Source organism: Pollicipes pollicipes, unplaced genomic scaffold, assembly GCF_011947565.3.
Source record: "Pollicipes pollicipes isolate AB1234 unplaced genomic scaffold, Ppol_2.1 Scaffold_3447;HRSCAF=4054_pilon_pilon_pilon, whole genome shotgun sequence".
NCBI classification, from domain to species: domain Eukaryota; kingdom Metazoa; phylum Arthropoda; class Thecostraca; order Pollicipedomorpha; family Pollicipedidae; genus Pollicipes; species Pollicipes pollicipes.
This window is the reverse complement of record NW_023596297.1, coordinates 21,633,931-21,756,655: the sequence shown is the minus strand read 5'-3', so window position 1 is coordinate 21,756,655 and position 122,725 is coordinate 21,633,931. Positions and strand designations below refer to the sequence as shown.

The 122,725-nt window shown below is 59.2% G+C and overlaps 6 protein-coding genes across 8 annotated transcripts in view; 3 read left to right on the top strand and 3 right to left on the bottom strand.

The window, feature by feature from the left end:
* The window catches only part of LOC119092285 (proteoglycan 4), a gene marked incomplete in the record, with an annotated part of 37,414 nt that extends 34,578 nt beyond the window's left edge, over positions 1-2,836 (top strand). Inside the window, 1 exon segment of the mRNA XM_037215256.1 lies at positions 2,810-2,836. Within this exon segment, the coding sequence (XP_037071151.1) occupies positions 2,810-2,836 (27 nt within the window).
* Positions 2,837-9,246: 6,410 nt separating this feature from the next.
* On the bottom strand, positions 9,247-16,599 carry LOC119092689 (NEDD8-conjugating enzyme UBE2F). Of its 2 annotated transcripts, none has more exons than XR_005093525.1 (2): positions 16,315-16,599; positions 9,247-9,387 (listed from the first exon to the last, which is right to left on the bottom strand). XR_005093525.1 is itself a non-coding variant. In XM_037215657.1 (2 exons), the coding sequence occupies exon 2, from the start codon at positions 12,406-12,408 to the stop codon at positions 11,845-11,847; it is 564 nt and encodes a 187-aa protein (XP_037071552.1). In that variant the 5' UTR covers positions 12,409-12,432; positions 16,315-16,599; the 3' UTR covers positions 11,431-11,844. The 2 variants fall into 2 exon arrangements, 1 of the variants encoding a protein (XP_037071552.1); XM_037215657.1 differs by lacking the exon at positions 9,247-9,387 and adding an exon at positions 11,431-12,432.
* Positions 16,600-18,673: 2,074 nt separating this feature from the next.
* Positions 18,674-31,139, top strand: LOC119092074 (serine palmitoyltransferase 1). Its single transcript, XM_037215039.1, has 11 exons — positions 18,674-18,839; positions 19,690-19,797; positions 22,307-22,402; positions 23,125-23,287; positions 24,114-24,246; positions 24,563-24,692; positions 25,154-25,351; positions 26,443-26,554; positions 27,452-27,596; positions 28,076-28,184; positions 29,787-31,139. Exons 1-11 carry the CDS (start codon positions 18,795-18,797, stop codon positions 29,955-29,957), a joined length of 1,410 nt encoding a protein of 469 aa, XP_037070934.1. The 5' UTR covers positions 18,674-18,794; the 3' UTR covers positions 29,958-31,139.
* A 6,020-nt stretch (positions 31,140-37,159) lies between these two features.
* LOC119091881 (uncharacterized) lies at positions 37,160-56,640 on the top strand. 2 transcript variants are annotated; one of them, XM_037214790.1, is made up of 6 exons: positions 37,160-37,369; positions 48,487-48,601; positions 49,643-49,878; positions 53,330-53,443; positions 54,178-54,486; positions 54,896-56,640. In XM_037214790.1, the coding sequence occupies exons 3-6, from the start codon at positions 49,779-49,781 to the stop codon at positions 55,192-55,194; spliced, it is 822 nt and encodes a 273-aa protein (XP_037070685.1). In that variant the 5' UTR covers positions 37,160-37,369; positions 48,487-48,601; positions 49,643-49,778; the 3' UTR covers positions 55,195-56,640. The 2 variants fall into 2 exon arrangements, with proteins under 2 accessions (XP_037070685.1, XP_037070686.1); XM_037214791.1 differs by lacking the exon at positions 37,160-37,369 and adding an exon at positions 41,576-41,733.
* Positions 56,633-58,165, bottom strand: LOC119092284 (decreased expression in renal and prostate cancer protein). Its single transcript, XM_037215255.1, has 3 exons — positions 58,154-58,165; positions 57,750-57,882; positions 56,633-57,480 (listed from the first exon to the last, which is right to left on the bottom strand). Exons 1-3 carry the CDS (start codon positions 58,163-58,165, stop codon positions 56,672-56,674), a joined length of 954 nt encoding a protein of 317 aa, XP_037071150.1. The 3' UTR covers positions 56,633-56,671.
* Positions 58,166-58,728: 563 nt separating this feature from the next.
* GlcT (ceramide glucosyltransferase) lies at positions 58,729-105,410 on the bottom strand. Its single transcript, XM_037214789.1, has 9 exons — positions 105,284-105,410; positions 84,560-84,764; positions 69,686-69,827; positions 65,273-65,375; positions 63,161-63,262; positions 62,575-62,687; positions 62,072-62,337; positions 60,386-60,575; positions 58,729-59,087 (listed from the first exon to the last, which is right to left on the bottom strand). Exons 2-9 carry the CDS (start codon positions 84,679-84,681, stop codon positions 58,881-58,883), a joined length of 1,245 nt encoding a protein of 414 aa, XP_037070684.1. The 5' UTR covers positions 84,682-84,764; positions 105,284-105,410; the 3' UTR covers positions 58,729-58,880.
* Positions 105,411-122,725: the final 17,315 nt, after the last annotated feature.

Here is a 122,725-nt window from a genome sequence, read left to right as displayed (position 1 = left end):
GTTCTTCGGAGATACGACGTTAGATGAGGAAAAAGTTAAGGCGGGATAATCTTCATCAATTTCATTTATCGAGAAATGTACAGCGTCGAGTCACCGCGGCGGACTTGGCCAAGTGTCGAAATGAAATAAAGTTATCTGAAATAACTTGTTGGCTTTGGTCAGGTCACTTAAATTGAGAAGAGAATGAGACCGACCGCGCAAAAGGCACATAGCTGCAAAGATCGGCCACGTACAAATGCTACCAGTCGAAGAGGAGTACGGAAATGAGGAGGAAAAGACAGCAATCGTGCACAGTTATCACTTCGGCGCACAGCCCTAATGAAACGCCAAGAACGTTGAGGGGATCCCCTGGTCGTAACCCCAGTATGACTGGACGCCGGGATTGAGACATGTGTCGTGTTCGGTTCATGGGTCCTAAGCATTGTCCAGACACTTGGAATGCGTTTGCCTAACAATGACTACCGCCGCGGCATCGCGGTAGGAAGCGAACGCGTTCAGCACGCTGTCGAGCCATATTACATCGCGAACCCATTCGTTTGAACTTCATTTTCCAACCGCATGTGCAACACTCATGATCGTCAACGTGGAGAGGGTATCCTCGCCCATGGCCCGGATCCAAACCGGCTCACACGCGCCATATGCATGGCAAGTCGCTTCTACGCTGCCATTCAAACGGACCCCATGCCTACCAATGAGACAAACCGCCATTTCAACTGGAAAAACCAGCCTTGACGAGCCGAGAACACACTCAGACGACGTGCCTCGGCCCATCTCAAGACCGGTGCAGCTCCCAGCAGGACAGCGTTTGTTCTCCGCTGTCAGCGCGGAGAGGTGCCCCCGTCGGCGTAAGGAGACTCAGCCTCACGCAGCGCGAGGAGGTGACAGACTCAAGCAGCGTAGGGAAGTGACTCAGTCTCATGCAGCGTGAGGAGGTGACAGCTTCACGCAGCGTAAGAAAGTGACAGTCTCATGTAGCGTGAGGAGGTGACAGCTTCGCGCAGCGTAAGGAAGTGGCTCAGTCCCACGCAGCGTAACGTGACTGTCTCACGCAGCAAAAGGTGACTCAGCCTCACGCAGCGTAAGGAGGTGACAGCTTCACGCAGCGTAACGCAGTAACGCAGCTTCGCGCAGCGTGAGGAGGTGGTCACTCTCAACGGGCGAAAAAATCGAATGGAACTATTTGAGACGCGTTTTCTTGACAGCATTGCCGAACATGACCATATTAGTTAATAGCTGTCAGGTTTGTTTGCATGAGCCTAAAAACAATATCCACTTAGCCTGCCCGATTATGCCAACGGAGGGGCACATCAGTTTTCCCAGAAAACACTTTGCAGCCTTAATCATTCCTGGGCGGCCATAACACTGCCAGTTCTGTGCATCGTCTTCCGTCGACGCTCTGGAAGCTTTTGTACATTTTGGCACGTTGATACCACAATGAACCCATAGCGTACGGAGGACGTCCGACGCAAAATAAAAATAGACGCCCGTGAACTGTACGCCGCAACCTCCAACATATTTCACTCCAAAAGGTATTCGATGGGACCAACCAAATTCCTGTGCCAAAAAACATATTAATCATACGTGTGTAGCTCTGTTCGTACCGAATGTTATGCAGATGACTGGCAGGGTCATTCGACAGCAGTTTGCTGAGACGCTATTCACCTGTAGTCGCGGCAAGATTCTCAGTGCCCCGCGCCTTGATCTCAGTCAAATCGCCTCGCGTAGCCACGTGTCTGAGGTCGAAAACACCATTGTCTCCTTCCAGGATTGCCGGCAGCGCCAGACCAATTCCATTTCCTTAATAGGCTTCCTATCTGATCAATTTTTAACGCTCGGTTGAAGAGTTCCCCTCCCGGCGAAACGCAAGGAGCCAGCTCAAGGAAATTACAGGGAAAGATTATCACAAAGAAACGACGGAGGGGAACGCGCGCGAACGCAACGAGCGAAGGGCGCGCCCTCCTTACCCAGCCAAATGCAACGAGAAACGCACAGACTGTTGCGCAAGCTGGCGGGCGTTTAGATGTGCAGTTCATCCTGTGCCCATCTAACAGCGGGACGCTGCAGACGCTAAACTTCGCTTCAAACGCTCCATCGCCGATCCCTGTCACACAAGTGTTGTTTGGGTCCTGGCCCCCAACCCCATAGCGTTCTTTGGCATTTTGGTCACTAGGTACGGCGGGATGGTGATCCTGATAGCTGGGACGGTGTCCTCACACACTACCAAGGCGCATGAGCTCGTCGGCATACCAAAATCAAGTCAAGGCTCTGCATGAACCACACGGACAGGGGACCGGAGCTGGCCTCGGTCACCTAGCTCAGTCCCGTGATATGGAGTCAACAAGGGTCAACAGCAGCCTGCTTACGGTGTTTAGACCAAGAGGTGGAAAGCCATGAGGCGTTCACTCATGTCGGTGCGTGATCCCTCTCCGACAACCGTGTCACAAACACCCAAAACCCGCCGGGAATCCGGTGCTCTCCTTCCGCTCCTTCTCTTCGCGCGGGACCCGAACACAACTGAACGACAACGGCTCACATACCGCTTCTATTGCGTAAGACCACACACACACAGCACCTCCCGGCCGGTCCCAACACTGCAGGGCGGGGGGTGCCCGCCGGCTCTGGCCGCAGCTGGGGGGCGGCCCACTGCCTCCGGCCGTAGCTGAGGGTGGCCCGCCGCCTCTGGCCGCAGCTGAGGGCGGCCCACTGCCTCCGGCCGTAGATGAGGGTGGCCCGCCGCCTCTGGCCGCAGCTGAGGGCGGCCCGCTGCCTCCGGCCGTAGCTGAGGGCGGCCCGCCGCCTCTGGCCGCAGCTGGGGGCGCCCACTGCCTCCCCGTAGCTGAAGGTGGCCCGCCGCCTCTGTCCGCAGCTGAGGGCGGCCCGCCGCCTCCGGCCGCAGCTGCGGGCGGCCCGCCACCCCTGACCGCAGCTGAGGGCGGCCCGCTGCCTCCGGCCGTAGCTGAGGGCGGCCCGCCGCCTCTGGCCGCAGCTGGGGGCGGCCTACTGCCTCCGGCCGCAGCTGAGGGTAGCCCGCCGCCTCTGGCCGCAGCTGAGGGCGGCCCGCCGCCTCTGGCCGCAGCTGAGGGCGGCCCGCCACCCCTGACTGCAGCTGAGGGCGGCCCGCTGCCTCCGGCCGATACTGAGGGCGGCCCGCAGCGCGGCGGCACTAAACGGTACGCTTCTCATCCAAGCTGAACGGCTTGATCCAGCGCAGTCGCAGACGCTCCCGCACCGTGGCCGGCGCCAGCTTCAGCCGGTCGTACTCGGTGACGACCGGCGTCACGCGCATGGCGGCGTTCCGCACCACCCGGCCGTCCTGCAAGAGCACACGGCGACCTGAGGCCCTGCGTCTAGCATCCGAACGGGCACCGTCTTCACGTCTTGCGCTCAACACCACGCCTCAAAACACGTACAGTTCACAGATAGCGCCAGCTTCACGCAGACATGTAGGCAACCCACGAGCAAAACCGGCCATCTAGACTCTGTGATATATGACTCAGATTCCACACACATCAGTCGGAAAGGTCGGCCCCAATACGCCATGATGATTCGGAGCCCCCTATGCCTATCCTTCGTGAGAATATCTGTTGATGATCTAGGTAATATATATATATATATATATATATATTATATATAATATATATACTAACTATATGTATAATATATGTAAATTAATAACATCAATATATATATATATAATATATACATAAATAATAGCAAGTGCCCCCCCACACACACAAACAAGACACATCAAGCGGGGCAATGCACCTTAATACGTGCTTGGGTAATCGGTTGAAAAAGACGCGCTCGAGTGGGTTGGGGCGAGTGCAACTTGGAATCCCTGAGATATCCAAATCTTAGAAAGCTGAATGCACCACATGCACAACGCAGAAAGTCAGAGGCAATAAGGTCGAACAGTTTCAAACTCGAGATTGTTGTCCGAAGTGCCCCTCCTTCCCCCCTAACCACGGCAAACAACCAAATCGAACCTAGATAATTGTTCTAATCGAGAGGCCAATCAGGGTCATGTCAATTCAGTGTTCTTATCTTGCCTTGAGAAGGTCAAACAAACAGAAACGTCCCAATTATTTTGATATTCGAATTTTTGTAATGAATTAATTCAAAATGAGTATCAAAGACTGGCTCCTGAAGAAAGTTTTTCAAAATAAAAACTTTGATCTGACCTTGGTTTGACATGAATACCTGACCCAATTTCAAAGAAATTAGTTGACCTCCGAGTTAAAATCGTCCATTTGCTTCGGAAGCCATCGCAAATTTGTGTGATGTCTAACGCTCCGCTGCCATATCAGCTGGAAGTATTTCTAAGAAGTGTCCTTACTGGCAACTATGACCTGTTTTCGACCCGCTACAGGTCAGCTACCTTAAGAGGCATAACCAACAGTTGATACCAAATGGCTCGTTATGCAGTTGTCTACAGCTGTACGCATATTGGCGTCGCTAAAGTCGTACGAATTCGGAGTTGTTTTTTTAATTCGTTTTAAATTCTTGAAAAAGCCTTAAAGAGGAGAGGGAGGGGGTCAAAATCGGCCTGTCACCCGGAGCGGGTGTTTCAAGTTTGAAATGAGTTGGGGCTTTCGGAAGCTGTTGTTATTCCGCGCTTTGTATACAACAGTGTCCTGGTTACTTACGTTAATATGCCAACGTAAGCTGGGGACAATCGCGACGAAGAACTTAACCCTGCCATGCCGCAAAACATTCCGACGGTTATCTTTCCAATTGTCTGATCTCAGCACCACCTCAGACGTACGACAAGCTCTGGATGTGGCTCCCCAAAAGTACAGAACAGTAGCGATGTACACAGCGCGCGTATAACCCTGAACCTCCATCTAAATACAGGCAGGACGCCGTCCCATTCCCTGACTGGCACCAGCTTATCCGAGTGACTTGGGTCGGGTAGACCAGGACGGGTCTAGTACAGCACGCCGGTCGGTTCAGAGCCGGGCCGGCGCCGCTTGGCAGGGGTAGCCCCACCAGCGGGGTGGCGCCTCGCGCCGCCCGCGCGCCCGCAGCGCCGGGCGTGGGCGCCGTCCTCCGGGGCTCCTCGCCGCCGCTCTGTCGCGGCCGGGCCGGCGCGCGTAATCTCTCGCCCCGGCCGGGAGCGCCGCCGCCGTAATCTCGCCGCCCCTCTGACAATGGACTCGTCTGTGCCCAGATTGCGGGTGGCTGCGAGAGCTAACTCGGGGGGCCGGCCCGCCGGAGGAATCAATCGGCGGCGCACGGGGTAGGCGGGGGCGCCGGCGGACGGCGCGGCTGGCGGACGGCGCGGCGGGGCGGCCCGCCGCTGCTCGTCCGCAGTCTGCAGCCCGGCGGGTCCGCCCTCGAGGCCGTCAGGCTGTCGGGCCGCGTTTAGTACGGGCTTGACATCGAACGGATATTCACAGAATGAGGTGCACGAGAGCTGTGCACTGGAAACGAGGCCTGGCCCGCCCACCGTTCATCAGATGCACGAGGGTCGCGTAATATGTTTCAGAGTGCCTCCAAAAGGAGCATTCCAGCGTGGGATATGTCTTATGACGACCTTCCTAACCTTACCAACGATTACGCCATCTCGCTACTGTCCGGGCTCCACAAGCTACTTGGTGCAAGAGTGACGCACTTGAGCCCCGCGGTTTTCACACCCACGGTAAACACAGGATCCCGCTTCTCCATACACCCGCTGGGCTAACCGCCCTTTCTCTGGAGGAAAAACTTGCCTCTAGCCTCACCAGGGCACAATAACGAGGGCGCTCATAGACAGAATGTCGCGACGCGTGGTGGGTGTGAGTTAAATCGACCCTTAATTTGGGCAGCGCCTGGCATCACACTGGCAGTAACCTGAAACAACCAGCATTCACCACCATTAGCGATAGTCCAACAATTCATGGAGTAACACACGAGCAATCAAAAACACCCACAGACGAAGCTCGGCCTGCCGAAGACGACTAGCGCATCAGACGTCTCGCTACCACCCCGATGCTAATTTGAAAATGTTCAACAACCTTGTTCCGGTAATGGTTACACAGACGCTTCAACGGATGGAGACCCCTCCGGCTGTCGACTGTCGCTGACCTCGTCATGTCCCGCCGTCTGCCAGCTCCCCTGACCGAGGGTACGTCTCACGAAGCGCCGCAGTCTGCCGCGAGTGAGGCCCCGGCCGGCGGCGAGGCCCCGCACCTGCGCCGTCTCTCCGCAGTCTAAATCAAATGGAGCTGCCATCAATTAAAGCAGACCGCCGCTCCCGTCGTTAATCATTGCGCGGGGCGGCGGCTGCAGCCATTACCTTCAGCGGCTGCCAGTCCTCATCTGTAGCAGCAGCTGGCCTTCGCCGCCCGCGGTATCGGTCCTCACCTCCCGCAGCTTGCCGATTCCTACCTCTGGAAGCTGTCCGTCCTCGCTTCCAACAGTTGCCAGTCCCCGTTTCCAGCACCCGCCGATCCCTACCTCTAGAAAGCTGTCCATCCTCGCTTCAACAGTTGCCAGTCCCCATTTCCAGCAGCTGCCGACCCTCAAATCCAACAGGCACCAGCAGTCATCATCAACGTCAGTAGCTGCCGGCTCCATGGCCAACATCTGTCAGCCCTCACCTCCAGCAGCTGCCAGCCGTCCAGGTCGTCGTTCGCCGGCTGGCAGTCCGGGAAGGTGATTGGGTCCACGCGGATCACGTGCTTCACGGTGTAAAGCATGGCGTTCACCTCCGGGATGTTCTTGACGACGTTGACGGCGCCGACGGTGCGCGTTGAACGCTGGCGGGCGGCCGTCACACGCAGTCAGTGTGCGTGACAACAGCGCAGCTGAGTGTTCAGGGTTGGCGCATCCGGCAACAACCCCGGACGGAGTGTCTGGCGTTGGATGCCCCCCCCCCCCCCCCATTCATTCATCAGCAATAGTGGACCCAAAATTCGTCATCGAGTCTGTCCTGACGCCTCCTGCGTCACTGGCGCACTGTCCCCGCGTGGCCAGACGTGTGCCAGACCGTGTGTATCGCGGGCACCGGAAACACTGTCCGTGTGTCGAGGCGTCCTCGGCTAGACCAGCCACACGAGCACGTGGCCAGGTGAACACGGGACCGGCCAGCGTCCCGCGCGGGCGGCGGCACATGCCGGCGATCCCAGCTGCCGGCAGCTTCCGCCGGCCGCGAAATGTGCCTCAATTCGGACGACCAGATCCCATTTCCGACAGAGCTCGGAGAGAAATGAATGCAGATTTTATCGCAGAATTGGCCCAACTTCCGAAACGATTCTAAGAACAAAGTTCTCTGAATGTTCTCGGTGATTGAATGGGAACTAGGCTCATTAAAAAGACTTAACAACGTGGATCAGTTCATGCTAGACGACTGCCACGATGGAAAAGAAAGATTAATGGTCCACCAAAAGTTCTTTACAAAATGCATTCATCTAGTTTCAACGGCTGCATCACGGGCCTGAGCGAAGGCAGTGCAGATTTATGCAGCATCTAAAGTACAATCGAAAACCGTTTGCGATAAAAATACGTCCCATTTCATATTACTTTAAGGGAGGCAGGTAAAATGCGGCATCAAAATTTTGCGTAACAAAGTACGTAATTCACGTGAAATCTACCTTGATCCCATAAGCTGGAAGAATGTTTATCACATTTCTGGAAATCCGGCATACGATATGAAGTCCTGGGAACAGCCAAGTACCTACGTAGCCACAAGCCATACACCATGGCCGATCAAATCTGCTGGCGGGGTCCAATCAGCACCACTGCTCAGCCGCCAGCACCGGGCTCTCACCCCCTCGTGGCACCGCCCTCAGCCGCCAGCACCGGGCCCTTAACCCCTCGTGACACCGCTCCTCAGCCATCAGCACCGAGCTCTCACCGCCTCGTGGCACCACCCTCAGCCATCAGCAACCCGAGCTCTCACCCCCTCGTGGCGCCGCTCCTCAGCCGCCAGCACCGAGCTCTCACCCCCTCGTTGCAGGCCGAGTTGGCGGCAGGTGTCCTTGATCAGTAGGGCTGCCCTGGAGCGGAGCTATCAAGCTGGATCCGATGCAGCTTGGCTGGCGTCACCGGCGGGTCGGGGCCGGTCCGGAAAACCTGGCGATGGCCGGGCCCGCCATCAGAGCCGGGTCAGCACCGAGGGCAGCCGCGATCAACGCTGAGCCCGGGACACGACGGCCGGGGCGGGGCGATGCTGGCCGGCTCGTGATAGCCGGCGTTCTCCGTGCGGGACTCGAGCAGTTGCAAACCGCCAGTGAGTGTGGTTCAAGCTTTCCACGCTTCTCAAGCGCGACCCACCCACCCACTCAATTATAGTTGTTACGCAGGACACACAGGATTCTGAAAGGCTAAACGTTTCCAGGAAGCTTCACCACTTTCTTCTCTTTTTCCTTGTGTTTTACGAAATGTCCGCTTCGTGCACCGGGTCTTTACGTCTGCTGGCACCGGCAGCAGATCGGACGGGCAGTCCGTCTGTCCGGTCAGAGTGCAGCGCACAGAGCTGGCCGGCCCACGTGGGAACGGGAGGCTCCACTCGACTCCGGCACACGCCCGCTCCAGCCATCGGTCCGCTATGAGGCACTGGCGCCGCGGGCCCACGTGGCGACGAGACGCTCCATTCGTCTCCGGCACAAGCCCGCTCCAGCCATCGGTCCGCTATGAGGCAATGGCGCCGGATTGAAGTGTCGTATTGGAGGGGGTGCCAGCCTTTCCCCTAACACTTCACTTTGCCGCCGTCGGTCCCTTTCCGGTCCCCCTCCCCCCCCCCCCCCCTCCACACCTTAAAATCGAAGTGGGCGAAATCCGTGGAGTCATTGGATTTGATGTAACATTGGGACAGTTCTAATAATTTATATCAGCATGAACCAATCCTCTTCCGAGTTTGAAAAAAACGTCGTTACACTTGGCAGAACGATGGCAGGCGCGCGTCAGCTGTCCCATCCCCCCCCCCCCCCTCCCGCCTTATCCAACCGGCCAGGGTGACACCCGGCGCGTTCAACCACCACAGGTGACTGGTTCACAACGCTGAGACGCAGGGTGCATCGGCTCCACAGTCTGCCGAGCGTCAGCGGCAAGGGCAGGCGGTATGATGGGAGGGGCGGGTGCACCATCGAGTCGGCAGGAACCCGCCGGGTCGCGCTGCCACTGACCGCGGGTAGTAAATGAAGCCGTGGTACTGGATGCCGCCGTCGGGCCGCGGCACGCCGCGTGAGCTGTCCGGCTTGTCTGTGACGGCCACCGCCATGCGCTCGGAGCGCGGCAACAGATCCCTGTTCGGCGGCAGCTTGGCGCGTGGGAAGCGGGCGCTGCAGCGGCGCGCTTGTTGATACCAACCGCCGCGTGATGGCAGCACAGCCACCCCGCCAGAGAGCGCCAGCGAAGACGATCGAGCCGGACGGGGAAGTCATTGTACTGGGAACTCACAGACACCTGGAAATAACGATGTAGCTTAGGAAACGACGCTTGCGGAATGACCAGGCCAGCTGAAAGTATCATGTTTTCACAAACAGCCGAATGGTGCCACAAATTTCCTGAAGGGGCTGTTGGAAAGGACATCCTAACCTTCTGTCAACGTATAGCTTCTGCACCTCCTTCGTTCCAATAAATCGCTTGCTCCTGTTACGGGTCGTGACCTAACCCTGATACTTCTGTGTGACCCTGATACCTGATCTGAGCCCGGTGCTAAACACACGAGAAAATTGTTCCGTTTTAAATTATGCTCTCGAATCAAAGCTTTTCAAGTAGATGTTATCATTTCTGAACGCGAATCTTAGCAAAGTCTATCTATCTATCTATCCAAAGCTCCCAAAAGTGGAGCTTCGTTCGACAACACTTTGATCTTTGGCACCGGGATCGAAAAACGAAGCAAACGATGGCCGAAGCGCGCAGTGGCTCTATTTCAGGTATTTCAGGTAATTGGATACGGGAGCTCGGTTTAAAAACTTAGTTTTAGAAACCATGATTTACTGCTCGTTCTATGAAAAATACAAGATTTCTTTGGTACGCCGTATCCCTAAAGGATAACATGGCGCCACCGCTTCCGCTGAATCAGCAAGGTGCTACACAAACAGCAGCTTGAGGTTTCAACATGCTACTACATAATTTGTTCAGTGTTTTATGCTGCTAGTAACCGATTATCAACATAATAGAAGGTACTGCTTCGGTGACGTTATCGGGCAGAACATCGGTTTATTGTCGAAACCCCACGTTCCAAGCTGTGCTGACTGTCGTGAGTGGTGACGAGTGACTCGTGACCTTAAGAACAGTCTGAAGCGTGAAGTTGTCAGCATCAGTCTGAACTCTTAATGCCGAAAAAAGAAGAGCCGAAAACACTTATTTCTTGTTTCGCAGATTTAGTCTAGCCTACAGGGAAAGTGAGGGCTAGTCTATCATGTTCAGCTTGATAATCAAGCAAATATGTTATTACAAGAAGAAAACCATAAACTACCGGCGTAAGAAGCAGATCCGCGAAAGCGTCTTACTCAACCGATCCAAGAGGTATTACCGATGGTTCGATGATTCAGGCCAATTCATAAATGACAAAGTGAAATTATTGTCATGCTCCACCAGTAGGCAGCTGGGGCGGTCAATTTCGCGAGTGACTTCAACTCATGACTAATTAAGGTTCCAAACTATAAACGTCCCTTTTGTGCTTACTATTTGGCTTATTAACTTGCAATACAATTTGGTGGCTCTCGGAATCTGGGAACGCTTCCCAATTCATACAGAATTAGGCAGTCTGAAAACATCTGCCTGCCTGCCTTCCGACGAAATTTCAATTTAACACGCATCAGTTAATGCCACTACATATATAAACTTAAATGAACTAAATAAAGATTCCAAGCAAACAAAATAAAGGCCAGGCTGCATCAGCGGCACGGGACTCTAATTTAGTCCAGCACGTGCCCGTGCGATGGCACAAAAACGCCCTCCACACAGGGGTTTACAATGCAATGCTTATATTAGTTGTCAGCACATCAAATCAGATGACCGGAGAGCGACTAGGACAGGCATGCCTCGGTTAACACGGCGGCGATTAGTTACCAAACGGCACGGGGCAGCCGCAGTCAGCCGCCGCACATGGAAGGCAATCAGAGCAAACGCGAAGGAAACACAGGATCAGCGCATGGCTGGAGCGCCGCATCGCGCCGCTCTGGGGCGGTGCGCGGCGCCGCTCTGGACGGGCGACGCGAGACACACATCTGAGAACACCCCGAATATCATGCTATCGTGTCGCCCTCAGCCGGCCGGCACCTCGCCGTTACCGTGCTGGAGGTCAGGTCACTCATCCGCATGCGATCATCGTTCGAAGCCTGCTCAAACGTCCCGTCAATCATCCTCGGCGAGTCATTATATGACGTCACCCACATCCACTGACGCATAGCCTCTCACCCACGGATGGAGACGTCAATGACCTGCCGGCATCATCCACCGACCCCTAGCTATTTCTCCTCTCAGAGTGAAGCATCAGCACAACATACCTCCGACGTTCCCTAGTCAGCTATCCCCGGACGGTCACGCTCATTAAAACGCTCCTCCACCAGCGCCTATCGTCGCAGAGCCCACCGCGGCATCGCCCCGCCGCTCCTTCACCGGTCCAGTTATTGCAAAAGCGCCCTCGTGACTCATCTCTCGTCCTCTGAGAGCCGCGCAATATCATCCTCGGCAGGTCACATAAGCACTGTGCCAGACGCCACCAGTCTCCGGAGCATCATGCCATCACCCCCGCTGGATCTTCACCGCCATCTCGTTACTCCTCGCGGGGTCACGCCGGCGGGGGGTGGCGTGACCCCGCGGCACCGCCGGCGCCTGGTCACCGGTCCGGGGGCGTCCGCCGCCCGGCAGGGACGTGCGGTCCGGTCCGACACAGCGCCGCCCGCTCGCCCCTCACCGCGCCGCGTACAGGCGCACGTACTCGGACACCTTGCGCTCGAAGCCGTCGCGGTCGAGCGCGTAGTGTTCGGCAGCCTCCGTGTTAAGCGGATCGTCGAAGTTGAGCAGGTCGGTGAACAGGGAGTTGAGGCCCCACACCACGTCTTTGAGGCGGCGCGTCGGTGCCCAGCCCATGCCGTCGTAAGAGTTCTGGCGCAGCAGGCTCAGGCAGACGGCGCCGTCCTCGGCGATGTTCGGGTGCCAGAGCCGCGTGTGGCAGCGCACCTCCGGCGGCGACATGTTGTACTCCTCGCCCACGCTGATGCCGAACGAGAAGGCGCCGCGGCGCCAATAGCCCTCGTCGGGCCGCACGGTCAGCACGAACTCGTGCAGCGCGTCGGGCCGCGGGAACTCGACGCTGCATGTGGCCGGCAGGTTCTCGTGCAGCTCCTGCACCTCCTTGGTGAGCAGGCGGTCCCGCATAGCGGTGCGGCGGCGCGGCTCGGCGCCGGCGGCCACCGGACCGCCGGCGGCCGTCTCGCCGCGCTTCTGCAGCAGCTTCTTGCTGAGCGTGATCATGCCGGCCGGCCGGCTGGCTGCAGTCTGCGGGCAGAGGCGCGCGGGCTCGGTCAGACGCGCCGCCGCTCACGCGCCGCCCGGCAGCCGGCCGGCATCATGCTCTTCGGAGCATGCCCGCTCGATGGCGCCGGCTGGCTGGGAAGCGGTACGCGTGTCCGTGTGTCAACTGCTATCGATGGCGAGAAGATGCTCGGGACGGTTTTCGGGCGTTGAAGTGTTGGTCATCTTCAGCATCACAGTTTACTTGAAAACTAGTTATGCGTCTGGTATTGCTTCCCTTTACCTCAGATCTCACACGTCGGCAGGCAGTTCAGTGCCTCTTACTCCTACCTCACTTTCTGTATTGAAGTACGTTCACATCCTTATTTCAGAATACGACCCAGGTTGAAAAAAGGCTCGCCTCTTGCTTGCAAAACATCAATTATTCGTCATACCATGATACATATAGTTTCAATGACTAGATAACCCGCTTCGTTGCACTTTTACAGAACGCTTGAGGATCGCCATGCTTACTTGATGGACCAGCAAGAGCAGAAACAATTCTTGGAACCAAAGACACACAACGAGCACGCGGTTATCAACAGGTAAGTGTCCCAAGTGTACCACCCATGCACTGAGTTCCAGTGCGAGGCCGTCGCTGATTGGATGCCAAGCCGGGGCTTGAGCCCGATTCACACACAAAACGCAGCCTCAGCCCCACCCACAAAACGCTCATCGCCCGCACCCGAACACTAGCCTGGTCGGACTCCGAGCTCACATACCACTGCCATGTTCGGCAAAAAGGTACACCACGGTGAATAGCCCGACCAGGACGGCCCAACACCTCAGAAGTCGCTGTCACTTCAATGTGTGTAGCCAGCCAGCCAGTGTGTAGCATGCCAGGCTTATGAGTGGCAAAGAAGTTATACTTACTAAAGCTGGGGATATTATTGTCTGCTAAATTTTGCTGACTGCAGCTTACTTACCAGTTGTGCTGCAAACATAATATGTCCTCTTTTTTAAGGTGCAGAGTGACACTTGGTTACTTCCACACAAAAATAGCATAATGTGTTTGCTGGTAATATCAGGTGCCCAAAACACACCAATGGAAACAGGGAGCAATGTATCTGGCATTTGCAAAAGAACTGGTGAAAACCTGGAACCCAGGTCCAGTGTCTACAAGAAGACTGATGGGTTCCATGAGCCACGAGCTCTTGCCATGAAAGAACCAGCAGGAGCCAGGATCCAAGGTCTTGCCTCCACGAATGGGCGAGTGGAGCCAGGAGCCAACAAGAGCCAACAGTGGGAACTGTGCACATGCAAGTACCAGGAACACATTGAGTTTGAGGTACAGCAGTCATCCTTACCCATTGTAAACACATGCAGCAATAAACTAAAAGAGTGCAACCAGAAGTTGCATGTACTCCAACTCTGGGACATACTGAGCATCTGACACCAGTTTCTGCAGGGGTGGGTGGGAGGTTTTCAGTTTCTTCAGCCATCCTTGTGTCACGAGGCTGTATGCATAGGACAACTTCCACAAAGCCAGAGAATTGCACTGCCTTACCTGTGATACACAACATCCACAATCTCCAAATGCAGGTTGCTATAAGTGGTACAAGTCAACAACCTGTGAGAGGTGAAATACATCACAAAGGCAGTTGTGTAATAAAACTAATTATATAATGACCTTTAGAGAAACATTGGACAATAATTCTGCTTTGAAGTGTTTTATTCCATTACATCAGTATTATTCATTGCCCACAGAGTGGTCAATGACGATCTTGGGAGGACCGTGCATGCCTGCCTGTCTTCAAAAAAAAAACTATTAATACAAGCCATCATGTTTGGAGTGACAACATGAACAGCAACCAAAAGGTAAGATTGCATCATCTCCAATTCAAAATGCAATAGTTTCAAGTTCAAAAAAGTTGATGGCATTTGTACCCTGATGGGGGCTCACTGACATGACAACACTTGCACTTCAATGCCTGACCATGGTGAAAAATGACCTTGGTTGTGAACTGGTCATTTAAAAGGAAGAGTAATGTGTTTAATATTGTAATGAAATATGATGTAAAAATATGAGTGAAACATAGATCCTTCAAACTGCCTACACATTTAGGTTGTGCACCTTAACAAAGGTTGAATGTAATCCCAATCCACAGGTACTGTGATGTCTAGGGAGCCACCATTGCATTGAATTCCCAAGAAACCAACACCACCTAATCTCAAGACACAGATCAGGCATGGGGACCAAGCCAGCTTCCACTTTGCTTTTGCCTCAGTTTTCCTTCAATGGTTTTGGTTCCAGCTTTAGCTTTGTGAAATTTGTCATGGCATGCTTCTTGTATTGCTTCTGTTATTTTAAATGGTTGGCTTTGACTCTGCCTTTAGCTTGGCATAAGTTCTGTCAGCTGGCTAAGGCTTCAAACAATTTGAATTACAGCTAGGCACTTCATGTCTTTGTTTTGTGCAATCTTCAAGCATTGACCTCAACTTTGTCTGATGTTTTCACTACAGTTGTGACTTAACTTAAAAAAAACATCCTGCCCATCCTGTCATGCTGTGGCTCCAATACACCACAAAGCAGTTGGAAGCTGCACTGCACATGACAGAAAGTCAATAAACAGCCTGCTATTTTCAGGACCAATTATCGGAGGCCACAGCTAGAGGACAATAGCCCAAATACAACTTGCATCTCTAATGCTAACATTTCATCTGGCCCACTAAAAGAGCATGGCATCTTGTGACTCCATACACTTCTAATAGATAAGGAAGTGGTTTTGGTTTCACAAAACAACATTTCCCACTGTTGACTAGGTTTACCTTTGGCTTTGGTGTGGTAAATTTGAACTGATAGATTCCATTTGGTTTCATGTTTACCTGGTTAAAAGACAATGATTCTGTGTTTGTGTTTTTATGTTCAAAATTCAAAGCCACTGGCCTGACTATACTTCACATTTAAAAAACACAAAGCCACCTGCTTTGGTTTTGATATCACAAGTTTGAGCTGTAAGGCTACAGGCTTCAGCAATGACTACAGCTAAATGTTGTTGTCTTGTCCTTTGATTAAGTTTTGAAGCCACGAACCTGGCTTTGCCCCCATGCTTGATATGGGTGCTGTGGAGCTGGTTGACAGAGCCTTCATTATATTTAATTCCAAAGACAATGAACACCACTTAGGTTAAGCCAGCCCTATTAGCTTACCTGACACTTCTATATAGCACTCAATTTCTTTCTGGCAGAGCCAGACATGCTTTGGCCAAGGCTAAATTGGGTAATAGGTTGGCTTGATAAAATGAAGTGGTCTGAAATTATGATGAAGTTGTAGGAGCTGAATCTGTGGTGTGGATGGCATTTGAGCCAGGTTCTTTGGTGACCAACATTAACATACTTTGAGGGACTTCATTTCATTTCCTGATCATAATCATGCAACAATGACATAATCAGTTACTTTTCACAGGTAAGAAATAAGAAGTGAAACTTCACTTTACAGGTAAGAAATTTGAAGAAAACCCAACCATAAAAGAAAGCACAACCATCTCCTTTTATTGCAGTCTGCATGCATGGTGGGGTGAAAGCAGAAGAATGAATCCAGGAATGGGGTGGGGTTCAGGGCACATCAACTGCTGTAGGTCATGTGGCTGAGTCAAGGAAGAAAGGATAATCATTGCCTTTTACTGCAATCTGCATGCCTGGTGGGCTGAAAGTTACATCAAAAGACAATGGTTGGACTGCTATTCAGGACTAAAATTAACTCTTAGCATAATGCCGAGCTTAAAATTAACCAGCTTTAATTGGACAATCCTTCCAATGAATGGAACGACGTCACATCCCGCCACTTGACATGTAAAAGAGCCTGTCAATGAGGATATCATAGCCAAGAATGTGGGACGGCAAAGACACTACTGATACTTAACTTACCTTTCGATGCTGTCAACTGCTGCAGGCTTACACTGACCCAAGCATATCTTCAACGGGGCCTCCGAAAAAAAACACCAAGAAAACGCAGGAATGTTATCAAGAAGCGCTAACACCACACCAGCCGCTCGTTATAATGAAATGAACCCGTAACAGCTCAAAGCCTTGTCACCTGTCAGCAACCTCACACGCTGAATGCAAACAACCAGCGTTGCTATCTGCAGAATGAGAAATTCGTAATAATAAAATAATCGGCACCAAAGGTGGCGAGGGGCGATTACCGCGACGCCAACGCTACGAATGCAACGCACCATGCCGCACTGCACCATAACACAAGGCACCTAAATCATGCCTTACCTTACCTTACCTTATGGTGATCCGGAATTGTAAAAGGCCACTAGGCCTGTACGTCCCGGTCTCGTCAGGCTCCCGGTCCGCTAACCAAACAGTCTCGAATTATGGGAAGATTCAATGTGGGACGTCGTACATGATGTCAGCCTAGTGCGTATCAAGCCTAGACTTGAACTGTTCAACTGAGGTCGACGCACAACCGGATGTGGAAGAGCGTTCCAGTCGTTGACAACCTGCGTGCTGAATGAGTTACGACGGACGAGAGTCCTAGCTCGAGGTTTTCTGAGCTTCCATTGGTGTCCTCTCGTCACCTCCGAGTTGTGTCTTGTCAGGAAGTCCTCTCCTGATAGCGACATACCTCCGTGAAACAGCTGGTACACTGTTACCATGTCTCCCCTACGACGACGATAGTACAGCGAGGGCAACTGAAGGAGTCTGAGCCTAATAGGGTATGGCTGGCGCCTCACTGTACAGGCAAGCCGGGTAGCTCGTCCCTGAACCCGTTCCAGCCCTTTCTGGTCCAGTTTGCCGAACGGGCCCCAGATAATGTTGTCATACTCTAAGTATGGACGTACTAAGATCTTAAAGAGCAATGGCAACGTGCGAGCACTGATATTGGCAAAAGACCGCCTCACGACCGCCAGCATCTGGTCGGCCTTGGAGATCGCTTCCGCCGTCTGCACGTGGAACTGGAGGCGGTAATCCACGAAGATCCCGAGGTCCTCGGTGGACTCGACCGCGATTTCTGCGCCGTCCAAGAAGTACGTCTGCCTCGGGTTGCAGTTCCCGATGTGCATTATTTTGCACTTTGCTGCACTCAAGGGGAGCAGCCACTCCTTTGACCACTTGGCCAGGGCGTCGAGGTCAGCCTGTAGAGGTGAGCTAGTCGGGGGCCTCGGGACACGACAGTAGACCTTGGTGTCATCCGCAAACATCTTGACCACGCTTCGCACTTGTTTTGGTAGATCGTCCACGAAAATTATGAACAGCGTTGGTCCAGGTATTGACCCTTACAGGATGCCGCTGACGACGTCGGTCCAGTCCGGCTTTGAGCCCTGGACCCGCACTCTCTGCATCCGGTGAGTAAGAAAAGCCCTGATCCAGGGTAGCAAATTACCTCTCACACCGTAAGCATGAAGCTTGAAGAGCAGACGGTTATGGGGAACAGAATCAAAGGTTTTGCTGAAGTCTGGATACGCCACGTCCACCAGCTTTCCATCCTCTACCGCGGCGCTCCAATCCTCCATGACCTCCAACAGCTGGGTGGTACAGGACCGCTTAGGGAGAAACCCATGCTGGGCTGCATGAAGAAGTCCAGACTCCGAGAAGTGATTAAGCACGGCATCACGGACTGAAAATCATAAAATTCCATCCAGAATATCATAAAATTAAAAACATCCTGAGGATAGCCCATTTAAGTGAAAGCGGTGGAGTAATGTGGAACTGTAATATTTCTAAGCAAAATATGAATTTGGAATCCATTTATTCGCCAATAAAAGAATGCCAGAAAATGGTTCCCGACTTGACTTTAAAGGTATGGCGTCAAAAAACTACAGCGTAAGACAGCCTATCACATGCCTATTCTGATTATTCTGATAGTACAAACTTACTCCGCAAATATGAAACAGATAAACAAAAACCTGCAAGGTTCACCTGAGAACAATATTGCGGCTCTGATGGCTTTAAATCCACCTGAGCGGTTTGTTATTGTAAAAGGCAGCATTTGCTAGCAGGATCGTGAACGTGTCAGAAACAATGCTGCCGGAATAATGGCCTAACTCACTACGACAGGAGCTATTGATTGTGTGCGTCTGTAGTTATAATTTTGTATCGGTAACTGCTATTAATGCGTTTCATAATGTCCATCTTTCCGAAACATGCCTGCTAATCGTACACTCGCCCGCTCGCTGTTGAAAAGCTTTGATGCAGTACTTTTGGGGACAATATTTACGACGGAAACGGCGCGGTTAGACAAAGTATGAAGCGATCTTATCTAGTCGAGTATCTGGCTAGTACGAGGTTATCGCTTGGGGCCCGCGTGGCAGTTTCTGCTCGTTTTAGCGGCATATTGATATAAATATCCGTTCCTTTGAATAAGTTTTGTTTAATTTTGAGCTGCAAGTGATCGAGATATGCTCACCATGGAAATATATGAACTTGTCAGGCTGTTTTTTGAGGTAAGTACAGCTTTGAGGGAAATCGATGGTTATTCTCCGGATCTTTTTCGGAAGCGGTCAGATGCTGAATAGGTATATGAGGTTTTCCATGCCGTGTTAGACTCATGCAACATTTGCATGTGTCATGTGGTTTTAACAGAATGTTGTACTAAAGCATTTTACATCTATAGCATTTTCTTTTCATCGTGAACATTGGTTTGATAATCGTTTAGCGCTTTAAACCTGGATGTAACATCCTTGTCAATATCTACGCAATGAATGGAATTTGGATTTCTTTTTCGAAAGCCCACCACTCCTTGTTTTATGGAACTTGCTTTAGAAAACCTAAGTGTTCTTTGAAAACCTACATTGCCAGAATGCCAGACAGCAAAAAGTACACCAAACATGTCTAGTGTAGTAGTGACATTGTTGCAACAATTTCAGGACATGTGCACAGCAAGTCACATGCCAGGATTTGGATTCATTGTTGCTGCCAATCAGTGCATAGGGGGTCAATGTCCCAGGACTATGCTATCAGAACAGTAATGCATAGAGGGTCAATGTCCCAGGACTATGCTATTAGAACAGTAATGTAATGCAAACCTTGTACATTTTTTCACTCAAAGATACATTGAAAATTGAACATAGTTTCCCATGGCCTGAGTTTAGTGGAGCACAAAGTTTAGAGCACTAAAGGCATACAGTGGCATAGGTGTCCAGCATAGTGGATAGGTCTTTTGCAGACTGGCCTGAATATACTTGGAACATGAGCCCAAAAAAGCAAGCAAAACTAGAAATATTAGGTGTGAATGATGTCAGCTCCTAGGCTGCTTGTATTGAAAATAATAGCAGTGTTTGTCTGCTCTTTCAGGTTCCAACCTACCATCTGGTCCTGGAGGCAGTCCTCATCATTTGGGTACTAAGCCTCATTCTGAAGAAGAAAAGCCATAACCCAGCAAAGTCTTCACTGTCAGAAAAGGCAAGAGTTGTATCAAATATCATTATCCTGCCTCTTTTACTTGCACATGTGTCTACCTGACTTTGCGCTTTTCCTGTTAGACGATAACCTTACTACAACCAATTTGGACATTCTTTGTGTTTGGATTCATAGGAAAGCAGGTAACTTTGTTCTTGGCTTGACTTATCCATCATTCAAGCAATGCTGAAGACAAATTCTGTCAAGGGCAGCATAACTGGCCAGTTGAAATGAAATAGAGACCTCTGACAGTCCTGGGCATCAGACATCTGATGGTCCAGATATCTAACAGTCTGACAGTCCTATGCATTATAAAAATGATGATGAATATGGTGAAGTGTTTGTGATAATCATTGCAAATGCATCATGATAACCTCTGACCATTTGCAAACCTGAAGTGAGTATGTGATAGCCACCATTCACCATACCATTCACCATTTGTAGCCATGCCTATGTGCTATTGACTTGTTTGCATCTCACATCTGTCAGTGTGCACCATATAGCTAGGAGTCATATTCTTGCAGATGATTGGTTGGAGGGCATGTTTATATTGGCAGGATATCTGGAATGTCTTAGAATATCTGCAGTCAAATACCAACATTGTCAAAACAAAATACCCTGGAAGGAGGCACTTGCATCAGAAAGAAGTTCACATGAGGCAATGAGCCAATGAACTTATTACTAGCAAATGCTTGTAGAAAGCCTGCAGCTCCAACCTGTGATCGGCAACTGCAGGAACTGCATGCCGAGCTTAGCTCGCCCAGTGCACTAACAGCTGTCTCGCTGTCCAGGGCAGCCACCTGTGGAATAAGCTCTCGGGGCATGTGAGTCACACCAGCCACGACCTCCCAGTCGTGACACGTCTGTCCATCTGCCACCCGTCGGCTGGTCCGACCCACCGCTCTGTGCAGGCGTCTGTCCCGTCGGCTCCGTGTTGTCAGCCGGTCGATGTCACCCGACTTGCCAGTCTGTCTGTCCGTGGGCCTGCACGTTCGCCACAACATGCATGAGTGCCGCGCTGAATGTCGCACTTCGGTCAAGGCCGCGGCGGAGCAATGGCGGCATGCGCACGCACTCGCGAGGTGAAGTGGGAAACTCAACTGCCCAGAGTTCCACATGTCGCGCTGGAAATCCCCTCTCTATACTGTAGGTGAAGAGGCCAGAAATGGTGCACGAAAAAAACTGTTGAGGGAGGCTAAAAGAGCGGGATGTTGGAACACTCAAACTGTTACGAACATCAGAAAAAACTATCGTGGGGTTTGTGAGGTCGATCCTGTTTAATGTTACATACTGGTGGTCATATTTCAGGTATGTTTAGATTACTGAGCACGTGACTGCTGACAACTGTCGACAACTGTGGACGTGACAGCTCAATGGTGATTGTAAAGGAGCTCCTCTGCTCTGTTTTTTTCTTTCATAGCAACTGGCTTCTAAGTCAAAATAGTCAAGACTCAAAGATGAGGTGGGGACATAATGACATTCTTGATGGGTTTCACCAGCACAATGCTTCATGAGACATAGTTAAGCATCAGGAGCAGGGCCGTCACCAGAAATTGACGCCTGATGAATGGGGGATCGGGTGAGGACTAAGAGAAGGGAGCTGGTGGTCTGGGATGTACTTTGAAAAAGCGGGGTGTCTGCTGAAGTTTGAAGCAAGTTGTTTGATCTGTTGTGTCAGTTATCTACAACCGTAAGTTTACTTTACTAAATTTAATTAAATCTGCTTAAACCTATCACGTATATTTACTTAATTTACTCACGGTCAATTTACTCACAAATTTAACAATGAATGTAATCGGCAAATTGACATGGTCAATTTACTCACGTAAATTGACCGTGAGAAACAATCTGCAGCCTCATGTCGTTATATTTGGCGCTTTATAACAAACAAAAGAGCACAGCTGTTTTCAGCGCCCCTTGTTTAGTCGTAGTAGTAGTTCCATTGGTGCGCACCCGCTCAGAAGAAACATTCGCTTCAAGATTCAACCCATGGGCTAGGCTCCAGTCTGTTGCGCTAGTCGTTATTAGTGTACATATCTTTGCCGACCATATGCACCTCAGATCCACCTGGCTTCGTGTTGCCGACCACTTGGATTTGGTTCCATCCGAGCATATGCACCGCTTGGGTGTTCAGTGGCGCCGAAGTTTGTTGTTGTCGCTCGCGTGTTACCGTGCCTCTCGTTTCGAGTCCGGACGGGGTCGCCTCCTCGCTTGGTCGTCCAAGCCGGCCACGTGGGGTCGGAAAGGGCGTACGGCGTCCGTCTGTAACCAGCCGCAGCGAAATCTCACGCGGAATGCCCCGGCACCGTCGACTGTCTGCCTCACCTGTGGCTAACTGTTTGTGAGGCTTTTTGTGCGTGCCCTTCGTTGTCGTTCGTCCCGTGCGTGCCGCAAGGGTCGTGACACCGGTGCTGCGCCGGCGGTTATGGCCCTGTAATGTTTCTGCCGCTTCACACGCCCCAGTGAGCTCAGGACCGTCACCACCCTGCTCACGCGCCCCGTCTGTGTGCAGGAGAGGGAGGAGTTGATTCAGGAGTGGACTCCTGAGCCGCTGGTGCCTGACGATGCCGATCAGGAGCCCATCAAGTACGACGTGATCCAGGGAAAGGTACTGGCTTCTCCAGCGCGACGGGCGCTGGCGAGGGGCGATCGAGGAATCGAGGCGGCCCACCCTGTTCAAACGTCCGCTGGTGTGTGGGCCCTATGTGGGCTCTCGGCTCTCATGTATAGGATCTCCTGCAGACGGCTGGTCATGTTCCCAGCGTGACTGGCGTGCTGTGTTCACCATCCACATTGATCTTGAACACGAGAGCACTGCGAATTCCGTGTCGTACCGTCTTGACACAAAATGTTGTGCATCGTGCTGGATATGGATGTGTTTGATGCCTGGGGAATGTAAACATATGGCGATGGTTGAGCTTATTTCAGATGTACTTGCGTCGTTTATATGTCATGCGCCTGAATCGTTTGTACTTCAGATGCATTTGTGTTGGTTTATTATCCTGGCGTACCTGATGTACCAGATGTTTGAGATGCTTGGTTTGTTTTTAATGTGTACTTGTGGCGTTTGTATTTCAGATGGCTTCGTTTGTATCATATGTTGTGTAGAATAAGCATCACGAGCATCTGTATTCACATTGATTTGTATCGTATTCGAAACAAGCATTTGACAACCGTACGCCGGTTGAATTATCGTGGTCAAGCTGGCGGGCTCTGCTGTGATCTCCAACAGTATTGCGCCACTACGGGCAGGAGCTAGTGTGTTGCGTCGCCCGTAACGGTGACCAGTGACCCGGTGCGCCATGGTGACCCTCCGCCCGGCGGCCGCAGGTGGGCAAGTACGTGACGATCGGCGGCCGCCAGTACCTGAACGCGGCCACGCACAACTTCCTGGGCATGGTGGGTGACGAGCGGGTGGAGGAGGCGGCCGTCACCTGCCTGCGCAAGTACGGCGTCGGCTCGTGCGGCCCGCGCGCCTTCTTCGGCACCATAGGTGAGCGGCGCTGCCGGGCTCGGGGCGGGCGGGGCCGCGCCGTCTGTGGGCTGTGGGACCACGGACGCGTCTGGGCCGCTGTCCGAGCCGCTGCGCTCGGGTGAGTGCAGCGGCCCGATCCTCACCACACTGTGGCGCCGTGAGCACCGCAGCCAGTTTGTGACGCCGCTGGTTGAACACTGAGCCGGTACTGGCGGACGCGGGCGGGGCAGACGGCTGTGTTGAGAGCTCGGTGGTCTGTACTGCTATTGCGTTTCGGGATATGTTCTCGCCGGTCGGTGACAATCGCGTCAGTTATTCCCTTTGTGAGCTGTGCGCCCATATCCTCCAGTATCCCCTGTCGTAGGCGGCTGGTGCGTGCTTTGTGCACTATAAGGAGAGGGGCAATATATTGTGAAACCTGCTGCCGGCTCGGGCACCGGTTGCTGGGTACCGGTGCAGACGCCCGATCACTGGTGACCATCAGCAGTGTTTGGGTGTAACCGTCGACCGAGACTCGCGCGCCCGCTGTATTTATCTCAGATTTGAGCCCTCGCATGGGATTGGCCAGATCCCGACATGGTCGGACCAGGCCTCGCTCGCACACCGGCATGGGATCGGCCAGGCCCCGGCATGGTCGGACCAGGCCTCGCTCGCACACCGGCATGGGATCGGCCAGGTCCCGGCATGGTCAGACCAGGCTCCGCTCCCACGCCGGCTGAGCTGCTGCCCAACACCAAACAGCAGTATCTCTGGCCGCGGTGTGTCCCCGTCTGGTGGCTGCGTGCCCGGCCCGTGACCTCGGTGTCGGCTGACCTGCCTAAGCTCCGCCCGGGCCGCTCTCCAGACGTGCACCTGGACCTGGAGAAGCGCATCTCGGAGTTCATGGGCACCGAGGAGTCTGTGCTGTACTCGCTGGGCTTTTCCACCGTGGCCAGTGCCATCCCCGCGTACGCCAAGCGGGCCGACATCATCTTCGCGTAAGTCGTGCGGCCGGCATACCGGCAGCCGCTCATAAGGGTCGTGCCGGCCGCACACGAGCGTCATCAGCACAGACAGCACAGGTGTTTTTGACACTTTGTTGGATGTCCTTTTATTACTTATGTAGCTTATATAATTTAGATTTGACAGTTTTGACATGGACATCAGTATCATCACAAGTTGCTCAATCTGAGGGTTTAGCGAGTTACCATGCGTGTCAGAGGTCAGAGGTTCGCCGTGACAGCGTTGCGACGTGTGACGGGTGACGTCATGGTACACCGGCCGGTGCTGACGGCGTACGGCCGGTGTGTGCAGGGACGAGGCTGTCTGCTTCGCCATCCAGAAGGGCCTGCAGGCGTCTCGCAGCGACGTGCGGTACTTTCGACACAACGACATGGAGCACCTGGAGGAGCTGCTGCAGCGGCAGGCCCAGGCCGACTGGCTGGTGAGGGGCCCCGGCCGCCAGCACCAGCCGTCACAGTCACGGATGAGCGACGCTGGTGACTCCCATCAGAAATGTGTTATGTCATGCGAACGATAGTAATATGCGGATAATGGATTAAATGGACAAATCTAATGACTTAGTAACGTACGCAAAATGGAATAAGTGAACAAATTCAATTGCTGTTTTCACCCTCTTCCACTGACCCTCCATCACTGGCTCTTTACTACAGACCATCCACCACCGACCCCCCATCACTGACCCTCCACCACTGACCCTCTACCACTGGCGCTCCATCACTGACCCTCCACCACTGACCATCAGCTAGTCATCCTACACCACTGACCTTCCACCACTGATATTCCACCGCTGACCCTCCACCACTGTCCCTTCACCATTGAACCCCCACCACTGACCCTCCACCGCTGACGCTCCACTCAGACCCTGTGTCGTTGCACCGACAGGAGCCGAAGGCGGCGGCCGAGGTGCGCAAGTTCCTGGTGGTGGAGGGCGTGTACGCCAACACGGGCGCCGTGTGTCGTCTGCCGGAGCTGCTGCGGCTCAAGGCCGAGCACAAGCTGCGTCTGTTCATCGACGAGTCGCTTTCACTCGGTGTGCTGGGCGGCACGGGCCGCGGCGTCACCGAACACTTCGGGGTCACGGTCAGTGAGGCGGCGGCGCCGAGACGGCAGCTGGAGGGGCCTGTGTCCTATAGTTCCTTGTTTGGCTGGCACATCTGGCCCCGGGCCGAGACGGCAGCTGGAGTAGCATATGTCCTATATCTGGTCCCGAGCCGAGACGGCAGCTGGGGTGGTTGTGTCCTATTGTTCTCTGTTCGGCCGGCACGTCCGGCCCCGAACCGAGATGGCAGCTGGAGTGGCCTCTGGCGTAAAGTCCTCTGTTTGCCGGCGCTGCTCTCCAATAAACCTTTGGAGTGGCGAATCCATGTCCGCCATTGGTTGGTTGGCCCTACCTTTGATCTGTGATCCCCTGTTTGGTTTGCTGCTTGGGACGCTGATTGACAGCTTGTGCCACTGCCCCCCACCCTGTGTGAATGATTAGCTATCGATACGAAAATGAAGTACCCGAAATATCGTAGGAAATGCCCATATCCCCGATTAAATGTCTCAATGACTCTTACACTGGAGTCGACGTGCCGTGCGCGCCTCTGATCTACCCTTTACATTCAGTATTATCTGTGGTGTCGTCAAGCCTGATATATCACGAGGTGGTTTCATTCCATGCCTTTTCCGTCACTCCTGAGATGCTCATACGCCGTTCCCCTCCCCCCACCCTCCCCCTGGCGCGCCCGTGGTCTGGTCGGTGTACGTGAGGGAGGGGAGATGCATGTTTGTCGGACTTTGTGGGATATGTGTTTATCTGTGGCCCGTGCAGTGTGTGGCCTGCCTGTCGTCTGTCAGTACGGTGTTCATGACCGGCGCTGGACCAGCCTGCCACCGGCCGTCGGGCTCTGTCGGGCGTGCGTGCCTCCTGTGAGTGTGACCTGTATCGCTGTCAAACCCGCGCAGGCACAGTATGTGACACGCCCTCACCATGCTCCCTCGACCCATGCTCGACCTGTGCTCGACCCGTGTAACATCTGCTTGGCCCGTGATTGACCTGTGCGTGACCGATCCGATCCATGCGTGACGCTATGTGACCCGAGTGTGACCGGGTGTGACTCGTAGATGACCCGAGTGTGACCGTGCGTGACCGTGCGTGACCCAAGTGCGCGTGTGTGTGCTGTCTGCAGGCGCGGGAAGCGGACCTGATCATGGTCAGCATGGAAGCGGCGCTCGGCTCTGTGGGCGGCTTCACCACCGGCTCGTTCTACGTGGCCGACCACCAGCGCCTCAGCGGACAGGGTCAGTCGACACGCGCTGCACAGCGGCGATCGGCACACGCTCGCCGTGAGCGGTCCGTGGCCGCCTAGTTGACAGGGTCGGTGACGACGCAACGATAGCTAGGCGACGGTGACGACGCGACGGTGACTACACGACGATGGGTAGGCGACGGTGACTATGCAACGGTGACTACGCGACGGAGAGTAGGCGACGGTGATGGCGCGACGGTGGGTAGGCGACGGTGACTTCACGACGATGGGTAGGCGACGGTGACTATGCGACGGTGACTACGCGAGGGAGAGTAGGCGACGGTGACGACGCGGCGGTGGGAGGGCGACGGTGACGACGCGACTGTGTGTAGGCGACGGCCAGCATCAGCGTTCACACGGTGGCCAGATGGCGCGCAGGGGCATGGTTAGCAGAGTGAGCAGACGCAGACTGCTCAGGGTCGTTGGACTGGTCTGGGCTGGACTTGTTAGTGGACGCTTGGTGGGCAGGCGGCCGGGGCGGACCGGATGCGGTCAGCGGCGGCACGTGGGACTGGATCTGAGGACTGGCGCTTCACAATGCCCGTGGACAGAGTCGGTAGCGGTGACATGCGGAGCCGCCCCAGCCGCGCTGCCCTGCGCTGCGTACTGGCCGCCGAGCTGACCTGACCCGGCGCACTGCCGCGGGGATGTGTTCTCGGCGGCGCTGGCGCCACTCTGCACCCGTCTCCCCGCCCCCTCCACTGACCTGACCCGGCGCACTGCCGCGGGGTATGTGTTCTCGGCGGCGCTGGCGCCACTCTGCACCCGTTTCCCCGCCCCCTCCACTGACCTGACCCGGCGCACTGCCGCGAGGTATGTGTTCTCGGTGGCGCTGGCGCCACTCCTCCCCCGCCCCCCTCCACTGACCTGACCCGGCGCGCCGCCGCAGGGTACGTGTTTTCGGCGGCGCTGGCGCCACTCTGCGCCGCCGCCGCCATGTGCGTCATCGACCTGCTGGACGCCGAGCCAGAGATGACTGATCAGCTGCGCGACGTCTGCCGGGCCATGCATAAGGCGCTGGCCGGCATAGACGGGTACGTCTCCCCTCCCCATCCCCTCCCCTCCTTCATCCTCTCCGCCCGCGTCGTTATCACTCACGTCGCTGGCATTGCGTGCGCGATGTCCATCTGGTGCGGATGAGCGGAGCGTGCCTGCTCGGAGATGGGCTTTGTTGCCGCGCTTGTCCTCCAGTGGTGCAGGTTTGGTCAAGATAGCACAAGTTGGCCAAGGGTTTGCGTGCATAGTTACACAGGCTGTGTCATTCTGGTGGTAAGCACTTTCCTAGCTTTACGTAAAATGTATTGAATACTTGGGCAGGACGACAGCGGCAATTTTGAATTGCCATTGTGATGATGGTGGGTGAGATGGTGCTGAGCAATTAGGGCATTTTGATATACAAGTTCCGGTCGATGTCGCCTGTCAGCGGCATTCCAGTGCTTCCTAATGATGCCCCCCCCCCTCGCCCCGCACCGTCGGCCCGTCTGACTTGCGTGTGTGTGCGTGCGCCCGGCAGGCTCCATCTGGTGGGTGACGAGCTGTCGCCGGTTAAGTTCCTGCAGCTGCCCGGCTCGGACTTAGACAGGCGCGATAGCGAGAGGACCCTGCAGTGCATTGTGGATCAGGTACGGGGCTGCGGCCTGGTCAGTAGTGGATCAGGTACGGGACTGTGGCCCGGTCAGTAGTGGACCAGGTACGGAGCTGCGGCCCGGTCAGTAGTGGATCAGGTACGGGGCTGCGGCCCGGTCAGTAGTGGATCAGGTACGGGGCTGCGGCCCGGTCAGTAGTGGACCAGGTACGGGGCTGCGGCCCGGTCAGTAGTGGATTAGGCACGGGGCTGCGGCCCGGTCAGTAGTGGACCAGGTACGGGGCTGCGGCCCGGTCAGCAGTGGATCAGGTACGGCGCTGCGGCCCGGTCAGTAGTGGACCAGGTACGGGGCTGCGGCCCGGTCAGTAGTGGATCAGGTACGGGGCTGCGGCCCGGTCATTAGTGGACCAGGTACGGAGCTGCGGCCCGGTCAGTAGAGGATCGTGTACGGAGCTGCGGCCCGGTCAGTAGTGGATCAGGTACGGGGATGCGGCCCGGTCAGTAGTGGATCAGGTACGGAGCTGCGGCCCGGTCAGTAGTGGATCAGGTACGGGGTCGCGGCCCGGTCAGTATCAGACCAGGTACGGGGCTGCGGCCTGATCAGAAGTGGATCGGGTACGGAGCTGCGGCCCGGTCAGTAGTGGATCAGGTACGGGGCTGCGGCTCGGTCAGTGGTGGGCCAGGGCTGTGGTCCTGATGTGTGGTTCCGTGCAGCGGACCGCTGTCCCTTAGCTCGCCGCCAGCGGGCTCCCCGTTGGGCGCACCCTCTGTAGGTGGTCTGTAATCGCAGCTGTTATTTCACGTGAGATCCTGGAGAAGCTTTTTCGACGTAAATCTGGCTTTTCTCACACGCGAGTTTGTGATGCAGATGTGGCGTTTGGTTGTCGCAGGGAGTGTTCGACTTTGTTCGCTGTCCTTCGGTGTCGTGAGAGCAGGATTACAAACGGCACGTGTTTCAGTGTCAGGGGAGTGAGATAGTCGCTCGCCGGATTGTCCGCGGCGTGCCCAGCGGTGTGTTTGGCCTTCACTGTACCTTGTACGCGCTTTGTATCGGCGTGTTGGGTAGGTGTGCCCGACGCCGCACCACCAGTACGTCTCCTTTGTTGGTGCCCTGTCATCGGAGCCGTACATGCCAGCCTTTCTTGGCGTGTGCCGTCTTTTTGGTGTTTTGTCTGTTTCCAACAACAGTCCAGACAGGCTAAAGTTAAGTGTACCTTCTCGTGCGCGTTCGCACCCATGTGCAGTTTCCCCTTCTGCTTCATTTTTGTTTCTCTCTGCATATGAGCGCTTGTGTGACGCGTTCCAACCTGTGCCCGCCACCGTTCCGGTGTCATGGCTAGGACCCGGCAGCACGGTGAAGCCATGGCGGCAGCTCCCATCCCTATCCGTTTTTGTGTCGTGAGCTGTACTGTGTCGAAATCCCCAGAGCCAAAGATGCTGTGAAGACCCAGCTGTCTTCACACAAAGCTCCCAAGGACATCGAAATTAAGAAGAAATTCAGTCGATTCTTGTGAGAAATTAACGCCATGAAAAAGCTATAAAATTGAGAACCCAAGGTTGTCTGTTAAAAGTGACATTTCCCGTTCAAAGCCTTGCGTTTTGACACCCTGGTGAGCAGACGTGTGTGGCCGCGTTGCAGTGCCGGGAGCAAGGCGTGGCGCTGACGCTGGCCCGCTACCTGGAGCAGGAGGAGTACCGGCTGCCGGTGCCGGCCATCCGGCTGACCTGCACCCGGCTCATGGGGCCACAGGAGGTGCGCCAAGTGGGCGACGCGCTGGCCACCGGCGCGCGCTACTTCAGCCCGTGCTAGTGCCGCCGCCGCCGCCGCCGGGGTGCCCGCTATCTCGTCGGGGAGGCCCTCCTTCATGGAGGTCGCTCTCCCGCCGGGGAGGCCGCTTTCCCGCCAGGCAGGCCAGGCCGCTCCCTCGCCGGGGAGGCCGCTCTCACCGGGGAGGCTGCTCTCCCGCCGGGGAAGCCGCTCTCCCGTCGGGGAGGCCGCTCTCACCGGGGAGGCCGCTCTCACCGGGGAGGCGCTCTCCTGCCGGGGAGGCCGCTCTCCTGCCGGGGAGGCCGCTCTCCCGCCGGGGAGGCCGCTCTCCCTCCAGCTGCGACAGACAGAGCCGGCTGGTGACGGTGCTGCGTCGGACGGGAACAGGCCGGCAGGTCTGCTGCTGCGTCTCACCGATAGCGGCCAGCCGCGCCATGGGGTGAGGGCGCACCTCTGCGCTGGGAACGCCTGCGGGCATGCTGGGAGGGTGGTATGTGTGTATTCGTCCACTATTCCACGTACCTCTGTGTCATATTCGCTGTGTGGTGCGCCGGGGCGGCGGCCCCAGCCTCGCGCCTATGAGGACCCGACGCTGCGTGCCTTTGCTTGTGCGCTGGCTGATGTGTGCCTTATCGGGATGCGGCGTGGCATGATCTCTGTTCGGCACTGAGACACGTACTCCCGCTGTTTTAGCGGAGTCGGCGTTTTTGCTGTGCACTGCCTTGATATCGAGATTGTAAAGAAACGGGGGGTTTTAGACTTGCCTATGTGAATATTATACTTACTTATGCCATATTTGTACTTAACATATATTTGTACTCATACCAAGCCATGTTTTTGGTTTGTTCTTATGTCAGGCCTGGTCGGTCTTTTGCGCAACCAGATAGACAAAGCTGAGTGTCTTTTCGTCCCGTCACGACCATTTTCTCTCCAATGTTATGCGCTAGGGCATTTATAATGCGTTATGCGGTTCCATGTCCGCGCAAAAGTAGCTTCGTCCGTGGACCGCTGTGTCGCACTGCGCCCATCTCATGCCCCTGCTCCGTGGCTCGGACAAATGCGCCTGGCCCTTGAGTATCGATGCTGAATATTTCTGTACACCATGACATCGATGTCATGTTGAACTGTCATGGATGGCGGAAGTCCTAATTTACGGATGCCACATTTGTCTCTGCAGTATGTTAATGTGCTGTGTAATTTGTCAAATACAGTGTTTCCATGTAAGGTGGCTTATCTGCTTGTGCGTGCCCCTGGGTGTGTGACGATCAGCTAGATTGCCCAGGTGAACAGAAATCACCCAATGAAGGTTGCGAGTTTGGAGGCCGGAGGTAAGTACTTATTCGAATTTCTCCAGAAGTATAGCAAATCTCTCCACATCTCCAGACTTGCTGGTGGAAGAAAATCCTCTAGAAAAACACGCCGTAAGACAATCACACGCTCTTGAAAGTTCGATCGAAGAAGGCGCGCAACAGACGTTTGCACGTTTGCTTCGCTGCACTAAATGTAAGAAAACATACTGAGCTTAGCCATGTTTTCTAGGTGGATTCACGTCTCTAGCTGCCCTGGTTGCCGAGATGTGGCGAAAATGTGAAAAACGGCCGGTAGCAGCCAAATCCATCTGATGGGCTCGTGCACGCATGGTTCGCAGCACGTGCGTGATGACAATTCATGCAACGTCATTGTTCGATTCCCTATCAACGCTTGCGACTCCCCAGCGGCTTCGCGTCCTGCGTACTGCGATTTGTCACAAAACTTTCATCCTGTCAAAAATGCGAAATTCAGTCTGCTGCGTGTGAGTGTGATACGTAACCCGCGCGTACGCACACGGAACACCACTGGCCGTTTAATGCATTATCGCGGTATGCGAGTCAAGTGTGGCTGTATGTTCTGAATGAGGAAATGTGGCGAAAAACGTAAAAACCGACGACATCAGCAAAATGGATCTTCGCAGCTAGTGTGCACGTGGATTGTGACATGTGCGACTAGGGGCGAATCCAGAGTAGGGACGGCGTTACGGTCCCCGTGAGTCCCGCAGGGGCCCCTTAGGCTCCGAGCGGCTCATAGCCGGCCGAGCAGATGCATTTTTTTACACAAGGCAACAATATTGGACGTCTTTGGGCCTCCAGGCGATCAATGACAGTCGCAAGCGAAAGTGAAGAGCCCGTGAGTAGACAAAAATTATGATTTACTTATTGAGAAGATGATGACAGAGGTCTCCAGACTGCTTACGCTATCCAGAGGCCCTACGTTGTTCCCGGGGCCCTGTATGCCAACTTGCGTGGTCAGCTTGATCGTTAAGGAGTCTTCCACGTTGCCCTCGATTTCTTTGCATTTGCTCGGAGTGGCCTGCGCTGTTGCTGGTGCCATTCTTGCTAACGTGCCGAGGCACTCTTTATCAATCAGGGACCCTGCATGGATTCTTTCCATTCGCTCGAAACGCTCTATACGCCAGAGCCGGGGCCTCATGTGTTGACATGCCGGGGTATTCTCGTTTGCTCAGGGGCCCTTCACGTTGGTCACGATTAACCCACCGGCACACGATATGCTCATGGGTCCTCTTAATTGGTCTAGAGTCCTTTCAATTCTCTCTCGCTTGGGCCCAACGCTCTTTTCTGGCGACCATCTGTTAAGCTAATCGGGCTCACTCAGTCTTTTTTCTCTCAGTCACTCAGTCAGTCAACTTCAGCTTATTTTGCCAAGTGTTTTCCGAAAAACTTAGCCTTAAAATGATAGCATTTACCATGGTCTGGAGAAAATGAATAAGCTCCATGCGTGTGCATACGAAGCACGGCTAGTTTTCTGGGGATGTGCAAGGTCAGATAGATTTCCGTATAAAAAACGTTCTAAGAATCTTAATTTCGGTGGCCAAACATCGATATTTGGGTTATATATATATATATATATATATATATATATATATATATATATATATATATATGTATATATATATATATATATATATGTTGGTCACGTGTTGGTCATATATGCGGTCACCATACACGTTGCGTGCTCAGGCCGGCCAACGTTGCACACGTTGGTCATATATGCGGTCACCCATATATATATATATATATATATATATATATATATATATATATATATATATATATATATATATATGTGTGTGTGTGTGTGTGTGTGTGTGTGTGTGTGTGTGTGTGTGTGTTAGCGTATATGTATATATATATATATATATATATATATATTACTACGGAAGACCCTACAGTATTGTCTGCTTCCCCCTTGACGAGATCCTGGATCTGCCCCTGTATACATCACATTTTGCACCACGTGATTGCCCGTTACGTTGCCTATCGAAGTATGACACTCTCGGGTCGCTTGGAGCCGCGGGAGCCGCGATATCGCAAAAGCGTGTAAACTCGTCGAAGATAGCCAAATTCATATTTCAACACGTGGGCGTGTGACTAATCGTCATCATTTTGCCCGCTCCACCCACCATCGAAGCGTGCCACTCCCAAGTGTGTCCGTGTCCTGAGTTCTGCGATGAGACACAAACCGTGTGAACCCGTAACGGGTCAGGTTAAGGGTCTATTCGGACTAGTGCAACGTTTTCGTGCTCAGGGCCGACAACGCGTGATAATATTGTGTTTTTCACGATGACACAATGGGTGTCCAGCTGCTCTGTATCAGGATTGACGATGGATTTTCGAAGGAGTTTTTGTATATGGAAAGTCATGATTATCGCAATGATTCGCAACTGTAGCGGGCAATTTTAAAGCAGGGTCCGAGTCTCGGTCGAGCAATAATCGTTATGGGTAGGTTAATTGAGTTGCAGAGCCTTAGCCTGACTTGCCTCGCTCCTGTTCCAGACCAAGATCTCGCGTTCGCGGCCGCAATCCAACCGGCGGCACTAATGAATTCCAACCGGCGGCACTTGAGCCAATTGTGGTGATCAAGGATTTGGGCGGCGCTGCAGGTTTCGTGCGTGACGGGCGTGGTCAGATGGTCGGTGTTGATGACGGCGGCCGGCCCCTGACTACTTCTTATACTGGAATTGTTCAACCTTTAGTCAGAAAGCAATAAATGATAATAATCATATCACGTAGTTTTGAACATGTGCGCTCGCGAAAGTCGATCGATGCTATCGACGTCACTCATGACGTCATATCTCACAGATTCTACGCCCTTTTTTGGTCGCAGCGACCCGGACGGCAAAGATTATACGTGACCTCACGTAGAATCTTTGCCGCACACGCAGAATCCTTTTCCGCAATTTCATCAAAGTGAGACAGAGATCGCGCAACAGATTCAATTGCAGAGAAGTCGATTTGCGTGCTCAGGCCGACAACTCGTGATAAAAAGGCGTTTTACACGTTACAGACTACACAATTTGCCGCTTTCATCATTTGGGGCATACGTGGCACTTCCAAACGAGAATCCTATTGTCTCTGCCCGTGCATATTTTCGTGACAGTTACGAAAATGTAAGCAGAAAACGAGTTGCGCTGCGAACACGTCCTGGTAAAGGCTCCACGTAACGCCACTTAGACCAGAACATTCTTGGTGTGTTGCGAATACACCCCCGGGCGTATTTTACCCAAAATGATAAAGGTCCATGTACAATGCAGTCTCATCTTTAAACGGTACGAACTGAGTTTGAAAGACTTTCGGAAGCACTGTTTCACGACGGTCGTTCTCGCGCGCCCAGTGTTCGCCGCCTGATGCTATCTGCAGTGGCCAACGCCGTTCGGTTTTACGGGAACTGTAACCGCAGCCATCGCTGTTCTTGCTGATGAGACGGCTAGCGCGCAGGCTCAAAACTCTCACAGAATTGTGTTCACAAGTCGATTCTGCAAAAGGACAGATGCTGTCAGGCAAACGTGGTTGGCCTTTTCGATCCACTCTATCTAGGCACGACTGACATGATTGGTGGCAGTGTCCATGAAGATTTGCCATTACAATGCGTGTTATACCTCTGCGGAAGAGTAATGAACAGCTCAACATTTACGCAAAAAATGTGTAGTTAACTGACTTAAGTCACAATCATTGCCGTATTGTTCATTGACAGATTTCACTGACGAGGAAATCTATCCTACACTGACTTTCTTCACGTTCATTGTGACATTGTGCAAGCAAACGCAGAAGAAACGAATTTATCTTACATGAATAACACTGTCGATGATTGTAGTGTTGCTCTACATAAAGCGGTGCTGCTCCGCCGCCGTGCAAACATAAGCTTTACTGCTGGTTTGTAAGTTTGCTTATCAATGCTGACCGAACGACTTAACGACCCAAAAGCATTTTGCGAGCAGGCTGCAATACATATCGTGATTCAGGCAGTCAAGCATGCAAGGATTTATTGTCATGAGCCAATGTGCCACACCGCGACCTTCCCCACTCGAGCACCGCCGACTCTGCTGGCAGATAAAAATGGCCCGGGTGTCGCGAGTCGCGACGCCCGGGCCATTTAAGGATCGCGACTCGCGACCCTCCGCTGGCGACAGAAGACGGACCGGTACCCTGCCCACTCCTTCCCTTCCGTTACCGCAGTCAAACCTGTCAGTCCGCTGCCCCACGAATAGGTGGATTAGTTCAGAGCAAGACCAGGGCAGGTAGAAGGTAGGTACAGGTACAGTAATTGTGCGAATGGGCACAAGTGTCCCATGCCTGCAACTGCCTCTGTACAGTCGCGTGAGAGAGAGAGGGAGAGAGAGAGAGAGAGAGAGAGAGAGAGAGAGAGAGAGAGAGAGAGAGAGAGAGAGAGAGAGAGAGAGGCCTGGACCCCAGCCATGCACCTCTGCCTGGGACCTCTGGGCCCTAAACAGTTAACATTAATGAGAACCCTTACCTGTTTTCGGTCAAAGGGCCCCGTGGGTATAACACTTGGTGGCAGATTGTCGTTCCCGGCCAAGAGCTGAAGGGCCTCTCCGTCCCACCGCGAGGCCTACCGGCTGCCATTCGGCTGCCATTCTGGCGATACGGGACGGAGTCCTCTGATCGATCCTGAGGTCCTTAGAGGGATGCGTCATACATTGGTCCCCTTGCAGGCGCGGGAGGCTCTGTGGCCTGGGCAGTTGGCAACAGATCGAGATAAAGGAGTCCTCAGTCCTTATAGATGGAGGACTCCTCATTGACGCAACAAGATCTCTTAGCCCCGCAGGTGGTCCAAGAATTGGCACAGGAACTTCAGTTCGAGTTCACGGGCCCTTAAATGAAATGGGCTGGGCCGTTCCCCTCCCCTTCCGTGCTGGAGGCTCCTACTGACGAAAGGCCCTTCCACTATCTCACTGTGAATTTCATCACGAGTTCTCATGTGTACTTTCATTGTCAGGGGGCAACGACCAATGCAAGAGACCCTTCCGCATTCGGGGTCATGTCCCCGTTCCTATTCAGCAAATGCTCCCCCCCCCCCCGCCCTCCCGCCGACTCCGGACCCCTTGCTGATGCAGAAACCTTTGTTAGGCACTGTGGGCTCTTGACTGAAACAGGCCCTAATCGCTGCAGCGGCTGGGCCGATGCAAATTGTCAGTTCCAGTCTCACCCCGGCTCACGAAATGGGCCCTTAGGGCACAGGCCGACACTGAGCCTACTATTCAGTGTTAATGGTCCCTGACCGAAATAGGCCTTCATTGTCCACGGGGGATCTCCTGTCGGTGTAAGAGACCATCTGGCAGGCATTGAGCTCACGGCTCTACAAGTGGGAATCCTTAATGTGACCCACAGCCAGCCCTTCGGCCTCCTCAGCCTTAAAAGCAGGCCTGTGACCTTTTGTCCTGAGGGACCCTTCGGGCCCCACTTTGGGACGTCCTTCGGACCACCTCGAACACGGCCCCCGGCGGACTCAGGGTCACTTACCGACACAGGGCCCCCTGTTGGCTTCTGTGGGCCCCTGACCGAAAAGTGTTCCCCATCATTTCAGCGGCCTCGATCACTGCAAATCGCCGGCCCCGGCCTTTCTCCTGTTCGGCAAATGGGCTCCCGGGGCTCAGATGAGCACGGGGCGAATTGGTCGATGTTGGTCGCCTGGCCTAAAAAGAGACCCAAATTGTTTCGGGGGCTCTCTGGCGACAGAAGACGGACTTGCTAAAGAATGTCTTGCTTGGATGTGCGGTGTACGCATGGAGCGATGCGCGCACTGTCCACCCAATTCTAATCTGACGACTTTCTGATCCAACGAAAAACTGCGACTTCAACGGCATAAGGTAAAGAGTTCTAAATAGATATATGGCAGCTCTGCTGCAATATGTGATTGTGACGCAAGCGATTTCTGGGCAGTGTGTGGCGTTCGCGAGGAGCGTGTCACGCTGGTCGTGTGTAGTGACCGAGGGGGTCGTGGGTGAAGCAACGGGGCAGCTTGCAAATACGACAGAAGCGTTGCGTTTGGCCATTGCTCATAGCTAATTTGCTCATACATTGTCTCATCTTATACTGCAGACGATCAAGATGGAGGTAGACAACGTACTACAACCCCAAGACAGGAATGTCGCACTCACGGTAAGGAACTGGGTGCCTGTGTTGCCTCTCGAATAACGAATTCCGTGATGTTATATGACGGATTATATTGGAATCATACAAGCTGGTCTTCAGACCCCCTGTGTGTATGTCATCCAATTGTAGTGTACACAACGTGCATTACAGACAGTCATCACCTGTGGTCTTGATGTGATCTTGCCAAGAATAATTCCAATAATTATTTCATTGGTTATCTCCTGACTCAAACCATCTGTACACATGAGATGATGGTGAGATTTAAGAGAGAAATGCCCATGTCACAGCCAAAAATCTAATGAGGCTAGCATACATTAGCTTTGGCCCTAACTTGTTGCTGTTCTCAAGTTCTCAGGTGCCTGGTTGCCTGTGAGTTCTGTTGTTGCAGTGAATCATTTGAACTGAAAGCAAGGCCATGTAAAACAATGTTTGCAATGCTGCTTGCAATGTAAAATTGATGCTTGAGGCCAATCCAGCCTAGACACACTATTCTCAACTACTCTTAAAAGGCTACTACACTGGATAACATGCTATCACAGACCTTCTATAATACATGCCGTGAACTCCATATTGCATTAGTCTGAGTAGGGATGTAGTACCCTGAGCTGGCAAGTAAGATGTGTTAGAGCCCTTTTGCCCAGTTTGGGTTTTTAATGTAGTGAATGAGAACAAAATGTTGAAATGCCAGTGTAAGGTATGAAAAGCTTTCACATCACCTTAGTTGTGTTGAAATAAATTCATTGATACCTGTGCAGCAATCAATATTAACATGAGCCACAGCATTGTGCTCATCCATCATCTGCTCAAGCTGTTCATTGGTGCAGCAAATTTAGAGCCAAATCCTTGTTTCTTTCCACTGGATGCTTGTACAGGTGAAAGTATTTGTAGGCCATAATCAACAGGAAAGGCTCATATTTCAGGCATTGGTAAAGGTAAGGTCATGTTTCATATGGCTCAAAGGCAAATCATGTGCACTCATCTTGGTCAGGCTGCATACTATAACTTTTTTTACTGCTGTGACAGCTTTTCACTCACAAAATTTCCCATGAATCTGTTTGCTGGAATCTGGCTGGTGTGGCCAAATCCCAACTCTCATTACATTTTGCACTTGTCACATCCATTCTGTTTCCTATACAGGCTTCCCATTTGTGTCATCTGTTCTTGTATCATTTGTGGTAAATAGGGTACAGTTATTATGCCCTGACTTCATCATGCAAGATACCACCCATTACCCAAGGCTGCATCCATTTTTACTTCCACCCATGACCAGGAGATACCGACCAATGAAAATATTACTGCTCGGGCATTGTTTTCTATATTAAGATATTACCAATGAAAATATTACCACTAGGGCAATTTGTTCAGCTCAAGGTCAGTGGCTGCATGATCCTCTGCAGTCAGTGCGCTCTAAAACACTGCTCAAGGCCAGTTGCAGCTAGCTGGGTTGTAGGCTCCATCATGATAAAGTAACAATGAAATTTCATGGGATGATTTTGAGAATTTGTGATGTGTGTTATGTGACATGTGCAGCATCACCCATACAATCTTCATCCGTGGCTATAACACTGAGCACCTGCTTTCTTCCCAAAAGGTCAGGGCTGACAGTGTCCTGGGTATAAGATTTTTGCAGACACAATTTTATGAACTTTTTGTAGTGTGAGGTTTGAGTAACTGGCAAAAAAGGAAGATGTCACTAAATTATCCCAACTGCACATTTTGTTGATAGCAAAGGTGTGCTTGGTGTAAGCAAGAGAGGTCTTAAGCTCCTGTTTTTTCTGCATTATGAGTTCAGAGTTCTTATGCTGAGAAATCAGCTTTCAATGTATTAGAAGGTACTTATAAATTTCAGGCAAACATTGGTTATTTTGGATGCCACTCATTACTGAGTACTGTTTGATTGTATTGTTTAGACTGCACCTTAAGCTGGTCTTATTCACAGCACTCGGTACGGTATACTGACGATATGATCAATGGTTGCTCTATGTCGCTTAAGCAGTTCACCATAGACAGGTCAGGCAAAGTTTGATAGGAAGGAAAGTCGCATTGCCACGACAAAGCCGAGGCCAGCAGTTCAAGATCGCATAAAGCCGAAGCTCAAGCCATAATTAAACAAACCGTTAGGAGCCGAAGCCAGGCTTGAAAGAATGACGCAAAGCCAAAGCTGAGACCAAATTCAACGGCTTAAATTTGCACGAAGCGGAATCCAGTCCTGGAAAATGTCCCGAAGCTGAAGCCGAACTTGAAGCCATTGCAGAAAATCTGCGGCTTCGCGAAGCCGAAGCTGCCTCTGTCCTCATGCCTGGCCCGCACAGTTCCGAATTGTACAGCAGCTACAATGGGATGTAGCTCATGGGGTTTTCGCAGTAATGGACGGAAATGGGAAGACTAAAAATGCTTTTCAGAGTGATCGTGAACTTCGTTCTTTTGTGTGTGTTTTCCGGAACGGTGATGCGCCGCGGTAATCGGTGGCGGTTGGCTGCTGCGGGGTCCGGATGGACTGGAGCGCCACCGCTTATGTATTGCGTTAAGCACACCGTTAGCTCCCGCGTCCCTGGCTGGCCCTCGTGAAACGGAGGCAGTGTTTATGTCTCCGGAATCTGATGGCCGTGAGGATCATAACACGTCACGTGGTTCGTCGCTCATTTGGGCCAGGTCTGTGCGCTGTCGTTACGGCTCTGGCGATGGCATTGCAGTTCATGACCGTTCGGGTTGAGCTCAGCCTCTGCAGGTCCGATCTTTTCAATGTTCCAGTTATTACCATTGGCCAGCAGGCTCTTGTGAGGGAAGCGCGTCATGATGTGACAACTTGCGGACCCATCGACGCTCGTTTTAAGCATGCTTCCTTAATACGTCTGTCGAGATATTATTCTCCCGTAGTCAAGGTTATGTTCGAGTTGAGCTCAGCGTGTGCAAGGATGTAGGAGATCCACGCGGACGACTTGCCATGTTGCACGCAATCGCGGAACGTGTGCTAAAAACTAGTAAAAAGGCCCGATCATCATACGGTCCGCAGATGCGCTTTCACATCTGTAATGGGCGACTGGTCTCCTGACGTTCAGCGATCGGTGAGGGCTGGCGGCCAGCGGTGCTGGGGGTGTGAGGCACGGGTCTGCGGGCGGACCTCCGGCGGCTATCGTTCGCCGGCACTGGCTGCCGTCGGCCGGCCTGGCGACTCGGGCCTACGCGCCGGCCGGTCCGGTCCTGCGCGGCCGCCATCTCGCCGGGGCGGTGCGCCGCCGGCCGTGGCGCGCTGGGGCTGAGGCTGGGCGCCGCCCGGACAAGGTCAGCCGGAGAGAGCGGCGGCGAGAGGTGGAGAGGGAGCGGCGCCCGCTAGCCGGGCCGAGCTCTGTTTACCGCCGGCCTGGCCGCGATGTCGCGCCTGCCCGCCCGCCGAGCGGCCGGCTGACCGGCGGTGCGGCCAGCAGAGGCCGGCCGCCAAGCGAGCCGACCTCCGTCCGCCGCAGGGTCATTTCCGGGTGGTGTCCGGGGCCCAGGGCCGCGGTGACGGTGGGTTTCGCACGGTCCAGGCTCGGTCGTGGTCGCCGCATGACACGTTATCTGCTCTGGGCCGGGCCGATGATAGGGGCGATCGCTCCAGCTGCCGTCCTCCCACCCCCCGCTGACCGGCGGCGGCGGCGGCGGCGGCGGCTGCAGCGGAGTCGGTCCAGACTGCCGCCGACAGTGCCGCCGGTGAGTGCGGGCGCCGTCGCTGCTGACGAACTCAGGCGCGCCCGATCTGGTTCAAGGGCGCTAATTTGGTGGCCAAGCGAGACGCGGCGCGCGGCCGTGTTGGGTACGCCGCGTAAGCATCGCATTCAGCGGCTCCCTTGCGACATATTGGTTTGATCTTGCTTGTGTCTCTTTCTCGGCCGGTTATCAGTGTGGCCATGGGTTACAAATGCGTCGAGATTTTTGGCCCGGAGACATCGCAGACCTGGGCGGGCGAAGGGGCGTTTCTGACACGACTGCTCTCTCCTCCCATCCCCCCCTGCTGTGTGGCTGCCGGCCGGTGTGCCGGGCCGGCGCCACACGCCGCCTCCGGCCGGTGCCGTCTGGCGTGATGTATCCGCCCGGCGTCCGCCCCGCCTCCTCGCGCTCGGCCCGCCGCCGGCTGGAATGCCCGCCGCTCGCCGGGCCGCCGCTCCGCGTGACGTCACGCGCTGGGGACCCGGCCGCCGGCCGGGATGTCTTCTCTTTGTGCGCCGGCCGCCAGCGCGTAATCCCGGAGGGTGCGTGAGTGCGTGCGCCCGGCGCGGCTGGCTGCTCTGCGGCTGGCTGCTGGCGCGCCCGTGAATGGTGGCTGCGAAAGGTCCAGCCGGATTGCCGTGGCTTTGTGTTCTCTAGAAACAAGCGGACGCTCCTCCCGACAGGTAAATTAGCATGCAGGTCGCGCGCGTTCGGTGGTTCGGCGCGTACGTACTCGCGAGATCGTGCTTTGTATTTTATCTTGAGTCGTACTCGTCTTCACGCGCGGTGGATGCGACTTCCTCGTGGTCTCTGGATGGGACGGGTGACTGTCGGGCGCGTGGCTGCTGCGGGCCGTCAGGTCGCCATTAACCCAGTTCTCCGGCATCGCGTGCACCGCCGCCCGCCGTCGCCGCCGCCACCGCTCTCCCCAGCATCGCGCCAGCACTCGACCACGTGTCCAGCTGGCAGCAGGCTGTCTGCTCGCCGCGCTGACTGGCGCCGGGTCAGCAAGTTCGCGCGGTGGCACTATCGGGTCACGTCGCGTGACCCCGCTCAAAGGCGGCGCTTTTTACCGGGCTGGCGGCCGCGGGCGGCCACGGCGAGCACGCGGTAATTGGATAATGGCGGCACTCGGTCGCCGGAATCGTACGCTGCAGACCGGCGGCCCGCGCCGGTCGCCTCTCCCTCCGCCCGAGGGCGGCGGGAGATGACGCAATCCCTGGCGCGGCCGGCGCGTGCTCCCGCGCTGTTGTGGCGGGGAACGAGGGGAGAGGGTGCCCGCCGCGGTCCGTCGTTCCTGGCCTGCCGGCGGCGCAGGGAGGGGAAGACCGCCAGCACAGCGTTCTGATGCTGGTACTCTGGGCTTGCTATCATTATTCGCCTAGCCATTTGTCGACGTATGTAATGTCATAGAATGTGTCAAAGGCATAAATGGGGTCGTCACACTTTGTGTGGAAACCGGGGAGGAGGGAGGGTGGTGAAAGTGTTCATTAAACCCGGCTCAGACCGGCATCAGCGCGATTTGCCGTCACGCCGAGCAGCTGACGCGATTAGGAAGAACTGCCACCTGCAGCCAGCCACCATGTCAATGCTATCTCAGTATCGCAGGTAATCTAGCATTGAGCAGGCTGGGTTTCCTCGCGTCAGATCCGAGATGGCCGGCTGGCCGGTCGGGCTGGCCTGTTGCGTCATGTTCGCGGACGGGGCCGGGGGCGGCGTCACCACCAGTCCCGGAACGCGGCGGTGCTGCCGTGCCGTGGCGGCCGCCGCTCCGGGGCGTGTCACGCTGACAGGACGGACGCTGGCGTCACGCCAGGACTGTCAGCCGACGCCGCCGAGCTGGTCAGGCTCCGCGCCGCCGCACGCCGCCAGCCGCGCTCCCGTCCTGCGTCCAACGTCCGGGCCCATGGCATCAGCCTCCAGATTAACAGATATGCATTTCCGTGTGACGATATGCATGTTTGTAGTCATGCCCTTATCACATCAGGAGGCAATCGGAAAAGGAGGGACTGGGGGAAAACGGTGCTCGGTAAATGCTTTCCCCTTGAAGAGGCTCAAATAGATTTCAGTTTGGCATGCAATGGTATTACTTGAAAGCAGGCAACAAACAGCACGTGCAAAAGCCGCTGATCTTTACGGCGTGCGATGCACGTGACAAGGCCAGCCAATACAGCACATCAGCGGTCATGCCGGAGGAACATCTGACGACCGTCGCAATACTAACTTGCCGAGGTATTGCTGATATCATTGCTAGTTTGACGGCGACGAAAGCCCCAGCGATTTTACTGGCGCTGCGTGGAAACAAACGTTGAGCGTACGCACATGATCGGACCCCAATATCCGGCAATGGTCGGCAGCAGCGAGCTACCAAGCTGAAACATCTGTCGTGAGAAAATCACGTGATCCATCGATGCCTCCGCCCCCCCCCCCTCCCCCTCCGTCTGATCATAGCTGGATCCGCACGTACTCTTCACGCGTTGGTAATCGGGAGCGTCGCTTATTGAGACTGATCGCGAACCATGACTTAACCAGTGTGGGATGGACCGGCCTCAGTCCATGAGTTCATTGTGATCAGCGAGTGGGTGGTCTCCGAATCGATGCACTGAGGCGCACCGGGTATCGGGACTGAAGCATGACTCGTTCGACACGTGCAGAGCAGCTGCAGCCGGCCCGTGCAGCGCAGCAGACGCCACGGCAGTCGGCGGTCGGATAAGATACTGAGAAGCGTCACGTTGGAGGTGACATGACTGGCTGCTTCCGATCGGAACCAGTATGTATGTGTGTATGCGTAGTGATGTGTAGATTGACCTCCACAAAGACGCTGTTGTGACCAGCGCGGCGCCGGCTCAGAGACAGCGACGGCGCGGACGACTCTGCCTGACCGTGGGCGCTGCCGTCGCCGGTCACGACTCCCTGCGGGGGGGGGGGGGGGCAGCGGCGCGGGCGTCGCATCGGCGGCTGGCGCCGTGTGGGCAGCGGCCGGCGCTGACCGCGCTTCTGAGAACGGGCGCGGTGGTGACGGAGGCCAGGCCGGCCGGTCGGCCGTAAACAGGACACAGCATGGGCCGTGTTGACGCATGCATCGGTGCAGCTGAGCTCCACTGCGCCGGCCCCGAGGCTGCGGCGGGCGCCGTGCCGGTCAGGACAGCGGCGGGTGCCGTCCGGGTCAGGACAGGCGGCGGACGCTGTACCGGTCAGGCCAGCGGCGGGCGCCGTCTCGGTCAGGACAGCGGCGGGCGTCGTGCCGACCTGCCCCAGACCGGCGTCAGGGGGCCGTCTCTGGTGCGGGGCTCCCCTGGTCAGGCCGGTCCGGGTCTGCTACCGATGTCGGCTGGCCGCGGGAACTCCGCGCCTGTGACGCGCTCTCCCTGGAGCGGGGCGCTTCGAGGGAGTGCAGCCAGTGTCACCCGAGGATGGCCTCTGCTGACGTGGCGGGGCTCACAGGGCGGGCGGAATGCGGCGGAAATCACCGGGCTCTCGGGCCTCGCCCAGCGGCAGGCTCCGAGTTCGCTCACCGCTGGGGTTGATACCCATGTCGACCACTGACATCCTGGTGGAGTGGGTAACGGGCTGGACTGGGTACAGATCTGGGATGAATTACGGGTACGGGCGAGACGTTCCCACCATGTCGGATAAACATATCCAGAAATAGTCCACTACGTTGCTGTTTGCACTTGTTTTAGTCATGGTCAGGCCTTCTTCGCTTCTTGTGCTTCGTGTTTCTTTTTTGCTTCTTTTTCAGCTCCTTGCAATGTTGTCTTGCGATTACTGTTGTACAAGAGTTAGTTTGTGAGCCTTCCTGCACGCTGTCATAAGTTAAAACTAACATGCTGAAATGATACAGTTGGTTGGGTAGCGGCAGGGTGCAGCTGTTCATGACTATGCAACGGTTCGTATGGAGGCCTCTAAAACAACCGCTCCCACCTGGGGAGGGATTTTCGCCACCCATTTCTATGCGATGAGCTTGCCCTCAGACGCCGTTGTTGTTCCTGACCCTGAATGCAGTGACGGTTGCACCGCTTCTTCCCGTGACATGCGATATTCCAGCAGGCTATTTCTCGCGTAGGGTTTCCCCCGCAGCTTGTGCTGTGGTGACGGCTTTCCTCGTCTGCATATGACTAGCTGAAGGGTTTCCCCTCTGTGGTTGGCTGCCAACCTCCCCCTCCCCCTCGCCCTCCCCCCTCCCCCTCCTCGTCTTGCCTTATTACCTCCGCGTCCCTGGACTGAGAGCCGGAAGAGCCCGCCCACCGAGAATGGAACCCGCGACCTTCGGGAGGAGGGGTGCTGCGTGAGCGGGCGCGGACAGCCTCCGCCCCCCAGTCCGCCGCGGCTCCGCCTCGAAACGGCCACTTGAGCTCTGAGCGCGAGCGACGTGAGGATTAGCACGGCTCGGCGCTGCCGTATTGGCCTGCTGCCGGGGCTCCTGTAACAATGCGCTGCGATTAACGCCGCGCCTTTACACCCCGTGCGTGGCTCATCATAATGCGATTTCTTTCCGTGCATATGGGCAATGCAGTCGGATTACACACTTTCAGGCGTTGGAGCAGCTCACGTCAGATTCGGAGCAGCTCAGATTGATGTTTTTTTCAGCAGCTTGCGTAATTGGATGGTAGTTTGTAGCTGTAATTTTCGGCATGGTGTGTTCGAGACACGCTTCCACGAAACCAATTTGCTTCTCGTCGTCAAACTGGCTATTAATAGCGCGACAAAAGGCGTTATCAGCACCGTTCGGACCATTGTCTTCGGAATGCGTAGGCTAGGTCGTTTGCCCACACGGGCTATTGTTTGTGTACCACTTAAGGAGCGAACGCGTTAGCTGTAATTAGTACTGCTTCTGATTCAGTCTGCCCGAAATGCCACCACGTCTGCCGCGCGAGCGGAACCGGACCAGAGTGCGGGTTAGTGCGGCACGTAGTGCTGTCGGGCCGGCCGCCGCCGGCCGCCGCCGTGCCGCACAGGGCGGCGGCGGCGGCCGCTGCGCTATGGCAGGGCGGCCGCTGCGGCCGCTGCGCTGTGGCAGGACGGCGAAAGCTGGCGGCAGAGCGGGTGGCGAGCCGCCGCCGTCCGGACAGAGCCGCTTTGTGACGTCACGGCGGGGTGGAGCCGCGCACCGGGAACCGGCTCCGGCCCGCCGCCAGCGCCGCCCAGCGACGGCGGCGCGAAACAGGCGGCGGCCATCCACCTCCGTCCACGTACCTGTCTGCGGTGGCGCGCGTGCCCCGGTGAACTCCGTGCGACGAGGCTGCCGCTGCTGGCTCCGTGCCAGTAAAAAATATGTATCCGTTGCCGACCCACCGCCAGCAGCGGATGTGCGGCTACTGCCGGAAGTTGCTGCGGGATTTTAAATAGCTACCGATAAATAGCCGTCTAATACCCGTCCATTTAACCGACGGCCGAAGAGGACCGCCAGCTGCTGGTCTAGGCATGCCCCATACAGCTATCCCCGCCCGCATTCCAGGCCCGATGCCCGTTATCTGCGTGGGATGCGCCACCGCGATTACGTGTGCGCGCGTGCATAACTCAGAGGCAACAGCCGCGTCAGCCCTGACAGCCGCGTCAGGGCAGCGCGGAAGCCCATTACTGGCGTGCTGTGCGGTGTACGACGTACGCTGTCCAGTCGGCAGCCCGGGACTTGGACCAGGTTGCCAGGTGGCGGCTCTGGGGCGGCCTTAGGAACGAGTGGCGTTGTCGTGCGACGTTGTTGGTGGCCTTCGGCACGGCTCCGCGAAAAGCAATGGTGATACTCGTTACCTGTACCTTGCGATCAGGAGCACGACGTTGACAGACCATGATATCGCACGTGACATTGTCGAAGCGAGTCTGCAACACTTGAGATGAGGGTAGGGTACACTCCCACACCTCCGTCCACGCTCGTTCTGTTCGACTGTCGCATCCCGTGCTGCGGCGCGTCTCAAAGACGTCCGCCGGCGGCCGTGTCGTTGGCGGCCCTCCCCGCCCGCCTGGCTCGGCTGGCGGTCGGCCTGTCCCCGTGCGCCGGTTAGAGGGTGACTTTTTGTCGGCTGCCTCGCCTCGACCGGCGCCGCCGCCCGGACGCGGACCGGTGCCGTTCTTCTGACGGCTGCTGACGGTGCTGGCCTTTGTGTAGCGCTGTACACAGCGGCGAGTCACTCGGCCAAGAGAGGGCGGGGTGGGATGGGGGGAGAGGGAGTGGGCGAGGGGCACCTTGAGACGTGCGTCGCACTGGACGCGATGCACAGAATAATGGCCGGCGCCGCCGTGAGCTGTCGCGCCTTAATGGAGGCTGGAAATGCGCTCTGCAGCGGCTGTCGTTTGTCGCGTTCATTGGTGACACATGCGCTGGCTGTTGGAGGCTGGTTTTGGTTGGCGATGTTATTATGCTCGAGTCCAAGCTGGCTGCGGCTGACAAGGTGTCGACGAACCTTATGCTGGTGTTGCGGGGCTGGAGTATGGGTGAACGGTCTGAGATGCACGCAAAATTGAATCTTGCATTCTATTTTTGCCACACACTGGTGCCCGACCGAGGGCTGATGTCTTACTGGTGACGTCTGGTGCCAGACTCGGTTTCCAGATTCGCCGTCAGTTTACACCAACAAACGTGATCAGCTGTCACTCCGAGCTAATCGGTACGCCAGGTCTTAGGAAATCTACCAGCCGGTTTGCTGACTTGCTAAACGTGCTGTAGGACTCACAGCACGCGAACACAACTCAGCGTGTCCTATCCGATGGGCTAGACTGGTCCGATCCGTGATAGATATGGCTTGTGTGGCGTGGTCGTGTCAATGTCGTCACTGTAGTAAAGTTGCCCGATGTGTTCGGGTGACGTGGCAGCCGTCGAATGGCTTTCCCATGCCATATGGCGTGTATATATTCCACCTGCACTCTCCTCCTTCCATAATTTTCGCATCTGTTTATCACTTCGTAGCTAGCTGACCCGTGCTGGGCCATCAAACCCCTCATCGTCCTCCTGCACGTCTACGCTCTCGGCCTGGTGCCGCGTAGCTCCCTGTGCCGCCCTGTGCGGCGCGCGGCTGTCAGCCCGGCGGCCGTCACCCGCCCCGGTCGGCTCCTAAGCGGTGGGCCGCTCGGACCGGTCCCCTGCTTATTTGGAGCTGCAGTGTCGCCTCTCAGCATCAGCTGCCACGCTGCCCAGCCGTTGTTTTCTTTGTTAACCCAGGTTTCGCGCGGCGTAAGCACCCGAATGGATGGCCGGATTACCGTAGGCCTGTTGTGCTTACTCCCGTGTGTCAGCATGTTGGTTTCAATCATGATGTGCTCGCGTCGGCTTAGCGTGCTTCTGATGTCAGGCCCAGATTGTCCACCTCATGCACGGGTCCGCAGCGGGACGGTGGCGGGGCCTCGTCCCATACCTTCTTCAGCCGGTCCAGGCTGCCCCTGACTCGTAAGTGGCCGCCGCCTCCGGACTGTGCCTGACCGGGCGCGGCGTTCTGTTGCAGAGGGCCATCGGAACGGTGACGCGCGCCACGGAGCAGGACCTCGAGGGCATGTACGAAGACGCCGTGACTCTGTACGACTCTGCGCTGCGTGACTTCGACGCTGTCGTCGGCCAAGGTGGGTCCGGCGCCGCCGCGCCCCGCGCCCGCTGTTGACCAAGCTCCGGCGCGGCAGGCGGCGAAGGGTCACCTCTGCGACATCGCGCTGCCGCCGCCTCACTCCATCCCGCTGCGTGGCTCGCTCACTGTTTGCCTGCTATTGCGTGGCCTGACGAAGCCATCTGTCGGCGTCGCTCAGGCGGCGGCGGTGATCAGTCATGCTGGCGGCAGCAGCTGCGGCAGAGGTTGCACCCGGAGCTGACATAACCACTGGGCGAGATGGAGCGCGGGACCGGCGCCGGCGCGCGCGCGCGCGCACGCTCGTGACCGGAATGTGTGGGGCCGGCCGGCGTCGCAGCTCAGCCGTGGGTGGCGGCCGTCTGATACGGGCCGGCCGTCAGCCCTGCTGACAGATGGAGGGCGCCGTTCGCAGCGCGCCGCGTGGGGCCGTTGTGTGGCTGCGACGGGCCGCCTCCACCGCAAGTGGGGTGCCGAGTTCAAAGATCGCTATATCTACGAAAAATGTAAATGTATCCCAGTGAAATAGACGTCGTTAGGCTCGCCAGAGGCAAGGTCCTATCTGCATAGATTGCACTCCGGTGGTTGGGATCGTTCAGCAACTGCGACGTGCTCTTAAGAAGTTCTGATTTCGATGAGAAGCGACAAGCTTGGAACGAAGATGGCCTGTGCCCCACCCGTCAAAAGCATTATTAGGCGTTCACAATTCGCGCCCACAATCTTACGAAAGTACCCCAACGAGTCCACAATTTGTATCGTCGCCATCACGTCCGTTTGTATTGTGCTATTATGAACCAATTTCGGCGTTGTGAACGAGGTTCTTCCAGCCGACATTGACAGTGTTTGTTTTTGATTCCTCCATTGTTTAGACCGGTGGCAACACATCAGTGCTCCACGTTTCCGCCGGCGGCTCGTTTAAGCTCTGTTGTTAAACGTGTTGGGCTGTGTGCCACGTGCCTGGTGGAAGCATGTTACGCCCGTGTCCGTGACCACGTGCGGCGTATGGGACTAAGCGCTGACGTCATCCCCGTCCGCCCCGCAGAGAAGAGTCAGGTGGTGCGGGACTGCATGCTGGCCAAGATGGACGCCTACGCGTCCCGCTCCAGCACGCTGAAGAAGTTCCTGTCGCGCAGCCGGTCGCCCAGCTCGGACGGCGGCGGCAGTCCTGGGCGCCACGGATGGTGACGCCACCGAGACGTCAGGCCTCCTCCGACAGCGGCGTCGAGACCGGCTACGACCTGATCAACAGCCACAACCTGTCCACCGACTCGGCGCCAGGTGAGGGTCCGCTGCTGGCCCGGCGGGGGCTCCCAGTCCGTGGCCACCTGTCGCCGGTCAGCACCTGTCCGCGGGCGCGCCGAAGCGGGGCAGTCGGCTGTCACGACCTGTCGGCCGGCTCGACGCCGGGCTGGCGGCGCCGCGCTCGGGCCGCGCCACGGCACGATCGGCCGCAAACCGCCACGGCTCGGCGCCGCCGCCGATGGGGAGATAGTGGCCGGCCCGGTGCACGGAGCGCCGGTGTCCGCGGTGTGAACCGGACCGCCACCGGGCCGGACCGGCCCAGCGCGCCCCACTGCGGCCGCTGTCAGCAGCGCCGCGCTGGCGCGGCGAAGCGCGAGTCTCGCGCGCCTGCTCACGACCGCTCCCGGCTGGGCTTCACACCGGGGCAACGTGCATTCCTGGGCGGCTTTTTGGGGATCGCATTTGACGGTGGGTGCACCGACGCGGTGTAAGTCAACGCGGAGAGCTGAACAAATGCGTCATGGAGCGCTGCTGCGCAGAGGCTGTCCGCAGCAGCCTTGGTGGCCCGGTGGCTGGGACGTGGCGGCGCCGGAGCCGTGTGGTCCTCGCGGCCCGGCCGCAGCGGCTCGCGTGATGTGTGATCAGGAGCGGTGACGGCCGGCCGGCGGCGGCCGGGGACGACCGACCGAGGCCCCCTCCACCTGCGGAGGGAGGGGGGGGGGGGGCTGGCGCGACCGAGGACTGAGATGGACTTATGGCCCTTCTGCGCCGGTGGCCTTCCGTCGGACGCCGCCCGACCCTTTGAACCGTCCGCGACGTCACGACCCGGCCGGCCCTGATACCGTTGTCTCGATTACCGGCGGCCGGCTGGTGATTTATGGCGACCGCTCGGCTCCTCAGTCTTCATCAGGCGCCTGCAAACGGCCCAAGGGCATCTCATCTCTCGCTGCGACAGTGTTATTGTGGCTGGCTGATAGTGGAGCCGGCCGCCTGTAGGGTCCGCGCGGACCCCCGGACGGTCCGCGCGGACCCGGCCGGCACCCCCACTGCGACAGGGACAGGCCGACCGCTGGCCTGGGGCTTCGCGACATCGATTCGGAGGCTGGGTGCTCAGTTGCAAATTGGTTGTGACACGTAATATGAGACGAATGCCAGGAAAATCAATATCATGATCATGTACAATATCAACTAGTTTGATGCATGGCGTATGCTGAATTCATGAACCATTTATGGATAAGTAGAGTACGTTGCCCGAACAAGCGTTTGCACGCCCGTTTGCGCGCTTTACATATAACATGTACCCCAACAAGCGTTTGCACACTTGTTGGGGTACATATTTCATACGAAGCGCACGCTATCCTAAGTGGATTTAATCTAGTCCCGGGTGCAGTTGCCAGCACGGGCCGGCGGCCGCTCGGTGCGACCGGGTCCAGGTGGGGCCATCGACACGTGGTGGACCGTTCGCGCCTGACGACAGGGTTAGAGTGCCGCTATCGCCTGGGCTCACGCCTAACGACAGCCGGCGATGGCGGCGCGCGATAGCGGAACAGAGGCGGGAAGTGCGGCTATCGGCGACCTCTGCCATGCCGGCTGACGTCGGAGGCTGGGCGGGGAGCATCGCACGCTGCGTCAGCCTCCGGGGAGCATCGCACGCTGCGTCAGCGGGGAGCCTCCGGGGAGCAGCACGCTGCGTCTGCGTCAACCTCCGGGGAGCATCGCACGCTGCGTCAGCCTCCGGGGAGCATCGCACGCTGTCTGGTCAACCTCCGGGGAGCATCGCACGCTGCGTCAGCCTCCGGGGAGCATCGCACGCTGCGTCAGCGGGGAGCCTCCGGGGAGCATCGCACGCTGCGTTAGCGGGGAGCCTCCGGGGAGCATCGCACGCTGCGTTAGCGGGGAGCCTCCGGGGAGCATCGCACGCTGCGTCAGCGGGGAGCCTCCGGGGAGCGTCGCACGCTGCGTCAGCCGCCGGCGGACCGCACGCGACGTCGCCGGGGCGTCCCGCGTCACGGGGATGTGATAGCCCCGTGACGTGCTGTGGCGTGACGCGTGGCGGGTGCCGGTAGGGTAGTGGGTAACGCCCCTGCGTTAACCACTGCGCTTGTGGGAAACCAGAGGAACGGGATTCAATTGCCGCGGTGCCCGTCCTTCCTGCCAGGGTGAGAGGCAGGCGACGCCATATAGTCTCAGCAGCTGAGTGTGTCGTAAAACCCCAATGACACACGCACGCGTGGCGGCTATAATAAGCCGGCGATGCGTCCCGGGGGTGCCGCCTTTCCTTCCGCCCCTGCCGGTACAGGCCACTATCTGCCCGCAGCTTCCGTGCGCCGACCGCAGGGGGCCGACCCGCGACCGTCTCCAGGCCTGGGGCGGCCGGGCGTCACGCCGACTCGGTGCTGACAGCGGCCACGCCCGAGCCGGCTCTGGCGCGTGCTGTGCTGCCCCCTCGGCAGGGAGCTCAGCGGCCGGCCCGGGTCGTGACACAGCTCTGCTGACGCGGTCGGGCCAGTCGCCCCGCTGCGGTGGCGTTCCCCAGTAGGTTAGAGAACAGCCGGGACGAGTGCGGTCGTCGGTCCGTGAGCAGGTGACAGGAACAGGGGACAGCTTTGGAACGATGGTTTTCGGTCCGTCTCTCACGAACCTGCAGACTTCGCTCAACCTGGCGGGGACCCCCTCTACTTTCGCTGGCAGTCGTCCATGCCCGATCCGTTAAGCGGCGGCGCCGATCCGCTGCGCGGCCCGCCGGCCAGGCGGCCGGCCGGCACGTGCACGCTGTTAACGGTCGGCCGGCGCCTCGCCCGGCTCGTTCTGCGCCTGTTGTCAGCAGGGATTCAGCCTTGGAGGCGCGTTTGTAGCGCGATTGAGACGCATGTCCGGTAACGCGGCCGGCCGCCGAGGGTCACCCACGCTGCAGAGGGCCCGACCAACCGGCCGGCGGCGGCGCGGCGCGGCCACTGTGCGGCCCGGCCCAGTGTCGGCCGGTGACGTCGCGGCGGGGCTCGCCTGGCCCGGCCGCCTCCTGTGTGGTCCCGACCCGCCGACATGTGGGCCGGCGCGCGCTCTTAATCGCGCGCGCGGTGTTTGTGCGCCGTGTTTGCCGTAGCGTGCCTGCCCGTGGCGTTTGCTCGTGCTGCGTGTGTGCTTTGGTTATCGGCTCAATCGTCAGCGATCTACGTGTTTCAGGTGAAGTGCGTCGAATGCGAGAGCAATGGCCCCGTAACGCATGCGCCCTGTTGTAGCTTTGAGAGATGTAACTTGCCCCGTAATAGATGTCTGCCGCCATAAGGACGTGTCCCAGATGCTGGTTGTCGCGCTCGGCGCTGACCGTAAACATCGATCATCATCGGGCTGCCGGCGGTACGGTTCTTATGGGCGGGCTGTTTGTGCGCGGCTCCAGCTGTGATGTGTGGGCTGCGCCGCTGCTGATGGCGACCGTGCTGACGGACGCTGGCCGCCGCGCCACCCTGACGCCGCCCGCCGTCCGCAGACGAGTCCCAGTACGCCACCATCTACGAGCCGCGCAAACACCAGCAGCAGTCGCGCCGCCAGTTCCTGGACGCCTGCGCGGAGCAGGTGGAGCAGCTGCTGCAGATCATCCGCGGTGGGTGTCGTATCGCCGGCCGGGCACATCTCGCCGCCCGGCTGAGTGCAGGCATCCGATCGTTACAGACCCGCAGCTCTCTCTCTCTCTCTGTCGGGCGGACAAACTCTCAGAATGGTGCGGGAGTTGTGCGGACCGTCCGGTGGTCTCAGTTGCGTGTCCCGGGGCGGGATACCGGCGGGCGGCGGCGCCTCGCCTGACTGATAGTGGGCGTTGGCTGTACACGGGCGTGCGGTCCGGAGGCACGCGCCGCCGCCGTGACCGGAGCGAGCCGGGCGGCGGCCGCGCCGTATCGGGCCGGACTGCGCGGCTCGACTCACTTCGGCTGACAACACGGACAGGCGCCCGGCGGCCGGCTGTGCTGTGCTCAGGGCCCAGGTCACGTGACGGGATATTTCGTCGCCTGTTCTCCTGGGCTTTAGGTGGTGTTAAGCCTATTGGTGTGTCTGTTTTGCATCATTTAACGATAGTTTTGTGCCGATGTTACTGTTATAAGAATGTTACCAGGAACAGGTTTAAGAAGGTGATAGCTTGAAATGTTGCCAGTAAATGTCTCAGGAGGCATAGTTGCTAGGGTGTGATAATAAAAAATGTTCGAATATACGCGACTGCGTTCAGTGCCCTGTACGAGCCACCTTGTCCACCATTCGCTGGTGCGACTAGTCCCCTGGCCCGACCCCAGCACGGCTGGTGAGGCCGACGAGAACCCCTGCTGACCTGATCTGACCCGACAGACGAGAGCGAGCCGGAGGAGATCCGTTGGCGCGCCCGCAAGCGCTGTGAGCAGATCCTGGACTTCGCCGAGTCGTACCGGCGCGACTTCCTGCCGGAGGTGGCGCCGCCGGCCGCGGCGCGCACCGTCAGCGTGGCTTCGAGCGTGGCGCCGGCCGACCCGCTGCGTACCCACCAGCTGGTGCACGCCGAGGTGCTGCTCTCGGCCGACGGCGAGCCGGCCGACGCCGACTGCCCGGAGCCGCCCGGCGACGGCGACGATGAGTTCCAGCCGCTCTGCTGCAGCATCGACAGCCTCCGCTTCGCCGACGGTGGGTGGCAGCTTAGACGGGAGCTCGGGGGGCGGGGGGGGGGGGGGGGGGAGGACGGGGTCTTGGCGGCGGAGCGGGGCACCGTTAGGCTGGCCGTGAACCGGGTCGCTGCATGAGAACATTGGCTGACTCGTTGCAGCTGCTTCAGACCGGTGAGGAATGATTTTAGCGCGTTCCGATCCGAATGTTGGCGACATTTCACTGGCGCATACCACTAAGCCTTTACCTCGCATTGTTCCCGGGGCACTTCGACGTTCCGAGGGTGGCCTGTGGAGTGACGTTTGTGCGGCTGCCGATAGTGTTGCCCTGCTGCTCCGTGTTTCTGACGGCCGCGCGTGCGGTGGTGTCGCGGCCGGCCCGCCCCGGACCTCCCCGGCCCGGCGAGCGCTGACCCCGCCGCCCGTTGCAGCCGAGTCGTCGGGCCGCTCGGACTCGCCCGACTACGCCACCGTGCGCCGCGCCACGCCCTCGCCGCGCAAGCAGCTGAGCCAGTCGTCCCTCAACCGGATCGAGTGCGAGGCGGAGCCGTTGCTGACGGCGCCCGAGCGCGCCGGCTCGGCCGTGCTGCCGGCCAGCGCCCAGCCGCGCCGCGCGCGCTGGTGGCGCCGCCGCCGCCACGACGAGGACGACGACGAGCCGGAGCCGCTGGAGCGCAGTCTGGCCGAGCCAGGCCTGTTCTGGGTGCTGCTCGGCAGCATCTGCGGCTAGGCGGCCGGCTTCTGACGGGGCTGGCGGCGCGGCCGCGGTCCCGGACGGCAGCAGGCGCGGCAGACCTATTTTGTGCGCACCGGGGACGGGCGGCGCCGGAGCGACCGGCGTGCGCCGCCCGGGATCGGGACCAAGGGAGCCTCGGAGCGGTGCAGGACCGGGAGCGGGCGCCTGCTTTGCGCGGTGCTGAGTCTGAGGCAGCATGCCGGGGTGCGCTAGCGGTGCTTAGCTGCGTGCGTAGTGTAGACTTTTTTAAAAGGTGGATGCGTGCGTGCTGACTTTGAGGTATGCTTGAATTGGCGTACGTCATTACCCAGGCGTTGTATTCCACCGGTGCTTAGACCATCGTACACTTGTTTTCCATCGGGGTCTTGACCCTGCGCATAATTGACGGCAATCGCGGACATGAACTGACGCGTGTGTAGCGTGCGGGACATAATTTGCCTTTTCCTGGATTGCAATCGTGTCTGGTGATTCGTGCCTTCGCACGGCGCGCCCCTGTTTAAATGGGTCTGATCGTGTAAGTTCTGTGGAGTGTCCGCGGCGCTCGCTCGTCGATGCCGGTGTTCGGATGTTTCCGTCACGGAGGTGCTGTATCCACCAACGTAGTCATTAGGTCGCGTCCCGGGTATGCTGCCTTCGCGCCGCGCTGTGCCGGTGCGCCGCGTGTGGACTCCGAGGGTCGTGGCGCGCGCCCCGCCCGAGCAGGTCGGGGCGCGGGCGCGCGGCCCGTGCTGGGCCAGTGCTGTCCGAACGGCGCCGCTCTGCAGCTGCGCGTGCGTCGCGAGCGCCACCAGTGGTGCCGGCCGCACAGGCCGCCGCCGAACCAGCGAGATTACGGCAATGGAAGCAATAAGCCAGCAGCAGTCGTCCCGGGCCCCGAGCGGCCCGGGGCCACCGAGCCCGGCAGCTGGCAGCCGGCTGTGGATCACCTGTACAAAGCCAGAGCCGGCCGCCGCCACGTGCGCTGCTTTATTTTATACCCGGTTTTTCAGGCGGTGACGGCAGTCGCCGGGCCCAGCCGCAGTCTGCGCATGAGCTTCTGGAACTTGGGTTGCGGTACGCTCAGACGGCGGCAGTTTTGCCGCATTCTCCACGTAGATATTATACGACTAACCGCATAGATCGTGCATTCCGCGCCGTCGCACACCGGCCGACCCATGGATTCCACACTTGCTATCGTGTTGCGCTCCGCGAGTGTCATGTGGCATGTCTGCTGTCGACCTCGCGGTCCGTACTTTTTCTGGAGTGGTACCTCCGCTGGAGCTGAGGTCCCTTGGAGTGTACTGGATCCGCAGCGCCTGTATTTTGTAGTGTGGCCGGTGGTGTGTGTGGCGAGACGAGGTTGTCGTGGCCAGCGGATAGCGCATCAACCACCCGCCCGCTGTTTCCGCCTGTTCCGTGCCTTTCGGACTTTCCGCCTCAAATAAACGCCGGCCTTTCCAATACACGTGTATTACGTTGTAACAAAACATGGTCACGCGCGCCTGGTGGTCGGCGCGCACGCCCCCGACAGCCGTGCTGCCCGCTGTGTCCGGGAGCTCGGGGAGCCGAGTCCCCGCTTGTAGAGGGCCCGGGGAAACGGCCGAGGCTGGGGGCCCAGTGGCCCCGCCAGCAGAGGATCCGGGGAAACAGCAAAGGTCGGGAGCCTGGTGGCCCCGCCAGTAGAGGGCCCGGGGAGATGGCAGAGACCGGGAGCCCGGTAGCCCCCAGCAGAGGGCCCGGGGAGCTGGCGGGGGCCGGGAGCCCGGTGCCCCTCCCCCCCCCCCCCCAGCAGAGGGCCCGAGGAGATGGCAGAGGCCGGGAGCCCGGTGGCCCCGCCTGTAGACGGCCCGGGGAGACGGCTGACGCCGGGAGCCCGGTGGCCCCGCCTGTAGACGGCCCGGGGAGACGGCTGACGCCGGGAGCCCGGTGGCCCCGCCTGTAGACGGCCCGGGGAGACGGCTGACGCCGGGAGCCCGGTGGCCCCGCCTGTAGACGGCCCGGGGAGGTGGCAGAGACCGGGAGCCCGGTGGCCCCCCAGCAGAGGGCCCGGGAGATGGCAGAGGCCGGGAGCCCGGTGGCCCCGCCTGCAGAGGGCCCGGGGAGACGGCTGACGCCGGGAGCCCGGTGGCCCCGCCTGTAGACGGCCCAGGGAGACGACTGAGGCTGGAGCCCCGCCTGCAGAGGGCCCCGGGGAGACGACTGAGGCTGGAGCCTCGCCTGTAGAGGGCCCCGGGGAGACGACTGAGGCTGGAGCCCCGCCTGTAGAGGGCCCCGGGGAGACGACTGAGGCTGGAGCCTCGCCTGTAGAGGGCCCCGTCGCCTGTAATGGGCCCCGGGGAGACGACTGAGGCTGGAGCCTCGCCTGTAGAGGGCCCCGGGGAGACGACTGAGGCTGGAGCCTCGCCTGTAGAGGGCCCCGGGGAGACGACTGAGGCTGGAGCCCCGCTGTAGAGGGCCCGGGGAGACGACTGAGGCTGGAGCCTCGCCTGTAGAGGGCCCCGGGGAGACGACTGAGGCTGGAGCCTCGCCTGTAGAGGGCCCCGGGGAGACGACTGAGGCTGGAGCCTCGCCTGTAGAGGGGCCCGGGGAGACGACTGAGGCTGGAGCCCTCGCCTGTAGAGGGGCCCGCGGAGACGACTGAGCGGACACGATGCGGAATGCGGGCGGCCAGCGCCGGAGCCGACCGGCGGCGAGCAGGCGACGCTACCGAAGGGGCAGGGTCGGTCGGGAAGGAGGCTGGGACGCAGGGCACCGTCGTCCCGCCAGTCGTGACGGGCGACGGGCGGCCCGGACCGGCGCGGAGTGCTCGCGAGGCCAGACGGGACCAGCGCGCGGCCTCGCGGCGGATTGTCACAAACGTCAAGCGGCGCGCGGGATAGCCGCGGCCTGTCATTCGTTGAAACAATCGGACTCCCACACACGAGAACGGCCACGTTTGAAGCCGGCAGAATGCCATCTTACCAATTGCCATTACCATCAATGCCATTTTCGCCGAAGAAGACACGCACTGTTCACGGAGTGCACCGCAGCCCGCACTGGGGACAGACGCGTAAGAACTGAAGTGTTATGCACAGAAGCCCGCTCGGACCGCGACCTGCTGCCTTGTTGCCACAATTGTTGCCAACGCGCAACAATGCCCGAAGGCGCGAAGCAAATCAAAACGCCGCACGCCAATTAAATGTTTAGAGCCACACGATCACAGATTCACGCCAAGGCATCACGGAAAGCATCGACTCGGTTTGTGCAAACGACCCCGGCCTGGCGCCGTACCCACAACCCGGAGCTAATACTGATGGCAGCGTGGAGCGGTCGGGCCGGCGAAGACCGCGCGGGGCGCCCCTTCAACGGCCGGGGCGCCGGCCCCACACTGCACCCGACACCACACGACACGACAGGGCGCGCACACGGCGGAGCCGGCGCGGCCGGCTGGCCGTCGCCGCCGCGGCGCCGGCGGGCCGCGCCGTCGCCACCGCAGACGCGGGCGTCGGCCGAGCACGAGTCCTAGAACGCACTCGGCCGGGGCGGCGGGCGCTCGACGGCGGGCGGCGGGCGGCAGCGGCGGGCCGGCGCGCCGGTAGCAGCGGAGCTCGCATGCGTCTCTCGACCACCCTCCGTGGGCTGACTAGACACGTCCGTATCACGGGGCGCTGCAGCGCCAACAGCTGAGTATACGCAGGACCGGCGTCACCGCCCGTCCGGGGTTATAACTTCACTTTGACCGTCTCGTCGGCAGGTGGCACTGGCGGCGATATTTCTTCCACCACGCCACCCCATCGGAGTTTGAATACGCCGTAACGCCACTGAATTACTGGGTCCCAGAGCGCACGCAGAAACAGGATGGGCGCGTACGTCTCTCGTAGCAACCAAGCCACCACAAACTCAAACTTGTTGAACGACAACGACCCATTCTGAAACAGGCAGGGATGCAGCATTAGACACTTCGCCCCAACAAAAAAAAAACTCGTCAGCGCCCGGCAATTCCATCCAGCTAATAGCAGACGGCTAAAAACAGATGGGCGAGGTTCGCATGACTCCGACTTCCCTTCCCCCGAGGGCAGCGGTGTAGACCGTCCCCTCCCTGAAGACAGCGGTGTCATGCAGTCTCATGCGTCATGTATCGTGTCCTCTACCCCTGAGGGCAGCGGTGTCGACCGTTCCCTCCCTCTGAAGACGTCAGAGCCGATTGTTCGTTCCCTCTGAGGCCAGCGGTTTCGACTGTCCCCCTCCCTCTGAAGGCAGCGGTGTTGACCGTTTCCTCCCCCTCTGAAGACAGCGATGCTGACTGTTTCCTCCTTCTAAGGGCAGCGATTTCGACTCCCCTCGCTCTGAAGGCAGCGGTGTTAACCGTTCCCTCCCTCTAAGGGCTGCAGTTTCGACCGTTCCCTCCCTCTAGGGGCAGCAGTGTTGATCGTTCCTTCCCTCTGAAGGCAGCGGTGTTGACCGTTCCCTCCCTCTGAGGGCAGCAGTTTCGACCGTTCCCTCCCTCTAAGGGCAGCAGTTTCGATCGTCGCTCCCTCTAAAGGCAGCGGTGTTGACCGTTCCCTCCCTCTGAGGGCAGCAGTTTCGACCGTCCCTCCCTCTGAAGGCAGCGGTGTTGACCGCTCCCTCCCTCTGAAGGCGGCCGTTTTGACCGTCCACTCCCTCTAAGGGCAGCAGTATTGACAGTTCCCTCCCTCTGAAGGCAGCGGTTTTGACCGTTCCCTCCCTCTGAGGGCAGCAATTTCGACCGTCCCCTCCCTCTAAGGGCAGCAGTGTTGACAGTTCCCTCGCTCTGAAGGCAGTGGTGCTGACCGTTCCCTCGCTCTAAGGGCAGCAGTTTCGACCGCCCCTCCCTCTAAGGGCAGCAGTTTCGACCGTCCCCTCCATCCCATCCGTCCCATCTGCTCTGCAATCCACACAGTGACGCGTCGTCGGAACAAACTCACGGGGCCCTCAAACTTCCTGGAAGTCAGCTGACAGCGAAAGTACCCGCCTCGGCGGCAGCCAGGCTCTGTACCGGGCCCCGCTGCGGCCCGGTACGCTCTGGTCTCGTCTGATCTGGTGCGGTGCGGTGCGGTGCGGTGCGGTGCGGTGCGGTACGGTTTGGCCCGATCTCTAACCCGATCTGCCGTGATCCGGTGTGAGCCCACCCAACACAGGTCCTGGGGTCCGGTCCAGGGGTCACCGGTCTGTCCTGGTCCGCCGCTGGTCTTCAGCAGCAGCTCACCTGCACAATGCTGAGCATCAGCCAGTCCAGAAGGAACCAGAAGAGGATGTGCAGCAGGTAGAAGACGATGATATCCACCTGCAGGAGACAGCGGGCGGCCAGCGCACCCAGAGCGCCCAGCAGCAGGCACTCCGTCACCGGCTCCATCACGCTCGTTAACGGCACCATAGCGATGCGCAGTTTCGCCCATCTGCGGAAGCGGGGAGGGGGCGTCACCACGCGAGAGCCTGGCGGCGACGGCCGCGTCTCTGGCCGTCGGGCACCTGCGAGAGCGCGAGGCACAGAGGCGGTGATGACGACTGGGGTGAGGGCCTCAGAGGCTCCAGGAGACGTGCTGGGGGGTGAGAATGTCACCAGCGCGACAAACGATAGGCTGGGTTCCGGTCGGGTCGGAGCGACCTGCAGCCACACGTGGTCCGATGCCCTCGGGTCGGAGCGACCTGCAGCCACACGTGGCTCCGATGCCCTCGGGTCGGAGCGACATACAGCCACACGTGGCCCGATGCCCTCGAGTCGGAGCGACCTACAGCCACACATGGTCCGATGCCCTCGGGTCGGAGCGACCTACAGCCACACGTGGTCCGATGCCCTCGGGTCGGAGCGACCTACAGCCACACGTGGTCCGATGCCCTCGGACGGAGCAACATGCAGCCACACGTGGCCCGATGCCCTCGAGTCGGAGCGACCTACAGCCACACATGGTCCGATGCCCGCACTAAGAAACATAAGAAAAGGCGTGTGACACGTGTGTCAGAGACGGAAACTCTGACCCGGTCACTCACCTCACCATAAACAAACTGTCCATAGCGGCGTCTGCCGGCCGCTTCACCAGACCCACGCACAGCACCAGACTGGTGACCCAGGTCAGACACGGCCTCCGCCGCGCACAGCGCCCGCCGGAGCGTCCCCTCCCCTCCCTCTCCACTGACGCGGCCGCCCCGCCCATACGAGGCTGGGCTGGCTGCTGGTAGGTCCGCCTCAATCGACAGTGTCTGGCGGCCCGCCACCACCGCCGTCGCCGCCGCCGGTGGCCGGCAGGGCGTTTAATTCTGTCTCGGCCGCCCCACGGGCCGGGCGCAGACAGTAAACACCGAGCGGCAGCCCGTGCGCGGCTGGCCCTCTCGGAGTCCTGCCAGCACAGCTCGGCTGGCAGCGGCCGCACTACCGGTGAAGCGGCGCGTCCGCGGCGCAAACCCAGCAACGCCAGCAAGCTTGAACGGCTGGCAAAACAAACAGGCGGCTCGCCGCTGCCTTGCAGCACTTGCAGCCTTTGATCAAGTCAGATATATGCACCCCAGTCAGGAGTTGACATAGGCTAAGCCAGGGATCTGTGTCCACAGCGCGGAATGCGGAAGCGTTGCATTTGATTTTCGACGATGCGAGGACATACTCTGATGGAATTTACGCCACGTCGTTTGCTGATGTTCACTTGCTTGCAATAAAATTCACAATATGCCAGAGCGTGGTGGGCCAAAAACGTCTGTGCAGACCGCCATCTGCAGTGGTCTGCTTCTGCCGCCTCTACTCTGTCCGAGCCCGCCACATCAGGTAAGGCCCTCTCCCCCTCTGTCGTGTCCGGCGACACCTCTGCACCGGGCGCCACCGCGCAGCGCGTGCCGTGAATCAGGCAGCGCCATCTGCCGCGATCGGGAGCGGCCGCCCCCCCCCCCCCCCCAGCCCCCGTACCTGGTGAGGCGCCTTTGGAAGCCGGCGATCTCGCGCGTGTCGGCGCTCTGGCAGGCCGGCGACGAGGCGATCGCCAGCCGGTAGCCACGCTGCTGGAACGTCTGCGCGAAGAAGAAGTCTTCGGCCAGGTAGCAGCCGAAGGCGCGCAGGCCGCCCGCCTCGTCCAGCGGGCCCTTCCGCATCAGCGCCGACATGCCCGTGGCGCAGTTGATGCCCAGAAAGCCGGCGGACATGTAGATGCGCGCGTGGCACGTGCCGAAGTACACCTGGCGACGGCAGCGTGTCAGAGGCGGCTGGACGCGACCGGCGGCTCCCCGACGATGCCACCGGCTTCTGTCACGGATTACGCACCGTGCTCGTCACGCATCAGGCGTCACTGTCGAGAGCGCAAACACTTCTCGCATAACCCCACATGACTAGTCGCCACCAGAGCGCCGGTGCAGCGCAGAACCCCTCGGCGAAGGTGACGTCACAACGGAGGCGAGTCGGACGAGCCTGCGCACCTTCTCCAGGACCGACACGAAGCCGGTGCGGTCGCAGGTGAACGGCATCTGATGCACCAGGCCCACACGCGCCGTCATGTTGTGCACCATGTCCATGAGCGTGTCCTCCTTCACTGTGGGCGGCGGGCGGCGGCAAGGTCAGCGGTGCGCGCCGCCGTCGACGCATAGCCTCCCCTCCCTCTCCCACTCCCCAGCGACGGCGGCGTCCTGGCGGCCCATGATTTCCCCAACCACCCATGACGCTGCGGCGCCAACGAACTGTCGCAAATGCATCAAGGCTAGCTGACGGCTGACGGAGATTGGCCAACTTGCGAGCAGAACAAATCAAGCCCTTCTGACGGCTTCTCGAAACATGAGTTAAATATTCAAGACACATGACATTCGTGCCCAGGAAGCATGCGAGTAACCGAGGTTAGTGCGCCACAAGTTAAGGCCACGCAGCGCGGCAGACGTCTCAAGTATTCCGGGGAAGGGCGGCGACGGCGACGGCGACGGCGACGGCGACGGCGATGGCGGCGGCGGCGGCGGCTCGTCCGGTCCGTCCCACCTCACCGCCTGGCCGCGGCCGCCACGGGCCCACACTCACTGCGGATACAGCTGTCGGACACCACGATGAGATCGTACTGGGCCGCCTCGTAACCCGGCTGCAGGTTATTGATTTTCGGGTTGGTGCCCACCTTCTTGCCTCCTGTAACAGGGGGGCGGGGCTCAGTGAGCACGCTGCTGTCAAGCTCCGCCGGCACGGGTGCCATGACCTCCGGTCGTGTTTGCCCGGTCACCAGGCGCGGCGTGGTCACAACACAAGCCAGTCGGACCCCGACGGCCGCTATGAATAGCAGCTGATGACGCCGTCGGCGACCGTCCGTCTGCTAATTACACAGCGCATGAGCGGGCCGGGAATACACGGCAGCCGGCGGCAGCCACCCCGCGGATGGACGTCCGATGCGAGCGCTTGGTTAGCGTCGCACGGCACGGCATATTTGGTTGCTAGCCCGGCTGACACACACGCCACGCCGTCCACACAAAACCAGTCCGCCGGCGGGGGACAGCGGAGTCCGGCGGCGGGGCCCGCGGACAGTCTGGCGGCGTGGTCGGCGGACAGTCTGGCGGCGGAGCCAGCGGACAGTCTGGCAGCGGGGGCCAGCGGACAGTCTGGCGGCGGGGGCCAGCCGACAGTCTGGGGGCGAGGTCCGCGGACAGTCTGGCGGCGGGGCAGGCGGGGGCCGAGCGCGAGCCGGCCGGACCAGAGCGGCGCCGCCGTCGCCGATCAATGCTCGGCCGCGGCCGCCGCCGGCAGACGTGACGGACGAGCGACGCTTCCGGCGCGTCTGTCTCAGCCGCCGCCGGCCGGCCACGACGGTCGGACCGGCGCCGGCCGCCAGGTCTCTCTCGGACTCCTGCCTGCTCAGCCGCAGAGGTCGGCGCCTCGCCGTAGACGCGCGCCAGCCGGCTCCGCACCCCTCCCCCGGCTTCGCCAGCTGGATGGGGGTAGGGTGGGGGGCCTCCGTCGAGAAGCACACCTGACACACCTTGACAGAGCACACTTCACCCACCGACAGCAGACGTTCAAACGCGCGCGTGTCGTTGGGACAGACTGACAGCACGCCCCCCTCCCCCGCCCTGGAGCGTTGCCGGGTCGGCTAGCCGAGCGCCGGCAGCGCTGCCGACCGACCCCGCTCGCGTGCGCGGCGGCCCGCCCCGTCGGTGCGCCCCGGGCGCCGGCGGCCCAGCCACGCCACGCCCATTACTACATTGGCTGGGAGGGGAGAGGGAGGGGCTCTGCCTGACCCGCCGTCAGCGGCGACAAGCGGCGGCCGTCGGTCGCTGCGCTCTCCGCCCCAGCCCAGACGCACGGCGTTCAGCGGCGCTGCCAGGCGGCCCGGTGACGGAAGACATCGGAGTGCTAACCCGGCAGACGGCCGCAGCCCGCCACACCCCGGGTCCGGTGCACGCTTCCCGGTTGGCATGGGACAACCACGGGGCGGTAAACGGGAAAATCTGTGGTGAGATGAGTGCTGGATGCGTCGTATAATACTCAGCGACTGTGAGCAACGCACATCGATTGGAGACGAGAGCTCTGCCGGCCAACGACGCGCGGAGTACATGGGGAGACGTGCGCCGCTCGCCGGCAGAGAGACCTGCTCCAGCCCCGGCCGTCTCCTCCGGCCGGGCCCGACGCCGCGGCACGCCGGCCCCAGCAGGACCCAGACGCGGCAGGACCCGCCCGCTCGACCCGCCCCGCGCCGTTCGTCGTCCGGTCCGACGGCCGCGGGGCCAATCGCCCGCGGGGAGAGAGAGTCCGATTGGAGCCGCCTCCCGCCAGGGTCGCCCCGCTGGCAGCGCGCCAGCCGCCGCCGGCGCCGGCGCGGGGAGACATGGGCACGACGACGACGAAGACGGCGGCGGCGGCGGCGGCGGCGGCCAGCGCCGCGCATCGACCCTGGCGCCGCCGGAGCGGTCGGCACCTGCCCGACCCCGTCCGACGGCGGCCGTGCCTCCGGCCGACGCTGGTGCCCCCGCCGCCGCCTAATGACGGCTCCACCCATCAGCGAAATGCAATGACCCGGCCGCGGCCGCACCCCGGCGATACTGCCCTGCGGTGGGGCGCTTCGCGCTCGGCTTCAGCTGGAAGTCTGGTCGGATCACGTGATACAACAGCGGCAGGCCGTGCAATGCCCGGAACATCCCGTCCACTCACCTATAAACACTTTGGTTTCTATGTTGGGATATTTGGCGACTAACTCGTTGACTAGTGGTATGACAGGATCGTTGACATTTTGTATGCAGAACATTATCTCATACTGAAACAGAGAAAGACATAGTGAATATCAGTGCGCTAGTACATGGCCTGAGACACGTTTAACATAGGGACATGTAATCCGACAAAAACTGGTCGCTTCACATAGTACGCAATTTCACCAGAATTGATTGGCATGTCCCCACCATCCATGATGCCAGGTAATGCTGGAGGCAAAGTGAATGCACCCGCGCGCAAAATGAGTGTCATCCAAGCCTTGCTGACCGGGTGGTGTCTGCGCACTGCGTCGCCGCAGACAGCGCAGGGTACGGCGTCAGGCGCCCCCGACGCGGCGACAGGCACCCCCACGTTAGCCGTCCGGCAGCCACCAGCCGTCAGACGGGACCGGTCCTCAGTCCAGCAGTCAGACGGGACCGGTCCACAGTACAGCCGTCAGATGGGACCGGTCCACAGTCCAACCGTCAGACGGGACCGATCCACAGCACAGCCGTCAGACGGGATCGGTCCACAGTACAGCCGTCAGACGGGACCGGTCCACAATCCAGCCGTCAGACGGGACCGGTCCACAGTACAGCCGCCAGATGGGACTGTCCACAGTCCAGCCGTCAGACAGGATCGGTCCACAGTCCACCTGTCAGATGGGACCGGGCCGGACCAGTCCACAATCCAGCTGTCAGACGGGACCGGTCCACAGTCCAGCAGTCAGACGGGGCCGGTCCACAGTTCAGCCGTCAGACGGGACCGGTCCACAGTCCAGCAGTCAGACAGGGCCGGTCCACAGTCCAGCCGTCAGACGAGACCGGCTCGGACCGGTCCACAGTCCCGCCGTCAGCACACCAGCTCAGCGCACGCCGCGGCGCTCCAGCTCTGGTGGACGCACACCCGTCCACCAGGACTGGGCTGGCGCCGGCCGTTCGCTGTCTTTGACCGCGCCGCAGCTGGTGCGCGGGCCCACCGGGGTGCCGCGGCCACCAATAGCGGCCGCCGAGCCAGGCGACGACAATAACAGCGGCGTCAACGGACAAACCAAACACGCAGCGCAAACAGCAGTCCTGCCGCATAGCCCAGATACGGAACCATTACGGCGCCGGGACCGGGCTAGCCACAGACCGACCGCGACGAGTCATACGGCAACGACATGACTCCGTGTACCGAACGAGTCATACGACGAGTCATACGGCAACGACATGACTCCGTGTACCGAACGAGTCATACGACGAGTCATACGGCAACGACATGACTCCGTGTACCGAACCCACTGCACGACGTTTAACAGATAACCTTCCGAATTTCGTTCGCCTTCATTAAGTCCAGTTCATCCCAAGATATCGCGGATAAATACGTACTTCCCGCGCACCAGGCATCTTCTTTTCTACGTGACGCCAGGTGCAATCTGTGTCATCCAGGTCGCAACGAACATCAAAAGGCGCAGGCGCAGATTCCACGGGTGCCCTTACATTAACAGGAGCAAATATTTGTACCAGAGGTAAACATAACGCAGCAGAAAGGCTCATTTAGTGGGAATGCTCAAAACTGCTCTAGAATACCAATCAGCCTGGTTTCAGGAGCAGCTTCTGCCTGATTCCGACCCGCTTCAATTTTCTCACACCAGCATCGGTGAACGCCCGGCTTCAGAACCCGCCTCCGCTCCGCCCTGTTCCTGAACACGTCTGCGCCTCGCCCCTGGAATCGTCTCTGACCCACTGCTGGACCCGTCTCGGCCACCTTGTCTCGGCCCCGCTTTTGACCTTGCCTGCCTCGCTCCTGGAATCGTCTCCGCCCCACTGCTGGACCCGTCTCGGCCACCTTGTCTCGGCCCCGCTCTTGACCTTGTCTGCTTCGCTCCTGAAATCGTTTCTGTCCCACTGCTGGGCCCGTCTCAGCCCCGCCCCGCACGGGCTTCAGCGGTGCCGCCGGCCGCCAAACGCCGTCCGTCAGCCGTGTTTACCCGGGCCATCGCTTCACCGCCGGCGGTCACGGTGTATTTACAGCGTCGACGCGCTACCGGAGCCGCCTCTCAATGCTGCCGGCGCCGGCTCTCGATCGCCGCTCGGTGGCCCCGGTGGGCACGCCCCGCGCGGATTCACGACCAGCCAGAGCCCGAGGCGGCTTCTGCAGCGGTCGCCCCCAATGTCACCCGCGTGGGATGTTCTACTGGATGGCGACCCGCAGAGCGGTGTCCAGAGCTGAGCTACAGCAGCGGGAATGCGAGACACGTTCCCGCTCGTTCCCGACCGTCCACTGTCATATGACCGCAATTCAAACTGAGCGAACAGTGACATTATATGTAGCTTGCAGACATTTACGAATAACAAAACTTATGTTCGAAAACGCTTCACATCTACTGAAAAATTGGCTCCACTCATGGGTGTGACCACGCTTTCAAAGATCACGGGGAGAAATCGAAATCTGGTGACGGCAGTTTGACCTGAAATTGACTAGGTCCTTCAAATTTTCCAACAGAATGTGTATTTTTCATGTTGTTCCAGCCCAGACAGGAAACGTGAAAAACGCGCATTCTGTTGGAAACTTCGGAAGGACCAAATCCTCACGTAGCGAAAATTGACGAGGCATATTCGCCGCCTCACCTCCCCCACCCAGTGGTTACACCTATGTCTCCAATGATGGCATTTATTCAGCGCCGACTGGCGGGCTCCTGTGCGGACGTGCCCTCCAGCAGCGCCGCCCGGCAGGCCGCCGGAGAGCGAGGCCGACTCGTCATCGGTCGGATCGAGCGCCGGGGGGCCGTCTGCGTCTCCGATCGGCCGAACAGGCGCGGCGTCAGGCCATCTGTCGCCGACGTGCCGTCAAATGTCAGGGGGTCTTCGGTGCGGCGACGCTCGCTGCCGACCTTTGCAAAGCTGAAAGTCACGCCGCACCCCGCCGGGCAGCGCGCTCGGCAGCGTTGATCTGCAACGGGTGGGCGCCCCGAACCGCGGGGCTTGCGTCGCAGAGTGGACAGGTACGACAGCGGAGAGGCTGGGAAAAGAAGGCAGTGTCCCGCAAACCACCCACCCCGCTTCGAGAGAGAGAGAGAGAGAGAAGAGAGCTGAGAAGAGAGGGCTCTCTACTTCTTCCGGCTCCTCTCTCTCTCTCTCTCTCTCGAGCATCTTCTCTTCTCTCTACGATTCGCGTCTCCTCTATCTTCTCTTCTCTCCTCTCTCTCTCTTCTCTTCTCTCTCTCTCTCTCTCTTCTCTCTCTCTCTCTCTCTCTCTTCTCGCTCGCTCTCTCTCTCTTCTCTCTCTCTCTCTCTCTTCTCTTTCTCTCTCTCTATCGCTCTCTCTATCTCTCCTCTCTCTCCTCTCTCTTCTCTTCTCTCTCTCTCTCTCTCTCTCTCTCTCTCCTCTCTCTCTCTCTCTCTCTTCTCTCTCCTCTCTTCTCTCTTCTCTCTCTCTCTCTCTCTTCTCTCTCTCTCTATCTCTCTCTCTTCTCTCCGCGTCGGACCAGTCCAACCACGGAATCGGACCAAATCCCGCCGGATCATGTGGGAGCCGCTTCTTGCATCAGGCTTTGCAAAGGAGATTCCTGAGGTAGATCTCGGAATCCAAATGATCCCATGATCCTATCGCTATTGCAAATGGCGAGGTTTAATCTCACAGAAGTCAGCAGGGGTTTAGCTCTTTACCTGCGCATTGTTTGATCAAGAGATGGTACCTAGTTGATGTCAGGTCTGATAAATCTACTCAGCAAAATGCTTCTGAACCTAGACTGAAGGACGGTGCAAGACGCGAAACATTGTACCCATGCTCATACTTCTTTATGTCTGAAGGCTTCTGACTGGCAGCAGCCGTATGAAACCGGATCCACGACCTTAGTAATACAAATATTTTCACTTCAGTATAGCTCCCATCCATAAAAATAAAATTATCCGTCATACATATATATATATATATATATATATATATATATATATATATATATATATACATTTTACAAACGACAGCAAATATTGCTTCACTTGGTGTCGCATTTCGCACAGCACACGTTAGCGGCAAAATCAAAACAGCACACAGCACGCTTCCATACACGGGGCGCGACACGGGGCACGGCGGGGCGCGAATTGAGCGCCAGAAACGGGTTATTTCGTACCCCAGAGCTGATCAGGCTAGACAGCGCTGCCACTGGAAGGATGAAGCCCACCCAGAGGAAGATCGGCAAAGTCTACAGATCCGACAGCCGATCAAAAGGGGCAAGGTCGGAGGTCAGCGACCCCGGTTCGGCTGTCCGCATCATATGGAACTCCGGCCCAGGCACACTCCTCGCGCGTGGGCCGGTCTTCTTGACAGGCCTACGTACGGGGAGCGTGCGAACGCAGGGCGAGGCACTGCGGGCCGCCAGCCGTGAGCCCTCACCGTCGGGTAGTTCATGGTGAAGAAAGACTCGAGGTTGGAAGCTAGGTGCGAGTCGAGTCCGATCAGCGGCTTCAGGATGGTCACCCCCGGCCACGGCTCCTCGCGTGGGGCCAGGTGGTCCTTCCGATGAAACTTGTACCGTCTGCAACAGAGCGCACAGAGTCAGCGACGGCCAGCAGCGCTCGCCGGTGCTGCTGCCTCGCAGCGCCTGTCTTCAACACTGACACTGCTGGGTCTGATGGGTCATACAAGGCTCGTTGAGACCACTTTGCGCGGCCCATTGTCGATCCAGTCATCCTGCGATTCTGTGGTTGTGCTTGACCTAGTGGCATGCTCGTGTCACTTTCCGGCTCACAGGCCCGCCGTTTGTTAGCCTGCGGCCGGTTTGCGCTGCACACATGGGGCGGGGGCGGGGCGGGCGGGGCGGGGAGGGGCGTCGCTCGGCGGCGGGCTAGTGACGCGCTCGCGCCTCGCCGCGGCCAAACACTCCGTCTCATGTCACCGAACAGCGACGGCCCGCCCTGCGCCCGTCAATACCGAATGGAGGCGGCCGAGGCGCCGTGGCCGTGCTCCGATCGATACCGCGCCGCCAGCTCTGCGGCGGCTCAGCGGCGCCGCCGTGACCAGCCGTACTCAGCGCCTGCTCGGACGGTGCCGTCAACGGGCGCCGTCGTCGGCCGAGAGGAGGCGCCGGGGACTCCTCACCGCGGTCCAGCACCGAGCCCGCGGCACGGTCCGGTCCGGCCGCCGCCGGAGGGACCGGGTCGCGGACGAGCGGCATGTGCTGCCCGCCCGTCACCAGCTGACGCGATGTCCGCGGCATGCCGCCCGCTGACGGAGCGTCCCCGTGCAGCCGGCGTCCCATCAGCCGGCGACCGGTGCGCGGGGCTTAGCAGCGCGGCGGAGATCGAATGTGTGGGTGGCGGGTGCCGGGTGAGGTCGGCTCTGTCGACGACGGGGGGGGGGGGGGCAGACGAGCGCCGCCGCCGTCCGAACGGTCGGCTGGAGCAGTGGGGGAGGTCATGCTTACAGCAGCGGAGGAGGTCACGCTCCAGTCCGGGACCGCCGCGTAAGCCCGTCTCTCGGACCCCGTCCGGGCCCAGACCAGAAGGGTGACTGACGTGGCGTCGCCCCAGTGGCTACCGGATGGTCAGAGCCGCCTCCGGGCGGGCCGAGTCCCCTCCGGCAGCCTGCTCGGACGGGACCACGCACGCCGTGGACCTCCGCCCCGGCTCACTGGGCAAACCCCGCCGGTGAGCACGGCTCACAGTTCCAGCGCACTGCCTGCCGTTGTCCGCGCCCAGTCGTGCTCGCAGCCACGTCGGCTCCTCTCGCACGCGACTGGCCCGCCCACATCGCAGCCCCCAGACTCTGGCGTCCCCGACCAATACGGGCGGGCCGTGGCTGACCAGAGTCGCGGCCGCCTGAGATGGGCCGGCGCCGGATATCCAACGGCGTGTGGTGACACTCATATAGTTACCTTAGCGGTCGCACGCCTCGACAAATATGTCAACGTGCACCAGCACTCTTGTCATTTTAGTTGCGTTTGAATTTGCAGCGGCTGGATGTTCCAGGCACTTACATCACGTCATTATGGGCAAGCGACCTCCGACCGTACACACCGCAGAGTGCCTCCTTCACCGCCTGCTGCTTTCCCAGCTCAAGCTCGGCTCGGCTCGGCTCGGCTCGGCTCGGCTCGGCTCAGCTCAGCTCAGCTCAGCTCAGCTCAGCTCAGCTCAGCTCAGCTCAGCTCAGCTCAGCTCAGCTCCGCTCAGCTCAGCTCAGTGCGGGCTGGAGCAGGCCGTCACTGGCGGCGTGACAGCCGGTCGTCAGGGCGGCAGACTCCCGCGGACGTCGATGGCGGCCGGCCCGCCGGCCCGGCACGGCCAGCGGGGAGCCGCACTGCACCGCCGCCCCCTCCCCTCCCCCTCTCGCCAGCAGACAGCCCCGCAGCACCTCCATCAGCGCACCGCGGCAGGCGTGTTGTCGATACCGGCGGCGACGATACCGCCCTCCTTCAAATAGGTCACGGCACGACGCGGCGGGTGCTCTGGGCTCACTCCCGCGGCCACGTATTGGAGCCACCCGTCGCGCGAACCGGCCGACGGTCCAGCGCCGGCCGCTGGCTCCGCCGGAGCTGCGACCTGCGCCACACCGCGGGCAGCCCCTCCCCCCCTCCCCTCTCGCCAGCAGACAGCCGCCGTCCTGCGACGCACAGAGCGTTGCCCGCCGTACGGTCACTGAACCGAGCCGACGACGAGCAAGAACTAGGGAAGCCGGCACAACGCGCAGCCGTGCTTTGACGACGAACACACTTGGTATTGACACGCCAGCATTACAGCTGAGGCACGGACGCAGCTGGCTCTGCCCCAGCCGTGGCGTGACGGCCACCGTCGGCGTTGGCGCGCACCACCTGACAGGGACAACCAAACGGCGGCGACACTGACGGCCACCACCTCCCTTCGTCTGGCCGCTGTCACCGGTCATTCAAAGCCCACCATTCAACCGGCGGCCGGCGGGCGGCGCGTGCCCGGCCCGTCCGGCGGCGCCCGGCGCGGGGCGCGTGCAAGGACGGCGGGCGGCCAAGCAACGCACCGGCGCGACGACGGCGCTGCACGCTGGTGACGTCACAGCCAGCGGGTGCCGCCATTGGCCGCGCGTCGGCTCAGGATATCGCCGCGAGGACCGGCAGCGGCATGGCTTCTCGCCCGCAAATGGTCCCCCCCCCCCCCCCCACCCCTTCCCACCTCCACGATGTGAGGCTGATGGTTCTCAGAAGCTCACTTCAACACCACAAACAGCAGGAACCACGCGTAGTTTCCTCGGAACAGTTTTCTTGTCCCTCTAGACCTAAGCGCATGAAGTCGCGTTCGCGACGACTGTGAATGGCAGCAATGTGCTCCGTGGAGCCGGCTTTCACTTCGACAGCCCAACACCGGCCCGCGCTCGCAGCACCGTCAGACGTCGGCTCCGACGGACCGACAGAGCCAGCGGCAGTGCCGGCGCTGGAGCCGCGGCCCTGCCCGTGCCGCCGGCCTGTCACGAGCGGCGGCGAGACAGCGCCACACGCGGCCTGGGGCGGCGCGGCAGGCCGCCGGCCGGCTGGTGACCGCGCCCGCGCCCGCTGGCTGCCGAGTGAGCCGCCGGAGTGCCCCGAGCTGCGACGGTCGGCCCCGGCCGGGGCACGTCGGCGCCACCGAGGCGGCCGCCATCCCGCGCCGGCCGTCACCAGGCGGCTCGGCCTTCCCCGGAGCGGCGCGTATAGACGTCCTTCGTCCCCGCAGTCGGAACCTGCACACCCACGCCCGTGGATGCCTTGGAAGAGGAGAGCGCGCGACGCGGCCACGCCACTCCGTCAGCGGTGCGCCCGGAGCGCTGGTGGCGCCCGTTCCGGCGCGGCCGGCCCGCCCGGTGGCCGTGACTCAGGCGCGTGCACACCTGTGTCGCCGCCCAGACACTGCAGGTGGCTGCTGCCCGCCCAGCTGAACCCAGCTGCACCAGGCGCCGCGCCGGCCGGCCAGCAGCAGCGCGCGCACACGCGTACTGGGACACGGAGGCCGGCGACGACGCCCCGCCGGCTTGGCGAAGAGACGAGACGAGGCTTGATTGCAGGCCTGCCTGAGGTGTCCCCTCTTTCTCTCCCTCTCTCCACCGCTCACAAAGAGCAAATGCAAATGGTTACGTTGAGTCTTCATGAATTGATTGTTGTTTATTGGTGTTTTTGGGCGCACCGACTGCAGTGGTCATTTGGCACCCATTCTCCTACATAGAAAGGGCGCGTCTGCCAGCCCTGTCGGCCCTGACCCTCGCGCTCCTCCACCATCCCCGGCGTCGGGCGGGCGTCTGTCAATCCTGCCACACCCACCTTCGGGCACCACGCCGCTGAGACCGCGTCACCGGTATTTCGGTGGCAAGGGAGGCATTACAAACACCTTCAGAATGTGCAGCAATGTGTGTGTGTGTGCCACAGTGGAAATTTACAGCTAGGAAGGACAATAAGCGTCATTAAAAGATTCCACTCATTAGGCAAAAATGTCGCATTCGCGCCCACATACCGCAAATGTCGAGCCACCACCCAGGTTCCCTCGACACGCCCTACGGTTATCAAATCGCCAGCTAACAGTACTCTACCAGGGGCGTACGGAAAATAGCTGGGCATTTCCGACCGTAATTATACAGGTCCAACTCCCGCAGCCCTTACTACAACCGAAACGGGCCTGTGGACCTCCGCAAATGATCAAAACAGGTCGGACGTTCAGCGCCGATGAATCGATAGTGGGGCGGCCGGCCGGCGCGGTCCGCTGACCACACACCGGCTAACCGGCGGGCCGGACACCGTCTATCTGGGCCCCGGCGCGCGCGGACACCCGTCTGTCAGGGGCCCGGCGCGCGCCGGACGCCCGTCTGTCAGGGAAACCGGCGCGCGCCGGAACATCCGTCTATCAGGGCCCCGGCGCGCGCCGGACGCCCGTCTGTCAGGGCCCCCGGCGCGCGCCGGACGCCCGTCTGTCAGGGCCCGGCGCGCGCCGGACACCCGTTTTCAGGGCCCCGGCGCGCGCCGGACACCCGTCTATCAGGGCCCCGGCGCGCGCCGGAGTCAGGGCCCCGGCACGCGCCGGACAGCCGTTTGTCAGGGCCCGGCGCGCGCCGGACACCCGTTTGTCAGGGCCCCGGCGCGCGCCCAACGCCCCCCGTCTGTCAGGGCCCCTGGCGCGCGCCGGACGTCCCCCGTCTGTCAGGGCCCCGGCGCGCGCCGGACGCCCCCCGTCTGTCAGGGCCCCGGCGCGCGCCAGACGCCCCCCGTCTGTCAGGGCCCTGGCGCGCGCCGGACGCCCCCCGTCTGTCAGAGACCAGCACGCGCCAGACATCCCCGGTCTGTCAGAGCCCAGCAAGCGTCGGGCACCGTCTGTTACTGTCAAGAGTCCAGTGCGCCGCATATCCCTCTGTCGGACCCAGCGCGTGTGACACCCGTCTGTTAGGCCCCGGCCCGCGCAGACACCGCTCGGTCCTCCGTGGCCGAGACGTCACCTCAGTCTGCGGCCCGCCTGGCGCTCGATCGCCACAAACTACAGCTCAACGCACACGCACGCACGCACGCACGCACGCACGCACGCACGCACGCACGCACGCACGTACCCGCACACACACACACACACACACACCCCACACACACACACACACACACACACCACACACACACACACACACACACACACACACACACACACACACACACAGTATCGACCAGCCGCAAGACGGCGGCGGCTGCCGCGCCTGCGAGCCGACACACGAGCGCCAGCAGCACGATACCGGATAGCGCGGGGGCGCCACGTCCCCGGACCGGCCGTCCTGCTCTCCATACCGCGGGTGGGGGGGGGGGGGGGTGGGGGGGGGACAGGACAGGAAGGACAGGACAGAGCAGAGCAGAGCAGAGCAGAGCAAGGCAGGGCAGGGCAGGGCAGGGCAGGCAGGGCAGGGCAGGGCCAGAGCAGAACAGAGCAGACAGAGCAGAGCAGAGCAGAGCAGAGCAGAGCAGAGCAGAGCAGGGCAGGGCAGGGGCCCGACGATAGGCACGGCTGTGGGTCGGGCTCCGCTCCAGTTCGTGGTGCCCGTCAGCGTGTCAGCCGCTGAGCTGGCTCGTTCAGTGCATCGTCAGCCAGGCTGTGTGCCGGGCCGTCTGTCTGTCAGTCCGTGCGACAGGCTGTGACGCATGAGGCAGTCTGTGCGCCGGTCATCGCGGCGCCGGGAGGATTGTCTTAGCCCAGGGTACATACAGAACACCAGCTGGCTCGTGAACAGTCCACGCGTCAGTCTGTGCTTCAGTCTGTGGATCGGTCAGCGGCCCGGTGGCCGCGCGCCAGCCTGCGGGCCTGCCGGCCGGCCCGCAGGCTAACGGAAGGCCGGCAGGCTCATCGGCGCTGTCGCGGTCCGTCGCCGGAGTCGCCGGCGGCCGGCGCCGGCGGCGGTCGATCGGAGCGGGAGGTCACCGCCTGCATATCGTCCGTCCGAGCCGGCAGTCCGCCCACGGCGCCGACGCCGGCGCCGGCGCCGCGCGCGCGCACGCGCCAGCTCGCCCCGGCACGCGAGCGGGGCGGCGCCTCGGGGCGGCGACGCCGACGGTCATCACTAAATCATGGGGATGGGGCCAGGCTGCGTCAAGGCCTTCCTCACGCCAGGATCCGCATGCATGAATACTGCGACGGGCGTTCACGCGAGAACGTGCGACAAAAAACGCGTGCGCTGAAACGTATCTGATGACGTCCAAACGATATGCTCGCACAGCTCAATCAAAAAGTTTTGAATGGGAAATGCATCGCCGCATGTCTTCAGTACGCTTTCTTGGATCCAAGAAGTCGTTAGAAGCAGCATTAAATAGCAGTGCACGGAAATGAGATCGCGTTGATAAGTTTCAGCTAACGACTTCCATTCTTTATGAGCCGTCTGGGTGTTAGCGATGCGGAAACCACTGACAACGGGCGTGCGCACGCACGCACGCACGCACGCACGCACGCACGCACGCACGAACGTACACACGCACGAACGCAAGCACGCACGCACGCACGCACGCACACACGAACGAACGAACGCACGCATGCACACACGCACGCACGCACGGCACGCACGCACGCACGCACGCACGCACGTACATAACGTTTCGGCAGGTTAAGTGTCTGCCTACGTCGTCAGGTGTCATGGAGTCTTCAGGACTGGATGGTGCTCGGATTTCAGCCACGAGCGCGTCACAACCCGAATTCTCCTCCTGCCGGCACCTCCACGCAGAATACTTCACGGCACTTGTGACGCGTGCATGGCTGAAAGCCGAACACCATTCCATCCCAAGGACTTCATGGCACTTGAAGACAGCTGGGGGGTTAACTGGCTAAAACGTGCTGCATGTACTGACATGCCAGACGGGGGGGATAGTCTAAATAATAAATCTATCCGTGTCGTGAAAATCCTTCTTTACTCTAATAAACGACACACAAAATGCGGTGCAAAACGCCACCTCCAATAATCAGACTCACACAGGTGAGGTGGGCGACGGTTGTGAAGGTTCTGGACTGGTGGCGGGTTCGGAGTTAGGATCCGGGCAGCGTCCAGGAGCCTCGACGGTCGGCCTCGCAGGTGAGGATCAGGTGTCAGGACATCAGGATGTGCACCAGGAGTCGCCGGAAGGTCGTCACCGCCCACAGTCCGGCAGCACTGTCTGTAAACCCCACACACAGGCCAAGGTCAGTATAGCCCGACGCGGCGCCGGTGCCGGCCACACGATACAGCAAAGGTCGGCAGCGACAGCCCCTCCCCCTGCCCCCGGGGCGAGGAACACTGCTCTCTCGGAGGTCTCTGCGGCCGGCCGTCACCTTGACGGCCTAATGACAAGGTCGCCGCTTCCGCTATCGGTCGTCGGCCGGGAGCGGGCGGAGGCGAGGGCGAGGGCGGAGGCGCGGGGGATGGGGCAGGTCAGCAGCGCCGGGGCCGCGCGGGGCGAGCGCGCGTCCTCCCAGTGCGCCTCCGCTCGGACGGCAACGGCGTCAGCCGCCGCGCCGCCTTCCCCTCCCTCCTCTGACCATATCCGTTTTGGACAGCCCGCCAGACGTCGCCGCCGTCGCTGCAGCGCCGCCGTGTCCGATCGCTTCGAGCTACGGCGAGCGGGCTGCGCGGGGAGGAGGGGGAGGCGCCAGGCGACCGGCAGTGGGACGAGTGCCCGGCGGGGCACGGGGTCGCCACCGACGACGTCGCCTGGCGCCGCTCCAAGACATTCAGACGATTGCGAGCTCGAAACTGCACGCGTTCCGCGCCCGTGACGCCGCTCGAGCGGCGATGGGTCGGCAGAACAGGGCCTCTTCTGGGGCGGCGGCGGGGTGATTCCACCATGCATCTTCGCCTCGGGTATTTGGCTTCGAAACCTGAACTTCTTTGTCCCCAAGAATGTGTATGAACGAAAATTCGGGCATTTCCCGTTGCTTCTGTGACCGTTTGCACATCTCTAAGGTTATCATGTCCTTAGATGCGATATGGTCGCACGTTACGACATTTAGAGATTCGGCCCGAGACCCTAGCTGGATGTATTCATGGGTCGGCGCCCGCGCCAACCGGCGCTGTTGCCCAGGCCTGATCTCACCCGCCGATTCTCACCCGATCTCACCCGCCGATTCTCACCCGATCTCACCCGCCGATCGCGAGATTCAACATCAACAGAGGCAATTTGCGGAGAACCTCAATGGCGTTCCCCACCTTGTTTGTACTTTTCACTCCAGCATGAGTGTACTGGAGCCAAACCTACCACGATCAACTGTAAAAACAGCTGGGCACTGGCAATGACAATGACTTTGTCGTCGACTGCAGCCACACTGCGGTGTGCTGGTGGTGTGGTGTGCTGTTTCGTGTCATAGAAGACCAGCCGCTGGCAGACCAGCAGCCGGCCAGACGTGGCGCCCATTTGCGCTGTCCTCGGCACTACGGTTTCGTCTGCCCACCCTGTTGCCTGTCTTCACACCCACCTTGTCTCCAGCGCTCCGAACCATACGATCGAGACACCAGGGAGGCCGGGCACAAGGCACCACCCCCACGTACATACGCTGGACTAATTGCAATGTGGCCGGAACCTCAATGCCTGACATGTTGGAAACTGCCTGCTTTTGTCGTTTCCTAGCGCCACATTGATAAAACCACGTGAAATCAGTTTCTGAAGTATCATGAGCGTGTTGCTGTCGGTGTTCAATGCGAAGACAGCTGGAACCTTGTTGTTGCCGCTAACGCCTCTCTTCTGCCATAGATTGGAAGTAGGCTTGTCACGTATTCGTAAAAAGCAAACATTCTTTGACCATAATGTGCTGGTATATAGAGGGAGAGAGGATGGGCTTGGCGGTTGATCAGGAAGGACACGTCAAATGACGGCATCGCGGCACGTGATGTATGTCCAGAAATCAGGCGACTCAGCCAAGTAAAAGGTGAGGTTGAGGCCCCACCAAAGACTCACATCAGGTGATGCATGCATTCCACATAAGATTACGTAAGATCGGGAGGCATGCGGTGCAAAATTAATATGACTTGTGCCATACGTATCCCGTCCGCTGCTGGTTTCTGTGATGCGCAGCACATTAGCTCCCGTGATGCAAAGGTATGTGTTGATGTCATAATTACTTCATTCCGGCTTGTTCCCCGAACCAATACATCCACTGTCACAGCGTGACATTTCGTGACACGTGACGCATACATGTGTCACACTAACTTTGACACACAATGAAAGACGTGCATTCCTGGCTTTCATATGGGCCCTACATGATGCTTCTATGTTGACTGGTTGCAGACCTACCAACTCCGACCGCTGAGCAATGAGCCCGAATAAACACCGTATAGCACGGCGCCGCTCCAAGCCCATGTCACTGACAGATCGCCAGCAGTCTCACACAGCCGTGGCGCGCCTCCTGAGCGTCGGACGTGGCACACGGCCCGGATTCTGACCCCGCCCCTGAGAGACTCCTCATCTCCTGCCCCGGAAGAGCCTTGCCCGTGACCTGGGCACGCCAGCTGACGGCGGCCACCTCCTCCCCGGGAGAGCCTTGCCCGTGAGCTGGGCCCTGGGCGCTGGGCGCTGGGCGCTGGGCGCAGCACAGCAGTTGGCAAACACGCCTGAAGCAACTTCGCCATCGTGATTGGCTGCGATTTAAAGCAGAACGTGGAAAAGCGATGCAGAATATGTACAGCACACGGACGGTGGCGGCGGACAGCTATGGCTTCCCATCACCATAACTTAAATAATTTCGCGACACACTGTTATTTGCTATCAGGTTGCGCAGGCCTACACATCAGCTAGAGATTAAATACCTTTACTCCTAGTAGGTTTCCAGCATCAGGGTGCACTATCAGCATAATGAAATACATTAGCGCAACTGTATTAATGAACCACTTGATGTCATCAGAGATAGGCGCGTGCTCGGTCGTTTGTCACGCGTGGCCTTGCGGCGGAAATGGCGCGGGCGCGAAAACCGCCCATATTTCCCATGAGGACACTGGGGTGGAGGGGGGGGAGGAGGGGAGGGGACAGGCGCAGGGCCCGTGCGAGCCAACGCCAGCATACCGTTACCACCCTGCTCCATCTCAGTCCCGTTGCGCACGGCCCTGGTCCATCCCAGTTCCATCACGCACGGCCCTAGTCCACCAGTCCCGTCACGCACGGCCCTGTTCCATCCCAGTCCCGTCGCGCATGGGCCTCGTCCACCCCAGTCCCGTCACGCACGGCCCTGGTCCATCCCAGTCCCGCCACGCACGGCCCTGGTCCATCCCAGTCCCCATCACGCACGGCCCTGGTCCATCCCAGTTCCGTCGACGCACGGCCTCTGCGGCCGTCCTCCGCCGCCCGCTGTACGAGCGGCGTCGCCACCGCCGCTGAGATCACGTGCCCGGGGCGCTGCGAGGCGGCCGCCCAGTCCAGCCGCGTCTCGCGGAGCGCGGCGCGGCGCGGCGCGGCCGGGCGCCTCGGTCGCCGGTGCCGAGCGGCATCCTCTCGGCACCGCAGCGCGGCCGCCGGTCAGGAACCATTCCGACGGGCGGCCGCCGTCACACGGGAGACGGAGTGCCGGCCGCCGACGCCTCCCTGGCCGTCGGCCCGTCGCAGCGGCCGCATCCAGTCCCCGCCGGCCGAGCCCTGGCCGCCGCGAGAGCCGCTCGCGCCGACACGCAGTCCACTGGGGCGGCAGCGGCCCACGCCGGCTGCTGCTCCGCTCCGCTGGACTTCGGCGACAGCGAGTCGCAAAGCTGATGGCTTGTGTGGAAACATATACCGGATAAGTCTTGGCAGTGAAGGTCGGAGCGATCCAGCTCGTGTTTGACAGAAAAAACAGCGCAAAGCAATTGTCTTTGTGAAAAAATACGCACGGCGAATCACTGCTGTGGTGAAGTTCTGCAAGCATCGTTAACAGTGGGCGGATCACTGGGCACTTGCCATGTTGAGCAGTTGCGGTCCCGAATGCCTTGGCTTGTTTCATATCGCGCTATCGCAGCCAGCCCTGGCATCGTCGGCCGCCGCAGCTCTCGCGTCCGTCGGCGGCGGCTTGCGCCACCTCAACAAGATACGCTATCCAAGCAGGCGCGGTCAGGCGTCCGGCGGTCGGGCGGCCGGCGGTCCGCATGGTGGCAGCTGAGACGCTTGCGGCGCCCCGCAGAGGGCCGTCCACCACACTGGAGCGTACGCCGGCCTCAGGAGTGTCGGCGGCGTCCCGTCACGTGACGGTCCGCCCGCCGGCAGTCTGGGGACGACTGGCCGGACCGAGGCGGTGGGAGGCGTCACGCGGAGCGCAGCTGACCCTCCAGGACGCGGCGGCGGAGGAGTCACGCGGAGCGCGGCTCCTCCAGGACCGCGGCGGTGGGAGCGTCACGGGAGCGCAGCTGACTCCAGGACCGAGGCGGCGGGAGGCGTCCGCGGAGCGCGGCTAACCCTCCAGGACCGCGGCGGTGGGAGGCGTCCGCGGAGCGCAGCTGACCTCCAGGACCGCGGCAGCGTGGGGGGGGGGGCGCCGCGCGCAGCACGGCTGACCCTCTAGGACCGTGGCGGCGGAAGGCGTTCCGCGGAGCGCAGCTGACCCTCCAGGACCGCGGCGGTGGGAGGCGTCACGCGGAGCGCAGCTGACCCTCCAGGACCGCGGCGGTGGGAGGCGTCCCGCGGAGCGCAGCTGACCCTCCAGGACCGTGGCGGCGGGAGGCGTTCGCGTCCCGCGGAGCGTGACTGGCCCTCCAGGATCGCGGTGGCGGGAGGCGTCCCGCGGAGCACGGCTAACCCTCCAGGACCGTGACGGCCGGAGGCGCCCCGCGGAGCGCGGTTAACCCCCCAGGCCTGCACCTGTCTAGACCTTGATCGGTAACTCGGGAGGTGGCGTCCGCCGGCGCTTCCTGACGACAGCCTCCCCCCCCCCCCCCCCCGCTCCCCCCCCCCCCCGGAGCAGAGATCATTCCTGAGCACCGAGCGTCCCGCACGAGCCTCTGCGGCGATCGTGGCGGCCAAAAGCGGTGAGTCCCACGGACTGGCAGCAGCGGCGGACGTGCTTGCTCGCCACTGGCGATACCTCAGATACCCGCCGGCCCCAGAGCGGCGAGACAGGGTGCCGGTCTCCGCACAACCGGGGGCAGCGGGCCGTAATATAATTTTGCTCGGCCGACCGTGGCCAGGGTAATTCTGCTGGGCCGGCCGCGGCCGGGTTATTCTGCGGGCACGGCCCCGGCCGGGGTTATTTCACCACCAGTCGCGAGAGAGCCGCGACGGAAGGTCGGGTCGATACGGCCACTTCAGCACGGTCTGGTGCGGCGCGCCCAGAGCGCCGCCTATCCGCCAGGCACGGACGCAAGAAGGCGACGGTGAAAGGTCGGCTAGTGTTTCCCGTCATGCCTTAAGTAAGCTGCTCATAGAGAGCACCAAGCTGCTGTGGCAGGGCAGATCCGAAGGGGACGAAAAGGGCGACAGAGTCATCAACTGCGTTGCGGGGCGTGGCGGGATGCACGATCGACCATTGACAAGGGTGATGTCACAAAGTGCATGAACTGAATGACCAGCGCTAGCGCCATCGGCCGTGACAGGAGTGACAAGAATGAACTTGACAGCAGTGACCACGCGGATTGGTGCTGGCTGGCTGCTCAAACGCAAACGCTCCTGCGATTTGCTCAATGGAGAGCCTATCTCGTTCACCAAGTGAACCAATCCGTCAACTAGTCAGCTGAGCCGACAAACCCTTCCGGAGACTGAATCGGAATCATCCGCCGCATGAACCGACGCCACCATCGCGGACCAGGGACCCGCGCACAGCACAGTTCGCTGTCACGAGGCGTCGGTGGTCGGCCGGCACGCAGCGCCCCGCCTAGAGCCGGTCAGTCCGCGGCTGGGCCGGTTGGTGCCGTGCGGTGGTCACGCTGCTGCCCGAGGACGGCCTCGGCCGCCGCGGCGATCTGCGCCGATTGCGATCTGCGGCGATCTGCGGCGATCGACCGCCGATTGCGTGCCGTCGCCGGGCGACGTGGGCCAGCCGCGGGGCTGTCACCGGACAACGTCAGAGGCGGCCGCTGTCCGGAGCGCGTTCGGGCGAGGAGCGAGCGCCCGGCCACGCCTCCGATGCCCGTCCGGATGGCGGCGATCTCCGCTACCATTTCCGCGGAGCACCCACACAGGACCCAGCCGGTCTGCGCTGACCCTCTGCGGCGGCACCTCAGCCCCAGCGCTGGCCACCCCGAGCGCCATCTCCTGCCGCTGCGCCTCGGCCGTCCGCCGGCGCGCCTCCACCTCCGCCAGGGGGCGGTGGCGCGGTCGGCCGTGACGCCGGCGGCGGACGTGGCGCCGCACGGGCCAGATCAGTTGCGAGCGGCGCGGGCAGCCCGCGGCGGGGCGGAAGTGCTCCCTCGAGCCGCCGGCGCCGATCGATGACAGTTAAACACGGCCGCGGCGGCCGGGGCCGACACGAGCCGGCGTTGAGCCGGCCAGCCGTGGGGCGGGGGGGGGGGGGGGGGGCGGGGCCCGCAAACAGCGCGTAGCCGACTGGCGTGACCCACCGGCGGCACCTCTCCCCTCCCCACAGCCCGCGGCCTCGGCGACCCACAGCAGACTGGGTCGACGGGCCTGCACCCCAGCAATGCGGGCCGGCCCGAGCACGCCCGGGCCACGTGCAGCCCGCCACGTTCTGCGGCGCATGATCGATCTACCCGTCCTGCCACTAATGCCACCTCGCACGCCGTCGCCGTCAAAGGCGGTGGCGTCATGCATATACATTACTGTGTGTATCTGATGTGACGTCGGCCAAACAACGACCATTCAGACGGTAGGCCGTCGTTGTGCTTTGTCCACGCGCCATCCGGATGCGAATGGTAGCCACATTGGGACCTCATTTGGCCTAAATGGTCACACCTGCGGCCTTGATAACATAGCGCAGGTTGCTGACCCGCCCGTTCCGCTGGAACTGATGGATAACCAGAACCCTAACAAGGCATAATAGCACGATCTTACACAGTACATGTAGCTCCAGCCGCCTGTCGCCGATGCCACGGGGAAATCAGGCCGGTCACTGTCTTAACAGGAAACATCACAAACTACTCAGTAATTACTTTTACGCAAGCAGCAAAGTTTGCTGTCCTAAGCAATCGAAAAACCCGCGACCCGGATGTCTAACTATTGCGGATTTAAGACGTCGGAAGGTTGCAGCTTGCAATTTGAAGGCAAAGGTCAGATGGCCCGTCAGCAGCGATAACTAATCCTAATGCCACGAATAATGCTTGAACAATTCGTAAAAATACGCCGGCGAAGGGCGTCCAGCGATAAGAAGCTTGCGGTCTCTCCGGGCCTGAGGGGGGGAGGGGGGGGGGGGGTGAGGCGGGCCTCGCAAAGTCGGGGCGCTGATCCTCAGCCAGGACCGTGACCGCGAAAGCCAGACAATGGGACCCCGCAGTGGGCACCTGCGGGGCCCACTGCGGGGCCCCGCCGTGAGCCCCGTACGCCGGCTGGCGCCTGGAGAGCGCCGAGCTCGCGGCCGGCCACTGCACGGGGCCACCCGAACACACCACACGGGCGGGGCCGCCGCAGCCAGGCCGCCCCGCCCCTCCCCTCTTCTTCTCTTTGGGTCGGCAGGGGGGAGGAGCGGTCCGGAAGGGTGGCAGGTGCTGCCCGCGGATATCCGGCTAGCGGGGTTCCGCTCCACGCCGTCGGAACCGGACCCGCCCCAGCGGCCATCCCCCCCCCCCTCAGCGGAGCCGTGGCGTTCACACTCGCCCAGCGGTGCCACCTCCCGCCGCTCTCCAACCCGGGTCCGACCCTGACAGCCTACTCCGGCACCGCCGGCGTCGCGCCAGTCCCGCCCCCCCCCCCCCCCCCCCCACGAAGCGCCCGTCCGTAGAACTCACGCGTAGACTAGCCCGATGAGGTGGACGCCCCAGTAGCCGGCCCACAGCACCAGCACGGGCACGCAGAAGGCGGCCAGCAAGCCGTCGGCCCAGTGGCGCTCGTAGCTGTAGTAGGAGAACATGGCCGGCGCCGGTCATGGGCAGTGCTGCGCAGCCGACTGCGGCCGCATCGCGGGTTCACAGAGCCGCTCCGGGCCGGGGCCTCCTGCCGGACAGGTGGCGGGTCACAACACTGCCGGCGTCACAACTCCCGCCGGCCGGTCGGCCGGGCGGGAGGGGTCACAACACTGTGAGGTCAAAACCCCCGACGGCCGGCCGGGCGGGAAGGGTCACAACACTGTGGGGTCACGTCCTGTGGCATAAGGGGGCGGTCAAAACCCCGCCGGACCTTTTCCGGTGTACAGCGGGCGCCCCGCGTCTGCGGGCGTTAACGCGGCCGCATAAACCACTACACGTCTGGGAAACCAAAGATGCGGCGAGGTCCGATTCCCCGTGGTGACCACCCTTCGCGCCGGGGTGAGGGGCAGGCGACGTCTTACAGCCCCAGCAGCTGACGGTCCCCATGTTTATCCACCATCAGCATATAGCCGTCCACCGCATGCCTATGCAGTGTCTCAGTGTTCTGGGCACCTGGCGCGCCACAGAACAGGGGCGTGCGACACATCGTGTGGCACATCGTGTGAGGTGATGCCACCGCCCACACACGCCTGGGAGCGGCCGGCAATACCGGCATCACCCGTCTCGTCTGCCGCTTTATCTCGCCCGACAGCGGCCAGCGATGTCGATGCGTCATCTTATCTGACCGTGTTACTCGCGCGCCGCCACACAGCGGACTGCGCTGCCAACGTTGTCTGCACTGCCAGCGTTGTCTGCTCCGTCTGCGTTATCTCTATATTGCGTGCAAGCGGCCGATAGTGCCGATATTAGCAGCTCCAGCGCCGTCACTCATATCTCGCATAAACACATGCCGGGCGTACGAGCAACGCGCCGGGCAGCGCCGTTCCACAACCACCGCGGTGCTGGGGGATTCCCGGGCTTTTGAGAGAATGACAGCGTCATCCCAGTCTGACACGGCGCACACAAATGCAGTTGAACAGGCTGAACAAATCCCATCACACACAACCTGTGACGACAGCGTTAGGGCCCAGTGACGTCAGTCAGCGAATCTCTTCAGTTACCGAACGGCGCGCGAGCGTCGCGCCGGTCTCACCGCGGCGCGAAACGAAAATAAATAGCCACCGACAGGTCATCTGGTGGCGTCAGCAGAGAATCTGAGAGGCGTCTGGGCAGCCCCTCTTCACGTGAACAAGCACATCGCGGTCTTCCTTCCACAGTATCAATAGGAGGGACCGAGGCTCGCGTCACTCAGTTGATAGCGTTTGTCAGTGACCCCGTGTGCTGAGCCGTGCGGGATCATGCATCGTCACTCGCTGCCGGTGCCGGTGCAGGCAGCCGGTACAGGGAGGACGACAGCCGGTCCAGGGAGGACGGTAGCCAGTTCAGTGGGCACGGTAGCCAGTGTAGGGAGGACGGTAGCCAGTGTAGGGAGGACGGCAGCCAGTGTAGGGAGGACTGTAGCCGGTCCAGGGAGGACGGTAGCCAGTGTCGGGAGACGATAGCCAGTGTAGGGAGGACGATAGCCAGTGTAGGGAGGACGATAGCCAGTGTAGGGAGGACGGTAGCCAGTGTAGGGAGGACGGCCGCCAGTGTAGGGAGGACGGTAGCCGGTCCAGGGAGGACGGTAGCCAGTGTAGGGAGGACGATAGCCAGTGTAGGGGGACGATAGCCAGTGTAGAGAGGACTGTAGCCGGTCCAGGGAGGACGGTAGCCAGTGTAGGGAGGACGATAGCAGTTGTAGGGAGGACGGTAGCCAGTGTAGGGAGGACGGTAGCCAGTGTAGGGAGGACGGTAGCCAGTGTAGGGAGGACGGTAGCCAGTGTAGGGAGGACGATAGCCAGTTCAGCGAGCGCGGTGTAGCTAGTTTGGCTGATAGTTTCCCGCCACAATCACCGGGAGATTGCGTTGGCAACGAACGCGAAACTCGGCAATTACATGTGCCGCAATAATAGCATACGTATTTGAAGGACCAGGCAGCGCGAAAGTCCGTATCCACAACCACTACCCGCGGCCAAGGCAATCCCTTCTCCGGCCACACCCACGCCAGACGCAGGCCAAGGCAATCCCTCTCCCGGCTACACCCACGCCAGACGCAGGCCAAGGCAATCCCCTCTCCCGGCCACACCCACGTCAGACGCAGGCCAAGGCAATCCCCTCTCCCGGCCACACCCACGCCAGACGCAGGCCAAGGCAATCTCCTCTCCTGGCCACACCCACGCCAGACGCAGGCCAAGGCAATCCCCTTCTCCCGGCCACACCCACGCCAGACGCAGGCCAAGGCAATCCCCTTCTCCTGGCCACACCCACGCCCAGACGCAGGCCAAGGCAATCCCCTCTCCCGGCCACACCCACGCCAGACGCAGGCCAAGGCAATCCCCTCTCCTGGCCACACCCACGCCAGACGCAGGCCAAGGCAATCCCTTCTCCCTGGCCACGCCCACGCCAGACGCAGGCCAAGGCAATCCCTTCTCCTGGCCACACCCACGCCAGACGCAGGCCAAGGCAATCCCCTTCTCCCGGCCACACCCACGCCAGACGCAGGCCAAGGCAATCCCTTCTCCCGGCCACACCCACGCCAGACGCAGGCCAAGGCAATCCCTTCTCCCGGCCACACCCACGCCAGACGCAGGCCAAGGCAATCCCTTCTCCCGGCCACACCCACGCCAGACGCAGGCCAAGGCAATCCCTTCTCCCGGCCACACCCACGCCAGACGCAGGCCAAGGCAATCCCCTCTCCCGGCCACACCCACGCCAGACGCAGGCCAAGGCAATCCCCTCTCCCGGCCACACCCACGCCAGACGCAGGCCAAGGCAATCCCTTCTCCCGGCCACACCCACGCCAGACGCAGGCCAAGGCAATCCCTTCTCCCGGCCACACCCACGCCAGACGCAGGCCAAGGCAATCCCTTCTCCCGGCCACACCCACGCCAGACGCAGGCCAAGGCAATCCCCTCTCCTGGCCACACCCACGCCAGACGCACCAACTCACACACAACTCGTGCGACCTGATCAGGCAGGGGTACAGACGGTCACGTGTGACCACGCGCCACGGCGTCCCGGCCGGTCTCGGCGGGGTGGAGCCGAGGCCCGCTGAGGTGAGGCCGGCAGGTCGGACCCTCCTTCCCGGGCGGGGCAGGCTGCAGCGCCGGCGTCACTTGGACCGCCGCCCCGGTCAGACGGCCTCCGCGGCCGGCTAAGCCCGGCTTCGACCAGCTCTCTGCCGGCGCCGACAGCCGGTCTGGCGGACAATCTCTTCCACCTCGTCCCGTGCCCTCTCGCCGCGTGTCGTTCCGGTCAGGACGGTTGGGATGAAGACGCATGAATGAGGACAACGATTAAGGAAGGGTGAAGGGACGCCGCGTCGGCCTGCTGCTCATAGAAGACTTATTACCTATGCTGTCAGATCGAACGCACGGTCGACTGTGCGGTAGGACTGTGATACCCTGCTCTACAGAAAGAACTACGTCGCGTCAAGTGTGAGGATGTTGTTTGTGCACTCTTAAGTATGACATTTCAGATCTTTATTAAAAGGATTGCGACGCTTGAAAAAGCAGCCAACCACCAAGCCGTTGGTTGGCTCCATTTACCTGATAGCGGTCCCGTGACGCAGGGCAAGTCACACATGACCGGTCGAATTTTCGCACTGAACACGTGTATGCTCACTGATGCTGAGGAACGGCACCAGCTGAGGACGACTCCAGACACAGCCACACCCGACCACCCTTCCCACGCGGCTCGCCGACGACACAGGCACACACAGCACGACCGCCCCCGCAAGGAGCGCGAAGCAAACAGCGGGCGGCGGGCGGGGCGCACGGCCCGACTGCAGGCAGCCCGCCGGCGCCGGCTCCACCAGCGCGGCGGCGCGCCGCTGTCGACCGCGGCCGCCGCGAGCCGCCGGACGTCCGGCGCGGCATCCGGCGCCCGACAGTCTGCTGCCGGCAGGAAGCCGCCGCCGGTTGCCCTGGTCTGGGCTGGCTGCGCCTCGCGTCTGTCCCGACAGAGCTCGCGGACGAACCGCAGCTCGGCCACGCCTCGCGCCGAAACCACCCTCCGACCTAGTCCTGCGTCGGAGCACGGCGCACCAGTGAGCATGCGTTCAGGCTGCGCGGCTTTCTACCGGACGGCAGTATCAGCTGGCAAACCTGAACGGGAACGCTACGGAATTCAATTCAATTACACCGTTTTATGGTGCGCTATTCGGATCAGCTGGCCGCGCGTTTCCATTTTTTCGTGTTATTCCAACCACCAATGAGCGGCCGCGGGTGTTCCCCGCTTTCCATCCTCCAGCCTCCATCGCCTTATCTGGGCCGGACCGGCTCTCGGCGCCCGCCTCCGGCCGCCGAACTGGTCCAGCCTGGGCCGGGCCGCCGGCGCCGTCCATCGGCACCCGCCGGCCGCGCCCGCTGACTGCGCGCCGGCCCGGCAGCTCGGAGGTGGCGCCGGCACGCAGGCCAGGCCAAGCCATGGCACGTGGCCGGGCCTGCTCCGTTCACCGAACGAGGCTAGTGGCACGTTCACAGTCGATCCAATGCGGGTGACAACGGCATGGGGCTCCCCCGAGCCGTCAGATGGGGCACTCAAACTTCGCCAAAGTTATCAAGCTCTGCTCGCGGGCTCATGACATGCGCTTCAGTTGGTGGGAGCCTCAAGCATTTAGTAATGAAATACGAAATATCCCCAGCGGTGCATGCACTCAAATACGCAACACTTTCAATGATGGGCACCTGGGAAAGGCGGGGCGGGGGCACGATATGTAGTTGTGTATGTCACATGTTCCCTGTCCACCACATGCAGGTGGCCGTCAACGCGGTCTTTGATCAGCCGCCTCAAAGGCAAGACGCGGCAGTGCGACGGAGTTTACGCCCAACCAACGCCGCCGAGGGAGAGGCGGGGGAGGGGGCGGTCACGACCGGTGTGCTGCTCCCCCTCCCCCTCCCCCCCCTTCTCCCACTCCTAGGCCGGACGGACGCCGGCAAAGGTCGGCGGAAGCGCAGCCCGCTCCGTGCATTAGCTCAAGCACGCTCACGCCATGCACGGCACCCGCGGGCATAAGTCGCCCGATGACGTCACCGATACCTGTGACGTCACCGGGAGCCGTGGTACTCTACAGGCGCCTCCCGCAGCCTTCGAATGGCGCAAGCCTCCGCGAACGCGCCGGGGCCGGGCCCACAGCCGGCCAGCCGGCGCTGCGCTGTTTTGCAGGCCGGTTTCCGGCCAGCCAGGTCGCCGGCCAGAATGTCCGTGACGGGCGCCGCCCCGCAGCCTAGCTGTGGCACGCCAACGGGGCGTAGCCGGAGACGGAGCGGCCGCAGCCGCACCAGCGACGTGCCGCCAGCGGGCGCCGCCTCGCCGCCCGACCGCCTCGTCCGACGGCCACCGATCGGGCGCCGGCGGCGTGCTCGGAGGGCGGCGTCCGGCGGCGTGATGTCGCCAGTGAGCGCGAGGTGGGGCTGGACCCAGGCAGGCCGCTGATGGTCTACACCACCTGTGGCCTGCACACCACAGACCGCTGCTCGACTGCACGCGATACAGACCGCTGCTGCACAATGCGCAGACTGCTGCCAGACTGCATACCGTACAGACCGCTGCTGGACTGCGCACTGTACAGGCCGCTGCTGGACTGCACAATGCACAGACCGCCGCTGGACTGCACTGTACAGACGTGACTGGTCAGTAGCGGCCGACGTCATCTGACACACAGCAAGGCTCGTTTCGCTGACGTCTGAGTAAATCCAGCGGTCCCCCACTGTCACTGCTGCGGGAGCGTCCGTACGTCGGCGCTACCAGCTGGGGGAGGGACGTAGCCAAATTGCGGGGACAGATGCGTTAACTCTGCCCAGGAAGAGGGCGGGAGGACGACGTGGGAGACGATCGCAGAGAGGGGAGGGGGGGGGGGCTCAGACCACCCCGATCCTCACCGCCAGCAGCGCCGCTTCCAGGAGGGGACCGCGACTCACGCGCGCTGACTCAGTTCCGCCTGCGCCGGGCCTCTATCCGGGTCGCCGGTGAACCCCCGGTTCGGCCGTCGCAGCTACCGCCGCGCGTCTCAGAACCGGCGTGAGTCAGGCTGCGTGCCAGACATGCCACGCTGACGGCCGGCCGAGCGGGAGACGGCGTCCGTCGCGGCGGGCCAGCAGGCAGGCCGGCGCCGCGCGCCGTCGCGACCTGGTGCCTCGCGCCGTCGCGACCTGGTGCCTCGTGCCGTCGCGACCTGGCGCCGTGCGCCGTCGCGACCTGGCGCCGTGCGCCGTCGCGACCTGGTGCCATGCGCCATCGCGACCTGATCCCGTGCGCCGTCGCTACCTGGTGCCTCGCGCCGTCGCGACCTGGTGCCTCCGCCGTCGCGACCTGGCGCCGTGCGCCGTCGCGACCTGGTGCCTCGCGTCGTCGCGACCTGGCGCCGTACGCCGTCGCGACCTGATCCCGTGCGCTGTTGCGACCTGGTGCCGCGTGCCGTGGGCGTGGTTATGGTGCCGATAAGTCGGCACCACCCCGCACCTAGCAAGCCCGCTCCGTGACGCTGCGCCCGCTCCGCACGTTGGTCCCGATCAGAAATACTTGGCCTTAACCATCACGAGTTCGAAGAGATCCTGCGATACGGGCCATTCTCAAGTTATTCAGAAGCTCGTATGAACTCCTGGCTGCGAGCCATTACTGATGGGTACCGTCGGCACCCATTCCAACCGAGTATGCATGGCGAGCTAGGCCGCTGATGGCATCGGACGTCTGCCAAATCTGCCCTCACCCCCCCCCCCCCCCCCCCCCTCCCCTGCCCACACCATAGGGCTCCGCCGATCGGGAACGGACGGCCATCCCACACCGCTTTCAGTTCTAGGCCCTTCCCCTGCCCACACCATAGGGCTGCGCCGATCGGGGACGGGCGGCCGTCCGACACCGCTGCCAGTCCTGTGCCCTGACGGCCGACAGAGGCCAGCCGCCGGCGCGCCCGGCCGCAGCGTCCGGTCCCGTGTCGGGCCGACCGGCCTGCCAGCGGAGCGTGAAGCGCATCTCCCGGGCGACTGGAGCCCGACGCCGAGCCCCGTCACCCAAAACATGCCGGCGTTCTCCGGGGGCCAACAGCTGGGGCTGGCGCGGCCGGTGACGCCCGCGCCACTTGGCTTTATGGGCGTACAACTGTTCGGATCACACACGCGCCCATGGCCAGCATCAGAAATACGAGCCCGCGTTTAAAACGGGCCGCCAAACCATGGCACACGTACCACTGGAATGCCAGGTGGAGCAGCTCAGAGCAGCTCTCGACAAACATCAGTCATAAGCTGGCTCTGTTTATGAGAAAGACCCCATGCCAACAGGCACGCCCACTGACACGCCGTCTCGGCGGGTGGCGTCTCCGCGGCGCGCGCAGCCCCGCCCCGTGGGACAGCGTCAGTTGCCGCTCCTGAGCTCCTCGGCGCGGTGGCCGCTGCAGTCGGCACCCGCCAGACAGGCCAAGATTGGCCTGATTGGCCGACATGGCACACGTCCACCGGGCCATTCCATCCCGGCAGATTGGCCGCTCGGTCCGTAACCGACGGCTGGCACTTGAGCGGCCGGTGCCGGCAGCACGGGTCACACGGTGGGCGCAGGTGACTTCCACGCCGTCCACGTCCTGGCGGCGCCGGCCGGCGCGGCGCGGCCCCTCCCCCGCGTCGCCGCGCGGGCAGGTCCTCTGCACCCCACGCGGCACTCGACACCCTTCCACCGGGCCAGACGCGCAGCCGGCGCGGCGGCCCTCCACCCGCGTCGCCGCGCGGCAGGTCCTTTGCACCCCACGCGGCACTCGACACCCTCCGCATGGCCAGACGCGCAGCAGGCGCGGCGCGGTCGCCATTTCCGAGTGCTCGCCCGCCGCGCGAATCGAAGCCGTGAACCCGAGAGCCGTCGTCTGCGAGCAGCCAGATTTGGCAATGGCGCGTCGGCTCGGCGTGCGCTCCCGCGAAGATAAACCACGCCGAGATTAATCGCCCCACGGCACGTCGATATTAACAACCGGCGACGCTCCGTCGCCGTCAGCGGGCACTGGCTGGCGCGTCCTCTGGCGGCGGCGGCGGCGGCGCCCTGTGCGTGTCGGCCTGACCCTCCCACCCCGCCGCAGCGATTCGACACGCGACGGAGCGGGCCCGGCGCCGCAGCCAATCGGCGCCACAATGCGGGCCGCGTCGCGGCACAGGAGGGTTCTCCGGGCGCCGGCGCTCGGATGACGTCTGGCGGAGCCGCCGCGGCGACCAGGACCGTGGCAGGTGCGGCAGGAGAGCAGCCGGTGAGCTCCGCGCTTCCCGGAGGATCTGAGGGGCGCCTGACCTGAGGTCCTGTGACCTGACCTTTGCCGCGACTGTGGCGGCCCTGCTGGCCGGCTGCGAGGACACACAGCCGGCGCTAGCCATCTCGGGCGGTCCCCGAGCTCTGGTCTCCGTACTTCACATGTCTGTACTCGGGTGACAGCCCTGTTTATCCGTGCGAGCATCCGCTATCAGGTTCCCAACGGACGGATAGGAGCGGACATGACAAAGGTCCTCTCCGCCGACCGCCAACGACTCGAAGCCTCCGGGTGCCTCCTCAGCCGGCCAAAGCTTCGTCACGCGCGCCACTTACGGTCGGAGCCAATTCACGCTGCGGTGACAGTCGGTAAAACACGCACGATAGCTTGCTCGCCGCGATCGGCTATCTAATCAGCGCCGGGCGTGACTGGGTGCGGGGCGATACGGGGTCCCGCACCGGCCGCCAGCCGCCGTGTGACGCGGAAACGGGGCCAGGCCAGGCCAGGGGGCTGGGGCCCGCGCCCGCCTCGCCGCCAGCCCGGCCGACGCTCGAGGCACGGCGGACGGCACCAGTGGCGTGTGCCCGTCACGACACCCACTGCCGTGTGACGGTGAGGCGGCGCCTCGCCAGGCGTCACGAGGCGTCGCGCAGGGCACCGCCCGGCGTCATGAGCCCAGAGAGCGACCGGGACAGGCCGGGCGCGGCGCCACGCGCACCAGCCGCCGCCGCCCACGCAGGCCCACGCAGCAAACGCCGCCCCGCTCAGTGGATGGCGACGCCGCGCTCCACCAACGCGCAGTCCCCGTGCCGACCGAGGTCGGCCCGGAAGCCGCCGACCACGCGTCCGGCACCGACCGGGGCAGGCGGCCCGGCGCAGCCAGCCGCCGCCGGAACAGCCCGGGCCAGGGGAACACGGCTCCCGCCGCACTGCCACGACCGGAAGTCAGGGCCACCCGCACGCAGGAGACGCAGCCGCGGAGACTCGGCCAGCGACGGACACATGCGGCGCACCGGGTCAGGAAGAGCGTCCCAGCACAGGCCCGTCCACCGACGGGCAACATCCGAGCGACGACATCCGGAGACGCCCTGCGGTCCGGCGGCGACCCCTCCGCGGCGGCGGCTCCGCGCAGTGATGTGCGAATCACGTGATTCCCATCCGTGACTCTCAAGTGACTCATACCGAACGCAGACGCCCAGAGACATCTGGAGTGACAACGAAGGCTTCCTACGAGGCAGGGTCGTCAGCTGACCACGGGCCCAAGCGACATGGACACATACGGAGCAGAGTTGCCGTGTTCTGGAAGTTGTCACCCAAAGTGCAATCCAAAGTCCAAGCATGACCGCCTGACCGTCCCAAAAAGTGTCTGCACCGTGTTCTGGAAGTTCTTATCCAAAGTGCAATCCAAAGTCCAAGAACTGACCGGCTGACCGTCCCAAAAAGTGTCAAAAAATCAGGTTGCTCCACAATTTCCAATTATTTAAAGAATGTACCAAATAACTACTACCTACAATCAACAGCCCCAGTCACTACCCCGTCGTTGCATTCCCCTAAGTGCTTAAGTGTGCTATATCAACAACTTGCTATGTTCCAGAATCAAACTTTTTTAACAATGAGCCGCATTCAATAAGCTGACAAGCAACACAACAAAATGATATCGACCATCCCAAAAACTCCAAAGACTTTTGGCCCCGTCCGTCCAATTTCCCAATCGAACTCTGGAGATTTTTTAAATCTCTTTTTTAATCTGAAACACGCTGCATCTAATCGGCACATCTAGTATGGATGTCCACATCGCAGTGGCGTGGAGTGAGCTGCAGAACGCCCGGTGGAGTGAGCTGCGCAACACCCGCCGGAGGAAACAGACCCGAGGACGGACAGACACATGGGCGAGCATCCGGCCAGTGCGACAAGCCCGGCTGACCACGGCAAGCAAGCAAAAAAAAAAACAACAAAAGCGTCTGACGTCCAGGAAGAGCGCGCTGCCGGTTGTAACAAACAGCTTGGCCCGTGAGCGGCGGCATATCAACACTGCACGGACGACGCCCCAACAGCCGGACTAACCAGCGGCGGTGCTGCAATATGCGCGGCGTCAGCGGGCCCGCCGCACCGAACCGATCCGAATATCGACACCTGCGCGCTCCTGGTGTGATGCCAATCTCCACTGCACACCGAACATTAATTCATAACTCCTCGGTCGCTCAAGGTCAAGATCCGTTATTTATTCATTGGTCGCAGGGTCCACCAATGACATTAGCACCACTCGCCCAGTATACACGGCAGCGCAATTAACAAGCCATGAATTAATAATGCCTTGCCGGTGACATCGCAGCGCGCTGCCGAGCGTGTTTTGACAACACCCTACCAAGCTAGCACTAAGAAACGGCTTCGACATCGGTCGTCGCTCCCATTGATCCCGGGGTTGAGCCGCCGGCCGAGCCCGGCCCGGCTCTGCAGCGGCGGCGCCGGCTCTGCCGCAGCCTCCTCCCGACGTCGCTGCTCGCCGGTGCGTGACGGCCGCTGTTAGCCGACACGGTTCCGGTCTCTCCCACCCCGAGCGGAAATCAATATCGACCGCGCCGACCGGGAGCGGCGGGGCGTTGGCCGGTGCCCGCCGACCAGGGCCCGGGCGGGAGATCGCCCACTGACCTGCGGGTCTGCCGCGCCGGCGGCGACGGCCGGCTCGGCGCGACGCGGCGTCCGCTGCCTGCCCACACACACTATCCACTGCGCACCAATCGGTCCCGGCCAGAGGTGACGGCAGAGACGGCGGCGGTGCCGGCAGTGGCGACGGCGACGACGGCGGGGCGACTGTCGGAGCGGCGGGGATGCTGGCGCGGTGCCGCAGCCGCCGGCTCCGCCCGACAGACCCCGAGCCGGCGCCGACGACGGCGGCAGCGGTGGCCACGCAGGCGCGCACGCGCGCGCGCCCGCCGCCTGGCGGCCGGCCTTGAACGCTATGCCGGTCAGCGCCGCCGGCGGCGGAATCGGGTCACGCGCCCTCCACCAATGGCAGCGGATGGACAGGACAGGGCCGGACCTGACCTGACCAGGCCAGGCCCTGGTCAGTGCGACGGCGGGTCATGACCCTCGCGGACGGTGCTGATCATGACGTTTTCGCATCACTGGCCCAATGCAGTTACCAACACCTTTCACGAAAAGTCTGATGGGGACGCCGATTCCACCCTTTCTTGTCCCACCTCATCCAATATTGTTCCACATAGAGCGCTGGGATTTCGCAAATTTGCATTACCCTCGATTGGAAATATTATAACGCTGGGGTAATATTGTTCGAACTTTAGTCCTCGTCTGGTTTGTCAGTTACACCAGACGCGTAAATGGGTGGTGCAACTACCACACCATACACAATCACTCCATGCCATACCGTTTTGTTCAACATAAAATATCGTCATTCACGATACTCTTGAGATCCTGTATCCGTCAATGATTGATGAATATTTTGTCCACGTAACTTCGTGCTCACCATAGTCACAACATCGGAATGAACACGGATGTAGAGCATTGGAACGTTATATTTATACGAAATTATAGGATCAGGCTTACTCCTGAGTGAGCCACGGATGTCTTCTACTCCTTGGCACAAATTACAAGGGTAGATCGAAGGCTCGGCCACCAGCCTTCATTCAAGACCCATTGGAAACAGTCAAATCAAGTCCAATATATCATGGGGCAACATTCCCCTCCCCCCTCCCCCCCCCCCCCCCAGGATGGATAGGAAGCGAAATTTACCATGTGAAAATGGGTGAAATCGAGAGGGGAAAACCAATCGTGACAGCGTTTCGCTATGTGATCCGAGCCGAGGTCCCTGAGCCGTGGCCTGTGCCGACGGCAGCCGATTGGATGTGCCAGTTTGTTCACAACGCAAGGTACACGGACAACGTGGCTTCGAAAACCCGATTTGTTAACGTTGTTCCTGGCAGCAACGTGTTGTATCTTCCTGGCGCGGGCCTGTAGCGATGGTCAACGGACGCTCATCATCACAGCACGCGAATGCAGAAGGCGATGGCAAGACGGGCTGTGGCGGCCGTTCGCTGCGAAGAGGCGCCATTTGCGACGCACCGCGGCGACGATCGTGGCGAGCGCCGCCCGTCCATCGAGGGCCCCGCGGCAGAGCGCGCGCTCGCCGCAAGCCTTCTGACGCTGAAGGCGGCGGAGATCGTCCCTGTCGGCGCCGCGCGTGACACCGCCATTCCAGTCCGCGTCACAGAGTCACGCGCCTGCCCCGTCCGTGACGTCACCGGGGCCAGGATGCCGCTGAGTCAGCGCGAGCGCGTCCCGTGACGGCGGGCGGCGGGTCACAGTACGGCCAGCTCGCGCCGCCGCAATCCTCTCTCCGGCGGGCGGGGGCGGGGGGGGGGGCACGGTCGTCTACGGCCGGTGGTCGCCGGGGGCATCCGCCATCGGCCAGCGGACGCGACGGCACCTCGCCTTCTGGCGGCCGTGAGCCCCCGGAGCTCGTACGCAGGCCGCCACTGCCACGGCGTCGGTGCTCCAGTTGGCCGTTCCCGTCGCGGGAGCGCTGCGCAGATTGTTTGGAACTGGCGGCGCTGAGCTGCCGCCCACAAGCTGCGGTGGCCGGCGCTGCACCGTGTCGTGCGCCCTCCCTCCCGGTGACGACCTTGGCTCCGGATCAGCGGCGAGGAGGGACCGGTAAGCGCTGCCCGGCCGCCGTCACCCGGTCAAGCTGGTCTGGCCATGGCGAGCGCCGACTTCTCAGCGATTGCGTTCACACAACCGGTTTTCGGAAATGTCAAAAAGGCTTGGCCTGCCTTTAGAAAGCCCACGTCCGGAAACCTCATTTTAAAGAACATTACGTTCCAGAAGGTCTGCTTGCACAACGATTATATTCCTAGAATGGTGCTTCCAGAAACCTTGTGTGCAATAGGCTTTCTAATGCAATGCATGTGCTCAGAACATTTATTCCCAGAGACCTGTGTCCTGAAGGCTTACTCGCATGGACTTCGCCACATGGTGGGGGTGGGGGGTGAATCATGCGTTCCTTCTGACTTCCCAGTTTTTAACATTACGCCCAAGGCCTTACAAGGAAAAAACGCCAAAAACTAGGCGTCTCCATCTCCCACCGCCTGACCATACAAGCTCCATACAAGTCTTCTGAGCAAAGGGGTTCACGAAATAGGCTTGCTGAGCATAAGCCCTCTGCGGGTAAGTCTTCTGGACACAGGGTGTCGGGGAATAGGCCTGAACACATGTATCGTGTGAGCAGGCCTTCTTAAGGTTGGTTATGTGAAAGTACATCTGGAGACGTCTTCTCAAGGTAGATCTCCCGCAAGTGCGCCTCCTGGAAGCAGACCTTCTGAATGCAAGTTGAACATCCTTAAGTTGAGTTAACAACCTTCAATATGACAGGAGGTACTCATTAAACGACGTTATAATGCCAAATAGCCGTTATATTGAGATTTGCCTATATAATCGTTTCAAGCGTTTCAATGTTGTTCAACCAGCATCTCCTGGTACATTGAAGATGGTTAGCTGATCGTAGAACTTTCAGCTCATAATGCCGAAACCCCAGGGGCTGAATGCCATTTTTTCTTACATCAAGTACAGGCTCCTGAATGTGTGCCTTCTGAAAATGGACCTTCTAAGCAAATCCCGGACATCAACCACCACCACCAGGCCCCCCGCAAGCGCGCCCGTACGCACGTACGCACGACGGCGTGGAGGACGCAGAACTCGGTCGGCTGGCCGCCGGCGGCAGGATGGCCATTCCAGGAGCGTTATGATCGGCTTGGCTGAACGGAGGACTGTGCGGCAGACCACCAGCTGACCTGGTGACCCTGCCGGAGCGCGGTCGTCTCCTCGCCGGCTCGGGGGCACATCACTCATCAGGCGCGGCAGCGCAGCCGCCAGCAGCTACAGCTCAGGCGGCCGGCTTCGCACTCAGATGCCGTCGTTTGCAAATCACGATGTTTCGGGTAGGCGATCAAAACTTCGTGTGAGAGGTATGGCTTCCCAAATGGCTGAGAGTGGGGATGGCGCTTATCCTAAGGTAAAAGGGTATATCAAATTCTGCGTGCTGCCCAGATTTGTGGGACCTTTTTTGCCAGTCACAAAAAAAATGCATTCTTGATTCAGATTTGCTATGTTTTAATGTTTAAGCTGTATTTGAGGGTCAAGCGGGAAAAGGAAAGCAGATAATGGGAATTAGCGCTTGCCCACAATTCTCAGAGTCGGGTGGTCGCCAACGGTTCGTGAACAGTTCACAAACGACTGTTCGGTTGAATTCGTTCGTGAGTTCTCCGCTGGCCGACCAGCTGTTCGCGAACAGATTGTCGACATTACTGTATTACACAGAGCAGTAAACAGACGTACAGCTCCGAAGGTTGGGGGGTCCAGGAGGTGTAAGAAGGCTGAGCTGTGAGGCGTAGACAGTTCACATCCGCCGTGCGACGTCATTGCAGAAGGAGGCAAGCGATTGTACGTGAGGGCCTGCCCAGGTGCCCCGTTCAGGATCAGCCCATCAGCCCCTGCTTGTTTGTGTTTGCAGCTTCGCCGCCGGTCGGCCAGCTGCTTGCAAACACGCCCAGTCCGCAAACGGTCCGTTCCCATGCGTCCATTCACCTCAATTAGCAAACTCCGCATCGATCACACTGACTTTTTCAAGCTTTTTGTTTGTTTGTTTTCATCTGCATTTATTGCAACATCCCACAAGCATAATGTTTTATATTTGGAACAGCTGCTGGGTACCGCTTAGCTGCAAGTTGGATGGGGGTAGAGGGGGGGGGGGGGGGGGGGGCTCAGCTGCGATCCGATCCCGCGTCCCTTCCTCTATCCTTTAAGCACGTCTTTTTCATCCCTTCAACAATGCTTTTAGACATGGAGATGGACAATGCTTTCCTGGGACAGATTACTGAAAGTCGGGAGGGGAAGTTTGATTGCTGGTTAGACTTAAGCCCCCAGCTGGATAGCGGGGGATGCATTCAAGCCGAAAATACAAAGCCGTTTTCGCGCACAAACACGACCATGTTACTCAGAACTGCAAAAGATGCATACATACCAACACGCTCTTACTTGGAGCGTCGCACGCGATGCATAATTCTTTAAAAATGCATGGCTTAGACATTAACGACATCCAAGCATCAACTACCCCACCTCATTCCCACAGCGCAGCCGGCAGGTCGCCACCAGCGAAATGCACAAGTCAGAATTACAACAGCGCAGGCCAACGGCGTCGACCAACCCTCCATTAAAAGCGGCCGCCACTGGCTGATATTCGTAACGTGCCCTGCAACTCTGGTCAAATGCTTGACCTGGGGCACCAGTAAGAGCAGCTCGCCAAATGCACTGATGACGGTTAATCCAGTCCAGGTGACGTGAGACCGGACGGGCAAAACGGCATTCCAAGCTTTGCAGCTCCTCGAAAACAGCGTGGCGAGACTACAGCCGTCACGACCTCGACTTCACCACTTTTATGAGGTGAAACCCGCTGTGAACCGAACGTCGGTGACAGATTTAGTCCAAGGCGCGATACGCTGGACAAAAACCACAGCCGCTCTTTAGCCCAACCGCGCTGGAGACTGAGTCAGAACGCGTCAACATAGTTGCATGCGCCGCATCGCCGCCCCCGTTCCCAACAAGAGCAGAGACGAGGTCAAGGAAGCGAAAAAGACCTGCGTCCGGAGGAAGCAGCCCAGCCAGTGCACCGCCGCTGCCTCGCTGCAATGGAGCAGCTGCATACCGGAGGGGCCCCCGGCTGACCGGCCTGCCAGAACGCAGCATTAACATCGTGGACTCCTGGCACGCCAGGCCGACTCGCAACGGGCGTCCCCAGCAGATCTCTCCGATACGTACACGGCACCGGCCGAAACCCGGCGGCCTTGGACCGGACCAGACCACAACAGAAGCCTTTCGGCGGGGCGCTGGAGCACGCCGGCGCGCTCCGTCGGCATCGGCCGCGGCGGCGCGCTCCCGTACGGCGCGCCGAAGCTGGCCGGACCCTGTTCCGCCGCGCGCCGCTGCTCCGCCGTGAGTTACACGGCCGGCTGGCAGCCATCTGTGCCGACAATGCGAGGCAGCGGCTCAGTCCGCACAGGTGGAGTCGGACTCGCCAGGTGACTGACTGAGCGAGCTGGCAGTCCGCCGCTCGGCACGCTGAGCAGGTTACAGGGGTGCCCGCGCTGTCTCGCCCCGCGACGGCCGGCGCAGGTGGAGTCGGACTCGCCAGGCGACTAACTGAGCGAGCTGGCAGTCCGCCGCTCGGCACGCCGAGCAGGTTACAGGGGTGCCCGCGCTGTCTCGCCCCGCGACGGCCGGCACAGGTGGAGTCGAGCTCGTCAGGTGACTGAGCGAGCTGGCAGTCCGTCGCTCGGCACGCCCAGCAGGTTACAGGGATGCCCGCGCTGTCTCGCCCGGCGACGGCCGGCACAGGTGGAGTCGAGCCCGTCAGGTGACTGAGCGAGCTGGCAGTCCGCCGCCCAGCACGCTGAACAGGTTACAGGGATGCCCGCGCTGTCTCGCCCAGCGACGGCCGGCGCAGGTGGAGTCGAGCTAGTCAGGTGACTGAGCGAGCTGGCAGTCCACCGCTCGGCACGCCCAGCAGGTTACAGGGGTGCCCGCGCTGTCTCGCCCCGAGATGGCCGGCACAGATGGAGTCGAGCTAGTCAGGTGACTGAGCGAGCTGACAGTCCGCCGCCCGGCACGCTGAGCAGGTTACAGGGGTGCCCGCGCTGTCTCGCCCCGCGACGGCCGGCGCAGCTCCCGGCAAGTCACTGCTCCACCTGGCGCCGAGCTTGGCGTGAGTCGCCGAACGTCCCCGCCTGCCTCCACAGGTGGAGGCTTCGTCTCGCTGGGGGGCACTGGCCTCCCGTCTCCAGTGGTGTCAGTGGTCAATAATGTGGATCCAAAGTCACCAGCAGAGATAAGAAACGTAACATAACTGTAAAACTCAGCAGCTGAAAGGCCTGATTTTCGCCTCCCTTCCACTATCCGCTCAGGAAAGTGGTGTAGCTCTGCCCATGCCTGGTTTAAATAATAATGCTTCTAACAAAATAGAATCCTTACATAAATTATTGCACCATGTGATGTCCAGACTGTAGACGATCGAAATGTCACTGGCATGACAATATGTTGTGTTTCACAAAGATATCTCTGACGATCCGTGGACCAAACAGTGCACCATCAGCCGTAGCACCGTGTTGCATAGGACACTCCTGCTAATGTAGATAGCAAGATCGTTAAATCGTTAAAAGCAAGTCAATCATTGTTGACATACAGCTGTGGCCAGCTCCGATTGTGGAGTTGAGACTGACAGCGTGGTCAGAAGCTTCACTGCGCCGTCGGCGCGCCGTCAGAAGCTTCACTGCGCCGTCGGCGCGCCATCAGAAGCTTTACTGCGCCGTCGGCGCGCCATCAGAAGCTTCACTGCGCCGTCGGCGCACCGTCGGAAGCTTCACTGCGCCGTCGGCGCGCCGTCAGAAGCTTCATTGCGCCGTCGGCGTACCGTCAGAAGCTTCACTGCGCCGTCAGCGCACCGTCAGAAGCTTCACTGCGCCGTCGGCGCACCGTCAGAAGCTTCACTGCGCCGTCAGCGCACCGTCAGAAGCTTCACTGCGCCGTCGGCGCGCCGTCAGAAGCTTCACTGCGCCGTCAGCGCGCCGTCAGAAGCTTCGCTGCGCCGTCGGCTTCCCATTATAGCCGTCCACGGAGCCCGCCGGGACAGAGCGGGCCGCCCGCCACGCGCGCTCCCGTGCGCGTCACTTGTCGACACCACGCTGACGTCCCGTAAACACGCCACCTGGACGGCCAAACAAGTGGCTGTCCTCCGTGCTGTGCAGCATGTGCGCCGCAGCGGGCCACAAGTGTTCGCCTTCCTATTCCCAAACAATCGCTGGCCACTTACGGAGGCGCCGCCACAATGGCGGCGGCGACCGTCCGCGAGCGGCCGGCCCTGCGTTACCGGCTGACCGGCAGGGCGCGGCCCGCGGCCCGCGGCCCGCGCGCAGCACACCAGCCCGGGACGTATGCGGCACACGGCCCCGCGACGCGCCGGCCGGCAGCAGGCCGAGCAGCCGCTTTCGGGGGAGGGGAGAGGCTCAAGGGCGCGCCGCACCGGGACAGAGTGGCCGCGGCCGGGGCCGACCCCCGCCTCTGCCCGCACCGGCGGCCGCCGAGAGCCGTGGCGGCGCTGACGACAGCCGGCGTATCAGCCACGCGGGCTGAGCGCAGGCCTGCGGCCCGGCGGCCGGCCGAGCCTCCGTCGCCGCTGTCGCCGCCGACGCCGCCGACGCCGCCGGCGCGCCTGTCAGCCGCCCGCCCTCACCGGAGGCCGCTCGGCTCTTACCCTGGCTCCGCTCTGGCGGCCGCCGGCGCGGCGGCGGCGACCTCGGCGCCGCGCGAGAACGCGACGCCGGATGCCGCGCGGTTGCCCCGTTCCCAGACCGGCGGCGGAGAACGCGACGGCTGCAGAGCTCCGGACGCGGGCCGGTCCGGCAGGCCGGGGCTGACCGCCGCTGAGCAGCTCACGTGCGATCCAGGCTAGGCCGTTAGTGATGGCTTTAGTATCGTCGGAGCACGCCAAGCCGAAATGGAAGAGGGGGGGGGGGGGGGGGGAGGGCGATGCTAACTGCCGGCCGATCAGGGGGACGGGTACAATGTTTCCGTCCCCACGACACAATGAAGTATCGGCATTTCCTCTTGTTTTAGGACTTACAGCTAGGGTGGCTGGCATTACAATCCGGGTATCACTTCCTCTCAAGCCCACGTTGAAGTTGTCACTGGCGGCAAGGTCAACGAGACAATCTTTGAAGCGTTCATAACTGTGTGACATGGCACTAATATCGGGTGCCAGTGCGATCTTGGATAATTGATCAAAGTATTTCAAAAATATCTGCAATCTCACTTTTCAAGACAGAGAGAAAATTGCAATTCCAACCAGCGGCTTTTCATCCCAGCAAAGGCGGAACAGCGACAACCTCGGCACCCTCTGCTTCTCGAAAAACGGCAACGGACAGGTCTGAGGGCCTGTGACCGCTCCTTCGTGCAGAGCACATATCGATAACGCAGTCAGAGATCCGTGCACACAAGGCAGCCATTTGGTCCATCGGGCATTGGCTAGGCATCAGCGCCTCGACGAGGTCAGCCAGCATTCTCCGTCCACCGCGGCGCCCGCAGCCATCAGCCCAGCTCCCGGTGAATTAATCACCCCGGACCACCACTCTCCTCCAGCCTGACGCAATGCGAAACTGCACGTAAATATTGCCCGACGACTGCACTGCTGGCATGGATGAGGCCCAATGGCGTGGGGCGTTCCACGAGTCCTGTCGACACACAAGAGGCTCTGCCCGGCTGGGGCGGCCGGCCGCAGGTGGCGGAGTCATGCCGAGGCTTCCTCCCTTCGCCAACGTCACCGGACGCGCAGTCCGCTCAGACTTCCTCCCTCCGCCAACGTCACCGCACGCGCAGTCCGCTCGGACTTCCTCCCTACGCCAACGTCACCGGACGCCCAGTCCGCTCGGACTTCCTCCCTCCGTCAACGTCACCGCACGCGCAGTCCCGCTCGGACCTCCTCCCTCCGCCAACGTCACCGGACGCGCAGTCCGCTCGGACTTCCTCCCTCCGCCAACGTCACCGCACGCGCAGTCCGCCTCGGACCTCCTCCCTCCGCCAACGTCACCGGACGCGCAGTCCGCTCGGACTTCCTCCCTCCGCCAACGTCACCGCACACGCAGTCCGCTCGGACTTCCTCCCTCCGCCAACGTCACCGCACGCGCAGTCCGCTCGGACTTCCCCCCTCCGCCAACGTCACCGCACGCGCAGTCCGCTCGGACTTCCTCCCTCCGCCAACGTCACCGCACGCGCAGTCCGCTCAGACTTCCTCCCTCTGCCAACGTCACCGCACGCGCAGTCCGCTGATCTCGGCCGGTGACAGCGCGGGCCAATGGCGGCGGGTCGCAGCCGCCGAGATGCCCACGCCGGTCTGAGCCACGTAAGCGATGAACGCATGACTCGAGCGAATTTCATCTCAATCCGTCCGAGGAAGAGGCGCGGAGCCGTGTTACGAGCTACACATGGCAGCAAAGGTCGCAAACTGGGGACGCCCTACGACCTGCACGGATTTCGAAACATTTCACTGCCAAGCAGTCGGGCGGGCAGAATCCGGCAGAAACCTAGGGTCGAGAGGACACGTAGGGCTCGGGCAGCCGGGCCTTACTTACGTGCCCTCTCAGCCTTACCCCACACCTCTACCCTTCCTATCATCGCACCGGCGGCGGCAGCCGCCAGGCCAGGGCGTCTGACCTCGGTCGGCGCCGATGGCCCCAGCGCGTAGCCGCAAACAAGACCATAAAACGGCAGGCGGCGTCTCGGCTCACCTGCTCTCAGCACCGGACGCGGCGATCGGCCGGGCCCCGCTCCGCACGCCGGCGTCGCTGCTTCGCCTGCGGCACACGGACACACACCGCGTCAGCCGCCACCTCGGCAGTCGCCCGACCGCGCCCACTGAACGCACCGCTCTGGCGTCCGACGGCGCTCGCCGTCCGCCGGCCGCGGACACGTGCCCAGTCAGCGCCGCGGTGCGGCGCGGCGCGGCGACGCCGCCGGCCTTGAAGCGGCGCTGGCGGCGCGCGGCTCACCTGACGGCCGTGGGGACCGACCGACGACGGCCGGTCCCTATCCTGGCCGCCATCGAACGGGCACCGATAGCTCCTCCCGGAAGCGAATCCGCGGCCGCGCCGCCACAAGCGCCAGGACCAACTCTGGCCACGGGCCATTTGATCTCAATCATCGGCGCCTTTTACGAGGAAATTTGACGGCTGTGAGGGCAACTGCGGAACGGGCACAAAATGACGCATTCATGTCGGGGCACACCTGTTTCCGACGGCGGGGACCATAACCTGCAGCTGCTAGTTAGTGACGACAGGAACTGCTTTCCCAAGTCGAGCCTAGCCTCTCTCTCGCCTTCAGCGCGGCTGCCACGCCCTTCACGGCCGCCGGGTTTATCACAAAACGAATGGACAGCGGCCAGCTGTATCACAGCTGCAAGCATGCCGCCTGCAGACGGCCGCCCGGCCGTCTGTAGCCACCGGCCGCAACCCGAGCGGACGGCCACTGGAGTCGCCGCCGCAGTCCGGCGCAGCACAGCCGTCCTCGCTTATCCGGAGCGCGCCTGAACCGCGGCATCCGGCGGGTCTGACAGAGCGCAGGCCGCGTGAACTTTCAAACGGGCGGCACTCTCCTGGGCGCGTGATCCGGTTACCCCCGCATTGTTCAAATGCCAAGGACCTCGAGACACCGTCGCATGCCTGGGCCGCAGGACGACATATGGTCATGGGCGAAGAACGGATACGCGTCGGAAGCGGCTGCCCGCTATCAGAACCAAGCACGGTTCCCAGCCATTGGCGAAGAGCCGCGTCAGACGGGCCAAAAATGTCCTTTTCCCGATCTATTGTTGTTTCTTTTCGCGTACGTCCCTAGCCCCGGGACACGCCTCGTCAAAGCAGACGACACACAATGGTCCCCAGTTCCAGCCGTGAGCCCCGTGGCGGCTGGCCGGAAGTCGTGACGTCACAGCCCCGCCCGGGAGCGGGGGTGAGGGCGGACGCGGTCCGACGGACGGCGGCCCGCGGCCCGCCCGGGGCCTCCGGGGCCTCCGGGGCCTCCGAGCCGGTGCAGGGGAGGCGAGCCAGAGGCCTGTCCGGCGTTCGGGGTGGACCGTCATCACAGGACCAGAGATGACACGACACGACAGGACTAGAGATGGTATGACAAGACAGGACAGAACATAGGACGATAACATCCCAGCCAGCAATTCATCGGGGTCTTGGTTGAGCAGACTTTCAAAGCAGCGCAGCCCGGCCTGAGCCCTGCCAGGACCCAATCCCTTGTATAAAACGGATAAACCTGCGGTGCTGCCCGGGTAAACCAAGCTTGTATCCAGCTGGGCGTGTAGTGCGTTTTTTCCGCGAATGCCGTTGCGGAATGTGAGCAGGGCCTGGCTGGGCTCGGGCCGGTTGCCCGGTTGTATTTCAATTCCGGCGCAGCAGTGCATGGTGACCAGGCGCCTGTCGGATGGGGGGGGGGGGGGGGCTATTAGACATGCGTCGCCGGTTGGGGACTGTCTCTGAGGCGGCTTCACATCCGGCTGAGCGTCGGTGTTTTTCAGCCCCGGAAAAAGTCAAGCAACAACGGAAGCGATTGTGCGTCTCAGGATATGCTACATGCACTGTGGCGTGTTATTTCAAGTTACGGAAGTGTTAATTTACCTTAATCATTCCCTTTTGGAGAATACCGCGTGTACTTATTTTCCGGTGCGATGATTTCTAGATGCCAAATGGCTAACCAGACACCCACCAGGTCCAATAATCAGACATCTCCGACCCCGAAAACCACCTCTGCTCCTAGCATCTAAGGTGTCCGAAAACAGCATTGTCCGGTATTGCGGCGAGCAATATCCGTTTGATCCATAGCGGCCTGTCATGGCGCTCAAAAGAATCAGGTGATGTAATGGCGTATTTCAGATGTTTTGCAACATGAGTATTAAGCCCGCGTAATTCAATACATCTACCTTGTTTTTCTTTGCTGTCTTGCGTGGTGGCGGCCCAGGAGCGGAAAGCGATCGGACTATTTTCTATATTCGCGATATCATGAATGCAGTTGATTTCTCCTGTCGGTATTTGGTAGCTCTCCTAACCTGCAACTTCTCAGTGTGTTACTTGACACATATTACCGTTGAGCTGGGTTAGTTTGAGCCTATCAGTGTATCATAAAGCACCAGGTGAGAGACATGGCGTTACTCGGTTTCAGGGCTAGTTCAGATGGATTATCATGCACCGAGTATCTCCTACCATAGGCTGTTGATTTTTCGTTTTCAGCAATCATTGACAGGAGCCCGGCAACTACAACGACAACGGTAAAAAAGATCGATGCTGCTATCTCCAAATGGCTCCAAGAGTCACGGGACCGGGGAGGGAGGCGCCTGGTCCATGTGACGGGACTGCATGGTATCTCTCCATTGACATCAGATCGTACCGCAAACCCTTTGGCGGGTGAGCTCTTACCGAGCTGAGCTGTAAGGCCTCCAATACCCTGCTTAGCTGGAGGTAAAGTTGGATCCTGTGATTCATTATTCATGGTGAATGTTCACATACGGAATGTCATTTTACAGCGTGGTATCTACGTACGAAGCTCGGGCTATATTAAGGCCTACTGTGCGGACGCCTCTCGCACATGGTTCTGTCGATTTATTCCCAATCCCATATTTTGGCTGGCATTGACCTTGATGTCAGGGAAGATCTTGAAGCTTAAAGCCATGTGCCGCAGTCAATAGTCAAAGGCCGGCCAAGGATCATGACCTCGTTTATTACCTCGCATTATATACTTCCGGAAGTACAAGTATGTTTGAAAATTGCCTGGGTCTTACTAACCTGTAATCTATTCAATCGGAGAGTTGACCAAATATTTCCAAAGGATGTACTATGCAGCCTTCAAAAAATGATGTGTTGGCTTCAGTCAGCTACCACGAAGTCCTAGCCACAATTTGGTGCCACTTTTGAACGAAGAGTGGGGTGGGCGTGAGGTAGGAGTGCTGCAGATAATCAGGCTATTTCTCGTTTGGCTTAAATCATGTACCAGTCCGCTCATGTGCCTTCGGATGTCACATTTATGCATAAGTGGTCGTTGGAAAGCAAGTTACAAGGCAATCTAGGTTACCTAACGAGTTTACGGACTATTCCGTGCATACTTTTTCAAGGTCACCAAGGAAAACATGACGTCATAGAAACATCATTCAAATACTGCCACCTCATTTGCTTTGCAGTCTTCGGGGCCACGATAAACATGAACCTCAAGTTATCGTGTATGGCGTACATGAGCCCGATTTCTAGAACCAATGGACTTCAATTGGCTCTCAACTCATAGCACGCGTTCAATGCAAGATCCGAACACGAATCAGGTTTTGTGCTACATATACAGAAAGTTGGACAGTGGTACCAGTTATTACGCAAAAAGACTTGCAATCAAATTACTTAAGCGCCGTAACCAAACATGTGAATACCAGTTAACAATACAACACAGCTGCTTTAGATCCAAAAACACTACGAAAAACATGTCCGTGAAGTAAGCGATTCATTCAGCGATTTATTCAGCGACACGTTCCAGTTTTTCTGAAAAAGGTCCCACGGTCAGCCATGGCACAAGAACATCGAAAGTCTTTATTTTGCAATATCATGTGACCTTCAAGGTTAACGCAAGGCCAAATGACGGGAAACTCCATATCACCAAGAAATTTCCGGCCCATTTTAAACTCACGAGCATCAGAATATTCAATACAGAAGGAATTAGTGTCCTACAAAAGTCCTGACCTCTCAAGGCTATCCTTCAGGTTCCAATTCAGGCCCGAAGTACAGGGAACTCCATACCATCAAAAAATTATCGGCCGATTTAAAGCTTGTACGCATCAAAATATCTGTAAGCGCGAGGGCTTGTTATATGGAGTCCCCAGCCTTTGAGCCCGCTTTTGACCTTGAAGGGTGCCCTTGATCAGTCAACCTTTTATATGACCGATTGCTCTTTTCGTGATGGGCATTCTGGTGCTGGCAAGTTCAAAATCGGCCGGTAATTTTTCGGTGATATGGAGTTCCCTGTCCTTAAACACGCGTTTCACCTTCAATGGTTATCTAAAGAGGTCAGGACTTTTTGACGGACGCTTGTTCCTTCTCTGGTGAATATTCTGATGATTGCAAGTTTAAAATGGGCCGATAATTTTTGGGTGATATGGAGTTTCCGTCCTTTGATTCAGCTTTTGACCTCGAAGGTCAAATGTTATTGCAACATAAACGTCATTTTCGATGTGTTCGTGCCATGATTGACCTTGACACCCTGTTCAGAGAAATCGGAACTCGCCGTTGAATAAATCGCTGAAAAAGTCGCTAACTTCACGGACACACGAGAGGGCCAAAACACGCGCACACAACGATATTTGGGTTCTGGAAACGCCGCACTCTTTACCGAGGCACCTTTCGAGGATCTGAAGTATTACAAGTGGCTCAGCCCGTACGCTAGTGGTAATTTCGCATGACTAGTTTGGCCTTCTCTCTGGCGTCATACAAACGGTCCATGACGTAATCAAACGCTCATGTTTTCAGGAGCATATTTACTAAACAGTGAAATTGTGTTGTCTACAACAGTATTTTGCACTTGTGTAACAAAAGTGACAAGTGACCTTATTTCATCATGCCTCATGCCTGTCTCAAGATCCTCCAATGTGGAACATTCACCTTAAAGGGAATGTTTCGCATTTGAAGATATTGAAGCAAGAACCAGATATGATTAAAAAAACTCACCTATCAGCATTGGCATATGTTTTAGGTGAAAAAAATGCTCTGGACAGCACAATTCTCCGTTAAGTAAATATGCTCCTCAGTGCGCCACGGTTTGATTACGTCATCGTACCGTGCACAACATTAAGAGCTAATTGACGACCGTTATATCTGGAAATTGCGCTCACGAACGCCAGATGTGAACGCCACGACAATTATATTTGTATTGGCCTTGATCGTTAAATGGCTTATGGAAAAGCAGGATTTGAATGACGTTATTATGACGCCATGGATGTCAAGGTGACTGAAATACTCTCCGCGATATACCTTTACCCATTTTCGCAGGCGTCTAGGCTCAGAAACTAGAGAGGCTTAGGTCTTAAGAAGGGTATGATTGTGCATGGCACCGAAAGGTCCTCAAGATGGCTGTTCAGATCAAAACCCCATATCAATGTGCAGCATTTTCTTCAACCCGCGCTCTGATAGAGGGGGGGGGGGGGCGGTCGATGCGACCCCTAAGGTTTTCTGGATATACCTCTTCGGCACGTCGTGCAATCGCGCCCAAATTTTCACTAGCCTATGGGACATTCACTGCACGTGTTTTGACATAAAAAGGTGCCCCAACCATTTCTGCTTTCGGAGACACGGTGTTTTTTTTTAGGAACACTGCACGGCGATCTACGGCCGGTGCGGACGGTGGGCGGCGACCCACCATTCTGCGGGCCGAGCACGGCGGGCCGGCACATCATCGGAGCCATACACAAGGGTGTCACTTTGCATATGTTCAAGCGGCCTGACGCCCCCCCCCCCCCCCCTCCCGAAATGCAAACGTGAACCTCTCAATTTTTTTCCCAGCCTTCCCCTCGCAATGCATATGAGCGAAAAAGGAATTGCTGGGCCAATACACTGCAGCAAATATACGAATTGCTGGTACCCTAAGAAACACATCACTATCAATACCATGTATCACACGCTATTTCTTATTAGCGACAGACATCATCCATCAATAGCATACATCATCCCTCAATGTCGCATGCCATTTCCCAGCATTATATTTTTCTCCTCAATACCATACATCATGCCCCCAATGACATAATCATCCTCAATATCATCATCATCATCATGCATCATAACCAGCATAATATCGGCTTCAAATGGGAGCTCATTGCTAAAAAACAACACAATTTTGAAACCAACCAAATTTGTTACTCGATTTTAAATTTGACATCAGGGATGCAATAAAAAAGCCCGGGATCGGTGAGAAGGATATTATTTCCGGGGTGCACCCCTCCCCTTATCAATGAGACCGCTTTAAGAAAACGGCGAATCAAGGCGTCTGTTAATCACTCGCGCGCTTTCCCTTACGTTAAACAACTGCCTCCATTAAAGACTTGCACCATCGCACACAATCGCCGGTTACTTCGGTTGCGCGCACGGAGAAGGCACGCAACTGAAGGCCCCAGGTGATCTGCATCAAGTGATCTCATGGATGTTGTGACGTGCTCTCGCGCATACTAGACACACTCAAACACAAACGCAAATGCCTCATACAGGATTATTGTACGCTTAACATGGGTACCACTGGATTCACATCCCTACCAGGTCACATCCATGCGGGGCCGCGGTGGTAGCGCGGCAAAAAGATGTGCAGCATGCAACCACGGAGCACAATAATATAACACCCCCTCCCATCCGCTTGTCCTCCCGCCTCCTGAACTCTAAAACACCAGAGTGGGCCAAATCCGTGGATAAAAAATTGTTGGACGCAACTTGGGGGGAATTGTGATCATTTTTCACCGCTCAGACCTCCTTTACCAACAAATTTTGTGAAACTAACACAATAGGCCGTGCAGGTTTGTTGTCGAGTCATTTGGGAGTTACTGCGTGCTATTTTGCATCTTATCTCTTCACTGTTCCTCGCCATTATTAACGGTGATGGGTCACAAACAACGCCTTTTAAGTCAAACTCCAGACGCTTGGTTTGCGGGGATCCGGTGGCGGTTATCTGACCAGAGCCACACACTTACAGTAGCTTAAGTTTGGTATGTGCAGTTCGCTCACCTTGCCCAGCACCGTTGCCTTCTGATCTCCGGGATGACCTCAATAACTCTTACGACTATGCTGCCACCCCGTCGCGCACCAGCAGCGGTGCACGCTGTTTACGTTTTGCAATTCGTAGACCTAACAACCCGGTAAAAAACAACTCATCTCATTACGTGCTTTGCACAAGATTTCCTCCACGATCGGCGTCTTCAATCAAAAGTCAATCTACAGAAATATGTAGGCGTCCGGCCCCGGCCAGGCCAAGGTCACCGGCCGCTATCGGTTTACATGGCTCGTCCGAACGGGACGTGGCCTGGGTGAGTGGCCCCAAGATAACGACAGCATGACTTCACCTGACCTTTCGAGAGCAGGCAACAAAAAATGGAGGATTCGGTTCGAGGACGTGGTAACGTATGCGAGACGGGCGAGCAATGCTTAAATATAAAGGTCACTGGGCGGCGGGGGAGATTAAGCCAGGCTAATGAGGAAAGAGCAACAGCCAGCAGGAGCGGCGCTTCACAACTATGATAGTTGAGAGGAACTGCCATGCAAGCCCAAGGGAACTGTAAATGTCAAGGCGGGGTTGATTTCTAAAGCTTTGGGTACGGTTCTTTAGATCCTCGCTGGCAATTCTGAGGACGCTTCAGGGGAAAGTTGTGCAATTTTGTTTTTCCGTGCGCGCGTGCGCGCTGCATTGAACGACTTGTACGTACGACCGAACGATTTGAACTTATGATCGAACGGCTGAAATGCTGGAAACATGACACCTCCAAAAAGGACTCGACATAATAACACAACAAAAATTAGTGTGTAAATTGTGTTAAGCAAGTGTTCTAGGGGGAGGCAGTGCTCAACTTATACATGTGTCCATTGCCATTTTCGCGATAGAAAGTGGAAAGGATTGTGTTCAGACTGATGCAAGTTCAAATAGAACTGAAACATCTCATTGCAGAATATCAGCACGCGCAAGCGCGCGCACGGACGCACACACGCACACGCACACACATGCATATAAGTATATGCATAGACATATATATTCATATACAAATACATGAGCATATACTTTATGTATATATATATATATATATATATATATATATATACATGTATGCATCCAACTACCCATCACACCTGCCTTAACCAGACGAAGAGAAGTGCCAATTACAGGAAAGAGAATATACCCAACTATCTCGGAAATTAGCCCGAGCGCACATTCAGTCTAATCGAATCCACAATACCCAGCAGGTTGACCTGACGCCACCCTCCTGTAATCTACGCCTTCCTTCCAAATCCGCTGCAATCCTATCACCTTGGCATCATCCATAGAATGACGAGATGCGTGGGAGCGTCTCCGCACGGACAGACCATCAGCGAGATTCATCGACCGGATGGATAAAAATTGGTTCTGCACGCGCGCGTGCATACTGCTCCCGGTCTCCCCGACATAAATCACCGCCGGCAATTTCACACCAGAGGCCATAGATGACGCTGCATGACTTACAGCCCCTGTTCCCGGCATAAAAACACTTGTTCTGATCACCCACTACCTTGCAATTTCCCACATCCATGTGCTTGCAAAGCACGCTCTTCTCACCCCGCACGCCCTCTGACCCCGTCGGCCTCCGTAGGTCGCCCGTCCTGATTTTTTCCCCTGGACAAATTATCTCTATGGCTAGTACCACAGCCCAAAGCCAGCGGAGAATCTTTGGGAAAAAGTTTCTTGAACGTTTCCGGATCTTGCCGAATGTGACGTTTTCCCTGAAGGGCCTTCCTTACGCCCGGCAAGTATCTAGAGTAGATCAAAACCAGCGGAACCTCGCCACCCTGCCTTTGACCCCGACTTGCCGACCTTCTTTCTCGGACTTGATCCTTCTCTTTGCCCTGCGAGCCCACTTTCCTCATCTCCCTCTCTACTTCACTGCCCGGACATCCCTCTTTACTTTTAACCTGGCTCGTAACCCATCCTTGTGCCGCACATACGTTGCACACAGTCCTCCCGAGAACACTCCGATCATCCGTACCCCTGATCCACACGGAACGGCCATTTGAGTGGTGGGGATGGCCTGAATTAAAATGAGGGACCTTTTTGAATGCGTGGGTTTGGTGAGGATGTCGGTTTCGAATTTTCCTTCCGAACAGTAACAATTTAAACAGCTATTGGCAGCATGTATATATATATATATATATATATATATATATATATATATATACGGATGTCTTCTTGGATTTAAGGATGGATTGCGTTTGCTCTTGCGCAAAATTCCATTCACCCCTGTACCCAGTGAAACCAAATTACGAAAAAATCATTGCTATACCTAGAAAAGAGCTACGTGCTTTATAGCCGACGAGTTCAGCAGGTTGTTACCTAGCGCACCTAAATAGGCGCAAGCATAGCTGCAATCTAGTTGGAACACCAGCTGCCATTCACTTCAATGTGCACCACCAACTGCCGTTTTTTACACGAACTACCGGTCCGCACCTACATAACAGTTGTTGTTTTAAGCATTAGTTCGATCATGCACAGCGCGTCATCTGTGTTCACTGAGTTATCTTGACCCCCGCGGTGCCCGCCCCTCCTGCCAGGGTAAGAGTCAGGCGACGCCGTATGGGCTCAGCAGCTGAGTGCGTCGTAAAGCCCCAATGACACATGACTTATCTTGACCTACAGGTCTGGACCGGTTGTCAATGGCTGGTTGCCCGGTAAGCCTCGATGCCTTCACGGCGGGGCACAGTGGGGTAGTCTTCTTGCTCTCATAAAAACAGCAGAGGATGGGTCCCACTTGGCCTCATGACGGGCTGCGGCACCCGACCCCGCCTGGGCAGAAATTCACCGCTTCTGTTAACCTTATGTAGCAGTCCAGACCTTCCCCATGCTCTTGGAACTCCTAATCCGCTCCCTCCGTCAGTCGTTGAGTAGGTTTTTTGCCCCGCTGACAAGTCGCAAAGGAATGTCATTGTTGCGGACTTCTGGGCTGCCCCGCAGCTGGCCCGTCTCGGTTGATCCGGCACCATGAACCTGCGCTGGTTTTTGCCTATGCAGCCTTTTTGGTACACGCTGTCCAAGATACTTTTATTCTGCGATTTTCCTTTGCTCGTCATGTCTTTCTGGACGGGCTGCTGGGTAGAGGCGTCACCTGTTTTGTCATATGACCAGTTTTCTCTATGGCGATCACACCGGATCTTTTATCGCCTGAACGAATGACAGTAGCATAATTCATCATGAGGTTTTGCAGAATTCGCTCCTTCTCTTCACTCGCGTCCTTGGCACTTCTCTTCCATATTGAACGGATGGTGTCTCCAGTGATTGCCTTGATATACATATCCAGGCATGGATCACGTCCCTTTGGCGGACACCCAGGGGCGCAGCCAGAGCCTTGGCACGGGGTGGGCACAGGGGGGTCAAGGGGCCCCTCAGAGTAAAAGGGCCCTCCAAAATCGCCGGATGTGGTCCATTTGTTATCAAGGACATGCTTTCCTGGCATATGTATGTATATATATATATATATATATATATATATATATATATATATATATATATTACACATTTTTGCCTTTTATAACTGAAATATAGGCCACATGCTACCGCGAGATCAATTCTACCGTAAGTTTACAACAGATAAACCGACAAAATCCTGCGTTAAATGACTGCATGGAATAAATCGCCGGCACTCTTCATTTCATAATGGCCCAGTGGACTCTTTTTAATCGGAAAGAGCTCAGATATTTTGTCAGAATTTCTATCTGGGTTGTACAGATATAGCAAGTATTCCACGAAGGTAGATTGAAATCAAAATGGGTCAACAATTTGTATTAACATGGCTTGGCCATGTTTTTCTGGATATGTGCAACATTCGGCCAGAACTGATTATTGTTACAAATAATGGAGCGTAATTTTGAGCGTGCGTGCTCGCATATCTCAGAAACAAAAAAAATTCGACGCCAGGAAGTTGCAGTCTCCCATTACCACGCAACGTTAGTCCCGTGGCTAACACTAAGCCGTGGCCAGCACTTGACGAAAATGGTGACGCATCTGAAAAAAGTACCTTTGCGCGCTTTTGGGTACCAAGTCGTACATTTAGAAGTATTCCGGGCGTATATTTCATTTGAGCGGCTTTTATATTGATGACAAAAACGTATTGGTATTTACAACACATCGAGGTGGTACTGGAATCTGGTGGTGAAACTGGAATAGTATGATAAAATATCCATTTTCCGTGTCGCTGTAACTGTCTAACAGTCCAGAGGGCCATCTTGAAGTTTTAAAAAACTCTCCCAGTGTAAATTTTGGACTCGACGAAATAATACCGAAAGACATTCAGAAACATCATTTTGCGATGGTTATTGCTGCGCGCTCCGCGCCAGCCCCTGGCGTTACTTGTAGAGGCCAACGCCGAACGGTTTTGCGAAAACTGGAACCCAAGCCGTCGCTATCTTGGATCTCCGAGATTACGGGCTTCATTAGGGCTCTATGACGTTAGCTGCTGGAGCTATGTGACGCCGCCAGCCTCTCACCCTGGCGGGGAGGGCGGGCACCGCGAGGGAATCGAGCCCCGTACCTCTGGTTTCCCAGACGTGCGGCGGTTAACGAAGGCGCGTTAACCACTCACTGCATTATGGGCACCCGGCGCGCAGGCTCAAACCCTTTGATGGTATTTGTTTTACTAGTGGACTCTGCAAAATAACAAACGTTCTCAGGGAGACATGGGTGACCTTGCGCATTATGAACTCATTTCAACCCACTCTATTCAACACTTATAAAACCCCTTATTTCTTTCCGGTAAAGGGGCCCCTCGAGAACAGCACTACAGGGTATATTGTCGTTCCCGGTCAAGAGCTGAAGGAGCAAGAGCTGTGTTTTCCGGCCATCATTCTGGCGACACGAAGCGGCACCCCCTGGCCGATCCGAAGGCCCTTAAAGGGGTGCACCGTATCACATTGGTCCACTTCCTGACCTGAGAGGCCTTCTGATCTGCGCAGTTGACCGCGGATCTGACCCGTGCAGTTAAAAGCGGATCGACGCACGAGCCGTCATTCATGCAGCAACGTCCCTGCTCGCCGCATGTGGACAAATAATTGGCATATAAGCTCCAGTTGGCCTTAACAAGCATATGCTGGAACAGGGGCGGAGGATCCACCGCTCGGTACTCGGGGTCCTGACTGGCACAGGACTCTTCTATCATCTCAATTTGAGCACTCATCATAAGTCTTTTGAGTTTCCTTCAACTGTTGGGGGGCCCCGATCCACGCAGACCTTCCGCCATTCGGGCTCCCGTCCCCTTCCCTGTTGAGCAAATCCTCCCCTGACCGAATCGATGCCCTTGTTGATGCAGAGTGCCCTGTTAGGCAATGTGGACCCGTGAACGATACAGGAGCCCGATCAATGTAAATCACGGGCCCAGCCTTGTCCCTACTTGGTAAATGGGCTCCCAAAGCTCAGACCAACACGGAGCCAACTAATCTTTGTTCGTGATCTCTGGTCGAAATAGAGGAACGCTCTGTCTCAGGGGTCTTTATCAGTGTAAGAGATCATCTTGCTGACATTTGAGATCACGGCCCTATGGGAAGAAGTCCTTAATGTGGCCTAAAGCCAGCCCTTCGGATTCTTTCAGTCATCCCATCGGGCCTTGATCTTTGGTCTCAAGACCATTCGGCTCCTCTTCGAAACACTGCTCCGACTCGAGGCCACTTGCCGCCATAGGGCCCCTGTCCGGCACTGTGGCTCCTAACCGAAACAGGAGCCCTCCATTGTGTCAGGGACCCTGAGCATTGCAAAATCGCGGAACCCGACCTCGTTTCTGTGTGGGTAATGGGTCTCAGGGGCTTAGGCGAAGATGGAGCCGACTGTTCAGTGTCTGACCTGTCAGTCGGTGCCTGTGTGGTCTCTGACCGACTTATACACCCGCACTGTATCAGGGTTTCTTCAAAGGGTGCAAGAGGTTTTCCGACTGATACACATGTATATATATATATATATATATATATATATATATATATGTCAGTCACTGAGGGTGCTGTGGTCACGAAAGTACGGGTCGCGATTCTTCATGTGACCTACAGCCAGTCCTTCGGGCCCTCATGTCTTTTAACCGGGCTTTTGATCGTCGGTTCCGGTGGGCCAACGGGCCCCTCTTCGAGCCAGGTCAAACACTTCTCTTGGTCGGCTCGGGGCCCTTACAAGCACAGGTCCCTCTGTTAGACGCTGTGGGCCCCTGACGGATGCAAGGCCCCCGACCAGTGTAAATCACTGACCCCGGCTTTATAGGTGATTGAGAAGTGGGTCCTCAGGCCCATACCGACAGGGAGCCGAATATGTGGTACAGTGGCACCTGACCGACAGATAGGCCCATATCGACTCGGGGGTCCCCAATCGGCGCAAAGGGCCATCTGACCGTTATTTGAGGTCCGTCTTCGCAGGTCGGGGCCCTTGATTAAGATTCCAACCAGCCCTTTATGCCCTTAGATCCTCCAATCGGGCCCGTGATCGTCAGACCTATGGCTCCCCTAGGCTCTTCGGGCCTCCCAAACACCGCCCCTGGCCGACTCGGGGCCCCTTGACAACACAGGGCCCCTGTTAGGCGATGTGGGGCCTCGAACAATGTAAATCGCTGGCTCCGATATTGTCCCTACTTGGGAAGTTGGCCCTCATGCCCACGCCGCCACGGAGCCGACTGTGCTTTACTGGTAGTGTCCGACCGAAATATACGCCCTTCTCGACTCAGTGGGCCCCTGATCAGCGCGCGGGGGCCCTCTGGCTGTCATTGGAGCGCCCGGTCCTGGGGGCCGGGGCCCCTGAATGAGATCTCTGGCTGGCTTTTCGGCCCTTCGAACCCTCAAACCGGGCCCTAAATCGGAGGTTCCGAGGGCTCGAAGGGCCCTCGGAACCTAGAGGGGGGGGGGGGGCACGTGCTCCCCGCCTCTGTCTGCGCTACCGCTGACACCACTTGGATGCTTCATACTTTCAGTCGAGGTCTATCCGAGCTGGTGCCAGATGCTCCAATACTCGAGAGTTGGTACCAATCCATATATAATACTCGCGTAGACGCCTGAGGTATTCCCACTTTAGGAGTTCAGAGGCCACTTGAACCCAGAGGCTGTTGGCGGTTCGGAACAAAGACAGCTCTTTTTCAGCATCAATATTTCGCCGCCCGTCAATTCACGGGTTGATTTTTCGCTGGTTCTCAAACATGCCTATGCTGAGCTGACCTTCCCTCAGTCAACATTCCAGCTGGCACGGTCGTGCTGCTCCACGTCAGCTGCTCAAGTTTAAGTCGCTGAAGTTACTTTCCTTATTTGCAGCAATCGCCTCCTTCGTCCTCCCCTAATTTGTGTCCAGGGTGGACCACAGTGTTGAACAATCATCTTAAGGCATCGTGGAAAGCACTAGCTCCTTGAGTCAGGGCACCTCTGAATGTGGACTGGCGGTTTTTCCCAGTACCACCTTGGTCCCAACCTTTAGGAGCTCCCTGGAGGCGTTTCGGAGAACATCTTCAACTCGATCCATTCACCAAAATGGTATTTCCACTTAAGCTGGAACTCGTTTGGGAAGATCAGATTTTCCCCATTGCGTGTGCCTCGAAATGACCTGTGGTCCTCGTGTTTCTCTTACTTCACCACTAGCCTTCTGCCCGGCTCAAAGGCAGCTTTCCTATAACCGTTGCTACCACTCCGAGTGGTGAAACCGAGAGCCCGGGTATGTCGACCGCCTCCTCGGATGCCCCGGTCCATGGTAGGTGGCGTCAGCGGCGTCTCGTGTACCGTCGTGGAAGGAACGAATGTGAATGGACCCATGGGCTGCTGTTGCCCCGGTTCTGAAGCGGAACGCGATTCAGCGAACGCTGCCGCACATCTACCAGGGTCACATCCAGCAAGCTGTGCTCAGCACCCAGCGTCTGGCTTAACAGATCCGACCTGTGATGCATACTCACGAAAGCCACGGAGCCATGAAGGCCCCTGGATCCTAATGTGTATATGCACACACACACACAGACACCAGAGGCCATGCTGTCACATCTTAACTTACGATACCATTCATTGACGTCGTGGGGCCTCCAAAGTCGCCCCTAAAACAACTGGGAAGTTACGCCCTGGCACAGACGAAAGATAAATTAGGTGATACAAACTGAGTTATAAGTTACCCCCAGTAAACTGGTACTTGCCCAACTTCAGTGCAATCAATTAAGCGCAGTGACAGCGGCGCTACAAGGCAAGAAAAGTTTCCAACCCTCCCCTAACACCGAACAGCAAAGTTCGGCGCAGAGCCTGCTGCGGAAAGCCGTCGGCAGCACGGCTCCATGAAGTCTCCTCGAGCGCCGCCCGTCCAGCCGCGTCACGCTGGCCGCCGGCCTGCTCAGGTCGAGGCCGGCGTATCGACCAGCCGACGGCGGCGTCACCGCGCCGGGCTTCGCCGCCGCCGCGCCATGAATACCGGTGCTTAGCGCCGCCAGTCATACTACTACGGCCGCCGCTAAAGCCCGGGGCCGGCCCACTGTCTCGTCTGGCCGCCGCACCGCTGGCCGTGGTGGACAAAATGTCGCCCCGGAACAACCCCGCGGGAAATCAGACGGAGGAGGGCCGCTGCCGCCGCCGTCGCCGCTGGCCCAGCGCGGGTCCAGGCTCCAGACGGGTCGGCGCTGCGAGCGGAGGCGGACGGCGAGCCCAGGCCGCACTCTACCGAGTGCGCCGAAGTCCGGAGCCAGAGCTGCCACACGGAGTACCGGCATCAGCGTCCAGCGCGCACCGCTGTGTTCTGTTATCCACTCCGCTGTTGACGCGGCTGTGCTCTGTTATCTTCTCCGCTGTTGACGCGGCCGTGTTCTGTTATCCACTCCGCTGTTGACACTTCACTTCCTTGGTCGTTCCCAGGACAGACGATAAATATCCCCTGGTGCTGAGACGCCGATAAACAGCACACTAAACGCGGGCAGGCGACGCGTTGTAAGAGGGGAGTTTCGCGCGCGTGTGCGGTGTCCGCCGATGGCAGGCACCGCCGATGGCCGGTGTCGCCGATGGCCGGCGCCGCCGATGGCCGGCTGTGACACGACCCCATACCTAGACGTCACCTGGTGATGAGTCAAACGGGCGCCGCCTCCCTCGCCACGCTACCCTTGGCTTTGGCCGGCGGCGGCCACTGGAGAAGCACGTTCTGGTCACACTCAGGCTGTGGGGTGGCTTCTCCTGATGAAGGTGCAACGTCGGACCACCCCTTCGTATGGGAACGGGCAGCACTGGACATCCTACTGGCCTATGTTACCAGCCCTCGTCTTCGAACCATTGCCGAAGCGCAATTGTCTTACCACCCAGATTCGTTCGAAACGCGAACACCGGTCTGGGACACGAACCCTTGAACGGGTCTGCGTCGCAACACCGGTCCGGGACGCGAACCATTGGACAGGTCTCCGCCGTAACACCGGTGCGGGACATGAACCCTTGGACAGGTCTGCGCCGTAACACCGGTCCGGGACGCGAACCATTGGACAGGTCTACGCCGTAACACACGGTGCGGGACACGAACCCTTGGACAGGTCTGCGCCGCAACACCGGTCCGGGACACGAACCACTGGAAAGGTCTGCGCCGCAATACCGGTCCGGGACACGAACCCTTGGACAGATCTGCGCCGCAACATCGGTCCGGGACACGAACCCTTGAACGGGTCTGCGTCGCAACACCGGTCCGGGGCCGAACCTTTGAACAGGCCTGAGACCGGTCCCGGTCCGGTCCGGTCCGGACTCCGGGACACGAACCCTTGGACAGGTCTGCGCCGCAATACCGGTCGGGGATACGAACCCTTGGACAGGTCTGCGCCGAAATACCGGTCAGGGACACGGGCCATTGGACAGGTCTGCGCCGCAACATAGAGCTCTCTAGACCTTGAAATCCGGGCGGGGAGTGTCGCGGCTGGTGAGACGCGGCGCTCCTACGCGAACCGAAGATCCCGACGGCCACGTCGCGGCGATAACATGTTTACGCGCGCGCGACGCGTAGCGACGGGTCTGACTGCGGAATGCGCGGCTGCGCCCCCCCCCCCCCCCCCCCCCTCCCTCCCTCCCTCGCCCCCCCTCCGCCGATGCTCCGTCCGTCCCCCGTGCCGCCCGCGTTGCCCCGACCTTGGTGTGGTCCAAGGTCAGTTTCAGCGGCCGCCGGCCGGAACGGCCGGTACGGTCCGGTCTCGGGCGGCCGGCGCCGTTAACAGCAGGCCGGCCGTGTGCCAGCGCGCCCGCCCTACAGTGAAACCGCAACGTCCCACTCGGAACGGCGCGTCCATGCCACAGAGCAGCAACGGGTTTCTCGGAATTGGCGCAGCGGTCTGGGATTTTGGTCTCGCGGAAGCCTCTTCCTGACCGGGGCGACGTGAAGTAACTCCGGAACACGCCTCAGGCGAACGCCGCCGACGATGAGAACGGACGAGCACTACTGACATCAAGCACAGGTGACCCGTCGCCGACGAACACCGACGA

Excerpts from the sequence above, each read along its gene's own strand:
- LOC119092689 (XM_037215657.1), bottom strand. The coding sequence starts at position 12,408 with ATGATCACGCTCAGCAAGAAGCTGCTGCAGAAGCGCGGCGAGACGGCC.
- LOC119092074 (XM_037215039.1), top strand. The coding sequence starts at position 18,795 with ATGCTCACCATGGAAATATATGAACTTGTCAGGCTGTTTTTTGAG. Across the intron at positions 19,798-22,306 it reads AGTCTTCACTGTCAGAAAAG|GAGAGGGAGGAGTTGATTCA; the intron begins GCAAGAGTTGTA and ends GTCTGTGTGCAG. Across the intron at positions 22,403-23,124 it reads ACGACGTGATCCAGGGAAAG|GTGGGCAAGTACGTGACGAT; the intron begins GTACTGGCTTCT and ends CGGCGGCCGCAG.
- LOC119091881 (XM_037214790.1), top strand. The coding sequence starts at position 49,779 with ATGGTGACGCCACCGAGACGTCAGGCCTCCTCCGACAGCGGCGTCGAG. Across the intron at positions 49,879-53,329 it reads GTCCACCGACTCGGCGCCAG|ACGAGTCCCAGTACGCCACC; the intron begins GTGAGGGTCCGC and ends CGCCGTCCGCAG. Across the intron at positions 54,487-54,895 it reads CAGCCTCCGCTTCGCCGACG|CCGAGTCGTCGGGCCGCTCG; the intron begins GTGGGTGGCAGC and ends CGCCCGTTGCAG.
- LOC119092284 (XM_037215255.1), bottom strand. Across the intron at positions 57,481-57,749 it reads CTCCCCGGGCCCCTCTACAG|GCGAGGCTCCAGCCTCAGTC; the intron begins GCGAGGCTCCAG and ends GGCCCTCTACAG.
- GlcT (XM_037214789.1), bottom strand. The coding sequence starts at position 84,681 with ATGTTCTCCTACTACAGCTACGAGCGCCACTGGGCCGACGGCTTGCTG. Across the intron at positions 69,828-84,559 it reads CTCATCGGGCTAGTCTACGC|ACGGTACAAGTTTCATCGGA; the intron begins GTGAGTTCTACG and ends GCTCTGTTGCAG. Across the intron at positions 60,576-62,071 it reads TTCCAAAGGCGCCTCACCAG|ATGGGCGAAACTGCGCATCG; the intron begins GTACGGGGGCTG and ends CCGCTTCCGCAG.